Here is a 144,179-nt window from a genome sequence, read left to right on the forward strand (position 1 = left end):
AATGTTCAATATCAGTCACACACTAGTATTTTTAATATTCTTAATTGGATATTTCAGTACGCATTACTGAAATATACAATTAAGAATATTAAAAATACTAGTGTGTGACTGATATTGACCATTCAGAATTTTTGATTGAAGTATACATAACTGGACTATCTACATCGCAAATGCTTCATGACACTGGGCTGGCCATTTGACTTCAATGAGGTAATAACCCAAATTCTGACTTTCGTAGGGGTATTAGTCTAGTAAGAATTTAAACTGCATTCGCAACTTTGTCTTCCATCTGTTAGCATGACATCCCGCAGCTTCGGAGATGGTGGTGTCTTTTGTTTTTTGGAAAACATGTCACCTGCAAGGTATATACACCTAGCTACTGAAATGAAGCTGTTTAATATACATTCAGACTGCTCCTGACACGTAGCCAATACTGCCTCTTAGGACAACGAGCTGTTATGTGCCAGGAGAGGCCAGCGAGTGTAATGAGATTGAGGAACCATTTAAAATAATTATCTATAGTACCTGATAAGCTTAATTTTTGATAACATGTTACATTTGTTCGGTTTAATTGGAAACCATTTAACAATTGGCAACCATTTCATGTAATACAGTTGTCGTTGTTTATGGGTGTTATAACTTTTAACATCTAATGTATCGGTTATGCTTATTATTTATGGAAACAAACTATTCATTAATCAGTAATACAATTCCTTTTGTGTCATACTTTTTAAATATTTTCTTTGATGCCTCGTAGTGCATGGCATATAAGTGAAGTGATTAGTTGTCATTGACACACCACAGCACACAGTGCACAAAAACAAAATGTGTACTCTGCATTTAACCTATATGTGACACCATGACATTGCAGAGGAGAGCAGTGCTTGGGGGTGGTACCTTGCTCAGGGTACTTCACTGGCACCTTTCGATTACAAGTGCACTTCCCTAACCATTAGGCCACCACTGACCCTATTACAAACAGCAGCATAATTTAATGGAGTCAGATTAATTGGTCTTAGTGATCTGATCTGAAGGTGGGGATTGATACACCTTACAAAGTTGATGCTGTAATATTTATCACTCTGATGCATTGTTCTGACCCATATGCATATAAGCCTTTCAGTCTGACAAGCTGGTAGTATCATGACTGCCTTTTTCCAGGTCTGGTGCCCAACGTGATCAAATTGTTTTACACCTGTGCCCTCAGGTGGAGTCAACTCTATGTGATACCATTACAATATGTCATAATTTTACAATAGTTGTGACAATATAATTTCTTTTAGGAAAATTCAACGTGTTGAAAGCACAGATGGTAGAGGAGGATGAATGGGTTCCATCTCCATTGAACAAGTATTTATGTAGCTGATCTTACAGCTGAACCTGCTGTTTTTCTCTTTTTTTCTCTGTGCTTACTGTGCTGTACCCTACAAAAATGTGAAAACAATGAGCTTCATTTTAAGCAGTTGGAGTTGGAATGTAGAAGTCATGCCATTTTTGTCTGTTTTTATTTCATTACAGAACTATTGTAAAATAATATTTACGTACTTGTATGATTTCTTTCACAGATCCCCCTCGACGTCCTGGAGGATATCCTTTTAGATGTAGTCCTGTTCGAGGGTGACAAAGCTTTTTTAAAGCTGTCACTTGTTTGTCACCTTTTTTGGGACTTAGTCGGAAGGGAAACATTCCGTGCCCGAGCGCATTTTCAGTGGCTTGACAGTAAGTATAAAACATATTATGATATTTGAATACCCTTTGGGTTAGGATGTTTGTATTCCCATTAACAAGGGATTTTACTCTAATGAATCATTCTTAAATTTGAAACCTACAGGTGTAGTCCCATGGAAACTGTACAGTGCGGCCTATCAAGCACAATTCCGACGATTGTATCGCCTGGAATGCTGCCAGCACTGTCTAGAGACTTATAAGAACAGCTTACCAGGTATGCATACTGTGTATGAATGTTAACGTTTGTTGCTTAAGTCAATGGTTGCAAAAAAAAGTCACCAGAACAATTTATTGTGTGTCAGGTCCTGAATATTTTCTTGAAAGTATGCAATGAAAAACATTGTTGCTCAGTTTTGATACTAAGGCCCAATCCCAATTCTATTTTCTACCCCTTTGCCTACCCCTCACCCCTTCCCCTTGCCCCTTGAAATGAAGTGGAAAGGGGTAGGGTTAAAAAATTTCCCCTAAGAAATGGGACACCACTACTACACTGTTATACGTCATCATCCATTGTCACTACCTCCTAACGTTACGTCAGAGGACATGCTCCGATGTTTATCACAAATTCCAAGATGTCGCCGTCAGCATCGTAGCATGTAAAGATTACTCACTCCCGAAGTTTTTTTGCGCCGTATTTGGAGTGAGTGAGTGAATGGGTGGGTATGTAAGGAAATTAGCAAATTGGATGACTTTGGAATAAAAAAATAACAGCTACTATGCCTTTGTTTCCTTGTCTACACACAGACTACACACATGACCGAACCACATTTTAAGTTTTATCAGCTTTTCATTAAAAAGCACAGTGGCACCCAATTGTGATGAGTTACTGTATGTGGAAATGAGTGGCACCTCTGTATCATTTGTGAATAATTTGTCATCTCATATCGACATTAAATCATAAGTTTATTTAATTTTAATGTTGGCACAGAAATAACTTACAGTGCCTTTGGAAATGCAATAAAATGCTCATTTGGAAAACGTTTAACTATCCTTTGTAATTGAGTAAAATTATGATAACTGAATACTTTTATAAGGCACTGTATACTTGATTGCAATGGGTTTTATTACTCTCCGGCTATATTAATACACCAATCAATATGTTAACCAATCATCACAGACAAGCATTACATTGATATCGGATTGAAACTATATTATGGCCATCCTACAGCTACATAAACAAGGGTAAATAGTCCTAAAACGTTTAAATACAGTCCTGATGTGCCCACCATGTGACCGTTGTGACCATGAATGAAGCACTGCCGCATATCGACGTTTCGGACCGAATACATGAGGGTGCTCCTATACGATTATAAAAAAAAATCATAATTCGTAATAATACTGTAATTGATAATAAACAGCTATGTTATTGGTTTATGCGTTTACTATATACTGTAGTTTTTATTTTACAACGTACTCTTCCCACTTACTAAAAAAAAAGTTTACTGTACAACAAACTGCTGGGGTAAAGCGTAAACCAAGCGCCGTAAAATGCTTCTTCAGAGCATCAGTGTCATTTGCGTAAACGAAGGACGAATGAACGGCATGATTGACGGGCTCGTGGGGTGACGTAGGGTAGGCCGGGTATACTTGGCTTACCCTACTAGGCCGGTATTACCAGGCTGCAGCCAGGTATACTTGGCAACACATGGCATAAGCTTTTATGATACCATTTGGCCAAAACCCCCTCGACCAATCAGAACAATCTGGTTTGTAAATTTCTTATGTTCTTATGTTCTAACAAAGGATATGCCCACCTCCCGCTTATGACATCATAGATGGGGTGGGGGGGGGGGACTTTAAGCTCCGCCCAAACTGCCAGATAACCTCTCTGGAGTCACACTGAGAGGGACAGTCTAATGCCAAGGTATTTTAGACAGATTTCACAATAAAAGTGAACTTCAAATTTTGATGAACTTGCAAATTTTTTGTGGAAAAGGTAATGTGAAGATGGGATGAGATCAGGCAACATTATGTTAAACATTTCTAATAAGTGAATCAGGGATTCACCGGTTAAAATATGTCGTAACAGACAGGACATCAATATATTTTCTCCTTTTGAAAGAGGTACACCAGGATACAGCGGCTTGTCAGCTATACTTTCACTCTCCTGGAGAGAGAGAGAGAGAGAGAGAGATGTAAACATGTAAGCAGCAGCAGAATAAAATAGAAATATAATTTCAGAACGTTTTATTTATGCAAATGTCATTTTCGAGAAATGTTTGGCTCACATTATCACCAAATTGGGGACAATATCACCATTTACTACAAAAATTTGAACTCAATAATTAACAAAATAATATATAAGAAATAAATTGAGAAACTAAATTTCCTGTTACAGACAATTTATCTTAAAATAGTTTGATGTTCAGAATGCTCCTCACTCTACTTCACAAAACTTTAAAACACGTAAGGACCATGTTAGGCCAAAAGCTGAACAATGTTTGTGGGCAACACTCTTGATTTCCCAAGGAGATCTAGACGTAGCATATACAGTATGTGTGTATGTGCACAATGAATAAATGGAATAAGCTGCTACAGTTACATTGAACCATGTGCACAAGCACACACACACAGGCCGATGGTCAGGGGCTTTAGAGTTTAACTGTAGGTCTGTGAAAGTATAGGACCGTGATGTATATCCAAGCCCCCATAACACACTAACTTAGTCGTTCACTAACTTATCCTAAAAAAAAACAAAACAGACAGAAATAGACTTGTAAATTTTAAAGAAAAGACATTAATGGTTTTCGTTAATGTTTGAAGGTATAAAAACTTTAGATGTATTTGTTAAATAGGCAAAGAAAAATGTGTTACTTTAAATTAGTATACAATATAACCTTAACTTTAGATGCAAGATGTACACCCCACACACACACACACACACACACACACACACACACACACACACAGCACAGCACAGCACAGCACGGCACAAGCATGCACCCAAGGGTTGGCCTTTAGAGTTTGATAATCAAACTGTATGAAAAAACACCAGGCATATATAGTTTACGTTTTTTCTTAAAATGTATAAGGATTGTTTTGTTATAGCGAAATTTTAAATTAGTATGAGTGTGATATAAGTCATTTAGGCAACAAGATTTGAGGAAGAACCTATATAGCGGCTAGAAATGATTGACCAAGCAGACAGAAGGGGGCTTTCTTATCTCACAAGCCATAGAAGGGTAGGGGGTGTAGGAACTGCGGAATCAGGCAAGTGTGTAAGAATTTAGGATATATTTTTGTTATTTTAAAGAAGGTGGTTATTTAATTACATTTAATAGGAACTAGTAAGCTGCATTTAGCATCATGCAGCAAATTCACATTAAAAACTTCAAAGAATAATGCCTTAGTTGTTTTAATAAAGACATTCTTCAGTAAATGTCAGACATCCTACAAGGTGACCCCACGGCCCCTAGCTTATATCATCTAAAAGCTTGATTTGAGATGCATGCTGGAGTAGCATGTTAAGTTGACAATGGTAACTGAGATGCAGCCTGCTTGATAGTTAATGAAACTTAGTCCACATTCAACAGTGCCAGCGGTCATCCACTATGCAGCGAGACTAGAGAGTGACTATAGCACCCCATTTAACTGCTGGTCCTTAATTTAAAAAAAAAAAAAAACTTTGACAGAATAAAGACTTAGTTATTTTAATAGACAAACTTTTTTCAGTAAATGTTTGTTCATGATCATGCGCACAAACACACACGCACCGGTGGTCAGGGGCTTTAGAGTTTAACTTTAGGTCTGTGAAAGCAGATATAATTATTTCTGTCAGGACCTCGATGTGTATCCAAGCCCCCAAAACACACTAACTCAGGCGTTCACGCAACTTATCGCGAAAAACCAGACAGAAATAGACTTGAAAATTTTATAGAAAAGACATTAGCGGTTTTTGTTAATGTTTAAAGGTATAAAAAACCTTTGCTGCCTTTCTTAAATGGCTAGAAAACATTGGCTCAACACTATTAATAGTTCATACAGTATGAGGATGGGGTCTTTGCAACAGTCACAATCCTATCAGTCAAGTATAGCCTGCCAAAGAAACATCTGTTTCATTTATTTCAAAGCAGACACTTTGTGCAAAAGCTGTTTCCTCATTTCCCTAACGGCAACCAGAATTGGAGGGTCCTAAAAGACCTTTCATAAGACTTGGGGCCCTGTCCTGAGGTTTATCAAAGACCAGGTTCTAACACTAGCGGAGACTGTTGCTGTTTAAGTACTAGATGGGAAGACCCCAGCAATGAAATTCGTAACATTTCAAGATGTATAGGTCGTAAAACTGCTTGTATTTTATACTTTTAAAGACTATTGACCAGCTTTGGTGCCTCCTTTAAAATGTACATGTGGTGAGCCAATTTTTGCCCATTTATGAATGGCAGCTAAAGTTTTTTATACCTTTAAATATTAACAAAATCAGTTAATATCTTTTCTTTAAAATTTACAAGTCTATTTCTGTCTGGTTGTTCGCGATAAGTTGCGTGAACGCCTAAGTTAGTGTGTTATGGGGCTTGGACACACATCGCGGTCCTGTACTTTCACAGACCTGAAGTTAAACTCTAAAGCCCTGATAACAAAATACAACTAAATACGTCTTTTAAGTTATTTACTCGTTTTGATTAGCTATCCGTTGGTGAAATTAGCTAAATGTTGCTAAACAGTCGGGAGTTGTGGTGTGAGTCTGACTTATTTAAATTAGAAATTGCCACCATTAAAATGATGGTCCTGCCTAAAATCAATTACTTGTTCTCAATGATCCCTAATAAACCCTCTATGGCTTGGTTTAAATCACTAGACTCAAGCATCTCGTCATTTTTATGGAAAAACAAACCATCACGAATAAGCTTGAAAACTCTGCAAAAACCAAAGGTAATGGTGGTCTAGAACTACCAAGTTTCTATCACTACTTCTTAGCCAACAGACTGCAGTATATATCAAATTGGATCAAATCAAGCCCAGTAGATAGTCCATGGCTGGACTTAGAACAAGCAATCTGCAGAGAAGTAAAATTGTCTGATTTGCCTTTTATAAGTCCTACTATTAAGAGGTATAAATGTTTTAAGAGCCTTAGTATTACCACCTCATTAATAGCCTGGTGGGAATTTTTTTAAATTACTAGGTCTCCACTTATTCCCTGCAAACTAACACCCATTTGGAACAATCCAGATATTTGCCAAAAAAAGATAACATTGAACTTTCCCTTATGGCATGATAAAGGGATTAGAAATCTTGAACAGGAACAGGAAACAGGAAATTTATTTCATTCGACGAACTAGTCTCAAAATACGGAATTAGCAACAGTAAATTTCTTGAGTACCAGCAACTGAAGTCCATTATTCAGGCAAGGTTCAATCTTAATCAGTTTAACTTAGAAATACCTCCATGGCTGCTAGAATTTTTTTATCTTTCTAGCCCCAAATTATTGTCAAAAATGTATAAGTTATTGTCAAAAATGGATGACTCAATTTCCCTTCCAATCTCAAAATGGGAGAAAGATCTCTCCATCGATTCAGATCAAAACTTTTGGAAAGAAATATGTTTAAACACCTTCAAAATGACTAAAAACCTGAACTTACAGCTTATACAATACAAAACTCTGCATAAAACTCATTATACAGGACAAAGGATGTTCCAAATGGGCCTTATCCACTCAAACCTATGCACCCACTGCTCAGGTGAATTTGTGGAGAACTACATGCACGCCATATGGTACTGCACCCCAGTTCAGAAGTTCTGGCAAAGGATATGTGAGGATCTATCAATTTGGTTTAATTGCTATATCCCAACCTCACCTACATTGTGCATTTTAGGTGAGGCCTGTATATTTGATATGGAAGAAAATAAAGTGCACATGTATTTTAGGTGAGGCATTGCAAAGAAAACTATCTTCTGGGTGGGGGGGTCCGGGGCCTGGCCGTTTCCTCGGTGGGTGCCTTCCTGCGCGGGGGTGGCCTGTGCTCCCTCTGGGGCGCTGCCGAGGGGGGTGGGTCGGTCCATGTCTGGGGGGCCAGCCTGCGCTGTTTGGGGGGGTGGCATGTCTCGAGCCCATGTCTCGAGTTTTTTGTCGTTGAATGAGTGGGTGACTGAGTGTGGGCTGCCCTTCGGGGTGGGGGGGGCTAGCTCTTGGCGTCGGCACTGCTCCGGGGCATTGTCGCCGGGGGCCCCGGGTCCGCTCCCTCCCATGCCGCGGTGGGGGGCTGGGGTGCCTAATGAGCCAGCTGGTTAGCTGGCTCTCCTCTGCCAGGGGGTAGTAAGCTACCCCCTGGTATCATGAATCCCAGCCCCTCTCCCCCCTCACTCACATAACATGCCACGCACACATGTAGGATGTCGGTGTGGGAATGTGCCGCGCACGCTGCAGTGAGGGGGGCATCCACATGGCCTTACTCGCTGTGCTGCGCGGCCCTCTGCCTCCCCTTGTTTTAATTGCACTTTAGTCATCACATATCAGTATATACACAGGGCCTTGGGGGGTGGGAGCACTACCTAGAGGTTGGTGGGTGGAGCCGCTGAGGTGGTCTCACTTACCTCTTCACTGCTGCCCGCCCCTCAATTTTGTTTGCAAGCAGCGCTCCTCCTCGCTTACACCACATACACTCACAATCACCAACACATGCATCCAACACTCCACCTCCACCTCTCACACAGGTGCGTGGGGGAGGAGAGTGAGCGGGTCTTCCTACACCCCTGCTCCCTGCCCGCAATGGTGGGGGGGCACTCGGGTAGTTGTCCGGCTGGTGGTGCCCTGCGGTTGCGGCTGGCGCTAGGAGGTGGCGTCCGTTCCCCCGCATGGCGGAGGGCGGTCCGGAGTGGATGGGCTTATGTCTTTTTGTCTCTGTGTATGTGTCTGTGTATGTTGTGTGAGTGGGTGTATGGTCTATGTATATGGCTAAGAGGTGTGTCTGCGAGGTTTCTGTGTAGGCAGTGTGGGCCTGGGTGCGGGGCTAGCTGTTCCTTCCTGGGCGCGGCTGCCTCCTTGACATGATTGCTGTCCCTCCTCCCCGGGTGGTGGGGCTCTCTGCCAGGGGCCGGTCGGCTCCCAGCTGCCTGGGGTCCTGGGGCCCTGGCCCTGGCATACGTGTTCAAACACCTCCCCCAAACAGATGAACACACATGCAAATACACCTCCACGCTCCCTTCCAAGCACACGCAACAATTTTGTATGTCTGTATATCTGTTTCATTTTCTTTATTTCTGGTTGTGCCTTTGTATTTATCCTTTTTTGGTTGTATTTCAAATGCGTTTTTTTTTTTCTTTTCTTGCCTTACAGTATGTGCTTTTTACGTTACTCCTGTCTTTCTTAGCCTCTCTGTCCCACTGTTGTCTCCCCCTTTGTTTGTTTTTTCTCTCTCTCTCTCTCTTTCCTTCTTTCTCTTTAATCTCTCTCCCTACCCCTTTTCTTCACTCATTTTCCTAATCTATCACTTCCCTTAAATAAAATACAATAAATATACGAATAAAAAGAAATTGACCAACATGAAGGGCCTATACAGAGTTTATAGAGCCCCTCATGGTAAAGCAAATATGTCTGACACAGCAGTGCATTCAGACCATTAGTCGTTTGTTTAAAATAAAACTAACAGAATACAGGTAAATACATCTTTTGAGCTTGGTGCTGACGCCATTTTCAAATGCGCGTCTGTGTCAGTGCGCATGTGCAAGCTTCGGATCGCCTGGGTCGTTATTTCGCCCGCATTGTTCAAACGGATCGCACGCGCGTGCCCGTGCTGCTTGGATAATGGCAGCCCTAGACCACGCTAGGTTTGTGCTACACTGACGGGACCCAGAGCCACTATCGATGGATCTTCCCGTTTGGTGAAATATTTTTTTTCTCTTTTACATTGAAATAAAATTGTTAAACTGATTACGGCTTTTTCTCGTTTTTAAAAACTTGGGCTAAAATAGTTGTGCTTGTTTCACATTTTCTCTTGTTTCGCTTGGGTATGCCTCTACTTAGATATTGTGTCTCTAGTTAAAAGTTTGGGACTTGTGTCACATTCACATAGGCTTTCACATATGCAAATAGCCACCCTGCTTCTGGGCTAATGCCGTACGCTCATTTTAACAAGGATTACCAGCGTTATTCGTTGGTTCTTTTTGTCTAAAATGTTTAGGGCGCTTTCCTTTATTATTCACATTGGTAGAAAAAAAGTGCTTCAATACTTTAAAAAAACGTCATGGTTTATTTGAAATAACTGGGCGCTCCGTTTGTTGCTGCCATATTTTGAAATGGGTTGTCTAACGAATCCTTATTCTTTGTTTGATACCCCGGTTTCGGGTAAACATCCGCGACGGTTTATGACTACACCATATGGCCAAAGTGGCCTGCGAACGGACGAACACCCTGATAACAAAATACATTTACATTTACATTTACAGCATTTGGCAGACGCCCTTAGCCAGAGCGACTTACATAAGTGCTTTAAGACTCCACAATGAATTTTTCCCGATACTAGCTCAGTAAAAACCAAGGCTATGAATACCATCGATCTAATACTCTGTTGGAAAAGTGCCTTTTTTTTTTTTTTTTTTTAAGTAATGCAAGTATAATGCCAGAAGTGCTAATTCAGGTATTTCTGGAAAAGGTGTGTTTTAAGTCGTCTTTTGAAGACATTCAGTGACTCAGCTGTTCGGACATCTAGGGGGAGTTCATTCCACCAACTTGGTGCCAGAACAGAGAAGAGTCGGGAGGTGTGTCTTCCTTGTGCCTTGAGGGGTGGTGGGACCAGTCGAGCAGTGCTGGAGGATCGGAGAGATCGTGGTGCAGTGCGGGGTGTGATGAGGTCTTTTAGGTAGGATGGAGCCAGATCATTTTTGGCTTTGTATGCGAGCATCAGTGTTTTGAATCTGATGCGGGCAGCCACAGGAAGCCAGTGTAGGGAGCGCAGCAAAGGAGTGGTGTGGGTGAACTTGGGAAGGTTGAAAACAAGTCGAGCAGCTGCATTCTGAATCAGTTGGAGGGGACGAATGACGCTCAGTGGTAAACCCGCTAGGAGCGAGTTGCAGTAGTCAAGGCAGGAGATGACGAGGGACTGAACGAGTATCTGGGTAGCCTGTGTGGAAAGAAATGGACGTATCCTTCTGATATTAAACAGGAGAAACCGACAAGAGCGGGAAACGTTGGCGATATGAGAGGAAAAGGATAGACGATTGTCCATGGTAACCCCAAGGTTGCAAGCAGAAACCGAAGGACGGATCAGGGAGTTGTCGAGGGAGATCGCAAGGTCCAGGAGGGGGGATGAGTCAGCAGGGATGTACAGCAGTTCCGTTTTACTAGGGTTGAGTTTCAGTTGGTGACCGGTCATCCAAGATGAGATATCAGCTAGACATGCAGATATCTTAGTGGAGACATGAGTGTCTGAAGGAGGGAACGAGAGGATGAGTTGAGTGTCATCTGCATAGCAGTGGTATGAGAAGCCATGAGAGGATATGACCTCACCAAGAGATTTGGTATAGAGGGAGAACAGGAGTGGGCCAAGAACTGAGCCCTGAGGGACGCCAGTGAAGAGACTACGTGGGGTAGATGTGAGTCCTTAAATACAACTAAATACATCTTTCTGTCAGGATGTGGGGGTATCGCGGTCTATGACATTCCGGCAAAATGGGGGCAATAGCTTGGGGAGCCAGTCTATCTCAAAGCCTGTGGCCTGTTTGATTCTACCCCATGTTTCCGTGCATGTCCGCTGTGATATGCTTAACAGACACGTTTGATGGCATTATTCTAACATAGTATGTTGCTAAATACCGCTCACTAGTTCCTACAGCTATTAAATGTATTTAAATGAAATCGGGGCATCTTGTTTAAAATAAAACTAACAAAATACAGGTAAATACATCTTTTGTGTTTGTTGCTGCCGCCATTTTGAAATGCGCGTCTGCGTCAGTGCGCATGCGCAAGCTTCGGATCGCCTAGGTCGTTATTTGGCCCGCATTGTTCAAATGGAACAATGCCCGTGCTGCTTGGATAATGGCAGCCCTAGACCACGCTAGGTTTGTGCTACACTGACGGGACCCAGAGCTGCTATCGATGGATCTTCGCGTTTGGTGAAATATTTTTTTCTCTTTTACATTGAAATAAAACTGTTAAACTGATTACAGCTTTTTCTCGTTTTTAAAAACTTGGGCTAAAATAGTTGTGCTTGTTTCACATTTTCTCTTGTTTCGCTTGGGTATGCCTCTACTTAAATATTGTGTCTCTAGTTAGGGTGAGGGTAAAATGCGGATTCCGCCGGACGTGAACAAAAGAGAAATTCGAGGAGCTCAGCAATGTGGTGCAGCTGCGCAGTCAGTACAATACGGTTGTCCGAAATCGTATTGTTCTTAATGTTAACATTAATTTAATTGTTAATTTGTTAAACATGTGAAAATGTTCTATATATTATCTGTTGAGCGTTCTCTGGTCGAGGATAATCTGCATTTTTCCCCTCTCTTGTCCCGTCAGACAGATGTGGATGTCCATGGCTACCAACGTCACTGTTCATGGATGCCTGTTCCTGACGAATAAAATAAATCATAATAAATCAATAAATAAATATGTCTTTCACCAAACATGTCAGTATTTTATTGTAATTCTGTATTTCTGTAGATCTTACATCCAAGCACTATTGAACTGTTTTGGTGTTATCTGATTAAATTTTCTCATATAAGTACAGCTATACTGTACAGCTTGAAAGCACTCCAGTGAAATATCTACAAGCCATTTTATCAGAATTAATACACGAAATAAATAAAAAGAAAAAGGATATTGCAAAGCATCTGTTATATTGAAATATGGAAGTGCTATGTAGAAATCCTGTCCCGGGACATGTGATATATTGCCGGAAAGCTCGCAATTTGTACTATACGGAAATGCATGGAAGTTCCCGGAGCAGGATTTCTAAATGTGCACTTCGCCCTGTACACTGTAACCATGTGGAAGCTGCCATCCATAATCTTAAACTAAAAGTCCATGGAAGTGGCACGTAGAAATCCTGTCCAGGGACATGTGATATACTGCCGGAAAGCTCGCAATTTGTACTATAAGAAAATGCAATTGAAGTTCCCGGAGCAGGATTATCTAAAACTGTTGTGGTGTTTTCCTCCCCAGCCAAATCAGAAGTCTGGAACCACTCGTGTAGATCCAAAATCAGTCTTTATTGCAAGAATGAAGTTACAACCAAGGCTGGACACGTAGAAGTGTGTCCAATATTGTTTAACACCAATTTTTATACCAGTTCGTATCATGTAACAATATCTCGTCACTTAAACATCATCATCTCTCCAACCATTCACAATCATTGGCCCTCATTCACCAACCATTCTTACGAACAAATTTGTTCTTAAACCCCATGTACATACTTTTTTAACGAAGATTCTGACCTATTTATAATCAGCATGATCACTGTTACTACCATGAAAATAATTTTTACACTTTAAAATATTTTTTATATTTTACTGTCATAAATTATTAAAACACTATTGTTTTATGAACTGTAGAATGAGCAAAACTACTATAACCAATTATTTTGAACAAACTATCATTACTCAAATGTGCGAACGAATGGTCTTGAGTGTGCGTAGATTCTGGTCTTAGCTAAGAACAAATTCAGATAAGGAAACATTGGTGAATGTCAGAATCTCTGTAAAAAAAAAGTGTGTACGTGGGGTTTAAGAACAAATTTGTTCGTAAGAACGGTTGGTGAATGAGGCCCATTGTTTTCTCCCTTAATCCACACCCCTGGGTGATAAGTTTCTCCATCATTTCTTGTACTGTTTGGTCCCTCAGCCGAACATAATGGTGGCGCGACCAACTATACTTGGTTTTTAAAAAATACTCAGCCGTGAACTCAGGAGTATCCCTTCCTTCAGTAGCAAACCTTGGCAGCTTCAGCCTGTTGCACATTATCTAACTAGAGGGTTGATAATACATTTGTCCATCGACATAGTGATAAGGTATAACACTAATAAAGGTGGATAATCATAGATTCTGGACTAAGATAAAGTAGCTAACAAAAACTCTTAGGCTATTATGAGGTGCAAATACATACTCAGTTGATTACATTGTGTTGATTACATTATAATGATTACATTGTAATGAACACATCATGGGTATTTGGCATGCTTATTAATAATATCATAATACTTATATTCTACGTTATATAGTGCTACATAATATTTCATACCCTCTCCAGAAATGCCCTGGCGATGATGAGTGGCTGGATGTCTTATTTTATTTTTCCTGAAATCAATGACCAGCTCCTTTGTTTTTGTGGTGTTGAGGAGCAGGTTGTCGACCTTGTCTCTGACAGCTGCTCCACCTCGTCCCTGTATGCCAGCTCACTCTCCTTGCCCGAGATGAGTCCGATCACCGTCGTATCATCTGTGAACTTGATGACCTTGTTGTTGGTCTGCGTGGGGACACAGACATGTGAGTAAAGAAGCGGGCCGAGCCCATCGCCACACCCCTAATATACATATCCATATACATATGCCCCATCCAAGCTGAGCCCCGCCGACATGCCACACACACATACAAACATCCACTCTCACCAGACACACTTGCCTGACACCAAGGTACCCCACCAGTCATGTGCCAAGCCACCTTAACCACCACCAGTGTGTAGCACCCTGACAACACTCACATTTTGGTTTCAGACCCTGAAGTACGCTGCTGCTTTATGACGAAGACTCATCTGCACAGGCTGCGCAATGCCACATCACATGTGCTATATTTCTAAATTTCTCCTTTTTCATGCCTACACAGACACGGTGCTGCCATCTCTCGCATCCATCGCAAACTATCTAAAATAAGATTGACAACATACAATAAAACAACAAATAGCTGTATTTTGCTATGCATGTATAAGTGCATTGATAGTCCTTACCCAGTCACCATCCCGATCTGTGTTTTGAAAGCGTCCACACCATTGGCAAGCCTCCTCAAGAGATACTGTAGGTGAATAAAAGCATGAATCCAAATCATTAGCAGACATATATTCATCATAGTCCCTAACTTTGCCAAGCATACTTCACACAGCCTTCCAGTTATCTTTGTCTCATACAAATGAGTGATTCCTTCTCCTCTTTTATTTTACTAGTTATAATTGTAGTGTTTCATAAAGACATTGTAATACACATGAAGTCTTTACTTCTCTGTGCATGTTAGCAGTTGTGTCTGCCACACAATCATTCAGCCTGTTGTGTGGGTTATGTTGTACAACTTGACTAGTCTGACTTCCAAAGTGTGGAAACCAGCTAAAGGGCCTTTCAAAGGGGCAGACAGACATTTACTATCATCATTTGAACTCCTGTGACCAGGGGCTGAGCTCTGTGCCTATGCCTCACAGCGCATAGCACTGAAAGGCTATGGTACCGACACAGGTGGAGTGCAGACAGCAGTGGGAGACGTTAAAGGTACGACTTGCAAGCCAACAATAACATCATGTCAGGGATAGTGTAGATATGGTTCTTGATTGAAGACAGAGAACATAAGGCCACTACTTGCAGTGTACCTGAACCACTGAGTATTTCCATCGCCATAGTCTCACGGCATTGAATGATGTCACCTGGAATGATGATGTAACTGGGAACCCGAGGAAAGTGGTTGATAAGCTGCTTGCCCATCTGTTGACAAAAGTTTACTTGGGGTTATTCAACAATAGAACCTTTCATCACATTAAATGAAAGTTGTACTGGTACAGAAACATCCTTGTGGTGTGAATACTCACTTCCATTACAAAGACCCCACAACTACAGCTGTCTTTTTGTAATGTGTGTGCAACTGTGGCTGGTTTCCATTTTTTCCCACACAGCTCCTGTTTTTTAAGTCGTTCGATCATTACGTAGGGCAAAAAAGTTGCTGGAAAAGTAGGACAATTTTCCTAGGAAGAGAACAGAATGTAGGACTGCAATTTGTATATTTAACCATCTAGTCTTACATATACAGAATTTAGCAGATCCTACTACCCAGAGCTACTTCCATTTCCGAACTTCACAAGCAGTCTCCCTGGAGCTACTTCTGGTTCAGGGTCTTGCTCAGGGACCCAATGGTCATGCTGGAGGTATCATTTGAACCCACAACCCCGTTTTTAATTACTGTCCATCAGGGCTGTAGTACTCGAGTCCGGTCTTGGACTCGAGTCCGGTCTCGAGACCGTTTTTTTATGGTCTCGGACTTGTCTCAGACTCGCTGGTATTCGGACTCGGACTTGTCTCGGTCTCGGCCACTGGTCTTGCCAAATATGGCTTTTGGTCTCGACCGAGTCCAGGTGTCTTTATTATGTTCCCAGTAAGCACACATTTAAAACTTTTTTTCATTTTAATTTGTTCATTTCACCCGCCCGAATTTAATTAAAATATTATTTTTCGTCACGTCATCTGCCCGAACGACCCATCACTACCAATAACCAATCACAAAAACAAAAAAACAAAACAAAAAAAGTAATAACCAATCACACACTAGATTATATTTGCGCGGCACGCTCTGCATCTGCGTGCCCTGCTAACGTTAATTTCCATTGATTCACACACACTCTAACAAACGAAAATGTCCGCCAATTCTGCCATTATCAAGTTTGCTTATAGAAATCACCAGGAATTTATCAGCGCTGCATTTAAAAAGCAACACAGGGCAGACTGCAAATTCTGCAAAGCAACAATTTCGGAAACCTGTGGGACAACGTCAAACTTCGTCAGACACCTGCAGAGGAATCATACATCGCGGTAAGTTAACTGCAGAGCTGGAGTTGCTAAGCCTTGACTATGTGTTAATGTTAACATTAGCTAACATAGCAGAAGATAAAGGTAATGTTCTTGGACATAAATTTATAATGATTTACGTCTGGTATTACTGGTTTCATGAGGTAAAAAAATGTTAATGTTAACTAGCGCAAACTAGTTTAGTTTAAGTATAGGCTATATTTGTGTTGCCATTTGAAAGCTGCATATAGCAATTACATGGTAATTTACAACTTATGTCAGGCATATTTTCTGTGTCAGCAGTATTTCTCTTCTGTAACATAACAGACATTTTTGAATATGTCCAGTCAGAAAAAAAGTATACTGTACTTGTTTGAGAGACAGACTTAAACACAAAAAGGGCTTTCCCTTCATGTCAGTGTCTGTACACAGCTTTGAATGCCATTTCAGTTTCATAGAACATTTAATAAACAAAGAAAGCCATTTATTAGGCTAATAGTTTGACAATCCAGACACAACTTTATTTAGTTTTTCTCAGTATATGGAGTGGGCATTAATGAATGATTGGGAATACAGATTTCACTTCTCTTTAAATAAAGCTTATTATCTGCCTGTTATTCAGTTCCAACACTTATAGATGCTTTTGTATTTCCATCTCCAGTCTGCAGGAGTATCGGCAAGGACTTCAACAGGGGGATTCACAGCCAATGATTGATGATGCATTTCAGCAGCGACCATTGCAAGTTCAAGTTTACAATGCTTCTTCATCAAGGCAGCAGGCTATCAACCAAGCGATCATCCATGACCTTATCATTGGCTGCTGTCTACCTATATCAATCGTGGAAAATGAACATTTCAGACATTTTTTACACACCATGGATGAAAGGTACACCCCAATCTCCAGAACAACGATAACCAGCAAACAGATACCTCAACTAGTGATGAGAGTGAAAGAGTGCATCAAGTCCAGTCTGGTAGATCAGAAATCAATCTCTGTAACTGCTGATATATGGTCAGACTGCACAATGAGATCTTACCTGGGAGTCACAGCTCGTTCTCAACTCTTCGACCAGTGGGTACACTCTGAACGCCTACCTGCTGGACTGCAGGAGATTCAAAGGGCGTCACAGCTCTGAAAACATTTCAGCTGCATTTGATGAAATACTAGATGACTACAATATCAGTGATAAGGTAGATTTTATCATCACTGATAATGCAGCTAACATGAAGAAGGCTTTTAAAGTCATTATGGCAGACCACTCAGATGACAGTGAGGATGAGGAGGACATGGTTGGGGAACAGTTAGATACGGACTTTCTTCTTGGTTCCCGTCAACGGCTATCCTGCTTTGCCCACAGTCTTCAACTGGTTATCGGGGATGGGATGAAAGAAGTAAAAGTGATGTCTCGGGCAATCTCAAAAATGGCCAAACTTGCCAGTCTGCTGCACAGTAGCACTGTATTTAAGGATCGATTTGAGGCTGTTTTTGGAAGTGGTAAAAGCATTCCAGTCTCAAATGTCACAAGGTGGAATTCGCAATTCAGACAAATACAAGCAGTCATCGAATTAGATCATACTGCACTAACTCAGATGTGCTCAGTTGACTTTGAGAATGTTGTCCTCAGCTCACGTGAATGGGCCCAGTGTAGAGAACTTACACAAATTCTTGGACCGTTTGCTGAGGCCACTGAATTGACCGAGGGTGACAAAATTGTTACCATCAGCATGGTTGTCCCTACTGTCCTCGAGCTACATTCTCATTTAACAGAAATGGATAGTGAAAAGAGACTCTGTAGGCCACTGACCAGGGCCCTCAAAGCCTCACTTAAAAGAAGATTTGCCGGCATCTTTGTTGGATTACGAATGGCAGAAGATCATGGCCTTGATTTGCCATTTGGCCATGATATATACATGCTGGGAGCGATGCTGGACCCCCAGTTCGGGATGAACTGGGTTGAGATGGATGTCAGAACCAGTGGCAGTGCTACCACCATACAAAATACTAAGAAGGAACTGCAGAAGTCACTAACAGGTATTTATTTCAAATGCCCCCCTTTAAAGTGCAGTGTATTTGCAAGGATATTGAAGTGGAAGAAGTGAGTCAAATTTATTTCTGTTTTCTTTTTTTCCAGACAGCTTGATCACTCAGGCTAAGAAAGTGGACCTGGACATCTGTGAGGAACCCACAGAACCAACCCAGGATTCTCCCCCAAACGCCAAGATTCCACGGCTCCTGGCAAAATATAAAACTCACAAAAAGAACAATTCCACCCATGGATATCATCCAAGTGTCAACAGTGAGGTAAATACATACCTGGAGGATATTCAGAGCTGTCCGGCAGAGCAGGATGCCCTTGTATTTTGGTTAAAAAACAAGCACAAATACCGTCATTTGCATGCCCTAGCTGTCAAAGTGCTTTCTGTACCTGCTTCTTCAGCACCAGTTGAAAGAGTGTTCAGTGCTGGAGGGCTCATTATGAGGCCCCATAGAGCCAGTTTAGGAGCGGAAATGCTCTCCTCCCTTATATTTCTCAAGTGTAACAAAACACTTTTGTAAAACTGAATAGTTTTACTTACCTCACCTGCAGACAGAATGCTACACTCTAAAAGTCGATAATTTACTCAGATTTGTTTTTCTTGTTATAGTTCATGTTAAAAAAGCTTTTGAAGAATACACCGTTGTACAAATGCTTGTACTGTTAAGTTTACTGTGAAAAAATTATTCTTATGAATTTCTTAAACACCTGATGAATTTATTTTAAAATTCTGCAGTTTGTCCTCAAATAAAAAGAACATATGTTAAATTACACTGTGTTCATTGTTGTTTAACCAAACTTGAATGTCTTTCCTAACCCAGGTCCAAATAACAATATAATACAATACAATATTTTTTTCAGGGAAGGCATAAACCAACCATATATATATACCAACCACAATATAGCTTCACTGCAGATGTACAGTAGTGTAGAAAAGAAGTGACCAGTATTACAGAGTGTACCCCCTCTGTAATACTGGTCACTTCTTTTCTACACTACTGTACATCTGCAGTGAAGCTATACTGTAATTTAGTTGCTTAAATGCTCAGTACTAGTACCTAGCATTGGTAATAGTAGTGGGTTGGTGTTTGTATATCAGTTCTAACACTGCTATTATGAGGTATCACCATATATCATCATTCTGTTTTCTTTAGATTAATAGATTATATGATATAAAGGGGAATGTCTATACTTAAAAATCATGGGTGTTGTGACACTGTTTTTGCTTTTAGATCAACAAATAATAACCCAAAATGATTGTCTTGATGATATCATGCATAAGACTTTTTTTTCCTGTCCTGGACTCGGTCTTGACTCGGACTCAAACTTTTTTGGACTCGGTCTTGTCTTGGACTCGAACCTCTTTGGACTCGGTCTTGACTTGGACTCGACTAGTCCTGGTCTTGGACTTGTCTTGGACTCGACAAAGGTGGTCTTGACTACAGCCCTACTGTCCATTACCTAAAGCAATCAGCAGCTACTTTTGATTCCACCATCTCATTGTCCTTCTGTGGATCCAGAAGCACCACAGTGTGTATGTTGCCATTTAGGTACTACAGTGGAGATGAAATGAAGCATTTTGTGGATGAGTAATTCCACCATATGACCCTCTATAAATACATGTAATTAAGAAATGCACATTTTGTGTACACAACTGTCTTCTTACCACAAGAACCCAGTGATTGTGATGAAGATTCTATGCACCGATTATAGCCCCACATTTTTCCAGACATACCTGGGAATATAAACACAGTTCTCAGAGATTAAATGGCTGTCAAATGTCACCGAATTACAAATTGCAGTGATTTTGTTTTGTATATGTAGTACTGTGTACTGTGATTAGATGCAGGTATCTTAGATCCATCTGTTTTGCTTCATAGAAATAAGGGTAGGGTGGAAATTCACTATGTATCTATGCCTTGTATTCCACATGAAGTTTCACAAAATCTGACATGGAAGATATGGTGATATGTATGAAATATACTGTTCACATACACTGACTTTCACACTTACCCTTTTCAACAGATGCTTTTTTTGAATATCTTGTCTGCCCTCTAAAATTGCCCCAGTCAAGAAGTGATCCATGACAAGGACATTGTTTTCCAGGTCCAGCCCCCTCTTCATTAGGTGGAGATAGAAATCTATGGTCTATTGGTAAACAATGGACATAATATTTGCATTTGAACAGTTCGAGAAAGCACTGTGTTTCAGCATGATCCTTGAAGCATACCTCTCCAACAAGCCAGTTGTTCGGTTTGAGCGAAAGAAAATCTGTATGACGGATGATGAACATGGCACTCTTGTCAAGACTGGCTACCACAGAGTTGTTTGGTTTCTTGGACCACAGTTCTTTAACCTATTAATAGACCAGAGTTACTTGTGTAAGTGCTCAGAGATTCTATACAGACTTTGTCGAGAAATTACAATGGGCATAGCAACAATCATTGTTCAGAAACTGTCTGATCTCTTCAGTTACACTTTTAATACAGTGCTTAGCAATCACAACTTACGGAATCAGTCATATATTGAGGCAACAATTCTTCTCACCTTTTTCCATGTCACATATTTTAACTCTCCAGGAATAAATGAAATGGTATCTGGATGGTTTCTGTAGGTTTCCCCAAACTACATCCAAATGAGTATCTGTGGTATCAGTCTAATATGTTTAAGTTCGTTATGGTTTATACTCAAGTCACTTAAAGTGTATTACTTTCATTACAGTAAAAGGTAACGCTTTACATTAAGTGCACCTTCATAATGCATTCATAGAACATGCAGTGCACCTTCATAATGCATTCATAGAACATTCATAAGCAGCATGCAAGTACACCTTAACTAGAGTTGAGCCGGATACTCGGCTGAAACGAGTATCCGGTACGGATAAAGCACTTTTGACGAGTACGAGTATCATACGAGTAATACAAGTCAATATCTGTGCTCGGATTGAATAAAAATTCTCATTGGGTAGCTGACTGTGTCTGCGTTCTGTGATAGACTAGTCACAGCGCCCCTCCCCTACACACATACAGATTTATTGTGTTGCTGTGTCCCGCTCTGCTCACTCACACACAGAACACTGAGAAGAGAACAGCGCTCTCTCTCTCTCTGTCGCTCCCTCAGTCACTCAGGATCGCGGGTTTTTTTCCGTTAACGTTTAGGGTTTCTTCAGCTTCAGGTTTGTTTGTAGAATGCGACTCGCGTCTCTGCCTGTCGGAGTTTTTTTTTTTCTTTTTTAAACCGTCAGCTGGCTCTAGCCAGTTTTTTTTTACTTCACGCACTGAGTGTCTGACACTTTCTTGCTGTATTTTATAAAAAAAAATAAAGGTAGTTGTGGTATAATTAATATTACAAATTAAGCTACACACACAAACACACACACACTCCCCCCCCTCTCTCTTTCTCTCTCTCTCTGTCTCTCTCTTACTCACTCACTCACACACACTCACACATACCTGGTGTGGAAATAAAAAAAATAAAAAAGAACCAAAAAAAAGAAATCACACTGATCATAAAAAAATTAAAAGTTAAAAAAAGAAAGTTATGTTGAGATGAAAACTCTTGTTCATTACATTTTACTTCATAATTGCAACCGCATGTGTTGTATTCATTGTTGCAAATCTTGTTCTGTATATAGTTCGTTTGTTATCGTGATCAAAACCACTGATCTGAAGCTCAATGCTGATGCTGTCATGTAAATAGTTTTCTAATCAGCAATAAATATAACAATTTCTGATCAACCCATATCAATTGCATGCTTAAAATAACATACCGGTTAAAGCCCCACCCATTTAAAGACAACCCGACCCACTTCCAGGTCAAACCCCGCCCACTTCCGGGTTAGACCCCGCCCACTCCGAGTACAGATACAGATACAGATAATTCATATGGTTAACAGATACGGATACAGATACAGATAATGCTGTACTCGCTCATCCCTAACCTTAACATCCTAACATCCCTTAACAGCTTTAATATACATTGATAACAAACATTACATGATTATACAACTAAAATGTTTGTTATTATTATATAATGTTTGTTATTAATGTATATTGCAGCTGTTAAGGGATGTTAGGATATTAAGGTATACATACATGATGTTTATGAATGTTTTATAAATACTTAATGAATACATTATGAAGGTGTACTGAACGTTTTATGAATGCAATATAAAAGCATTATGAAGGTGCAGTTAATGTAAAGCGTTACCCAATTTCCTTAACAATAACTTATTAAGACAGCAATGTTTACTTTAACTGTTATTGAAAGAGTAAAAGCAACATTTGGTCTTACTTTACTCATGTGTCCTGGAACATCTGGTTCCAGTACGCCACCATACTGTGTGGCAGTGCTTGACTGTAACTCTAATATTAAACGTGAAGCATTAAGCAATGTAGATGTTGGAAAAACAAATGTGAAAACAACATTTTCTCTTACCTCACATGGAATCGCCTGACTAGCCTGGGAATCTGGTGCTGGCAGCACTGTACCTTCTGACGTTGGCCCCTTCAACCCAGATCTCCTCCTCCCAACTTTCCTCACCAATTTTTTTAACTGGAAGAAAGTTTTTTTGGGTTTCTTCTGTTCAAACCCAACTGCCATTTGGGCGGCAAGAATATGACAACATTGCTGTGCCATATTACAAGAACAGTGTTCAACTGGTGCCAACGAGGTCATGTATTTGTCTCCTCTCCAACCTGTCACTATGAATGATTTAGACTTTGGATCTAATGTTATTTTATTTTGGTTTATTATGAGCTCTGCCATTGACTGCCTTGTTGACATTGCTGACTCCAATGCCTTAATGTTTTGTTCTTGGGTGGAACTCTTCATATGTAGGGCCACAATTTGCTCCAGTGAAAGAACATTGTCTGGAAAGTGAAGTTGGTCAGGTGTGACTGCAATGCAGGGGTTGCATTGGCCTCTCATGATTTCATTTACATAATATGTTTGAAGGTGCAATGAAGACCAAACCATTTTTTCTAGTCGAACCTCCTTCCATTCAACCATTCGTTTTAGAGTGTTGTTGAAGCTCTCTGAGGCATTGATTGTTATTTCAGAGAGCATATGTCCTAGATTTCTGAGGGCAAATGTTGCACTCCTTTTTACATGTGCTTCAAGGTTGACTCTGAAGTATTCCTTAAATGCCAAACTCCAGGTCATGGAATACCATTTTAGGTTATAATTCCATTCCTTTTCAGTCTGGGACTGAAGAATGTGTCTGATATTTTCAGCATACACTTCTTCGTCATCTTTTTGCCCACTCAGCTTCTGTACCTGGTACCTGACATTCCGGAGGAGGTGATTCCAGCAGTTTACCCTGGAAAGCTTAGGAAGAGTTTGAGTGATGGCATTATCAATGGCAGTCTCACGGTCAGTGCATATGACAAACTGGTGAGAATTCAGTTCTGGTAGAATGGTGGCCAAATCAGAGAAAAATGCTGAGTGTGTTTTCTCTGTCCTGTTTTGCCACTCCTGTAAAACTGGCGTGGCGGTACAGCAATGGTGAAACATAAAAGTTGCCCAAGTTAAATGTGGTGTCATACTGAATTACATGCGGGACATGTGGGTGCTCAGTGTTGGCCATCATGTGCCTGAATTCAGCAATCATTTCAGGAAGGACAGCCACGACGGACACATGTGGATAGACATGCATGTCCTGTACAAAATCTTTCAGGTACTCACATAATATGTATGTAGCACTTACGTCATGGGGGTTGAGCATGCTATCCAGTCGAGCACATTCAGATATCGAATTTATCGACGGCTTTTGCCGTGCCTTAGCAATTTGCCGTGCTGCCCTGAATATTTACAAGTTCTTGCCGGCAGATACTTGCAGTGCCCTCTTCCTCAGTTGCCTTTGTGCCCTATTGTGTATGTTTAGATCATAATAAAGTCAATAAACTTATGAAATCAAGAACAAGTTCTTCCGTTTTTTACTTCTCTGTTGCCATGTCCATGATGTCTGGGTTGATAAGCACATCCCATAATTTTACGTTAGCCACGCCTCCATAGTTAAATTATTCAGAGCGGCTATTCTACCCGATGCTTACCTCCCTCCGAAACTAATAGCAACATGTTCATAGAATAGGGAGGGTGAGAAGGTTTAGAAGTTCTTTTGAAAGTGAGGCTTAATTGGGGGTATTTTTGGCACGTGAACAATCATCGATTTACATCGACGAATACATGTAAAAGTTAAAAACCTGAAGAAAGTCTCCTCTTCACATCTGAAGGAAACTTGTTAAGGACCTGTTATAAGGCCACAAAGTTCCAATTAAAATGCCTACGAAAGATCGGGTGAAAAAAAGAAAGCAGGCTGAGATGACGGCCGCTGCTTCTAAGACCCAGAAAATAACCACATTTTTTAGGTAATTTCGCTGGTTATGCATGTCTTTCCCAATCATACCGCATCTATTGTTATGGAAATTATCTGTCATTACTTGACGTTGTAATAATTTATAATAGACTGTAATAATTCATAGAAGATTGAAATAATTGATACCAGATGTGCATTGAATTGAAGTGAAAATGGAGAAGGAGTTAGAGCATAAACTGTACTGTCCTGCAGCTGCTGTCACGGGACAGTTCGTAGTGGCTTGCGGAAGTGTTGCGGGACAGTTCGTAGTGGCTCGCGGCACTGGGCGGGACAGTTTGTAGTGACTCGCGGCACTGGGCGGGACAGTTAGCGAGTGTCTCGGGACAGTGTTTGAGTGTCTCGGGACAGTTGGCGAGTGTTTGTTAGTTGGCTTGAATATGGTCACTCATGCATTATTTTGAAGTTCTGTTAGTCATGTTAGTGTTCAATGTCTCAGTAAAAAAAATGTTAATTAAATTAAAGTTTTTATCACTGACAATAGCTGGTTCTGTTTTTTTTCATAAAACATTTCGTCATTACTGAGTAGGTGAATGAAGGCAACTGCATCTTTTTTTCAATAGCTAGTCTAACACTATTTCACAGGGTGCTAATGCATTTATTGCCCTTGATAATGTCAGAATGCTAAATATTTCATGCGTCCGGCTATATACCTTTTTACCTCAGTGCCCTGGCCAGTAATTCTTGATTGCCTTGGTGCCCTCCGAACCTACAGGAAAATGCCTTAGTGCCCTCCTATATTTGAGGGGATAAAAGGCAAACATTGCTGTGCCCTCCGAACAAAGTAATTCTACCCCTGCACATTTGACAGCGTTTTGTACCTGACTCATGTCCCTGGGAAAGTGAGTGTCTAGATGGGGCTTGCTTTGTAATGGTCTATTGATCATTTCATGGTATACCTGCGATGGAGGCAGATTCTTCTCATCTTTGATCATTTTCATGATACTAGGGGCAGTTCGCACAAAAGGTCGCTGAGACTCTTCTGAATTTCCATGTGGTTTAGGTATGTACGCCTCCACATCTCCTGTATACTGAATCAAGTATGACCTTTTCCTGAAGACTTTCCCTTCACTCCTTACCAAGAAATAGCGAATTTTCACTTGGCCGAGTGGGTGAGAGAGGGTCTTTGTTCCCCTATTTTTCCACCTGATATGATCTGCTCTCCAGTCTTGCTTCTGACACTCACGTTGATACATGTACATATACACTTCTTCTGACTTGGGATTTGTGGGTGGGAGTGTGCTCACTTTTTCACTTTCTACTGCTGTGTCAACAGATATTGGGTTGTGTTTTATGCAGTACACTTGAAGGGGCACCTCTGTGTGGTGCATAGATGTTACTGATAATGTTTCTTCACTGTCAGATTTAGTGTCAGGCAGACAGCAGGCTTCAGCAGGATGGGCTTCTTTGGAATTGGAAGATGGAGACAGCGGAGACCAGCTTGGAAATAAATCTAGATCATCATCTGGATCTTCTGTTTCAGTGGGTCTTCTTCTCCAGCAGTCATAATAATGTCTGCGTCTTCTGAGGGTGTTGACCTCACCACATTCAGTCACAATTTTCCCCCACAATCCATCAGGTGCTGTATAACCCTGTCCCTTCAAAATGGAATGTTCAGTGCCCAAAGCCACAAGAGCTTCTTTGATAGCATCACAAATATTAATTTGTCTGCGTGCCTTTTTTAGCAGATGTAATGGACGAGCTAAGTCCCGGTTCCGTTGGACTAGCACCATCCCTCCAGTCCTCGGCTTCAGCATCTGGATGAGGGTATTGACCTTTCTTGTCCGCTTTGTCTTTTCTTGCCAGTGTCTGATTTCTCCTTAGCCCTGTTTCGTCATCACTGTCCTTTTCCTCAGGGTTGCTGGATTCTTCACTTGTGTCCCACTTTGTCCGCTTCTTCTTTCTTTCTTTCTTTCTTTCAGGGAGCCATCTCTTATCTGTATCCACTGCTTTCCTGTTTGCGGGCCTGCTTCTCCCCCCCCCTGCGCCCTCCTCCTCCCTCGGCTTGTATGCAGGAGGATCTGTGATGGGAGGGAGCGGGGGCTGGAGCATCGAAGGCTGTTGCTGTTCATGCTGGGCCGGCGGGGCTGTGGGGAGAGCTGGGTACACAGGAGCTGTGGGGAGAGCTGGGTACACAGGAGCTGTGGGGAGAGCTGGGTACAGAAGCAACTCTTCCTTTTTCTCATGCTTTTTACTCTCTGTTTCAGTTACTTCTTTCTCTTTCCTTAACATAGCTAAACTTGTGGTTTCCTGGTGTGCCTTTGCCTTTTCCTCGCTCACTTTTCCCAGTAATCCTTACATTTTCAGCCTTTCTTTCCAATCTTTTTCTCCCACAATATCCTGGGCCACTCTTTCCCACATATCCAAATATTCAGTCGGTTTCTCTGTGCTTTTACAACAACCACAGCAGCCTCCCTTTTCCTTCACCTTCATACGCACTGTTCTCAGCTTGGCAGGATTAAAGCTACCATCCCGTGGCCACTCTCCATTTGTCTTTACATTCCATTCAGCACACAATTTGCCATAATCCTTTCCTGTTCTTCCTTCAACCACCTCTCTACATGTTTTCCCCTGCATTTTTTTCCTCCCGTACTTCTTCATCTCTCTCTCAAATCCTCGTTCTCCCTCCGGATCATAAGCTGGATCCGGTCCCCATTCACTTTTACATAGTAAATATCAACAGTCACATCTCATACCCAGCATCTTAAAGAGTCTGGTATCTGTTCAGTGTTAGCAAATTATAGTATATTGAATATATTGAAGCAAAATACCTCTTACTTATCCCTTTTGTATAGATTATGTACAGCTCATAATCTTTCATATATATATATATATATATATATTTATTTTTTTCTTTCTTATTTTTCCTATATTTTGTTGCTCTCTTATCAGCACAGTGCTGCTCGGAGTGACCAGGGTTACATTCCACTACATGTTGTATGTGTACAACTGTGTACGTGATGAATAACCCTTTCGATTCTTCAATCTTCTACAGTATCTTGTGTTTTCAAGTACAAATTCCGACCTTCCTGGCAATATATCAAATGTGCTGGTGTCACGCCCCCCTCGTTAACCTCATGTGGATTCCTAGTGTTTTACGGCTGTTCCTGATTGTTGTCATTAGTTATAGTGTATAATTGGGTATTTTAAGATATCTTGACCCAGACACATTGATGCATTTTCATGAAGCACAAATTCTTCCCTTTCTAGCAATAAATCACATGTTCTGGGGCCTCATTTCTACATGCCACTTCCATGGACTTTTAATTTTAGATTATGTAGGGCAGCTTCCCTATTGTTACAGTGTATAGGGCACAATGGATAATTACAAATCCTGCCCCAAACACTTTTAAATGTTTTCGTAAAATTTAGCCTTTTCCACTACTACATGCCAAGCCTGGGGGACTTATTTCTACATGCTACTTCTATGTTTAAATGTAACAGATGCTTTGCAATTTTCTTTTTCTTTCTTGTATTAATTATGATATAATGACTTGTACAGTGCCAACCAATGTGATGTTTCTATAATAGTGTCGATATTTCACATGAGTGTTTGCAAGGTGTACAGTAGCCTTACTAATTATATGAGAAAATGAAACCAGACAACACAAAGATACAGTTCGATAGTGTTTCGATATGAAATCTACAAAAATACGTAAGAATACACTTTTTTGGTGAAAGAAACATTTTTATTTATTGATTTATTACGATTTATTTTATCTATCTGTTATTTTGTACCGCAGCTCCCAAATTGGAAAACAAAGAGATGACACTAAAATAAGCATCTTCAATGTCAAGTGACTCTGGTATGGTTTCTTATTCAGAATTCAAGTGTCTTCTCCCCTATAGGCTAAAAATTAATTCCTTATTATTGCTAATGTTTTTTCTTGTGCATGTATTCTTCATTATGCTTCCTGTAAAGTGTCTTTTGTCAAAAACCAAATATTGTCTATATTAATATCGAGCAAATAATTTCTGTATGTTATATCTTAAAATAATAGGAAGCTTGCAGAGAACATCAGTCCAGGGGAGTGGTCTGAAATTTATGGCTTTGAGTTGGAGGTATGTGATCATGTGTGTGCTTATATCATGATTTACTTATATAGTTATATTGATGAAATGTGATTAAAGAGTGTTTTATCCCATTCCAAGCCAAGACTTCGGGGTTGACTGTGGCATGTTCATGTTGATGGTAAGATTCGTCATTCAGATATTTTTGGACTGTCAAGATGCTTTTGAAGATAAGTAATGAACATTGACATTTATTTTTTATTAACAGTCTGCTTTATATGTGGTGCTGGATGCTCCCTTTGATTACACCATAGTAAGTAGCTGTTTTTTTTAGAGAGCAATAAAGTATGTGTGCAAAGAAGTCACTAAATGTCACTAAATACACAAAATTTATTTTTAATAGTTAGACATGCCGACATTGCGGAAGTGGTGGTGCCTGCTGCTAATGGAAAACTTCGATCTCCGAAGGTCTGTGTGTGTGTGTGTGTGTGTGTGTGTGTGTGTGTGTGTGTGTGTGTATCTGTTTGATTTCATGTTTCAAACAAATTTAAGACACATTAACAATATCAGTATTTCTCCATTATAAGTTATGGGAAGGTTTTGCACACTGGACAAAGGAATCAGAGACTGTGCTGAAAGGTGAACATGCACCTGTATTCAGACTAAGAAAGCGCAAGTCTGTGGAACTCAGTCTGGTCAGTGTACACATTAAACCTTACTTTTAACAGTAAATTGTTTTATTTCTGAAAAGTGTTATAATAATATACATAGAATAACGTTTCTTCCTATGCTTCTGACAGAAGCCAGCAATCATCTCTGATCTACACGTTGCTATGGAGTGGATTGAGGGGAATGAGGCTCTATTCAGTGGGCAAATAACCTTTCCCAAATATGTAACCATGACGGAAGAGCACCGCCAGGAGGCCCTAAGGGATGTGCTGGATGGAGACAAGATAGAATCCAAGGAGCCATTCCTCTTTGGTTTTCAGATCCGAGAGGACATGGAATTATTTTTACAGGCCTGTGTTGACCAGCGGGGCCTCCGGGTTAATGCTGTCTGTTATGAGAAAGATTAAATTACTGGCACATGAGTGCGTTGATTGATATTTTTTTTTTCATTCTGTTTGTTGTTGCTGTCTAAATAAATTTAGCAGTTGATTGAATATAATTGTTACATGTTGATCATCATTTATACAACTAGTGTGTGTGTGTGTGTGTGTGTGTATATATATACACACACACACACACACACACACACACACACATACAGGGCTGCATATAACTGGTACACAAGTACGCATTCACCTTTAAAAGCGATACGTGTGGCAATCGATTGCTGTGACAGTGTAAATGTGTACGTATTTTATGTGCATTTGCGCTGATATGACAAGAAAATACCATGCATTTCAACCTATATACCGCAAATGAAGTACGAATTAGCATATACAAGTTAAAATGCACAATAATTTCTTGTCATATCAGCGCAAATGCGCATAAAATACGTACGCATTTGCGCTGTTCCAGAAATCGTATATAGTATATGTTTATAACAGTTAAGGCAAGACCAATATATATATTAGTAATGTGTATGGAAAGTAACATAATAGCAATTGCGTATGTATGGTATGTTTATAACTGCTCATCTTATGACCAATATATATATTCCACAAACTAAATCAGACCAGATATATCTATATATATATTTCTCTAGCGTATAAATGAACAAAAACATACCTTTTGAGAGTTTTACAACTGAAATTCCGCTGTAACACAGTTTGGTCACGTATTTCCTGTGGAGCTCCACTTTACGTCCGTAAAGATGAGATCACTTTACGCCCCTTAAAATCACGTGTTTCCTGTGGAGATTACGTATTTCCGGTGGAGCTCCACTCTACAGGCGTCCGCAGCTGGACCCAAGAGCGCCTGGCTGCAGACACTGTAGGTGTGGAGCTCCACACTAAGCGGAAACACGTCACCTCCTCCACAGTAGGCGGAAACACGTGATCTGCATAGATTCAGTGGAAACCGCGCAAGTGGATCGTAAAGGTTGGTACAGAGTCATTCATATACAAATGTGCTGTTAGTAATTTAGTAATTCTAGTAATCAACTAGTCTGCTTAAACTGATCATGTTGGCACTTTGTATGCGTAACAACATGGAATATTTCAAACGAAGGTCATTTTTAAACTTGTTTTTTTTTATCGTGCTCCATGGCAGAGAAACACACCGATGTTTGTTTCCTGGCCCTGGTTTAAGTAAGAGAGCTGGATTAAGGGCTTCTGTGAGCGACATGACCAAAAATATCTCTAAACCACATTTTGCATTAGAATGAGTTATTGTTGGAATATAGTGGTCAGTTTCAAATGTATTTGTTTTTTGTTTCCTATTGAACAAATTCACTTCACTACTTTTCATGGTCTGTAACATCAATGTACATTGTTCCATTTACTGCATATTGCGCTTTATTCATGTCTCTCATTCCACCTGCATCGACGTTGTAAAGTGCTTCAGAAAGAGATTTATATATTTATAAATACTTCTATTCTTTATTCTTTTCTCTAATGCTTTTTTATTGCCCAGTTTTTAGTTGGCCTTTGTTAAATTGTATGTGTTGTATGTCAATACATACGTATGTCACAATTAAAAGTCTTGTAAAGTATCTTTTTGTATAGATCTTTCTCCCCAAATCTTCATTTGGTTCTTTCATGTTATTCTGCTAAATTCGTTATCACGAAGCACAGTGGTTTTAAACAGTAATTGTTACCAGTGTAACATTGAGAAATCACTATTACATCCTAAGTGTAATGTGTTATTTCTGCTAAAACTTGAACTGGTTTCTTTTTTTTTTACATCCAAAATGTATTTGATCTCATAATTTCAACTTAATCTGTTGTCTAGTACATTTTCTCTGCTCCCTCAATGTGGTCAGTAGAATAAGGGTCTCAGCACTTTGAAGAACATACAGTAGCATAAAGTAGCATCAAAATAGTTCAAATGTGTATATGGTGTTTATCTTCTTTTCTCTCTGTTTTAGATGCACATATCAATCTGTGATTCTGCCTCAAAGCCAGCATTGCAGGAATGCACAACATGTTGCAGGAGACTCTTTCACTGCCCTCTGTGCCCTACTGTCAGGGCAAAGATTGAGGAACATATAAATGGACACATTAAAAATGCTTTGCCTTTCAAAGGTATGTTGGTATTAAATATAGTTTATATTTATAGTTATAAATATAGTTATATGCACTTGTTTTCAGCACTTCTGTAGTGTCTTTGTTGACTTAAAAGTTGCTATCACATTGTACAGTTCAGTGCATTTATCAGCAAGAAAAAGCTTGTTTTTATTAAATATATTTTTCTTTCCTCTTCACCACATTGCTTGATGGCACATGTGATCCATACCCTTTTGCTTTTACTATAGAGGATTGGATGGTCATTATTTTATTTATGCTTTTGTTAACATGTACACTCTGTTAGATAAATTGATTGCATTCTATATAACTACGTTTAAATTACATGTTTTTTTTTCTCTCTTACAGACAAAATTATATGCCGGTGCAGGCTGCCATGTAGGAGGACAGGACACTTTCACTGCCCTGTCTGTAACAGGACAATCATACGGCGTAGGGATATGGCAAGGCATTTATTATCATGTCAGCATTCTTCAATACCAAGTCAGCCACCACTGTCAGGACAGCTCCCCGCTGCACTCTCCGAGGAGCCCCGTCTCCCTCCCGCTGCACTCTCCGAGGAGCCCCGTCTCCCTCCCGCTGCACTCTCCGAGGAGCCCCGTCACCCTCCCTCTGTCCAGTGTCTAAAGAGTCTTCTGAACCTTTGGTAGAACATTCATATGCTCTACCCTCTGTGCTTAATGAAACTGTGGCTTATGGGAAGTCAATAAGAATGAAATGCCCTCACTGTGGTCTTAGTCTTCTTAAAAAAAACTTAAAGGCTCACATGATGAGGAGGCATTCAAACAGATCACTGGATGTTTACCTGGCCTGTCATCTGCAGTGTGTTTGTGTAGATGAGACTACTGGCTTATTTGCTGTGAAGAGAAGAGAACTGGCCATGGGTTTTCAGTGCCAGTTCACGTTCAGAGGAAAACATGGGGGAGATCTCACAGTGTCAGATGTGAGCTGGAGGAATGTCAGCAATATCAGTTGCTGGCTCAGCGGAGCGGACTAGGCTACAGTTTATGTGAGCACATTCGCTCACTAGATTACTGTAGAGAAACTGTGAAAGAGGTATTTCTTCAAGAAGCTGTTTTGATGGAAATGGTGGTCCTAAAATTCTTCGGAGAGGACAAGGCTGCGGCATGCTTAAGGAGACAGAAAGCTGCCCAGATGACACATGTTCCACTTTGTGTGAGGGTAGATTTTGGTGGATCCTCCTCACAGATATGTTTCTCTGTACTTGAGCCTGAAATACAGTTTCTGCTGTCTTGGCAGAATATTTCTGACTTAGAATGCTCAGAGGAATACCTGGCATTGTGCTTGTGCAAAGCCACGAATATCATGCCCTCATAAAAGCATTGCTAAATGGCATCTCTTTCAGACAGAGAGAGACCTCTTCCAGTCAAATGTGCCACTATCATCAGGCCCCCCATCACTGATGACTCAGGAGGGTTCTTCCTGTGAAGACAATGCTGCTGCGGAAAGTATCCGCTATATATTTAAAGAGAAAAAAATTCTTCAATCTCTTCCAGAAGATGTCATGTCACAGAAAATGGAACATCAGAGACAGCTCATTCCTTTTGAAACTCTGTGCCAGGTGTGCCCAGACTACCCTAAACTTGACGAGGCTGTTCTAATTACTAATAAAGCAAGGATTGTCAGCATGATGGGAATGATTGAGAGTAAGTTGTAATGAATCAGATTAAATCTCAGTGTGGAATTATGACTTATAATTGCTCCTATACTAATGTTTTGAAATTAATGTGGTTTGCCTTTAACAGATGTTTCAACATACCATAGATTGTGTCCTCAGTGCCACATGGTGTACAGATCAACGATGCTGTCTTTAGATGAGAGTTTCACACATTAATAGGGTTTTCAAAATCTAGTGTTTAACATAAAGCACCATTAAAAATCAGTTTATAAATTATGCCAACCTGAAAATAAAACTGAAATTGCTATGTATGACACACTTTAACCAACTGGGAGCATGTGACTGTACTTTTACATTTTGTTGTGTCCAGGCCGTGTTCCTAAGGCTGTGTTCCTAAGGCTTGTACTTAAAGTTGGTGCTATTAGCAAATAGCATTTCACACCCATCATGATGATGTCTGTTAACTTGTGAATGTAATTGTCTTGGAAAAAGGAATCTTGCAGTGAAGATCATTCCAGGGCAGTGGTCAGAAAAAAATAGCTTTGACTTGAAGGTATGTAATGGTGTGAGTGTATGGTGAATTACATGAATTACGCTAGTCGTCTTTTAAGGGATTTTATTAATGAACCTTTATTTTCTCTGTAAAAGGGTTTTTCGAGCCAAGACTTTGGAATTGACTGTGGGATCTTCATGAAAATGGTTATTTTTCTGTTATTCAGTTTTCCTTGAGATTCATACAAAAGTTAAATTAAGCTCCAAAACAATGTAATTTTTATTTTTTGTCCCAAACAGTCTGCTCTCTACGTGGCACTGGATGCACCATTTGATTATACTATAGTAAGTATCCTATTTCATTTGAGAGCATTGGAGTCTTGAATCTTTTGAAAGTTATTAAACATGTTTCATATTGATATTTTACAGTCAGACATGCCCTACTTGCGGAAATGGTGGTGCTTGCTGTTGATGGAGAACTTTGATCTTAGGAGGTATTTATATTTTGGCTTCTGTGCTATATTGTCTCAAGGTTTAGACACATTAACAATATCAAAATTTTCTGTTAAGCTATGGCAAGCGTTTTGCACACTGGAGAGAGGACACCAAAGTTGTGCTTCAAGGACAACATGTGCTCATTTTCAGACTGAAAAAGCGCAAGTTACCGGAAGTCAGTCAGGTCAGTATTCACTTTAAACATTAGTGTAATTAAATGGTTAGTGACTTGACTCACTGTTAAAATAACTGTTCTGCTTCAGAGAATATCTAAGTTTTTATCCCCATTTGCTTGACACAGGAGCCAGCAGTTGTTCAAGATCTGCATACTGCTGTGCAGTGGGTTGTCCAAAATAAGGCGCTTTTCCATGAACACGTAACCATGCCAAAATATCTGTCCTTAAATAAAGAGGACCAGCAGAGGGTCTTAAGAGAGATGCTGGAGGAAGAAGACACTGAAGCAAGGGACTTCTTCATCTTTGTTTTTCAGTGTGCGGAGGACATGGAGCTCTTTCTACAGGCATGTGTTGACGAGCAGGGGCTAAAGGTCAATGCTATGTTTGAAAAATAATGGACGGAGGAAGGCACTGGCTGTTTGTTTTTTTTAATGTGTTGTTTTTTTCAATGTAAATAAAAAATTACAATTAAACTTATTTCAAAATTTTGTTCACTTGTTTCCATGTTCATACTTATAGTTGAACTTTATTGATCCCCATGGGGAAATTATACTACTAGAATTTAAAATAAAAGATTACAGTGCAAATGTAACAGCATTGTTTATACTTGTAACATTAAAAAGCTTAGTTGCTATTAACAGTAATGTATTAGCTTGTAATCAATAATATTTTTATACATTTTACGAATTAAAAACACTTAATTAGAACCATGTTTATTTCTCAGCATCATCAACAGTAACAAAAACGCAATTTAGTTTTCGCTGTCAAAGTCAATTGTTATTAATTTGTCTATTTTAAGTACATCCTATATTTTTTAAACCTTTTATTCCAATATATTGCAATACGGGATACAACACAAAAACATTTCTCGTGCGACGTAACTGTGTTCAAATTTGAAGTCACGTGTTTCCGCTTACTGTGGAGCTCCACGTGTTTCCGCCTACTGTGGAGCTCCACAGTGTCTGCCATAGATATATATATAGAATGACTAGATGTATTATGACGAGGTCTAGAGCGTCCGCACAGGTCGGCCATCTTACCACAGGCTGGCTTTCTGGCGGGATCATTCGAACGTCAGGTAAACAGAGGTAAGGTAAGTGACCTGCACAAACGTTAATACTCTTATCTCGCTGAAATCTTGATGGATTTACAAACTGTGTGTTTTCTTACAAACATTATTAACGTGGTTATAGTTCTGGATGCTTGAACATGTTGAAATCGCAGCTTTTCTCCTCGAAAAAAAAACTGACTTAATCGTGCAGTTTAGTTGTGTATGACGCCTAGCTAGGCTACTAGCGATCCAGTAATTTGGGGCGAGGCAGAATTACGCTTTCTTTTCAATATAATACACACATTATAAACATGATTTAACTGAATTTACACATGATTTACTGTCTGGTTGGTTTGTTAAAACGTCTTACATTATGATTTCTACAGGAAATTGCTGACAAGATGCCAGACTTTTGTGCCGCCTATGTCTGCTGTAACCGCCGTTGTCTCGAAACGAGAACCCGAGGGATCACCTTTCACCTGTAGGATGTTACAATATTATGAATTATTTTTAGGATAATCGTTAGTTACTTAGTGGAAGTATGTACATATTACATAATAGTATTGCTAGATTGTTGTTGACACAAGGTTTAGAATATTTTGTTTAACGTACACCCATTTTAAAATCACATTCCCTCTCTCTGTCTCTCTCTCTCACTTTCTCACAAACACACATACAGACACAGGGAGAGAATGTTAACTTTTATCTATTATTTTGTCCGAATGCACCAGAATGCTCCGTTTGTATGTGAAAATGACACATTCACCAGCCGCCACTGATCATGAGTTATAGTAATGCTAACCCACTCTTATCAGGCCCAGCTGGATGAGGACGAGAACCAGCACCACTGGGACACCTTTGTTACTTCGCTAAATTTTTAATGAAAATGTAAAAAAAAAAAAAAAATCCATCAAATGTCTCTAACACCTCTGTCTAAACATTGATTTTAATAAATCTTCAAAAATCTTTGAAAAGTGCCTTTATAATGTCTAAACAAACTGTTTACTACCATTTTATGTGTAAAAATATTTTTATTAACAATTTGGAAATATGGACTTTAGTTCTTTGTGCTGTGTTATAGTCATCACTGTACAGGGTGGGGATTTTAACATGCAGCGTTTCTTGATGTATATTTGTTAAGGGAAATCTTGTAGGCTTAGTCTACCTATTCTAGAACATTATTCTATTTTTTAGAACATAAGATAATTATTCAAAAGTATTCAGTGTCATAACTACATATTTGACGTTTATAAAATCAAACCGTTTGAAAATCGGTTAAAAATTGAGCACGTTATGGCTATTTAAAAATTACATGTTTTACTATCAACACCATATTTTGGGTGAGCGAGCAGCCTGTGGTAAGATGGCCGCCATATGCGGACGTTCGACTCCGTTGGCCAGCAACGCAGACGAGACATCTAGTCATTCTATAGATATCTATGGTGTCTGCAGCCAGACCCTTCTCGCTGGACCCTTCTCCCGTGATTAGGTAACGTCGTATGGGTTTCTTTCTATGCCACGTGATCTGTCCACGCGGCGTGCGTCATTTGCCACACGTCTGTTTATAAACACGGAATCCGTTGTTTGTAAACGGTCCGCATTTTACCCTCACCCCTTAACATTTGTCGTTTTAAAACACTTCTCTCTAGCTCACCTGAAAGTCGTAAGAGTCGCATTTGCACCCTCCGCCATTAACCAAGCATTTAAATTAAAGTTGGTTAATCCCGAGCGGGGCTACTTACGAATGCTAACCAATAGGGCTTACTCAGATCTGGCTAATTAATACTTTGATGTTATGTGTAATATTCACAAACACGCCTTACAAAATCAACCAAACAAAAATATTTTGGTTAATTACCTTCCCCTTAGAGTGTTGTTCTTTTCCAACCTTACCTTTTTTGAGCTTATGGGTCACAAGGAAAACATGCACAACAGTGTCCAACTCGAGGTTGTTCGCAACGACTATGCTGTAGCCTGTTGCTTTTGCAACCTGAGCTCACCGCACCCCCTAGCGTCGTGGAGCACTTCCGGTTTGGGATCGTCTACTTGCAGCGCATTTTCATTTTGTTTCTGCTTTTTCTTTTGTATGCGTTTTTTTAATTTGCAGCGCATTTTAATTTTGTTTCTGCTTTTTCTTTTGTTTGCGTTTTTTAATTTGCAGCGCATTTTCATTTTATTTCTGCTTTTTCTTTTGTTTGCGTTTTTTAATTTGCAGCGCATTTACATTTTGTTTCTGCTTTTTCTTTTGTATGCGTTTTTTTAATTTGAAGCGCATTTTCATTTTGTTTCTGCTTTTTCTTTTGTTTGTGTTTTGTCTCTAGGGGCCACCATAGTGAAGAGTAATATGGGCCTTTCATTGACATGAACAGGCCCATAATAATAATAAAGTTTTTTTTTCGAATTTGAGAAGGGATTGCATGCAATGCGTAAGGTGCACCGAGACAAACGATATACCAATTGGTCTCTTCGACGTGGCACCAAAATGAGCTCCCTCCATTTCACAGGCTGAGCGCAAATTTGGAAAAAGTAGTTTACTAGGTGAAGAGTAATATGGGCCTTTCATTGACATGAATAGGCCCATAATAATAAAGTTTTTTTTCGACTTTGAGAAGCAATTGCACGCAATCCGTAAGGGGTACGGAGACAAACGATATGTCAATCCGTCCAACTAAGCAAGCCCTACGATTTGGCACCAAATTGAGCTCCGTGCCTTTCACGGGCTCAGCGCAAGTTGGAAAAATGTAGTTTACTAGGTGAAGAGTAATATGGGCCTTTCATTGACATGAATAGGCCCATAATAATAAAGTTTTTTTTTGGACAACAGATACAAATGATATATCAATCCGTCCAGCAAAGCAAGCTGTACGATTTGTGACATTATGAGAAATTTATGAATATGTGACTCACTACCTCTGGGCAAATCTCTCGGAAATTGATATCTGACACCAACACTTCTTGCACAGGCTCCTCTATTTTTACCTGTATAGGCAGATTAGTAAGAGATAATTGAATATGACACATTTCTGTCTTGAAAGCAAATTAAAATACCAGTATTCTCATTTAAACTTGAATAATAAGTATAAATATAATAAGAATTTTGCTGTATTTTATATCCTTTTAAAAATAAAGGAAAAGTGCTCATTTGAACACAATGACTATGTTTGAAGCTCCACCTTTGAGTGAACTACTTTGCTAAAATTATCTTTATAAAGACATAATGTATAATGTCATATAATGTAATGCAATCATATTTATTGTATAAAACATTATAATTGTATACTGTATGCAATGACTATATACAACTTGTTACACTAAAACTTCCATGCAGAGGGATTAAAAGAAAGGGATTTTTGGAATTGTTATGCCAATTTAATTATTTATTTCAAAACAATGATTGTGCTTGAGATGATATGGGTGTTTGCCTGTAATAAGGAGTATGTGTACAGATATGTTCAATTGGATGAGTCTATAATGCTATCCCAATACAATAAATACATGCATCACTTACTTTTTCAGAACATGGTCACTAGAACTGGCCCCTGCAACTTGTTCCTCTCTGAGTCCAGATTCTCCATTCTGCATTTAAATAGTGTTTTTTCTATTAGTGCTTTAATGCAGAATGTCATTTTGATTATCAATTTACAAACATATCATTTTTTAAAATATGTAAGCTCTGGATTCAGAGTTGAAATCATTTTTGTCACTTAAAACTCAAGCAGAACTGTAGTTATAAACTATTGATGAAACAATAATATATATTTTTTTTACCTTTAATAACTGTAGGTGTGCATTCTTCAACCTTTTTTGGTTAGCCACAGTGTTTGGAACCTCCAGCTTCTCGCACAGTTTTGACCAGAAGCCATCTTTCGTAAACGTACCCTGTTCAGTGCCTGCTGGACTGGACTGCTGAAGTAATTGTTTTTTTGACGGTTTCAGAAGTAATTCTTATTTTCCTCTCCTGTAATTAAAGAAACGTCATTTTTAACAGTTACATAATTTTTTCCTCTGGAAAATAGAATAAAATTTAACACAAATTGCACAACACAACATGGGCCTTATTAGCAACAGCAACGGAACAGTACCATCTTACCTTGCCAAATGTTTTAAACTTGAGCAAAGTTGTCAACGCTATTACTTTTTTTTTATTACTTTATTTAAGCGTAACACCTTGGACAGTCAATATGCATTCCTGTGAGGGAGGGGCAGACTGTATACAAAGTGTTATTTTAACAATAATCAATAATACACCTCGTAAACATTTAAGTTTCTTCTGAGTTAATATGAATTTTAAAGCATTTTTTGTTTGTTATCAAAATATATAACATATTTTAATGATTTACTCTGATCTGTTCACACACATGTTCAGACCTACTGTATATAATGTTTAAATGGTTTAGTCCAGAAAGTCGCTATTCAAGCTACAGTAGAAAGCGCTATTTACCTTGTACATCTCATAGAGCAACTTGAAAACTTTTTTTAGTTTCATTTAAAATAAAATGAAAAATAGAAATAGGAATTAAAAAACTAGCACGAATATGAATAGCCATTGCAATAATTACAAATTTATCTAAATGAACTAAAAAAAAATTTTGTATGACATATTTTATGTTTAATTGTAAAATTACAGTAGGGCCTTGCCTTTCAGGGGGTACCAGATATGTTTGTACCTTTTGGGATAATCCTGAGAAATGAGTTGTCGAACCTGGCTCATATATGCCAACGCATATACTGTAAACCCATGGATTTCAAAGTGGATTTTCTTTAAAATGGTACAGTAAAAGTTGCCCAAATTTGGTGGAGATATAGTGTAGGCCCTTGCCTTTCAGATGGTACCAGATATGGGATAATCCTGAGAAACGACCTGCCAAACTTGGCACTTATATATAAATGCATATACTGTAAAACCATAGATTTCAAAATGCATTTTCTTTAAAATTCTACAGTAAAAGTTGCCCAAATTTGGTGGAGATATAGTGTAGGCCCTTGCCTTTCAGGGGGTACCAGATATGTTTGTACCTTATGGGATAATCCTGAGAAACCTGGTTCATAACATAAAATTATATGGATTTCAAAGTGCATTCTTTTAAGTGGTATATTAACTATGACCATATTTGTTTAGGAAATAGCCTTGAACATTGCCTTTCAGATGCCATATGACTTGTTCATACATTATGAGAAAGTAAGACATTTATTGCATTAATTGCATTTAAGTATATCCTGTACTTTATACATACCCTTTTCCTATGGGCGATTGCTTGGAGTCTGTTATTTTCCTAAACCGTAATGTACGGCTGATACCGTAAGGTACGGCTGATACCGTAATGTCTTGTCTATGCGTGCACCTCACATTTTAAGCGCGGATGATTTGACCGTGTTTCGGCGAAGCGCGGATAGCTTGACCGCAGTCTGGAACTCTGCAGGACAACAAGATCTACATCGAATCATTTTCTAAAATAAACTTCATGGTCACTCACGCATTTAACTCGCATACTGTATTCAATTTTTTAGCTGTCTTATGACACAACAGTGATTTTCCATCTTGCTACGTCGCCATAGTTACACCGACGCCAGGAACTCATTACTCCTCGTCCATTGGCTGATATTTAACAACAAAGTGTGGGGCATGACGGGAAATATCACCATTCGGGTCGCCATTTCAAACTGTAAGCAACGGGGAAGAAAGAAGGTAAGTTACAGATCAGTTTAAATAAGTTACGTGTTCAGTGAATCTTAATCAATTCCATATAAGACAATTTGGGGAAATACGTTCTGAGCGTAGTTAATATGGAATGTTATTCAGAATTAATCTCAGCAAAGACGTCGGCAATATTGATGTATATACAGTATGACTTTCTCCTCCTTTTTCTATTTCCAGAACCACAATGTCATCCCATCCCAAGTCCGGAGATTCTAGTTCAACTCTTGGCAAAAGTTATGAGCGGGACAAAAATCGAACCAAATCAAAGAGCATGGACTACGATTCCACAGGAGAATCTACATACTCCTTACTCTCTCCCATCTACCATGACAGCTTTGAGAGTGACCCAGAAGACCTGGTGAAGCTTGTACCTTCGAGTGGCTACAAGGAGAGCAACAATGACAGCTCACGGTACAATTTAATTTCCTCTTTAGGCTGGAATTGGGAGGGAGGATAGTATACTGACGATATTTTCTGCAGTTTGGAGACGGTACTTAGTCACTTTTAAGTAACATTACACTTGCATTGCGAACGCTTTTTGGTACGTAAAAAAAGTGCATTCCAGTTGAACTAATTAATAATTTAATTTCTGTTTCACAATTTAAACTTGCATTGTTCAAACTCGAGTTACCAACGGAAAAATACTTTAAGTTAATTTATCGGTTTTGTCAAGTCTCCATAATTCCCGGTGTTTGTAAGACCATAGTATAATGAATAGTTCCTATAATACACAATGCATATTTTCTGTAATATTTTATGCATCATCAATATAATTTTTCCAGTGTATCATGTGAAAGTGGCAATGGTGGAGCCAGAAAATTTTCACTGGGGTGGCTACCCCAGTGAAAATTTTCTGGCTCCACCACTGAAACTCTGGTGGGACCAGAGGTCATATTGGGGGGGGGCACATAAATCTAGATATAAGGGAATATTTAAGGTACCTAAACGCTATAACTCTACATTGTTTATAATTCAGGCAGTGGACCCCAGGTGTCTTACTGCTATAGAGAAAAGTTCCGTAATTCTTGGCATGAAAAAAATGCCATAAAAATGCGAATACGCAGGTGTCAGTTTAGCGTGGCCGCGGCTGGCCTTTGTCACCCCCCAGATGTGCGTATGGAAAGCGGTCATTTTGTCCTCCCTTTGTTTTTTTCTTTTCAGTGGGAAACAACTAACAACCAAGACAAAGGATACGGCAGAGCATCCCCCATCCTCTGGACAAGCTCTTAGTGCTTGGGAGAAGTGGCTCATTTGTAAAGCCAGGCAGGACCGACTGAGGGTAGAAAGGAAAACTATAGAAGTATGTGGTGATAAGTTAAGGGCCAAACTGGGTTCTGCTTTTGTGTATGACATTGTATCCACTTATCGATGATCACATGATATGATTTGCCAGTTTCACATTCCTGCAAACTCGGGCTTCTTCTGGTCCCACTGTTTCACCCTGTAGTGTGGATTTTCGTTCAGTTGAGGAAATTATTTTGCTTGATTCAGTTATTAAATAAATTGCATGGAATATGTTAGTTGATGATTTTCCATAGTTTTAATCAATTGCTATATTTTTAGATAAAGCAAAATTGAAATTCTAAAAAAACAGCAAGTATGCATAAGTGATAAACACTGCAGTAACAACAACAAACAACAAATTTATTTTTGTATAGCGCATTATCACAACATTATATCGTCTCAAAGCGCTTTACAGCATCCCCACCCAAAGCCCCCAGTGAGTAAGCCATAGGCGACAGTGGCAAGGAAATACTCCCTAGAAGGAAGAAACCTTGGGAGGGACCAGACTCAAAGTGGGAGCCCATCCTCCAGGGGCTGGCAGGGAGAGTCAAATACAGGGCAGTAACATGAGGTGCAGCTTGCATAATTTTTGTAGTGAATGATAAATCATAATTCATGATTTATTTTATTTCAAACAAACAAATAAAAACATTTCCACATTCTCCATCATAATATCACACCTTTCGATTTTCTTGCTTAAAAAGGAGTAGGCAGAAGTATAAACTTAATTGAAATCAGTGATTAAACGTTGTGGACTTGTAGGGCGATTGAAATACTGAGATAGGCATCATGAAGTTATTCTGGTAAAGACTACCGTAATCAAAATGGTTCTACTACCCGTCTGAACCCCTGTCGTTGTGCGGCCATCTTTTCCTCAGGACACTGTCCTGAAAGAGGCACAGGCACAGCAGCAGAGGGAACAAGAGAGGAAGAGGATGGCAGCAGAGGAGAAGATCCATGACTGGCTGCAAATGAAACAGGAACAGGTGATTTCCGCTTGAGAAAAACAAAACCCCTGAGCTCCTGCTGTATTTAAACATGAGGTTGAAAGCAGCTACATTTTCGTGTGTCCTGAGAAAATGTCACACTGGGCCAGTGTCACTTCTCGTTACTGGCTTTGAACCAGTGGCTTTATTTAATATGCATAGAATCGTACAGTAATTGTTGTGTGTCATTTTTATTGTTACCTGTTGCCATTGAAAACTACTGGACAGTATCTGATTGTACAGTGCCAAGTTTAACTTAATTTTTTCCTTAGGAAAGGATGGAAAAACATCTGGAAAAAATCAAAGAGTTAGAAGAACATTACGCCCAAGATCAGAGAAAGAGAGAATCTGAAGAAAAGGCAGAAAAAAAGTACAAGGAGTGGCTTCTGAAGAAAAAGCAAGAAGAAATTGAGAAAAGGCAGAAAGAAAAGGTCATTTTATTCTCAGTAATTACAGGCAAACAATGTATCTGAAAATGAATATTTAACTCTTCTTTCAGGTTTGAAAAAAGTACTTTTAGGCAGTGTTTCCCAATGTGGTCCTCGGGGATCTCCATGCGGTCCACAGGGAGCTGGGAGGCAGCAAAACCGCGGGGGTGTCTGAGGGGGTTGGGAAATACTGCTTTAAGGGGCACATGTGTAAATAGTTGCATTATTTAATTCAGGATGGAAGTTCTGGTATCCCAGGAATGCATCCTGAGCATTAACTCCATGACCAGTTCTACCCTCCCCCTCCGTGGGGCGCTCTCTGGAAGCATCATTAGCCAGCAGCTCTTTCTACCTCAGTGTTTTAAAAAGCACTTCTGAGGATCCTTTCTGCCTGTCATCAGGCAGTACAGTATCTCCTTCAGATGTGCCAGCCCCCACCCCCAGGTATAACACACGTCAGGATGCCATGTCATTTTTAAAACCGATAGCATCAGACATTTGTTGTGCAAATTGCACATATGCCACCTAATAACATATTTATTTCAGTAACACTTCACTTGAAGCTGTCATCTATAATGCATTATAGATACCTTCATAATGTATTATAATGGTCAGTATAAGAATTAATAAAGCATTGCAGCATCTTCTATTGACAGTCATAAGGCATTATAGCATAGATTATAATACTTCAGAAGTTCCAGTAAAGCTCTCATCTATATTGCACTATTGATACCTTCATAATGCAGTACAGAACATCGTTGATTATTATATCAACAATAATAATGCATTATAAGAACATAAGAACTATACAAACGAGAGGAGGCCATTCGGCCCATCGAGCTCGCTTGGGGAGAACTTAACTAATAGCTCAGAGTTGTTAAAATCTTATCTAGCTCTGATTTAAAGGAACCCAAGGATTCAGCTTGCACTACGTTATCAGGAAGACTATTCCATACTCTGACTACACGCTGTGTAAAGCAGTTTGAAATGTTCTCCAATTTCCACCTTTATGCAGGCATCTGTAGTGCATTATAGGTGAGAGCTTCATAGAACATTCACAATTTATAATAAACATGGCTATAATGTGTTTGTAATGCATTACATGTTCATAAATTCTTATAGATATGCCATTCATAGAAAGTGTTACTTTTATTTCTTCTGCATCATGTGTACTGTCTTTGCACTTTGTTTGCTCATTTTTATGCAGAAGAAACTCTCTAGGATCACTAAAGTGTATCATATCTTTATATGTAATCATTTCTATATTATGTTCATTGTGGGCACTATTGGATAGTGTATGCCATGCAGACAAATCCAAACTGCATGCCCCGTAGGAGGAAGCAGCCAGGAAAGAGGCAGAAGTGAGAGAGCGAAAACACAAATCTGAGGAGAAGTTCAAGGAATGGTTGATAAGTATAAAGGACAGACCGCGACCGGCCTTGGCAAAGCACACAGATGGAAAGTTCACAGGTACAATTATAGAACAGTTAAAGTGGAATCGACAGGCCCAAATGCCTAATACTTACCATACAGTAAAACACGTTTTTTATTCTTTCACAAATACAAGTTTTTGCATTTTTACTTACTGCTTAACTTTTCTTCTCTTTAATACCTGTTTGAGCCTACAGATTTTCTCCTGTTCTGATTAAGTAAAATTTTTAAATCCTCTAGAGACATTACATAAAAATGACATTACCATGATTACAAATGTAATTCTTGGTTTGTTGTCATCTGACAGATTTCATATTTTATGTTCTCTCCTTGACATGCTTGATGAATAAAAAATGAACATGCTTAGTAGGCACTTACACAAATACTATATCTTATTGACATGCCTGTGATGCAGACTCATGCATGTGAAATGGAAACACCTGAGCATTATGTTACGTGGAAATGCTTACAGATTTTTTTCTGCTTTGTAGGTTACCATGACAACCCCACCCCTAGCTACTGTAACCCCATCCCATGGAAGCCAATCCACAATCCACCCACTGAGAATGTTAAAAAAAAAATGGCCTCCAAAAAGAGCAAAAAGCCCTTCGGACATATCTTGTACCAACAGACTCCATCTCTCACCTATAGACCCAAAGACAACCTCACGGTCATCTCCACAAGCCGACACAGCAGAACTTGCAGGTCCCAATCAGCTCTCTGATGTCAATGGTGAGTTAGCCAGCTGAATTGACTAGTTTCTGTCATCACAGTCCTGACTGTCTGCTCTGTGTGTGTGTGTGTGTGTGTGTGTGTGTGTATGTGTGTGTGTATTAGGTTTATATTATATTGTGGGGACCATTTGACATTATAGGTCCCTACAAAGATCTGTAAATGCAATCAAAAAATTAAAAATGCCAAAAATCTCGTATTTTGTTTGGTTACTTATGGTTTAGGTTAGGGCTGGGTGGGGGTTAAGGTTGTCATGTGTGATTACAATTTTCCCCATAGAAATGAATGGAGAGTCCCCACTAAGATATAATTACAAACCCGTGTGTGTGTGTGTGTGTGTGTGAGAGAGAAAGAGAGAGAGAGAGAGGTTTCCTCTGACTTCTCCAAGTTTATCCGCCTCTCCAAAGACTTGTGATTTGATGAACTGGAGTTTCTAAATTGCCCATAGTGTGTGACACTGAGTGTAAGCATGTGTGTGCCCTGTGATGGACTGCCATCCAATCCAGTGTACTCCTGCCTTGTGTCCTATGCTGCCTGGGATAGTGCGCCCCCCCCCCCCACAAGACGCAGTTGAGCAATTAGAATATGCATATGTGGAAGGTGCAGTGGTGTTGTGTATCTGAAAATTATAGGGCACATGTCTGATAACCTTCAATCCTGCCCATTAGTAGTAGATATTTGAATATGAAATTATTTGGCCTGGTTTTTATATTTGGAAACATATTGTACTGCACCTTCCAATGAACTGCCAACCAGTCTAGGTGTTTGTATTCTCTTCAGTGTTCTCACATTTAACACCTGTGAAATAGTTTCTCATTGATTCTTTATTACTTTACTGGAAGCTTTCCCATACCATATTTTGGTGCATTTGGATGCTGATGTGTCTTCTGTTGTGCTCATATTTTTTTCCGTTGAAAGATCTGACAGTGTAACCAAAGGGCGCCCTTTTGGTCTGTTTTGTTTCAGAAAATGTTTTTCTTGCTGCACTCAAACATTTGCTTTGAGAAACCCATCAGGTAATTGGAGGAGGATCTAGATCTCCGACAGTATTGGGGTACTTTACACATCTGGACATTCATTTTCATTTTGTATCAAAGTTGACATGAACAAAATTGCAGAAAACCACACACAGTGGCTTTAAAAGGTAATTCACTTGTTGCATTCCAGTTAGTTTACAGTGTTTTGTGTTTAAGGATAAAAAATAGCAAATTCATTTTTGAATCTGTTACTCACATTCATATGTGAACCTTTCAATTGTAGGATATTTTAAGAACTGGGAAAAAAAACTTTACAAGTTGGATGTAAATTTTGTACTGATTTCTTGATTAAATAACCAAATAAAGATTTTTTTTCTTCAAGCTGCATTAATTCCATGAAAAACTTTTTTCATATATAGCTTTTATGTTAATTGATTTTTTTTGAATATGTAGTATTTAATGCATAGCAAATGTTCAGAAATGCATCATTCGCTTCTGTTCTTTACACAATAAAGTTGTGTTCAGTTACTGCTATTGTAGTTTACATGTAAAACACAAGCATAAATGGCATAAAGTTAGCAGAAGATGTGCTAGAACAGATTAGAAAGGACTGTTATTTGTTTACAAAAAAAATGTCCATGAACTGGACTGAATTACTGGTAATATATTCCATAAAAAGTATTGTCACAATGGGATAATCCTTCCTAATGTACATAAATGGACATCACCATGGTTTCAAGTAATTGAAATGTATTTCCATCAGTACCTTACAACGTACATTTATATTTTCTATGTCGTGCTTTAGACATAGTTTAATTACAGCATATGTGTCCACTCTCTGGTTCTTTTAACATTAATTTATTTGAATATTTTGTATAAAACAGTCATAAGATCCATCATTGTTAATCATTTGAAATACCCCTCTGAGACTAGTCTTCATATTTGTCATATTTCTTCATCTAACAACGGGCTTTTCCTATTTGTTATTTTTTTAAAATGTGTTTTTACTTTTTAATGAACAGAATGTGATATTGTTTCCTTTACAATTACACTTATTCATTTCCTTTATTCCATTCTGTAAAAGTTTCCAGAGTTTTTGGTAGAAAAGTCATTCAGATTTAATTTTATAAACTCTGCAGCAAAAATACCTGATAACTCCAATGATGGTTAATAACAGGAGTAAAGGAACAGCCAGAAGGGTGGAAATAATGTCCACAGAGTGGTAGGCGTACCAGGGCAACTTGTAGGACTCTGAACGCAGGTGAGCAGCACCTTTGTGTCGCATGACATACTCGATCCAGAAGATGGCGCTGTCCAATGGTTTATTTGGCTGGTCATGGTGCAGCCTTGAGAGTCTCTGCATATTTAGTTTGTAGGATGGATTGTGGAGAATTTCCTGTATAGCACTGGAGAATATGCCTCTTTCTAAGGTGGCAATGTCTAAGATCTTTGCAGCTCCTTTTTCCGTGAGGCGTAAGAGGTTGTCATATTGATCAAAGAATAAGGGAATCCCCAACACGGGCACACCGTGGTAAATGGCTTCCTGAACTCCATTAGTTCCTCCATGGGCAACAAAAGCTTTGACTTTAGAATGTCCCAGGAGGTCACTCTGAGGCATCCAATTGACTAGCAGGGTATTGTTACCTAACATTGAAGGTCGGTTTCCCAAATGCCTCCAAATGACCTTCTGAGGTAATGTTGCAAAGACAAATGCAATTTCATCACATATATCACTCGGGAGACTGTTAACAAAGGTTCCCAAAGACATTAGAATGACACCATGTTCTCCAGAGCTCTGTACAAACTCTTCCAAATCTTCAGGAAGGGCTTTGGGAGGCTTACACTGGAACCCACCCATGTAGACAACATTTGGCATGGTGGGGCGTGGAAATTCAAAGACAAAGTCAGCTCTCATGAGCCATATATCCGCTGACTGAATAAGGGTCTCAATATCACAACTTGATTCGAAGTACCTGTCACAGAGAGCTTGGTAATGAGGTCCAATCATAAAGCGTTGTTGGAAGAGGATGATGCCATAGTAAAGGATGTTTATAACCCTTTCAGTGAAACTCATTCTGTCTGAGAACCCAGAGCCTGGCGATGGGATGTAAGACAGTGGTGTAGGTGCCAAAGCGGAATGCCCCTCCCCACTGGGGATCCAGCGTACGTTCAGCACCAGTGGCAGTTTAAGGTAATGAGCCAGCACAACCCCTCCTGCCAAGGCAGGGTCAGTGAGCACTAGATCATACTGGGCTTCCTTAAGTTTTTTCACCAGTTCTGTATTTTCCAGTATATCAGAAACCATCTCGCATGAAAAATGGTGAACTTCAGACAGCATGGATAACAAATCCCTCTGCAATTTGAGAAATTTTATCAGGTACTTGTCACCTCGTTGCACTTCCAACATTTTCTTTAAAAACTCATGGAAGAAGTCCTCTGTTATATTTCCCTTTACTGGGATTGTGATTGTCGTGTAAAGGGGAGACTTTTCAGCAATGTATATGGTATTGGACCCTCGAATCACAGTCATGATGTGTCCTTTCAAATGCAGTTCCTCCATCAGCACTTTCATATTTACCCAGTGGGATCCGTCCACAGGGATTACCAGAATATTTCCACTATTGCAAGAGGGCAAAGCTATTAATAAAATCACAGCAACCTCTACAACTACTACAGGTTTCCAGGAAAAATGGTTCTTCATAGTTCCTAAAAAGATTAATCATAATCACACATATATTCAGCTCTTTGTATAAAGCAATATATATACCTAAATATGTATAACTGGTCCTTGAATGTTGTTTAGAAAATTGTTAAAATATTCAGTGATCAACACAGGAAATGAAATATGGTCAAAATAGTCTTTGCCTATGCAACAATCTGCAACGCATATTTATATTATAGAATATCCCTGTAACTTTTAAAAAAATCCAAGAAGATTCACTTGGATTGATGTTTCTAAATATGAATATAAATGCATACTGAATCAAAGTCATGCAAACAATACAAATGTAATATTCTGAAAAGAAGAAGGGTACTTTGAAAATCCCTTACCAAAGATTTGGTATTCCATTGAGGAAAGCAGATTGCCACAGATATTCCCTCTTTAGGTTCATCATTCAGGCAAGTTTACAAGCAAGTTCGAATTCCATTCGCTATCTTATCTCTGTCGAACACCATATTCTGAATGGGTTTATGATTTACGAACTGATGTTAACAAGAAATGTGCACTTTATGCACATTTTGCTTTATGCTTATGCAACAAGAACATAAGAAATTTACAAATGAGAGGAGGCCATTCGGCCAATCAAGCTCGTTTGGGGAGAACTTAACTAATAGCTCAGAGTTGTTAAAATCTTTTCTAGCTCTGATTTACAGGAACCCAGGGTTTTAGCTTGCGCTACACTAGTAGGAAGACTATTTCTTAATCTACGTGCTGTGTAAAGATGTGCTTCCTCAAATTTATTTTAAAATGTTCTCCCACTAATTTCCTCTTATGACCACGAGTTCTAGTGTTTAAACTAATATTGAAATAGCCATTTGGCTGAACAGCATCCAGACCTGTTAGAATCTTATATACTTGGGTCATGTCCCCCCTTAGTCTCCTTTGCTCAAGGCTAAACAGATTCAGCTCAGCTAACCTTTCCTCATAAGACATTCCTCTAAGACCAGGAATCATTCTCATAGCCCTACGTTGCACCTTTTCCAAGGCAGCAAATGTCCTTCTTAAGGTATGGTAACCAAACCTGCACACGATATTCTAGGTGGGGTCTTACTAAGGAACTATATAATCGTAGCATCACTTCCCTTGACTTAAACTCCACACACCTAGAGATATAACCCAACATTCTATTGGCCTTTTTTATTGCTTCCCCACACTGGCGAGAGTGGGACATGGAAGCATCAACATACACACCGAGATCTTTCTCGTAATCAGCTACCTTTATTTCGTTGGAACCCATAAAATATCTGTACTTTATATTTCTGCTCCCTGCATGGATAACCTTACATTTATCTATGTCAAATTTCATCTGCCAGGTATCAGCCCAGTCGCTAATTAAATTCAGATCCCGTTGTAGCCTCTCCGCTGCTAGATCAGTATCTGCTACACCATCCACCTTGGTGTCGTCTGCAAATTTAACCAGTTTACTGTATGTATTGGTGTCAATATCATTAATGTAAATTAGGAACAATAGTGGTCCTATAATTAAACCCTGCGGTACCCCACTTTGAACACAGGCCCACTGTGACATTGTGCCTCTAATAATTACTCGCTGCTTCCTGTCAGTTAACCAGTTTTCGATCCAAACTGCTATAGTTCCTAAAATCCCTGCAGCTTTGAGCTTAAGCAATTTGTAGGGGATAACATCAAAGGCCTTCTGGAAATCTAAGTAGATCACATCGTAGGCCTTTTTGTGATCAACTTCTCTTGTAGCTTCCTCAAAGAACTCAAGTAAATTCGTTAAACAGGATCTACCTCTCCTAAATCCATGTTGGCTATCCCTCAGAATGTTATTTGCATCCAGGTAATCTACCAGTTTCACTTGGATTACAGCTTCCATTATTTTTCCAGTAATGCTAGTTAAACTGATTGGCCTAAAGTTTGCTGGATTACTTCTATCCCCTTTTTTGAATATGGGCGTTATGTTGGCATGCTTCCAATCAGAAGGTACCACACCCGCAGATAACGATTTCTGGAATATTAAAGTTAAAGGTTGGCTAATAATATCTCTCATCTTTTTTAAAACTATAGGTAAGATATCATCAGGGAACTGCAATTTTTTTTATTTTGAGTTTAGACAGGCTTTGTACAACATCAGCCTCAGTTATGCATATATTGGTCAAAGACGACTCTGTATTCGTACTAAATGGTGGTAAGTCACTCATGTTCTCTACTGTGAACACCCGTGTAAAATAATCATTAAACTCATTTACTATATGAATTTCATTTTCAATTATAAGGCCCTTACTATCCTGCAAATTAGTGATTTCAACTTTTGGAGTTAAAATATTGGAAGAAACTTTTATTGTCATCCTTAGCCTCCAATGCAATTTTTCTTTCTACATTCCTCTTGGAGAGTTTGATGTTATTTTTTAACTCAACTTGTAGACTTAGATACTCCTGCTTAATTTTGAAATCATTAGTTAATTTCCATTTGTGGAAGAGAGCCCTTTTCCTCCTGACTTTATTTTTAATTTCCTTAGTAAACCACCTTGGTTGTAGTTTCCTAGATTTAGTTTTGCTGGAAACAGGTATGAAGTTCTCTTGCACTTGCAACAATGTGCTTTTAAAAAATTCACATGCCTCTTCAACTGTTTTGCTATTTAACTCAATCCAGTTTACAGTTTCTAGTTTCCGTCTCATACCATTAAAGTTAGCCTTCCTAACATTGTAGACTTTTGTTTTGGACTTCGCTCTTCGGACACTAAAATTAACCTCGAATTTAACCATGCTATGATCACTACCGTCCAATGGTTCTAAAACCTCTAATTTTCCCTAATAATCTCCCCTGGTAGGGGTATTAACAAACTGAGTAAAAAAAACAATCCTGTAGTAATTCCACCATCTCAAGTTCATTTACAGAAGAGCCAGAGACTGTCCCACTATATCCCAGGTAAATTAAAATCACCTATAACCACCACATCATTTTTATTACTCATAATCTTGATATCGTCATATAACATTCTGCTTTCCTCAACAGCTACATTAGGTGCCCTATAACAAACCCCGACAATTAGGCCATTTGAATCTTTAGCATCAAGTTTTATCCATACAGCTTCTGAATTTTTATTTTTATCAGTGAGCTCCCTTGCCTGCAAGTTTTCCTTTACATATACTGCAACACCACCTGAACAATTAGACTAACTTCCTGCTGAACCACGTTTAACTAAAATAAAGCGAAGTTCCTCTCAAAGCAGGCTACTGTCAGAGCAGGTAAAAAAGTGGACAATGTCCTCCCGGCCCCGACTGGTGACCGAGCAAAACTCAGAAGCAACTGTCCTTTCCGAGTTAATGTTACCGATGTTAGATAATATTACCCCGCGGGTGTTTGATGCGAAGGTATGTGGACAGAAACGCCGCTCGCTATCGATAACATTCGCGCTGTCAGTTAACAAGGACAGACAAGTACTCAGGCAGACCGAGAAAAAAAATAAAAGTAAAAAACTGAAACAACAACCACCCACACAAACACTCAAATGGCACACAAACACCCAAATACTCTGAAATATACTTCCAAATAATTTCAGTAAACCGCTTCAACAGGAGCACAACACAACACAAGTGCACACAGCGTCTACACCACTCCCGCACAGTGCAGCAATCCCAGCAGCCTCTACAGCAATTCCAGCAGCCTCAGCAGAGTCCAGCATCTCATTCTCCAACCAAGGATATTCGTATTTGTTGTTATTATAGCCTCTACTCTTCCGGGAAAGCTTTCGATTAAATGTTAAAGCATTGCTGGTAGGGTAGGTAAAGAAATTGATACTTGCTATCGGATTAGATACTCATTTGCAACAGTATGAATACCAACAGTGCCTCCTTCGCCTTCTTCAGCTGACAAATCTTCACACAGCACTGCTGCAGACAGGCGGGAAGGCACACAGCCCCTCCTCTCTGTAGGAACTAATCACATGAGTGCCAAGCTAGTTGACTTGGTGTTAAGTAGCACAACGAAATGGGCAAAGCACCTTTATTCCTCTTTATGAGGAATTTTGAGAGATCAGTAAAGCTTCCGTTTCAACAACAATATTACCCAATTAGCCGATAGCCACATTCACCATCTGTTATCATTAAGTTAGTGGCTACGGCTAATAATAAAATGATTAACAACCTAAAATAATTGTTGTCATTGTTGCTGGTTGGTATTTGTTTTTATGGTGATTTGGAGGTTTTTGCTTTGTTTTTAGTTTTTTTTTTTTTTGCACTACCTAACAGGGCTTAAATAGTTATTATTAAAATATTTGTCATATATATACTTTACTGTTGTATTACTGTATGTCACACCCTGCATCCCTTTCCCCTCTATCTCTCCGTTGTGTGGCTCTAATGAGTCACACCAGTTACTTGTTGAATCTTTCCTCTCCTTTCAGCCCTTGTGTGGATCACCCCAGGTGCCTCTCGTCTGCTCCCTCATGAGTCATGTACACTCACCTAAAGGATTATTAGGAACACCATACTAATACGGTGTTTGACCCCTTTCGCCTTCAGAACTGCCTTAATTCTACGTGGCATTGATTCAACAAGGTGCTGAAAGCATTCTTTAGAAATGTTGGCCCATATTGATAGGATGGCATCTTGCAGTTGATGGAGATTTGTGGGATGCACATCCAGGGCACGAAGCTCCCGTTCCACCACATCCCAAAGATGCTCTATTGGGTTGAGATCTGGTGACTGTTGGGGCCATTTTAGTACAGTGAACTCATTGTCATGTTCAAGAAACCAATTTGAAATGATTCGAGCTTTGTGACATGGTGCATTATCCTGCTGGAAGTAGCCATCAGAGGATGGGTACATGGTGGTCATAAAGGGATGGACATGGTCAGAAACAATGCTCAGGTAGGCCGTGGCATTTAAACGATGCCCAATTGGCACTAAGGGGCCTAAAGTGTGCCAAGAAAACATCCCCCACACCATTACACCACCACCAGCAGCCTGCACAGTGGTAACAAGGCATGATGGATCCATGTTCTCATTCTGTTTACGCCAAATTCTGACTCTACCATTTGAATGTCTCAACAGAAATCGAGACTCATCAGACCAGGCAACATTTTTCCAGTCTTCAACTGTCCAATTTTGGTGAGCTCGTGCAAATTGTAGCCTCTTTTTCCTATTTGTAGTGGAGATGAGTGGTACCCGGTGGGGTCTTCTGCTGTTGTAGCCCATCCGCCTCAAGGTTGTGCGTGTTGTGGCTTCACAAATGCTTTGCTACACACCTCGGTTGTAACGAGTGGTTATTTCAGCCAAAGTTGCTCTTCTATCAGCTTGAATCAGTCGGACCATTCTCCTCTGACCTCTAGCATCAACAAGGCATTTTCGCCCACAGGACTGCCGCATACTGGATGTTTTTCCCTTTGCACACCATTCTTTGTAAACCCTAGAAATGGTTGTGCGTGAAAATCCCAGTAACTGAGCAGATTGTGAAATACTCAGACCGGCCCGTCTGGCACCAACAACCATGCCACACTCAAAATTGCTTAAATCACCTTTCTTTCCCATTCTGACATTCAGTTTGGAGTTCAGGAGATTGTCTTGACCAGGATCACACCCCTAAATGCATTGAAGCAACTGCCATGTGATTGGTTGATTAGATAATTGCATTAATGAGAAATTGAACAGGTGTTCCTAATAATCCTTTAGGTGAGTGTATATAGTGCCTCCCTGTCTTGAGCTCCCCAGTCCAGTCATTGATGTTGCTGCCTGCATGTGCTCCCCAGTGTGTGCTGTGCCCTTGCCTGATCCTCCCTACCCTGTTTTGACCTGTCGTGGTCTGTTTCCTTTTGCCCTGTCTGTAGTTTTGTTTAATAAAGCCCTTTTTGGTTTTCCCCACATCTGCCTTCGCCTCTTTGATGTGACACTGTATTTTTTGCACTCACCTTAAAAATAGTGTTGTCATTGAAGTTATTGTATGTATGGTTCTAATCTTAATTTTTTTGTCATGTTTTCCCAGTGGTATCGAAAATGATATCAAGTATCCAGTATTTTCCTGGATATCAGTATCAAGGTTGAAACTGTAGTATCGTGACAACCCTAATTGCTGGTGGGATTTGCTGCTATTCACGTAGGGTATTGGTGTTGGCTGATTAGGTCGCTCTGTGAACTTGTGTAGCTGCCACTTCACACTTGAACTTGTTCCAAGATGATTTGACCTTCACAGTCGCTTAACTTGCCATTGACCAGGACAACTCTAGTAGGACAGAAATGTGGTGATCTGACTTGTTGGAAAGGTAGTGTTCTATAATGGCGCCAGATGGAAAGTCACTAAACTCACTGTTCTGTACAACCACCCACTCTGCTGGTATTGATCGTTGCAGGAGATTACGTGACTGTGTGCTTAAGTGTACACCTGTGTCAGCAATAGGTGTGGCAATTCCTCTTTTTTGGCCTATGTAGTATTTAGTACATGCTAAATGGTTAGGGTGACCACCTAATCCATGTCAGGGGGGACACTATGAGCTACTTCAGCTTTTACAAACTACTTTAAAGCTGAAAGGGTTCTGTGCTCTGCTAAAATGTTTGGTTAGTTCCTAGATTGAAAGACTCATCCAGCTGTTTCGCATTAACATTACTGACACATATGCATGATTATAGGAGACTGACCAATCAGCATACGGCAAGAACCCAGTGCTTAAGTGAAATCCTGGTCCTTTTAATTGAAATGTATGAAATGGTAGTTTACAAATCCTGTTGTAGCTCATAGTGTCCCTCCTGACATGGATTAGGTGGTCACCCTATAAATGGTGCAGAAATGCTCTTCTACTCTTCACATAATAATGTTGTGTGCAATGTACATAATAATGTAACATTAATTTATTTGAAAATTTAGTATAAAACTGTCACAAGCTCCATCATTGTTAATCATTTGAAATCCCTTCACATTGGTCATATTTCATTTTTACTTTTTAATGAACTGGCTATCATGTTGTTCAATTCAATTCAATTCAATTCAATTTTATTTATATAGCGCTTTTAACAACAGTCATTGTCACAAAGCACTTTACATTTAACCAGCCAGAACCCCACCAAGCAAGCCTGAGGCGACCATTACAATTACACTTATTCATTTTCCTTATTCTATTCTGCAAAAGTCTCTAGAGTTGGTGGTAGAAAAGTCATTTGGACTTAATTTTACAAACTCTGTGGCAAAAATACCTGATAGCTCTAATGATGGTTAATAACAGGAGTAAAGGAACAGCCAGAAGGGTGGCAATAACATCCACAGAATGGTAGGCATACCAGGGCAACTTGTAGGACTCTGAACGCAGGTGAGCAGCACCTTTGTGTCGCATGACATACTCGATCCAGAAGATGGCGCTGTCTAATGGCTTATTTGGCTGGTCATGGTGCAGCCTTGAGAGTCTCTGCATATTTAGTCTGTAGGATGGATTGTGGAGAATTTCCAGTATAGCACTGGAGAATATGCCTCTTTCTAAGGTGGCAATGTCTAAGATCTTTGCAGCTCCTTTTTCCTTGAGGCGTAAGAGGTTGTCATATTGATCAAACAATAAGGGAATCCCCAACACGGGCACACCGTGGTAAATGGCTTCCTGAACTCCATTAGTTCCTCCATGGGCAACAAAAGCTTTGACTTTAGAATGTCCCAGGAGGTCACTTTGAGGCATCCAATTGACTAGCAGGGTATTGTTACCTAACATTGAAGGTCGGTTTCCCAAATGCCTCCAAATGACCTTCTGAGGCAATGTTGCAAAGACAAATGCAATTTCATCACATATATCACTCGGGAGACTGTCAACCACGGTTCCCAAAGACATTAGAATAACACCATGTTCTCCAGAGCTCTGGACAAACTCTTCCAAATCTTCAGGAAGGGCTTTGGGAGGCTTACACTGGAACCCACCCATGTAGACAACATTTGGCATGGTGGGGCGTGGAAATTCAAAGACAAAGTCAGCTCTCATGAGCCATATATCCGCTGACTGAATAAGGGTCTCAATATCACAACTTGATTCGAAGTACCTGTCACAGAGAGCTTGGTAATGTGGTCCAATCATAAAGCGTTGTTGGAAGACAGTGATGCCACAGTAAAGGATGTTTATAACCCTTTCAGTGAAACTCATTCTGTCTGAGAACCCAGAGCCTGGAGATGGGATGTAAGACAGGGGTGTAGGTGCCAAAGCCGAATGCCCCTCCCCACTGGGGATCCAGCGTACGTTCAGCACCAGTGGCAGTTTAAGGTAATGAGCCAGCACAACCCCTCCTGCCAAGGCAGGGTCAGTGAGCACTAGATCATACTGGGCTTCCTTAAGTTTTTTCACCAGTTCTGTATTTTCCAGTATATCAGAAACCATCTGGCATGAATAACAATGAATTTCAGACATCATGAATAAAAGTTCCTTCTGGAATTTGAGGAATTTTATCAGATACTTGTCACCTCGTTGCACTTCAAAGACATTCTTTAAGAATTTAGGGAAGAAGTCTTCTGTTAAATGTGTACGGATAGGGATTGTGATTGATGTGTAAAGAGGAGACTTTTCAGCAATGTACATGGTATTGGACCCTCGAATCACAGTCATGATGTGTCCTTTCAAATGTAATTCTTCCATTAGCACTTTCATATTTACCCAGTGGGATCCGTCCACAGGGACTACTAGAATATTTCCACTATTGCAAGAGGGCAGAGCCATCAATAAAATCACAGCAACTTCTACAACTACTAGAGGTTTCCAGGAAAAATGGTTCTTCATAGTTCCTAAAAAGACAACAAATTCATTATATCCACACACATACGTTCTGCTTTCTGCATATATATAATTATTATTATTATAATTGATCCTTTAACATGGGAAATAATATACACTCAAAATAATCTCTGCATATACAACAATCTGCAAAACGTATTTGTGTTATACAATAACCGTATACCGTTTTAACAAATCTTTTCAGATTCACCCAGATTTAAGTCTCTGAATATGAATGAATAATGAATCAAACTGAAGCAAACAATACAAATGTAATATTCAGAAAATTAGAAGGGTCCTTTGAAAATCCCTTACCAAAGATTTGGTATTCCATTGAAGAAAGCACCACAGATCTTCAAATGTTCATAGTTTGGGCAGGTTTACGAGCAAGGTCAAATTCCATTTGCTATCTTATCTCTGTCAAACACCATTTTCTTAACGGGTTTATGATTTACAAACTGATGTTAACAAGAAATATGCACTTTATGACCAAAAGTATATGGACAGCAGCTGATGCAACATCTCATTCAGAACCAAGGACATTATAAGTTGATGTTGTTGCACCCTTTGTTGCTATAACAGCCTCTGTTGTTCTGGGATGGCTTTCCATTAGATATTGGAACATTGCTGGTAGGACTTGCTGCTGTTCAGGTAGGGTATTGATGTTGGCTGATCATATCCCTTTCTTTGAGCTTGTCTGGTACCACTTCTCACCTGAACTTGGTCCCAGACATTTTGTCCTTCACTGTCACTTCACTTGCTGCTGACCAGAACAGCTCAGGCAGTGCAGAAATGTGGGGATCTGACTTGTTGGAAAGGTAGCGTCCCCCTAGCATCCGCAACACTGTTCCTCCTTTTTGTAAAAATGCTGACACAAGCAGATTCTGGACTGACACTTTCACAGAAACTGCTTTTATGGTCTTGGGCTACCTAAAGCGACCTGGGCTTTATCAGCATTGTGTAGAATGGAAGGGAGGGTTGCCAACTTTGGTCAGCTGGCTGGAGTGAGATTTTCAATTTGAGACGAGTCTGCACACACATTTACATGTTTTATTAACTTGCATAGAGTCTGTATGTCGCTGCTTAGTGTAGCACCATCCTTGAAGCACATCTTAATGTAGCAGTCATGTATCTGGACCCCCCTCCCCCCCTCATTTTCTCTAGCTAAAACAAGAAGTCACATGGTTTCTAAGGCTGCTAATGAAATTAACAGGACAATGGCTAAAGGATAGGGGTTGCAGGCTAGGTTAAGCTGCCCTCCCATGTAAAAAGGGGATGAAGAAAGCAGCATTTTGAAATGAGAACAAGGGCAGTCAATGGTTGTGGCTGTAGTTCTCGGCCTCTGATGTCAGTCCGAGCAGAGCTCCTGTGCTTCTGAAGCTGCTGGTCATGTTGCACCTTCTCCCTTCGCTTCTGAATTCTTGCCTGTTTACTGAATGTGATTTAGACTGCTGTCTTTGTGTACTAGATTTTTTTGTCCTTGGTTTTTGTTTTGGCCCCAACTTTTGCATTATGTTCTGGTGTATCAATCATTAAACCTGCTTGCTCTGCTCTTGGATGTCAGATTTAGATTTTCATCATTGCCATTTTGTATTCACTTACATAAAAAAACTAAATGTTGTTCCCCCCAGACTAAAAAGTACCATAATAGACATTAGACAAATATCATAATAACAAGAATGGTATACAAATATGTAAAATATCAAAACAGGTCAATAAATATATTCAAAAAGGAAGGTTGCCAGAGTGTCCAGTGTTAAAATGACCTGTATTAGAAGGGAGGTTAAAGAAATGTGGAGGGATGTGTGTTTGCTGGGTGACACGGGGTGTTCAGGAGTCTAACAGCCTGGGCAAATACACTGTTTAGCAGCCTGGTGGTTCTGGTTTGGATGCTCCTGTACCTCTTTCCAGATGGCAGGAGAGAAATAATAATAATAATTGATACTTTCATGCATCCCCATGGGGAAATTTTCTTTATGGTTCTCTCAACTTGCTCTTTGTAGAGTAAGTTATCTGTGAATGGCAGCCACCTGTTGAGGTGCCCAGGGAGGTTAAGGGCTTTACTCAAGGACCCTCAGATGTACTGAGACTGGGTTTGAACCAGTGACCTTCTGATTATAGGTATACAAGCTTAGCCCACTGAGCCACACACTGCCCCCAAAGCAACCTTTGTGAGAGGTGAGGGGGATCTCTGATGCCGCTGGAGGCCCTATGAGCACAGAGTGACTGTCCCATTTATTTGGTGCTGCTCGGTCACGTTACAGTTACTGAACTAGGATGGGACGTGGTAGGTCAGTACACTTTCGATGGTGCCTCTGTAAATGGCCCTCTTTAGTCTCTGGAGTTGCTGTTGGGCCTTCTTCATAATGGTGTCAATGGTCGAGGTCAGGTATTCAGTGCTGCTGACCCTCTCCACTGCAGCACCATCAATGAGCAGTGGAGGCTGGTGTTGCAAGTTGGCCCTCCTGTAGTCGGTTAGCATCTCCTCGATCTTTTTCACATTCAAGATTTTGGTTTCTGCAGCGTGTCGTCAGCTGCTCCACTTCCATCCTGTATGCTGATTCGTCTCGGTTACTGATGGGAGCCGCCACCGTGGTGTTGTCGGCAAACTTGATGATGTGTTTGGAGTTAAATCTGGCAGGCTAGCAGAGTGGACAGAGGGGGGCTTTGGGCATAGCCGTGCGATGAACCCGTGCTCATGAAGGAGGGTTTTGATATGTAGTTGGCTGGCCCAACTGTCTGCTGTCTCAGTGTCAGGATGCCAAGGATTCAGGTTCAGCTTCTCCCCCAGCTGCTGGGTTATGATTGTGTTCAAATCCTCTTGTTGAAGAGGATTCTGGAATAGCTGTTTGTGTTTTCCAAGTGGGTCAGAACAGTGACATGCACAACAGTGGGGCGTGGCCAATTGTATGCACGCCATACAGCACAGGCATGTGAGGGTTCAGTCGTATTTGAGAAACCACACAATGACTCACAACATCATTTCTGCCAGAAGGTTTGGGTCTCCACACACCTGGACTGGCAGCTTGTCCTTCTGCTACAATGCTGCCTCTGCTCTTATCCTGTTTGCAGTCATTACTTGGTAAAGCAAACTGTTGTTTACTGAAGCTCTGTTCTCTCATTCTTATCTCGCTCTTTCTTTTCCATATGTAAATCAGCAATACGGATCGGTGGATCTTTGGTGGTTGTGCTGAAAACAATTTTTTCTTTTTGTCTTTCAAGGGCTGATAGGCGCCACAATGGTGACACAGCAACTGTTTATTTCAGCTGAAAAGGGAGGCAATACGGAGTTAAAATGCCACCAGTCTGGCTCAAATGACTTCATGTACTGGTACCAGAAACTGTCCAGTGGAGAGCTTTTCCTGCTTTTATTTTCCAGATCTGAAGTTGTGGATCCAGAAAGAAACACACTAGATGAAAGATTTTCAGCTGTCAGAAAAGGGAAACAGGCTTTTTCTCTGGGAGTAAATGATCTGCGTATTAATGATTCTGCTGTGTATTACTGTGCAAGCAGCACACTGTGCCTGATAACTGAGGGCCTGCTTTACAAAAACCTTCAGAAGAAAATCGTGTTTTTTCCACGATCTACCATTAGATGGCAGAATGTATCTCTGGATGAATGTAGGCCTTTCATAGAGTACATTCTGAGTTTAAAATCTTTTAAGATGCCTTTTAAACTGAGTCTTTAAAAAAAATCCATTTCCATAATTGAATATCTTCTGCTGAAAATATCCAAAGTGAAATATTCATTGAATATTGAAGTTATATTATGCAATCAACATTTTTTTTTGCCATTACATTGGATATACATTTCTCTAAAAGGAAAAATCAGTTAACCTTGTGTAAAATTCACAATCCCAAAATGCAGAGTTTTGAATTAATTTTTTTAGCTGGTTTGACTTTTCTTCCAGATAAGTCTTCTGAATGTTTCTAGAAGGTGTCAGAGCTGTCTTTATAAGAATCCATTTGACCACAGTGTGGTGTCACACCAAAAAATCTAAGTATTAGACAAACTAAAAGGCCTGCTGCAAAAAGAGTATTTAGTCATGCACTAGAACACAAGTTGTATGGAATTAGCTGTTAGTGTAGTGCAAGGTTAAACCTTGGGCTAGATAAGAGCTAGATGAGATTTTAACAACTCTGAGCCATTAGTTAAGTTCTCCCCAAACGAGCTTGATGGGCCGAATGGCCTCCTCTCCTTTGTAAATTTCTTATGTTCTTATGTAGTGTTTTATCACTATGGACAATTCTCTCAAAAATGCCTTAAAACATTGTCATAACTCAAAGTACAATGGTCCTTGCCAACTCTGTCTTTTCAGTTTAACTTACCTACTACCCTGCCCCCCTGCCAATCACACGAGCCTTTAGTGAATAAAAGATGTGACAGGAAGAGCACCCTACACCATACTTTTCATTCTCCTGGTCACAGTGCTACTCCCCAGGTTAAAACGGGGCAGGCATCCTGTCCAAAGCGCCCAGAGCTACCAGGCTCAACACTCCCAGGCATTTTATAAATGATTGTGCCTGAACAGGGACTCGATGCATTTATTGGCTTTCACAGTGCAAAACAGGGAACACTATACTGGGCCCTCCACCCAATGGCAGGTAGGTAACAAACAGGAAATTGGGGTGCTGACTGGATGGACTCTTCAGGACGATGTGCACAATATTGCAGACTGAAGTGCAGAGAGCTGGAAAACCAGAAAATGGAAGCGGGGCACAGGAAAGAGAAACTGGGGTTTAAACGCAAAAACAGCATAACCGCGACAAAGCTAAAAACAAGGGGGCAGCTGCTGACACACCAGCTGTGGAACTTCAGCTAATCAAGACCATGAATCTGAGAACAAGATGCTGGCTAAGCAGGACCTAAAAACTAAACAAAAACACCATCCAGAACCACAGACCAGTAAGCAAACGTCGAAAACTAAAACAAGCTAAATGCAGCCGACTCTGAACCAAACTAAACTCTTAACTAAATTAAACTCCACTCTCAAAGAGCAATGACAATAACTGAGCAGAAAGCAATTCTTACTGCTCCGTTTAAACAAGATTCAGTGCTATCCATCTCCGGCCCAGAACAATACTGAACAGAACAGGCTAGTTAGCTGACTACTCATGTGAATGTCACTTATAATTAATTTTTTGTTCCTAGTACAAAATGTGAATGTTAAAGACTGTAGGGACTAATTTTTATTTAGTTTCACAAATTAAATTTTAAAGGTATATTAAACCTCTTAATTTTATTTCCTATGCAGGTATGTCTTCAAATGATCTTCCAGTTTGACTCTGATACTATTAAACACTGCTTCTTAATGTCTCCCATTAAGTGTTACAACAACCACACACATAAAAGCAGAAGGACAATTATTGACTCAATAGAAAATCTATCTGATGAACACCTATACCCAAAATACTTTGAATTTATCAAATTATGGCCATGCTTTTTAGCAAGGGTAGTAACAGGCTCAAAGATATCCCTAAATTAATCTGCAATGTTGAATGACTCTCCAGGAGTAAGATATAAACCTACAGTATAGTATATAAGTTTTATTGTATTGAGGGATTCTTTAGGAATAAACATTTGGTGCAACGTGAAAACTGGTGCAGTACTCAGTAACTGGGTGAGTCTGTGGTCTGTTAAGTTAGACATGTGCATGGGGTTCACCAGGAAGTATTCTGTTACTACCTAATGCTTGAAAGGGTGGATCTGCAGGTGCAGAGATCACAGTTACTCAAACCGTTCTTTTGATGTAGCACCATGTGTGGATCTCAGCAACTGATTTGCACTCTTATTGTTTACCTGGCTTTGCACTTGAGTTATGGTGAGAGTTCATTTAATTTATAGAGATTTGTGTTTCAGACTTGGCAAATACACTGTTTTCATTAAATAATTTAACCGTCCCACCCTCTTCTTTTTAAAAACAGATTTGGTCAGTGCAACTGTGATACATCAGACTAGAGATGCTGTTGTGGAAGCTGGTGGAGATGTTTACTTAGAATGTGAGCAGGATGGCAATGATCAGCAAATGTACTGGTACAAAAAACTACAAAAACAAGGTCTGGAGCTGCTTTTCTTCTCCCAAATGGAGAACATGGATATGGACAACATTCTGGGGGACAGCAGATTCACACCCAACAGGAAGGATCGAAAGCATTTTCCCCTTAATGTGACCAGGCTGCAAGCTAGCGACTCTGCTGTGTATTTCTGTGCTTCCAGTTTACACAGCGTACAACAGCAATGCAGTACCAATACGAAAACCTATATATGTTTTTTCCCTGCTGTACACTAGGAGGCGACGTAAGACCAGAAATGCACCTGTTCCTAATGCAATAGTTTTACACAATGTTCAGCTTCTGATCTGCAAAACCTGCAATATGGAATCTTAGTTCTTTTTAAATTTTTGTAGTATGTCATATGTCACCATGATTAGTGGTATATTCTGTTGCCTTAAGAGCTTACATGTTCTCCGAAATGCACATAGATTTCCTCCAGATACTGAAGCACCCTTTTCCATTCCAAAAATATGCCATAAGATGAAATTATGTCTTTACATTGCCCACAATGTATAAATGTTATGTGTTAATATATATATATATATAAAATAATAGCGGTCCTTCAATAAATACCATTAGTAATTATAACATCATAGTGTCAATTTCTCCTCTGGATCAGAAACAATAGGCACTGGAAAATACTGATGCCTTTACTGAAAAAAATGATTCTAGCAATAGGGAGATCTTTTTAATATATTTAAATATCTTTTTAAAACAGGATAGAACATAAGATAAGATAAGATTTTAACAACTCTGAGCTATTAGTTAAGTTCTCCCCAAGCGAGCTCGATGGGCCGAATGGCCTCCTCTCGTTTGTATAGTTCTTATGTTCTTATGTTCTTATTAAATCCATCCATCCATCTTCTGAAACCGCGGATATTTAATTTACATTGAAACTATTCAATTAAAATCGGCATACATGCATATTGTTTTTTATTGGAGTTAAATATTTTTCTAGTTTTTTTACAGTACTGACTGATGGAAAATAATGAGTAATTTGCTGGTGCAGAGCTGAAACAAAACCCCAGAAAGGAAAGGGTGTCTTCCTGTGTGACCTGGTTTCAGAATAAAGGTGACTTCAGATGTCAGTTTCATGAGCCTTAAGTGATAGTTGGACCTCTTCTCTGTTAATATGTATCCATGTGTAATAGCAGCTCTTGTAAAGTTGGCAGTGATGCAAAGTAAGTTTAAAACTTTCATGGCTGTACTATTTTTGTGATATTGCACAATGCTTCACAAATGATGTTTTCATATTAAACTTTTTTTTTACTATTATTTAAAAAATACTTCCTCTTTTTTTCCTGGGCAGTTACTGCATCACAGACAGTCCACCAGCTTCCCTCCAATATTATTGAAGTCCTTGGATCTCTAGCAAAGATAAAGATGACCTGCATGGTGAGGGGACAGAGCAACCCCTATATGTACTGGTACAGACAGATCCCCGGCAGTCAACCAGACCTACTATTTCTGTCTGCGGCCAAAGGAAGTGTCTCAGACTCCTCAGTGACGGACTTCACTGCTGAGAGACCCGATGGGCAAAACTTCTACCTGGAGACAAAAAACCTTTCCATAAAACACAGCGCTGTTTACTTTTGTGCATGGAGTATAGCACAGCGACTAAAAGAGAGACAAGCCCCAGTCAAAAACCTCATACAGTTCTACTGAAGGTTCAGACTGGCTGCAGACGTACGTTAGGGGGAAGGGACAGAAAGAATGTCTATATGTGGTCTCCTAGCAGCATTTTGCACAGGTGAAAAGGAAGAGACGCGTGAGTGATAAGCGAAACGGCTGCAGTGCTTCCTTTTGCATAAGACAAGCTGCAGACGCGGCATATCCCCCGTGCTGCCGTCACCTACAGTACAGCACCAATGCTGCACCCTAGTTTCGTGGCCTATTTCCTGTCACCCACAATGTGCTCTCATGTAGGTGAAACACACACACACACACAAGCCAACTAAACCACATCCTGCTGTTTACTTGGTTGCCTTTTATTACAGTTTCTTTTCAGTATGAGAAACAAACTTGTTCTATTAAACAAATTATGATGAATGAATAAATAAATAAATAAAAAGAACAAAACACTTGTTAAATAGTTTCCCAGGTTGGGAAACACAGGTTGAGATATATTCCTGTATATATATTTTCATTTGGTTCTCAAGAAGATATATTGTGTGAACATCTTATTAAAATATATACTATATATAAGCACAGCAAGGCCACCTTCCCTAGTGAACAGTCACGGAAGCACGGGGCACACAGACAAGGTGCACCTCAGATGGGATGCCAGAGCATATACAACACAGAACACAAAACAATTTTGGATAATATTTAATATTAAGTTAATAAAGATGATTAGGGTTGGCTCAGATAGCAGTGTTGCCTTACACCTACACAATCATTGGACCAAGGGAATCGGTGTACTGCAAAAGTGCTCAGTTACTTTCCCCCGACGCCCAAATTTCATTAGCCATACAAAGCCACCTGGGGTGGGGGGAACAGTTGCCATTTTATTACCCATTATGCTGTATTGGGCTTGAGACTTGCTGTAGAAAGTAATTACTAGCTGCTGGGTCAGGACAGTTAAAAAGGTAGACATGGGATGAGATGCCATAAAATGGTGTCAAAACTGAGAATCACTGTGTGTTTTTAAGAAAAGAACTGGTTTTACTTTATTTAGTTGCACAGTGATGGACTGAACACCTACTTCTGCAAATTACATTATTTATCATTTAAAATATTTTTTAGGTAAACTGTGCAGTTGAGATGTTGAGAAAAAGTTCTAATTGGAACAACAGGCGTCAGAAGACACCTGCTTACTCCAACAGGAAACGTGTTCTATTTTCCATGCTCTGCAAGCAGAAAGTCTTTGCAAACACCCACGTCGGAAAATAGCTTCTTTGTCATTTATGAAAAATGCCATCTTTAATGTTCACTTCGTCTCAGTTAAAGAAATTATGCTTCAGAGTGAAACTCCTCATTTATCAAAGCAGCATACATTCCAGAAGTTCAACATTTCACTACAACATTTTTCTTGACCACAATTTAAATCCATCCCTGTAAAGGACTACAGAATTGTAATGAAGAACAAAAAACTGCCACACCAGCTCATATCATAAACTTTTATTCCACAAACCTGGTTTCTTCACAAATATGATTGCCAAGCATTACTTGTTCTTTTAACCACTTATTCAGGAAAGGAATCTATTAAAAGTTAATTAACTGAATGAAAAAATACAGAGATCAAGCTACTGTCTTTGCATATAAAATATAAAATAAAAGGGATTTGTTTTTCCATCTAGCTTAGTAATTTACACAAATAAGTTTGAATAATATTGTAATAGCAAAACCTGTATGTTGAATAAGATTTATTGCGCAATAATGTCAAGTTCAGGTAATAGCTCATTAAAGAAAAGTAAAACAGATAAAGAAACAGGAGTTACTTGAGCAGTTTTCACTTGTCTTTTCATCTAGTCTCATTTGATTTTTGAAGAGCCCTGCAGGAGTAACAAAAATGTTAAACAAAGCCTAAGATGCTACTATCCTTTAAAAATGTTTCCTGTTCATCAACCAATCACTCACCTTGAGTCTGAACATGAAAACTGTTACAAACAGTGAGAACAGTGTGCTCTTTGCCAGGAACAGAAGGTATGAAAATTTTGCCATATTGCCATCCGTTTTAACCTTGCCTGAAAGACCAAACAAAAATACAGGATGATGTCGTTCTTCTATTTGCAAGATATGAGTCAAAATCACAAAATATTATGAATATAACAGCTGATAAATGCAATGACATAGCAAGACATGACAATGACATTTTTCCAAGTGACCAATGTACTGGACAGAATCTGCTATATAAATCAGCTACAATAGCATAATACAATAACCATTGTACAGTACTAAGTAATCTTACCTGCAGTCTTTATACAACCTGAAAATAGATGGAAATATTGATTAAGAAAAATATTTCAAATGGCACAGTGTCAATACTCCCATTTGCATATCTGATACATATCTGTTGCATATGGTATTTTGGCTAATCTAACTTCTTAACTTGTGCATGTCCACATAGTGATCCATGATCGACATTCTGCAGACTCACCTGTGTCCCCTTGGACAGACGCCCTAAACTCTTCGGAATGGTTTCCATTAAAAAAGTTGACGGAACAAGTGAAGCTGTACTTGCTGCTGTACCATAGCTTCAGAGATACTCGCAGTCGACTAGTGATGCTATAGGTCTGCCCTGACCGCGTTGCAAAGTCATCTGTTATTGCTCGGCTGTTCTCCAGCTGGTCGTTTATGTACCACTTGACGGTAACATGGTCAGGGAAAAAACTGGTCACCACACAGACCAAAGTGACCCGATTATGCTCAATCTCCTGTTTGGATGGTGGTAGGATTTTCACTTTGGGGTACGATATTTTGGTTCCTTCTTCTGCAGAAGTCAGAAACAACAGAACAATTATTATTAACACAAGGTAATTAACAAGCATGGTTTAAGCCAGCCTAACATTTGGACGTCAAAACGGTTCACCCAGGATCTTGTAGGACTCGTATCCAGCAGCCAATCTAAATTCACGATTCAGTTTTTCAGCCATTAACGCCAATTTCTTACCAAGAACGGTCAATCGGGTTCCATTTCCAAAGTACTGTTCAGCATTAGTACACGTTATCTCTCAGCTGAAACAAAACAAGGTCTACAGCGCAGTTCCGAGAATGTGCTCTGTTTAATACGAATTAAGGCACACCCTATAGATTTAACCCTGTTAATTGTTACTCTGATGACTGAAGGAGTACAAATACCTTCACTGTAAAGAGCTCCATGTCCTCCCTTACCTAAAATCGTGAGCTTGGTTCCATCTCCAAAGAAAGCAGGATCATTATTCACGCTGTTATTGTGCTACATGAAAACTGGCTGCTCACACGCTACGGCAAGAGTTGCCACTCGCTACACAAGCCTATTCATATTCTAGCACAAATTTTAAAATAGTAGCATTTTTAGTTACCTAAAAAGGTGAGCTTTGTACCTCCACCAAAGTATGCAGGATAGTTGTTCACATTGGTTTCAAGCTGGCAGAAAAGGAAATCATACTTTCTAGTTCTAAGCACTCATTCCATTTCAGATAAATAATTGCATTGCATTCTTACCTTTTACGGTTAATTTAGTTCCTTTACCAAAGTAAGCCGGCTGAGTGTTGGCACCGCCTCAGCACATCATGCTAATACCTGCCCAGCTAATAATTTTTCGTTCTAGGAACGTTACCATTAAGGTATGGAAATGTGCCAAGTTTTCCCGATGTTCCCAGAACGTTAGCCCGCTATTACTACTACTACAAATAATACGAATATAGAAACAAAAGGTCATGGTAAAGCTGGAAATAACGTTCCATTAACGTTACAGTAGGAACGTTCTCTGCCAACAGTTAAGACCGTTAAATAACGTACGTTATTTAATGTTCTTGGAACCTTCCCCGTCAGCTGGGTAACAGGTGTTATGCCGAAAAAGGCATCCCTGCCGTAGAATGCATGCCGGTGTTCCGACGAGTTGAGCTTTTAGGGGTTTTTTGGGGGTTAGGGTTTTAGGGGTATTTTGGTGGTTACGGTTATGGTTTTAGGGTATTTTTGGGGATTAGGGTAAAGGTAAGTGTTAGGGCAATCGATTAGAACTACGGTAGCCAAACTCGACAAAGTAGCTCAACTCGTTTCAGATCAGCGACCAATCGGTCATTTAGAGACAGGCATGCATTCTACGGCAGGGATGCCATTTTGGCCATAACAACGGCGCAGTTTAGTGCAGTGTGACAGGGTGGCGAAGGGCAGACCGATGACTACCGTTGGCAGGGTGAGGATGAACGCAGACCCGTTATGCCAGGTGCGCGCACGAACGGACAAACGCGACGAACAATGCAAGCAACTCTGCAGAACTGCATGCTTATATACGCAATTAAACGGCGTTAAATAGATAAACACCATCAACTTAACAAGTACGGTTATTTTGGTACCGTCACCAAAGAAAAGTTGGTCAGTGTTCACAGCACTTCAACATCGCTCTCACAGACAACAAAATAACGCGGAAATGCGTGCACTAGACCAGGACCGACATTCATATAATGTATCAAAACGACACTACCAAACATCTTTCTAAGATTTCTTACCCAGAAGGCGTGCAGCTCCTGATCCATCGATATTCTGATCTATTTATTGATGCGTATGATTCAAGACATTTAACTGGAATTTTAGCTTGGGTCAGAATAAAATACACATGGGCTACTTACCTAAGTGAACAAGCGTTCATGCGACCGTCATGTAAACAGAGTACCACAAAAATAGAGATCGTATTTTTCCCATATATCTTACCTAAAACACAGCTTGGTACCCTTTCCGAAATAGGCTTCATAAGAAGCACGTTGATCGTTCCTATTTAAATTACCTGTTGGCTAGTTTTTGCATTATAACACAAATATTATTAAATGTTGGCAAATCTTTATGTTCATAATTGCTGTAAATGTTTAAACTTACCCAGAACAGTAAGTTTGGTTCCACTTCCAAAGAACACCTCGGTTCCAGAGGCACCATGGTACATTAAGGGACGTGAAGGCTGCCATGCTCTCAGTCCTAAACCGGAACGTCACCACTGCATTATCAGAGGAATTGGCGCTGTTCTGTTCGGTAAAGAATTAAAAAGAAAGCATTTGTTTCTCGGCCCAGTTCTTAGGTTTACCCTAGTCAGTAGATTTCTTCCCTTATGTTTACATTTCCAGTATTACAAACACAGCGAGGTTTTTGTACATCCGCTCTATGTAAATGTATCACTGTGCCCCCCCTGTCCCCACGACGTTAAACAGTCATTCAAAAACGACGCAGCGAAATCCACCTGCACAAGCTTACAATCTGGAAGCTATGAGGCAATGACTTTATATTTATACCCTATCCGTTTGATGGCGGAAATAATACGTAGAAAACGACATATACACACGTGAGGAGGACTATCTTTGGCGTTGGTGTATTGTCATTGGTGTAACTCGTATGTTGGAAAATTGGGAAGGAGAAGTCTTTACCCTGAAAAATGAATAATATTATAATATATACAGAAATGTGGGGTAGGTAGTCTATTTTAGGCAGCAAAGGGCACATATATCACAGTGACCGGATCATTTATATTTTACTGTTGGGACAATTTCCAGTTTCGTGTTAATATTCAAAGAATCAGAATAAATCTGTAATCAGATAAATACCTTCCAGTCTGTTTCCATCCATTAATTTTCTATACCAGCATGTCGTATGCAAATTTATATAAATATGTTCTGAAACGCTTACATAATAGCCTACTAATTGCGGTAGGGGGCGCCATCTCTTAAGCTTAGTCTTCTGTTCAGACACTTAGATTTTTACTCATTCAGCGGACTGTTTAACCGGCATTCATTTAATTGGGTTTAATTAATACCCTGGTGGTACTCTAGTAGACTGTAATTGGTTTAATGTTGGTGATATGCTTGGCAAGTACCTGATCATAAGTTAGTTGCAGTTGGTTATCTGTAGAAACTGGATTAATAAAATGATACATTATGCAATTAATCAGTAGTAAATACACACATGTACCTGACTGGGAAAGAGGTTCATATTTGAGTGCAAAAAGAAAAAATAAAAATATAGAAATAATCTCTTTCTTCTATATTTATGAACCATAGCTGTCTGCTTTAATTAAACGATTTCATTCCCGTGTAGCACATAAAGTATAGCCTAAATTATTCCTTAGGAGAGTTTTATCAGTTTGATTAACTGGATCACATGCTATATGTTTCTGCACGGCCCTTTTCCCACTCCACTTGTAGTTTCCCTACAGAGAAACCTGCAGGCTTTGGTACTGTGGTGAAGAGGCACAGTAATACACTGCAGTATCTGCAACCTCAACACTGTCAATCTTCAGTGCTGTATGTTCAAGGCTTTTCCTGGAGACCAAAAACCTTTCTGGAGTCCCATCGCCCTTCTCCGTTACATCCGCAGATGTAGCTGTATAGAAGAGAAATCTTAGCTCTCTGTCTGCCTTCTGCTGGTACCAATACATGTAAGTATTAGAGCTGCTTTGGGTGCAGGTTATGATTGCCGATTGTCCTGCGTGTAACACCAATGTAGTTGGGGTCTGGGAAACATTAACACCCAACTGACTCTCAGCACCTGCGGAAATATTAATAGAAATACAACATTGCATAAAAGTTTGAGTTTTAACATTTATAACAGCAGTACATTTAGATAATTCATAATTAAGATTATGCAAAATGTATACAAATGCAAAATGTATACAATATTGTAATATACTAAACAAATATTAAAATTTGTTTCTCCAAATGGCTTTTTAGTTAACAATTATCCATAGTGTCACGCCCACAGAGGCGGGGTCCGACAGGCACAGAGTGTCATCTGTCAATCCACCTGCCTTATAAGCGAAGCGATCGCAAAACACCTTCGCGAAGTATTGAGCCAATGTTCCATTGCCGTACCAAGCGTTCTTTTTGTCTATCGTCTGCCCGCTCTCCCTTACCTTGCCTGTCATCCGTGCGTGTCGTCCTTGCCTTCTTACCTTTTCTCCTCAGCCCAGTTCCCGCCAGTGACCTACCTATCCCGCTGATCCCGGCATATCCCGTGATCCCTTCCTCGTGTGTCCAGTCCTCGTGCCCTCCCGTCGGACGGATCCCCCCGGTAACGACCCCCGCTTACGGACCTGGACCTCAGTTTCTGCATATCCCTTCGGCACTTCCTCTCTGGCTCCCCTCTTCGGAGATCGCCCGCTTCCCTGCGGCGATCACCGTCCGTGCCTTGGCTTTGGAGGCATCGCTCCCTCGATACCCGAAGGCAATTTCTTTCGGTGCCTGTCCTAGGCTCCTTATAATAAAGATCCTTTGTCCCTGCATCTCTGGATCTCTGTCTCCCTTTGTGCCCAAGCGTGACACATAGTACATACAGGAAATAAGTATCAGGAACTTTAAGAATGCAACAAGCTTTATTGTGTAGTATGGGCTGCTGTTGCTCTATGACTTGAAAACAGGGCTTTTCTTCATCAGCCCTAATCTGTCATCATTTCCTGCCCAATTATTATTATTATTATTTTTAAAAAACAATTTCAAACGTGCTTTTTTTTTTCTCCCACTCAAATCATGCTTATGTATTTACTGGACCAAAATTTAAATTGTATGTAAAGCTGTTGTAGTTTATAGCAGGGGCGATTCTAGGTTCAGAGCTTTGGGGGTGCTGAGCACCCAGAGAGCTGCCCAGCAAGGCAAGATACACTTCACTCGTCACAATGAGACTTTTTCCCTGCCTCTCAGTGTACTTTCAATCAAAAGGCAAATAACCAAACCACGTGTACATTTAATAAAATATATGACTATTAAAACACTGATCCAACATTATTCTTGATTGACAGATTATAATCTTCTACTTTTACCTGAATGCCCGTCCTTTTTTTGAAAAAACTTCCTTATATCCATTATGAACCTGGCTGTCTTTCTGTGCAAAATACACACACACACACACACACACACACACACACACACCAGAAGTTATAAAGTTAATGGGCATCCAGTCAGTTAGCTACCTTAGGTTTAATATTCGGAACATGAAAAAATAACCAGCTTCTCTCGTTCCATTTCAAAGAGGACTGGTAAAACGGTTGGCAATTTAAGTTTTTAGATTTAGGCTATATAAATTTCAATGGGAGCAACAGGACGGTCAAAATGTTGCTGATTTTCCTACAGAGTAGGGCGGATTGTAGGGTAGCAAACATCGTCAGAAAACGTGTTTTCAACACTGCAGTTTACCTGTGAGGGTAACAGGGCTGTCAAGTTTTGAAGACAGGCAAGAGTGACATTCCACAGGATGCCTTTTCATTGGTTGTTGTGTTGTATTCTACCCAGATACAATAGTACTATTTTCTGATTGGCTATTGTGTAGACCCTTTCTTTTTTTTTGATTGGCTGGTAAGTGACAGGCTCTTGGGGCAAATCTTGTCCGACTTCAACGTCATAAAAGAGGCGTGTTTCATCCGAGTTCCGACTTGGAGAGAAATAATCGAATGTATCATAATGTCACTCAGCTCAGAATTTCCGAGTTCCGAGAGAAAAACGAACGCACCATTAGACTCCAGCGGAGACACGCTTGTTTTATAGTGAGGCGCTACTGTGCCGCGGTCTGGGGAAAAATTGGGCTCTGCGGCATATTAGCCTACAAATTATTTTTCCGCGTGAGAAATACAATGAATGTGTGGCGGGAGTGCGTGACAAAAGAATGAAAAGAGTGACTGTCACTCTCAATGCGTGACACTTGAGAGCCCTGGGGTAATGTTTTTCAGCTAATAAGAGACATGGTCTGACTCCTACTACCTAACTATATAAAGAAAGAGTTACTGAAGGTTAAATGCAGCTAACATGTCCTGTTTTAAGCCAAGTACTCACACCACCGCTCCAATGCGTCTCAGCCACCATTGCTGGAGCCAGTCAGAGTAGCGGAGAGTGAAGCTGGAACGAACCATTTTTCGGGGCTGGGGGGGGGGGTATCTATACTAGTTATTAAAATATTACATCTGAATGATTTTTCATATTTTAATACTGTCTCACATAAACAGCATGAACTGTCAAAAAAAAGTTAGAAATCTTTGGGGGTGCTTTTATTCATTGTGGGGGTGCTGAAGCACCCCCAAAAATGGGCTAAAATCGCCCCTGGTTTATAGCCTTACTGAACCTTTTTTCTTTGATAGCGTTATGCAGAAAGAATAAAATCATTAAAAATAGTTGGAGTATTTTTCAAACATCTTAACCCTAATTAATTGGTAGCCCACTAAAGTAAACTTCTATTTAATATTGTCAGTTATTAATTGAATGAATGCTAACAGTATGTAATGGCATAGACAGAAGAGTATCAGCACTGGGACAACAATTAACCTTTTGCTCAATGTGTGGTCCACTCTCACTTCAAAAAAATCTCCCTTTCTTCCCTGTGTCAAAGGTTGTTGATTGGACAAAAAAAATGACTTGAAACAAAAAAGATAGTGAGGGATCCAATAAAGGCAACGAAAAACAAGAAGAAACCAGCACCAAGTACAGGAATCATGCTGGTACAAACACAATGAAGGGCATACAAACACACACAGTGACACGTGGTGGAAGAACAGGAACGTAAATGCACAGATAATAAGGGCTTCAATGAGGGACAGGTGTGGGCTAAAACTAATTAACAAAATTCTGGGAACTAGAAGTAACAAGGAACAGGTGAAGATAATTAACGAGCACTCAGGACTACACACATTAGGAAAGACTGGGACCATAGGTCAAACTGGTGATGGCCAAATGAAGCTTCATGAGCCATTTGCTGTATTTTCTGATCCAACTAGTTCGTGCTATTGGTTCAGAAAAGGGTTCAAAGCATGCCCCAAAGCAAACCAAGAACACCATGTACTGGGGTCAAAAAATACAGCAATTGGTTCATGAAGCTTTGTTTGACCATCACTATGTGAAATGGAACATACCTACAAAACTAGACACAGGCAGGGTATATTTGGTAACTCCAATTAATCTCAACATGTTTTTGGACTGGGAGGGAGAGAAACTGGAGTTCTTAAAGGAATTCTCATGACAACACAGAGGAAACATGCAAACTCCACAGACATGGAACCCAGCTGGAGACTTGAACGGTAGTCCATGGGTCGTGAGGTAACAGTGCTAACCACTGCACCACCTCAGCTTAATTGCAATTAATGGTAATTAAATCCTTTGAATTAAATCCAGCTTGCTCTCACCTGTATGGAGAGCAAGATGTGGCAAAGCAAAAAGAGAGGTTCCCCTAGAGATTAATAACATATCTTAAAAACATGTAGCAGTCAGACACTACTTTCTATCAGTTTTTGGAGGTGAATAAGAACACTGCATATCACTGTGCTTACTAGCTGCACAGAAATACACAGCTGCATCTTCTGCTCTCAGTGTTCTGATCGTGAAAGAGCCTGAGAGTGTTTCAGATTTTTCTATAGCATATTTTTCTTTTTTGAAGTGTGATTCAAATGTTGGTTCTCCTTTTGTGAGAATGTAAGCTATTAACTCCAGTCCTCGTCCCAGGCGCTGCCGGTACCAGTACATATACTCTAGGTTGTTGTTACTGTGAGCACAGTTAATTTGAAGAGAGCCTTCTTTAAATGCAATATCTTCTTGAGGTAGCTGGGTCACAGCTGTGCTTCTTCCCGATCCTATAGGACATAACATAATGGTTATTTTTAAATTAGCTAATTTTGTTACATTTTTTATGTATTATATCGGATGCAGTAGCTACGCACTTATGCAGGCCATATACAGGAACAGATGAAAGAGATGTTTCAGATCCATCCTCTGTTATGCTGTTGCTTTCAGCTCTGATGTTGAACATTTGAAGTGCATTCGGCATGTTGTCTTTTCATCACTGAACTGTCACAGGAAACCCACAGTTCATTACCATAGTTCATTACCGCAGTGATATGTGTAACAATTGACAGTGTCGCCCCCTGCTGATCAGCTATGTAAAAAAAAAAGTATATAATTTGAGATGTGAATTCGTTATTGCCCAAAGCCCCGAAAAATCTGAATGCCATTTTATTGATTCCAACAAATCTAATTTTCATTCCTCCGGTTGTGGTACAATGTAGGGTATACACTCACCTAAAGGATTATTAGGAACACCATACTAATACGGTGTTTGACCCCCTTTCGCCTTCAGAACTGCCTTAATTCTACGTGGCATTGATTCAACAAGGTGCTGAAAGTATTCTTTAGAAATGTTGGCCCATATTGATAGGATAGCATCGTGCAGTTGATGGAGATTTGTGGGATGCACATGCAGGGCACGAAGCTCCCGTTCCACCACATCCCAAAGATGCTCTATTGAGTTGAGATCTGGTGACTGTGGGGGGCCATTGTAGTACAGTGAACTCATTGTCATGTTCAAGAAACCAGTTTGAAATGATTTGAGCTTTGTGACATGGTGCATTATCCTGCTGGAAGTAGCCATCAGAGGATGGGTACATGGTGGTCATAAAGGGATGGACATTCTCGCCGGCTGCCTCGCTGGATGAAAAGACTCCTGGCCCCCCAGCATTAAACCCAGTCCCCGAGGAGATCCTGGACCACCAGGACCCAGCTCTTCTCTCCGGTGAGGAGGAGGAGCTTGAGTGGGACCCCTCGGGGACCTCCCGATGGACTTCTTGTCCCTTGCCCCACCGTGACTGACGCCCCTCAGGACCCCGCCTTTCGGTGTCCCGTAAGGGAAGGCGACATAGGCGTCGGGCCTGGGTCCCGCCCGCCCTGCCCCCTGGCTCGCCCGTTTGGCCCCTGGCTGTGGCTCGGTGGCTGCCTGCGGAGCCTGCGCCCTCGGCTCGGCAGTCGCCTCTGGGTCCTCCCCCGGTTCCTCGGTGCCGGTCCTCGGCCTCTCCTCCGGCTCCGTGTCGGCCGCCTCCGGGCCCCCCTACTTCGGCAGGGCGTCGGACGGCGCCTTCTCCGGCTTCCCCTCCGCCTGCTCCGGCTTCCCCCTCCTGCCTGCCTCAGCCGGTGTTCCCTCCTGTTTCCTCCGTGTCCCCTCCGTCTCTCCTTCGTCCCGTTCCCTTGGCCCCTGTGTGGTTCCCTCCTGCTCCTTTCTCCCTTCCACCTGTGGCCCCTCCGGCCGCTGCCTGTCGCCCGCCTGGGCTCCCTTGGGCTCCCTTTTTTCCCCCGTCTGTTCTGTCAGTACACTGATCCAGAAAGAGTATATCAGGTTTTTCTATATTGTATCTTACAGAATCTTTTTTGAAGTCTGATTCAAAGTCTAGGTTTCGTTTTATGGCAATGTAAGCTATTAACTCCAAGCCTTGTCCTAGGTGCCGAGGTAACAGTACATGGACAGTTTTGTGAGAACAATTTGTACAGGTATGTAGTCTTGCTTGACTGAAATATATTCTGAAGGTAGCTGGGTCACAATTTTGCTCCTTCCCATTCCTATAGAACATAAGCATAACTTAATGGGTACTTTAAACTGTACTCATTTTGTTGTTTTCAAATACATGTTGGATGTGAAAAACTAAGATGCTCCTACACGAGTAATTTTTTTAAAAAAGGAGAAATCAAATTTCTGTATTGTACTTCTTTTTAATGAACAGAAGGGTGTTGCTTTTTTGTTGTTGCAGAAATATTCATATTCAGAATAAAAATTGTCCCATTCACTTCCAGGCAGGGACCATCAGACAGCGCAGTGTATCAGTTTTTGAATGTAAGTGAGGAAGCAACATGTCATTGTGCTCAGTAGCTGCACAGAAATACACAGCTGCATCTTCTGCTGTCATTGTGCTGATTGTGAAATAGCCTGATAATATTTCAGGTTTTTCTATAGCATATTTTGCTTTATCTTTTTCAAAGTGTGGTTCAAGTGTTGGTTTTCCTTTTGTGACAATATAAGCTATTAGCTCCAAATTTTGTCCTGGGCGCTGGCGGTACCAATACATATATTGTAGCTTGTTGTCATTGTGTGAACAGTTGATCTGCAGAGATTTTTGCTTGAATGCAATGTATTCTTGAGGTAGCTGGGTCACAGTTGTGCTTCTTCCCATTCCTATAGAAGATAAATATAACATAATGATTATTTTTAAATTTTACTATATATTTACTCTGTGTCTGTATGCGTGTGTGTGTATTGGGTACTTACTTTTGGAGGTCATATATAGGAACAGAAGAAAGAGATGTCTAAGACCCATCCTCTGTTGTGTTGTTGCTTTCAGCTCAGATGTTTAACATTTGATGCACCTTAAGCATGTTGTATTTTCATCACTGAACTGTCACAGGAAACTGCAGTTCATTACCATGGTTCAGTATCACAGTAATATGCATTACAATTGACATTGTCGCCCCCTGCAGATCAACACAGAAAAAAAAAGAAGAAATTAATTGAGGGGTGAATTGCTCAAAGCTCCATGGGATCTTAAGGACATTTGATTGATTCCAACAATTTTTAGTTTCATCCTTTTACTTGTATTATAATATTTTCACCTCAGCAATTATCTTATAATGGGTGATATTCTGACTATACCACATGAACAGGCCGATTGTACCCTTTGACTTCGCCTAAACCAAACCAAACTTAACCTAACCATGGCCCTGTGCAGGACTGAAAGTCTGGGAAATTAGCCATCTTTCTGTGTTGCTCTCTTCATTCTTCATCGTTTCATCTTAATCCTGATGGTTTTTCAGAAGTTAGTTTGGGAGCAGGGCAGGGGCGATTTTAGCCCATTTTTGAATGAATAAAAGCACCCCCAAAGATTTCTAACTTTTTTTTGACAGTTCATGCTGTTTATGTGAGACAGTATTAAAATATGAAAAATCATTCAGATGTAATATTTTAATAACTAGTATAGATACCCCCCCCCCCCCAGCCCCGAAAAATGGTTCGTTCCAGCTTCACTCTCCGCTACTCTGACTGGCTCCAGCAATGGTGGCTGAGACGCATTGGAGCGGTGGTGTGAGTACTTGGCTTAAAACAGGACATGTTGGCTGCATTTAACCTTCAGTAACTCTTTCTTTATATAGTTAGGTAGTAGGAGTCAGACCATGTCTCCTATTAGCTAAAAAACATTACCCCAGGGTTCTCAAGTGTCACGCATTGAGAGTGACAGTCACTCTTTTCATTCTTTTGTCACGCACTCCCGCCACACATTGTATTTCTCACGCGGAAAAATAATTTGTAGGCTAATATGCCGCAGAGCCCAATTTTTCCCCAGACCGCGGCACAGTAGCGCCTCACTATAAAACAAACGTGTCTCCGCTGGAGTCTAATGGTGCATTCGTTTTTCTCTCGGAACTCGGAAATTCGGAGCTGAGTAACATTATGATACATTCGATTATTTCTCTCCAAGTCGGAACTCGGATGAAACACGCCTCTTTTATGACGTTGAAATCGGACAAGATTTGCCCCAAGAGCCTGTCACTTACCAGCCAATCAAAAAAAAAGAAAGGGTCTACACAATAGCCAATCAGAAAATAGTACTATTGTATCTGGGTAGAATACAACACAACAACCAATGAAGAGGCATCCTGTGGAATGTCACTCTTGCCTGTCTTCAAAACTTGACAGCCCTGTTACCCTCACAGGTAAACTGCAGTGTTGAAAACACGTTTTCTGACGATGTTTGCTACCCTACAATCCGCCCTACTCTGTAGGAAAATCAGCAACATTTTGACCGTCCTGTTGCTCCCATTGAAATTTATATAGCCTAAATCTAAAAACTTAAATTGCCAACCGTTTTACCAGTCCTCTTTGAAATGGAACGAGAGAAGCTGGTTATTTTTTCATGTTCCGAATATTAAACCTAAGGTAGCTAACTGACTGGATGCCCATTAACTTTATAACTTCTGGTGTGTGTGTGTGTGTGTGTGTGTATTTTGCACAGAAAGACGGCCAGGTTCATAATGGATATAAGGAAGTTTTTTCAAAAAAAGGACGGGCATTCAGGTAAAAGTAGAAGATCATGATCTGTCAATCAAGAATAATAGTCATATATTTTATTAAATGTACACGTGGTTTGGTTATTTGCCTTTTGATTGAAAGTACACTGAGAGGCAGGGAAAAAGTCTCATTGTGACGAGTAAAGTGTATCTTGCCTTGCTGGGCAGCTCTCTGGGTGCTCAGCACCCCCAAAGCTCTGAACCTAGAATCGCCCCTGGAGCAGGGACTGTTATCATCGTTCCCCTGTTTACCAAACACATTGAGTCAATTCACATTTTGGAAACCCATGCAATAACAGAACTACATGTCTTTTGTAGACAGTAAGTCCTGGCATTCAATAACAGTTCTTTTTTTTAGAAATAAAGTGACATTGAGGCAATTGAAGGTACTATGCAGAAATATTCCAAATTCAGGACATCTGTCAGAACTATCAGGAATTTGGTAATCGTCTCATTCACTTCCACATCATGACAGTTTTTGAAAGTGAATAAGGAAGCAACATATCATTGTGTTTAGTAGCTGCACAGAAATACAGAGCTGCATCTTCTGCTGTCAGTGTGCTGAACCTGAAAGAGCCTGAGACCATATCGGGTTTTTCTATATCATATCTTGCCTTATCTTTTTCAAAGTGCGGTTCAAAGGTTGGTTTTCCTTTTGTGACAATGGAAGCTATTAACTCCAAGCCTTGTCCCTGGGGTTGGCGGTACCAGTATATGTATTGTATGTTGTCTTTGGAAAAACAGTTGATGTGCATAGAGCTTTGATTGACTGCAATATATTCTGGAGGTAGCTGGGTCACAGTTATGCTCCTTCCCATTCCTATTGAACAAAAAGATAACACAAGGTTTAGTTTTAAACTGTACTATCATTTCCTTCTTGATTCATGTACAGCAGAACAAAAAGAACATACGTATATGTCTAATTAAAGAAAACCGATCAGTCCAAGCAGGGATACTTTAAAAGAAACATGTTTTTATGAGTTACTTACTTATGCATCCCATATACAGGAACAGAAGGAGCAGTTGTGTAGACCTCATTCTCTGTAATGCGACTTCTCTCAGCTCAGATCTTACTAGTTGTAGGTCGGTACAACCTGTTGTTTCTGAGTTATGACAGGAAGTCACAGCTATTTTCTACAAAACTATGAAGCAAATGATACTGTCTCCACCTACTGATAGGTAATTGTAACAAAGTAAATCTCCATAAAGGATCCATCATGCATCACAGTCTGTTTTTGAAAGTGAGTGAAGAAGCAGCACATCATTGTGTTGACTAGCTGCACAGAAATACACAGCTGTATCTTCTGCTGTCAGTGTGCTCTAATCCTGAAAGAGCCCGTGAGACAGTCAGGTTTTTCTATACCATATCTTGCCTTTTCTTTTTCGAAGTCTGGTTTGAATTCTGATGGGTTTCATCTGAAAATGTAAGCTACTAACTCCAAGCCTTGTCCCAGTCGCTGACGGTACCAGAGTATTCGGTCTCGGTTGGTGTTATCGTGAGAACAGTTGATGAGTAGAGAGCCTTACTTGATTGCAATGTGTTCTGAAGATATCTGGATCACAGTTGTGCTCCTTCCTGTTCCTATTGAACATAAAGGTTTATTAGTTGGTATAAACTTTACTTATTTATTCACTTTTTTGAAGAGTCCTCAGTCCTCTAACCAGAGATGTATAAAGTACTAGAGACCCAGACTTGAGTAAAAGTACAAGTGCTCTATCAAAAAAGTGACTTGAGTAGAAGTCGAAGTGTTCTTTAAGCACCATACTTAAGTGGAAGTACTAAAGTATTCAACATTTTTTGTACTTAAGTATTGCAAGTAGTTTATTTTAAAATTTACTACTCAAATACTGAAAGTAAAAGTACAAGTATTGTGTTAAGCAGTCAAAAGACATCATATATATATATATCAAAAACACCATTCAGCGTGACAGCCTTTATGATAGCCAGCTAGTTAAGTGAACATCGCAGCATGTTATGAACCGCGCGTACCTAACGTTAGTTAACTTATCTAGCGCTTAGGGATAGCTCAAACTGCTGTGTTTTGTGTATTATATTATTTTTAACTTACCTTGATATGTTTCTTCAAATTCAACGGTGAATTTCTGAAGGCCATTATTTCGCAGTCTTTCAGGAGGCAGAGTAAGCACTTCATTCTATATGAATTGTCTTTCACTCCGACAAATGCAAACATGAACTCTAAATAGGGCCACGGCTGGTCTTCTTTCTCATCGCCACGATCAGTTGAAAGTGAAGGAGTTGAAGGTGGAATTTCTGGGTTTTCCATGTCGAAAACAAACTAAAGTGCTCTCAGTGCAGGCAGGCAGCGCTGTCTTCTTTGATCGTCTGATTCGCTCAATGATGAGCCAGCTTATTCAAACCTGTGACAGAGCCATCTACTGCTCTGGCAGTGATAATGTGGGTTTGGAATGATTCGTAACATTTTTATAATTGTAACGAGTAACGATGCAGCAGATAAAAAATCTATCGGAGTAAAAGTATTAAACTCATCGAAAATATGTACTGAAGTAAAAGTGGAAGTAGGAGAAAAAAACAATGCTCCAGTAGAGTACAGATACGGCCTTTTAGTACTTAAGTACAGTAGTGAAGTAGTTCTACTTCGTTACTATACATCTCTGCCTCTAACTGACTGCTGGATACTATAAAACTTATTGATATTTGGTAAATCTGTATTGGAATGGTACACTCGATATGTAGCGCCCTTTCACAGAAAGGCTGAGAAATTCCGGATCACAATATTGAAATCTAAAGGGGTTGTTCCCACAAAAGTTATGTTGTTCATAATTCCCAAAACAATGTAGCAAGGTATGTAACTGAAGAATCAATGGTCCTGAGGGCAGACTCTCAACTGTGAGGGTAATGTATAATTTTTTATTAAAAACCTTGCTTATTTTTCATGCATTATTCCTAGATCGTTGAGCAACATTTTATTAATGCAATTGTTTTAGGCAGATTGATAGATTCCTGGATTCCAGGTCTTCAGTTTTGTTGGCCAGACTCTGTCATGTCTCGTGTGTTCATGTAAGACCAAATCTTTGTCTGGTCTTGTGGGCTATGATTCCTTAATTTTCCATCCACACTGAGTACTCTTGATCTCCCCCTGGGAATGGTGCCTGCTTTGGGCACATGTTTCTTCCCTCTTTGTACTTTAGTCTTTTTGTTAATAAATGGCTATGAACTGTTGACAAGTCTTGCCTAGTGATCCAACTTTCTCCAAACGTCAAAGTCAAGTCAAAGTAAACTTTATTGTCATTCGGACCATACAATTCAAGAGTGCATAGTATTGTAACGTATTGTAGTATTGTTGCATATTGTAACACGTGCATATAAACGGTCTAAATAATCATTGGGCTGAGAAGAGAGATTTCACTACAGAGATTTCAGTAGTTTGAAAACCTCTTTTGGGAAGTAGGAAACATCCAAATACTTCACAAGAAGAAGTTAAGCAAAGAAGTAAAATGCTAGAAAGATTTAAACCATTATTGATAAACCAGTATGTAAGTCAACAAATGAATGAAAACCATTACTAATCTTTAAGTTTATAAGAGAAAATACCTACAGGGCAGGCAGACATCGGGGTTAAGCAGAGAATCGAGCATGCTTGCAGTGTCGTGCTGTGAGCAGCCCTATTTCCTCGCTTTTGAGTCATTTGACTGACAGGCATCTACTTCTCAATATAGCAAAGCAAAGTGCTACAAGAAACCAGAAGATACAGCCACAGAGGACACTGAAAAAAACAGCAACGCTTATGCAATAATGCCAAAAACGAAACGGACACCAGTCTGGTTTAAAGAAATTAATTTCACTCTACTTATTACTTCTTTTTATTTCCAGTTGCCTAATTTACTTCATGGTATCAATCTGCCCCCCTACATATACATGATAAAAAACACCAACAGGAAACAGAGTAAGGAAAACAAGAGCAAAGGCGAAAAGTGCAAATATCAATCAACTTCACATTACCCCCATGACTAATTCTGACACATTGTGATCAAAATGCAATTTTTACCATGAACATAAAGTTCAAAAATGGGGCTGGCTTAGTTCTTATATACTGTAAGCCAGCCCCATATATACTCACCTAAAGGATTATTAGGAACACCATACTAATACGGTGTTTGACCCCCCTTTCGCCTTCAGAACTGCCTTAATTCTACGTGGCATTGATTCAACAAGGTGCTGAAAGCATTCTTTAGAAATGTTGGCCCATATTGATAGGATAGCATCTTGCAGTTGATGGAGATTTGTGGGATGCACATCCAGGGCACGAAGCTCCCGTTCCACCACATCCCAAAGATGCTCTATTTGGTTGAGATCTGGTGACTGTGGGGGCCATTGTAGTACAGTGAACTCATTGTCATGTTCAAGAAACCAATTTGAAATGATTCGAGCTTTGTGAAACGGTGCATTATCCTGCTGGAAGTAGCCATCAGAGGATGGGTACATGGTGGTCATAAAGGGATGGGCATGGTCAGAAAAAATACTCAGGTAGGCCGTGGCATTTAAACGATGCCCAATTGGCACTAAGGGACCTAAAGTGTGCCAAGAAAACATCCCCCACACCATTACACCACCACCACCAGCCTGCACAGTGGTAACAAGGCATGATGGATCCATGTTCTCATTCTGTTTACGCCAAATTCTGACTCTACCATTTGAATGTCTCAACAGAAATTGAGACTCATCAGACCAAGCAACATTTTTCCAGTCTTCAACTGTCCAATTTTGGTGAGCTTATGCAAATTGTAACCTCTTTTTCCTATTTGTAGTGGAGATGAGTGGTACCCGGTGGGGTCTTCTGCTGTTGTAGCCCATCCGCCTCAAGGTTGTGCGTGTTGTGGCTTCACAAATGCTTTGCTGCATACCTCGGTTGTAACGAGTGGTTATTTCAGTCAAAGTTGCTCTTCTATCAGCTTGAATCAGTCGGCCCATTCTCCTCTGACCTCTAGCATCAACAAGGCATTTTCGCCCACAGGACTGCTGCATACTGGATGTTTTTCCCTTTGCACACCATTCTTTGTAAACCCTAGAAATGGTTGTGCGTGAAAATCCCAGTAACTGAGCAGATTGTGAAATACTCAGACCGGCCCGTCTGGCACCAACAACCATGCCACGCTCAAAATTGCTTAAATCACCTTTCTTTCCCATTCTGACATTCAGTTTGGAGTTCAGAAGATTGTCTTGACCAGGACCACACCCCTAAATGCATTGAAGCAACTTCCATGTGATTGGTTGATTAGATAATTGCATTAATGAGAAATTGAACAGGTGAGTCCAGCTCAGTACTCAGTGTGCTTCAAGCTCTGATTTGGATTTCTTCTCTGCTAGTAAGGTAGGACTCTGTCTTTGTTTACTTTCTGTCTTGGACTCAGTTGAAACTGTTGTAGTGTCTGCTAGTTTCTGTTAACACTAGAAGTCCCAGACTTTTCTAACCCTCCTTTAGCCAAGAGGTTGCAAACTGGCTACTCCCTTGGCCATCATTAGCATCAATTCATATGCAAATGGACATTACCTGAGGAATTTCGCAGGGGAGTGGGTGGGGGTTGACTGGAATGTGTGGGTGAGGGAGAGGTGCTAAAAGCAGAGAACTTCCTTTTGTGCTGAACTGGATAAAACCTCACTGCACATAGCCTACTACTTCAGTGCCATCAAGAATTTTGTGGTGTACGAACCTCCTCTCCAAAGAAAGAACATGCAGAGAAGACTCACCACTCAGCAGGCCTTGGAAATTCTCCTGAGTGCAGCAAACCCTTGTGACTCGGATGGAGAAGACATAGAACTTCAGCCGGATTCGGACTCAGAGTCGTCTGATCAGTCTTCAGGTTAATTTTTATTTCATATTATTTCCTATTTCATTTCAAACAAGTAAGTGGAAAATGCCAAAAAAGCAGAGCAGAGTGACAGAAATATCTACTCTGCCTTTTTTATATTTTCCACTTTTTTGTTTGTGCACCTTAGCAGACATTCACTGCCACCTGAAGTGCAAGACATTTTTCTGCTTTAGTTGTATCTTTTTATTTAGGAAGATATTTCAGAATTATTATTAGTATCTATGCATGCATTTCTGATATCATTTGACTTTCCCATCGCTCACAATTTGAATTTGTTCATACTGCAGATGAGGAAACTGCTTCTCAACCTAAAAAGAGAGCTCGTTTGGGGACTGACCTGACAGAGACAGCAAAAGATGGCACAGTGTGGCGTGAAGAACAGGTGGGGACGCGTCTCCCTTTCACCCCAATAGAAGCGTACGCCGCAGATGGAGAGCCAACGGCTAAGGCCAGAAGTAGTATTTCGAGTCGCCTTCAGAGCTTCCTATGTTTCATCACTCTTGACATGCTTCGTAGCATTCAAGAATGGACTATCCAACATGCACAGCAAACGGAGCATGCTCATTGGTTCATGGCCCTCCCTGAACTAATGGCATTTATCGCAATTGTCATCTTGCGGGGGCTTACCAAGGTTCCATCGCTACGTGACTGCTGGTCAGCAAACCTGGGAAACCCACAGATCATTGGAACTATGCCGCGAAACCGCTTCCAAGACATCATGCAACACCTGCGCTTTGATGACAGGTCCACCCGCAGTGATCGAGCAAAAACTGACAAGTTTGCTGCAATTTCCAGTGTGTGGGGATCATTTGTCACCAACTGCATCACGTCCTACAACCCTGGTCTACATATCACCGTTGATGAACAGCTTTTCCCGTCAAAGACTCGCTGCTGTTTCCTGCAGTATATTGCAACTAAACCTGATAAGTTTGGGATAAAGTTTTGGGTGGCTTGCGACCTAAAATCCAAGTACATTTGCAACGTCCTCCCATATCTTGGCAAGGACCCCAGTCGTCCCAGTGGGGAGAGACTGTCTGAAAACGTAGTGATGAGGCTGATGGAACCATTCCTAGACAAGGGCAGGAATGTTACCACGGATAATTTTTTCACATCGCTGTCACTTGCGCAAAAACTGCTTAGCCGGAAAACCACCATCCTCGGCACAGGCAACAAGATTCGCCGGGAAATTCCTCAATCCACCAGACAAACAGATCGCAGTGAATTCACCACTCAGGTATGTTGCAGGTCTTTTGTGGTTTTTAGAATCAACACTTCCAAGTGTGTCATTGTGTGTAAAAGTGCTATGAAAGTAACAAGTTCTTATTTTTTAGGTGTTTTCAACCACTGCTGCCACGCTGACGGCGTATTCGGCCAAACGGAAGAAGACCGTCTATGTTCTTAGCAGCATGCACAGCGTGGTTCAGACTGACAACACCACCAAAAGGAAGCCAAACACCGTCACCCTTTACAACACCACAAAGTGTGGCGTGGATGTGATGGACCAGATGGTGCGGGAGTACACTGTCCGCAGAGGAACACGGCGCTGGCCAGTTGCCGTGTTCTATAATATGCTTGACATGGCAGCATTGAATGCACATGTGCTATATCAAGCATGCACCGGGAAGCAGGAAAGACGGGTGGACTTCCTGGTGGAGCTTGCACGAGAGTTGGCTAGCTCTCATATCGCTGCGAAGAAGGCAAAAAAAGAACAATTGCTTCGGACACAACCCTCCACACCTAGCCCTGGAAAAAGAGCCATGTGCCAGGTCAAACACCAGTGCAAGAACAATCATGCCACTGTCCGATGTGTTCACTGCTACAGATACACATGTGGTAAATGCAGACGGGAGATGCCATGGCAGTGCCAAGATTGTGAGTGATTGCTAAAATGTACTCACTCACTTTTTATTATTATTTGTGAATATTTGTACAAATGGTTGGTTTGTTTTTTATTTAATTTTGTACTGTTTTTATCAATAAATCTCTTCAACAAAGGAAAAAAACCCATGTGTGTTAATTTCTCCCTAAGATATCAAAGTGAAACACAAGTGTCCTTGAAGTGGCTCAACATGGCCCCACCTTGTTCACATAACAAAAGCATCTGTTCACAGGTGATTAAGGATATTAGTTAAAAGCCTTCCAGCCCATCGGCTGTCCTGTGGGTTTTATAGGTAGAAAAGCCAAATGGCTGCTCTCTGGGACTTCAGTAGTTTCAGGTAGCCAATCAAGTGTAGTTTCGGTCTCGCTGAAGGTGTAAATTAGGGGTGGGGCTAACTGAGTTATATTGAAGGTGAGTCCGCCACAGACACACGTGTCTGTGGCGGTTAGAGACAAACGCAGTTAATCTGTTACTACTCATTCTATCCTTTTCTATTCTATTCTCAATTTTGCGAACTCACACCATCACTGCAGACATGTGCCTCAGACCTATCCCAGTCCACCTATCTCTTAGATCTAGAAGATCCCATCCAACATCCAGGCGCCGCACATCCAGTAATCTTATCTACCCTCCCCTGTCATCCCAGTCCCAACGTCGGGTGTTGGGCGGTCTCTGGAATTGCCAGTCTGCTGTAAAGAAGGCTGATTTCATTTCCGCCTTTGTTTCCACCATTCTTTTGACTTTCTGGCTCTAACTGAGACCTGGATATCCCCAGAGAACTCGGCTACACCAGCTGCTCTCTCCTCTGCTTATGCTTTCTCTCACTCTCCACGCCAGACTGGCAGGGGCGGTGGCACAGGTCTGTTACTACCTCGGAACTGGTGCTTCACACCCCTCTCTCTCCCCCAGCTCAACATTTCATCCTTTGAATTCCATGGAGTTGCAGTTTCCTCTCCATTCAATATTCTTATCATTGTTGTCTACCGCCCTCCTGGCCCCCTAGGCCACTTTCTAGAGGAGCTGGATACTCTCCTCAGTCTCTTCCCCACTGACAGCTCCTCTCTCATTCTCCTTGGTGACTTCAATCTCCCCCATGACAAGCTCCTTTCTTCTGGTCTCCTCCTTTTTCTCTATTCCTTTTCTCTGACATCCAACAACTGCTCTCCAACACACAAAGGAGGTAATGTTCTCGACCTGGTTTTCAGCCGCCCCTCTCCAGCCACCGACATCACCATTACTCCTCTTCACATTTCTGATCACCACTTAGTATCCTTTACCATCACCCTTCCTGTCTTACCCAATCCTGGCTTTCAACATTTCTCACCCACTAGACCAAACCTCCACTCTGTCTCCCCTTCATCTGTTGCTTCCTGCACCCTGTTCTATCTTCCTGACCTTAACTCCTTTTCCTCCCTTGCACTGGAACCTGCAACTGATACTCTTCTCTCCTCACTTTCCTCATCCATTGATCACCTCTGCCCACTGTCTCTTAACCCCAAGAAAAATCGCCCTGCTCCTTGGCTTTCAGCTGCATTGCGCAGCAACCGAAGGGAATTGCGGGTAGCAGAGAGGACATGGAAGAAATCTAAACTTGATGCAGATCTGTCTTCCTACCGTACTCTTCTATCCAAATTCTCTTCGGATGTGACTGCAGCTAAAACTGCCTTTTATAAGGAAAAACTTGAGCTATCCTCACATGATCCCCGTAAACTCCATAATATCTTTTCATCACTACTCAACCCTCCAACTCCTCCTGCTCCATCCTGCTTGACTGCTGAAGACTTTGCCACCTTCTTTTACGAAAGGATTGGCGAAATCTGCCAGACATTCTCTCCCTCCCCATCCACTACACTACACACCCAGGATTTCCCTTCCCCCTTACTGACCCAGTTTACCAGTCTTACAGTTGATGAGATCATGAAAGTCATCTCATCTTCCAACCCTACCACCTGCCCACTGGATCCAATCCCTTCCACATTGCTCCAGACAATCTCTCTGGACCTTCTCCCCTTCATCACCACTATCATTAATGGCTCCATAACTTCCGGTCATGTACCAACAGCATTCAAAATAGCCAGGGTCATTCCCATCTTGAAAAAACCCACTCTAAATCCCTCGGACACTTGCAACTACCGACCAGTATCTCTTCTTTCCTTCCTTTCAAAAATCCTCGAACGCACAGTCTACAACCAGCTCTCTCTTTACCTCTCTCAGAACAACCTCCAGGATCCTAATCAGTCTGGCTTCAAAGCAGCTCACTCCACAGAGACTGCCCTCTTAGCAGTAACTGAGAAGCTGCATGCTGCTAGGTCAGCTAAGCTGTCATCTCTCCTCATCCTTCTTGACCTATCAGCAACATTTGACACGGTTAACCACAAGACTCTCCTATCCATCCTTAGGAGTCTTGGCATTGGTGGTTTGGCTTGGCAATGGCTTGCATCCTACCTCGAAGGCCGATCATACAGAGTGACATGGAAAGGACTCACATCTACCCCACGTAGTCTCTTCACTGGCGTCCCTCAGGGCTCAGTTCTTGGCCCACTCCTATTCTCCCTCTATACCAAATCTCTTGGTGAGGTCATATCCTCTCATGGCTTCTCATACCACTGTTATGCAGATGACACTCAACTCATCCTCTCGTTCCCTCCTTCAGACACTCATGTCTCCACTAAGATATCTGCATGTCTAGCTGATATCTCATCTTGGATGACCGCTCACCAACTGAAACTCAACCCTAGTAAAATGGAACTGCTGTACATCCCTGCTGACTCATCCCCCCTCCTGGACCTTGCGATCTCCCTCGACAACTCCCTGATCCGTCCTTCGGTTTCTGCTCGCAACCTTGGGGTTACCATGGACAATCGTCTATCCTTTTCCTCTCATATCGCCAACGTTTCCCGCTCTTGTCGGTTTCTCCTGTTTAATATCAGAAGGATACGTCCATTTCTTTCCACACAGGCTACCCAGATACTCGTTCAGTCCCTCGTCATCTCCCGCCTTGACTACTGCAACTCGCTCCTAGCGGGTTTACCACTGAGCGTCATTCGTCCCCTCCAACTGATTCAGAATGCAGCTGCTCGACTTGTTTTCAACCTTCCCAAGTTCACCCACACCACTCCTTTGCTGCGCTCCCTACACTGGCTTCCTGTGGCTGCCCGCATCAGATTTAAAACACTGATGCTCGCATACAAAGCCAAAAATGATCTGGCTCCATCCTACCTAAAAGACCTCATCACACCCCGCACTGCACCACGATCTCTCCGATCCTCCAGCACTGCTCGACTGGTCCCACCACCCCTCAAGGCACAAGGAAGACACACCTCCCGACTCTTCTCTGTTCTGGCACCAAGTTGGTGGAATGAACTCCCCCTAGATGTCCGAACAGCTGAGTCACTGAATGTCTTCAAAAGACGACTTAAAACACACCTTTTCCAGAAATACCTGAATTAGCACTTCTGGCATTATACTTGCATTACTTAAAAAAAAAAAAAAAAAAGCACTTTTCCAACAGAGTATTAGATCGATGGTATTCATAGCCTTGGTTTTTACTGAGCTAGTATCGGGAAAAATTCATTGTGGAGTCTTAAAGCACTTATGTAAGTCGCTCTGGCTAAGGGCGTCTGCCAAATGCTGTAAATGTAAATGTAAATGTGTTCCTAATAATCCTTTAGGTGAGTGTATATATATACCGCAGGCACAGACAAATCTTGCCATAGACACATTTGATGATCTCTTCATCTTCAGTTAACTATCAGTATAGTTGAGGATTGTCCATCAAAGTATGGCTTGTTGTGTTGTACATATCACTTTGTACAAGTCCTTTGTGTTCTGTGATTTTTTTTTTGAAGTAGAGGAATTGTACAAGGCTGTATCAGGGCAATCATCTGCAGTGATGGCAATACTAGCAGATTGCCATCTACCTATAGTATCTTAAACAGCCAGTACATAATTTTAATTAAATAATGATAGCTAGACTTACAGTATTATTTTTAATTTCAATTCGTAGTCTTTTTTCTATTTGTTAAGTGCGTACCTGCGCTCAGTGATATCTTGTATGAAATGTATGGATATATAATTTTAAAATAGTATGATAATTACTATATTTTTAGGGGGGCATGGGGGCAATGAAGATATTTAGCAGAATGAGGATTTGTTACTGCTGTATGACAGATGATTTGGAGCAATACAAACCTGGCCTGTACAGACCTTAAGTCAGTGTTTCCCAGCCTGGACCTCAAGTACCCTCAGACTCAATTCAATTTTCAATTAAATTTTATTTGTATAGTGCTTTTTCACAATGCCATTGTTTTTTAATTGTTAATTGAATATAAAGCGAGATTAGTTTGTATTTTGTTAACATTGACATGCTTGCACTGACAACAATTCACTTTAGTCCATTTAAAACATTAAACCATTCACGGTTGATGTGTAAAGATTGGATTTGAGGTACTAAAGGTGTCTCGTTATGTTTTATGTTTATTTTGTAAATTAGGTTCTGCATTTTTTTTTCAAGATTCTGAAATCATGGGTTTTTGTAGAACATGTTTTTATTTGACATCGATGTTATGAAACACAGATGGCGGAACACAAGTAAGAGCTAAGCAGACCCCATCTTGTTTGTTTTGTTTCAGCTAAGATGTTTTAGAGAAATGCTGCTTGTTGGGTCTTTATCGCTGAAATGTCACAGAAAATCACCTTCATTCATTTAACCCAGTCCTCGGGGACCCCCAGACGGTTCACGTCTTTACTCCCTCCCAGCTCCGGGCAGGACTGTGAGGACCAGTTTGAGAAACACTATAGATCACAGGTGTCAAACTCCAGTTCTGGAGGGCTGGAGCTCTGATCTTTTTTGGTTTTCCCCTCATTTAACACACCCTTGTGCTAATTACCACATAGCTGAGGAGCTGAATCATTTGTGTTGGAACAGGGAAAGAAATAAGATACACAGGGCTCCGGCCCTCCAGGACTGGAGTTTGATACCCCTACTATAGATGATGTACTGTATGAAACTGGGGTGTTTGGGTTGCTTCTGTGTGGAGTGTTTCCCTCTAGTGGCAAATATTAACTTTTTGTGCAAAGTAGTGTGTGGGCTCTTTCACTGTGCTTAGAAACTGTGCTTGTATTGATTTGCAATCAATAGATATAATACAAATACAGTGGTACCTTGGTTTTCGAGCATAATTCATTCCAGAAACGTGCTTGTAATCCAAAGCACTCGTATAGCAAAGCAAATTTTCCCATTAGAAATAATGGCAACTCAGATCATTTGTTCTACAACCCAAACATATTCATATAAAAATGACTGTGTCACTTGATTGACTAACTGCTAGAGTTGGATGTCTCGAGACCGGTCTTTTACATGGTCTTTGGTCTTGGTCTTGGATCCCTCGGTCTTGTCTTGGTCTTGCTGTCTTGGTCTTGCTGTCTCAGATTGACTTAGTGGTCGGGAGATTGGTATAAATTAGTTAGTGACATATTTTTTTTTGCAAGCTTCTCTGCAGACAACTTTTCTGCTGAAGAGTGTAGCTACATGCTAAGTACAGGTACCTAGCTCTATCAGTGGAAATCGGCTACTTAAACATTAACAGTTTTCACTAACTTTAGATATTTTGCCGAATTCATTGAGAGTGTAACTTCAGACTTTATTAAGTAGTTTTTTCTCTTTCATTTCTTATCAATACAGCTGTGTCTGATAGCTGGCTGACATAAGGAGGCTTAATGCAATATGCAAAGTTAAGGCACAGACATTTTGTCTTTTGTAGATTCCATTAAACTTTATTTTTCTGTTCTTGTTATTTAAGGACTTGCAACCCTGAACACTCCAGCATTTTCATTTTTACTAGTTGTGTCTAATGATCTATTAATATGTCACACTCGATTGGGAAAGGTTATTTTGTTTGCAAAGACCTGCACTCATTGATAGATTTAAAATTACTGTGCTTGTAAGATACAGTAGTTTGTTGTGGTTGAATAGAAACAGATGTCTTACAGATTCCTTTTTTCCTATTTTGTAGGTACTTGGAGTACAAAGCAGGATCTGCAGCGTCAGTGACAATGGCCGATCCCACACAGCCTCAGATATCATTGTTTGCTCCAAGCATCCACTTATATTCCCCAACTTCAGCCAGGCCATCACCCAGTCCATTCTCCAGGACCTTATAGTTGGATGCTCTCTCTCCCTGTCTATCATTGAGAATCCACATTTTAGACACTTCCTGAATGTCCTTGATAGCAAATACACTCCTGTGTCTTGGACCACCTTGACAGAGAAGTTGATACCAAACCATATCACTAAAGTTAAGGGCGACATAATCAAAGCCCTGGAAGTCCAGCCAAATGCAGCAATAACAACAGATCTCTGGTCTGACCAGAGGCTTCGGTCTTTCCTGGGAGTTACCGCTCATGTTGCCTGCAAGAACAAGGACTCTTACAGTTTAGAATCCTTTTTGCTAGACTGTAAGCGTTTCACAAGGAAGCACTGTGGCGAACGAATCACCCCAGCATTTGACAACATTGTTGATGAGTATGGCATTGGCCATAAAATAAGCTACATTCTGACGGATAACGCGTCCAATATGAAGCGGGCCTTTAAATTCAGGATGCCAGAAGCAGAGCAGCCTGAAGGTGACAGCAGTGATGACCTCGATGATGAAACGATGTGGGAGGATGCAGAAGATTCTGGTCCATGGTCAACGGATGAACGTCTCTCTTGCTTCGCCCACTCACTGCAACTCGTCATCAATGACGGGATAAGAGGTAAAGGCAATAGCTAGAGCCATTGCCAAGGCCAGCAAGTTTACAACCCTGCTGCACAGCAGTAGTAACCACAAAGACTTGTTTGAGGCTCACTTTGGCTCCAATAAGTCTATCACAACAGCAAATAACACCCGCTGGAATACCACCTACAGAATCAGAATCAGATTTTATTCGCTAAGTGTGCTGGGGCACACAAGGAATTTGTTTCCGGCAGCTTGATACTCTCTCATACACAGACAATAACCGACACTATACAAACAATAAATTACACTGTACAAGAAATACAAATGTGAAAAATTATAAATATACACACGTGGGTAACACTGTGCAATTTTAAGGTGCGAGGTAGAGTGCAAACAGGGGGGAAATTGACATAAGGCAGATGACAGCTTAGCTGTTTATGAGGGTGGTGGCCTGAGAGAAGAAGCTGCTCCTATGTCTGGTGGTTTTTGTGTACAGAGTTCTGTAGCGCCTGCCAGAGGGGAGGAGCTGGAAGAGATTGTGTCCAGGGTGTGACGGATCTGAAATGATTTTAACTGCTCGTTTCCTAGTCCTTGAGCAGTACAAGTCCTGGATGGAGGGCAGGGGGGCACCGATGATTTTTCCTGCTGTCTGTACAGTCTGCTGCAGTCTGTTCCTGTCCTGTTTAGTGGCTGCTCCATACCAGACTGTGATGGTGGAGCAGAGGACAGACTCAATGACTGCAGTGTAGAATTGGATCAGCAGCTCCTGTGGAAGACTGTACTTCCTCAGTTGTCTCAGGAAGTACATCCTCTGCTGGACCTTTTTGAAGATGGAGGAGATGTTGGTCTCCCACTTCAGGTCCTGGGAAATGGTGGTACCCAGGAACTTGAAGAGCTCCACAGTAGACACCGGGCTGTCTGATATGGTGAGGGGGAGCAGTGTTGACGGATGTCTCCTGAAGTCCACTGTCATCTCTACAGTCTTGTGCGTGTTCAGCTCCAGGTTGTGCTGACTGTACCAGAGTACCAGCCGCTCAACTTCCTGCCGGTATGCAGACTCATCACCATCCTGAATGAGTCCAATGATGGTGGTGTCGTCTGCAAACTTCAGGAGTTTTACAGAGAGGAGCGATACAGAGAATTGAGTTCCTGGAGGTGCAGTCATTGGTGTAGAGGGAGAAGAGCAGTGGGGAGAGGACACATCCTTGAGGGGCACCAATACTGAGGGACCGTGTTTCAGAAGTGATCTCCCCCAGCCTTACTTGCTGCTTCCTGTCTGTCAGGAAGCTGGTGATCCACTGACAGGTAGCTGGTGACACGTTGAGCTGGGAGAGTTTGGAGGAGAGGAGATTAGGCACAATGGTATTGAAAGCCGAACTAAAGTCCACAAACAGGATCCTGGCATAAGTTCCTGGACGGTCGAGATGTTGCAGGATACAATGCAGCCCCATGTTCACTGCATCATCCACCAACCTGTTTGCCCGATAGGCAAGCTGCAGGGGGTCCAGCTGGTGTCCTGTAATGTCCTTCAGATGGGCTAAAACCAGGCGTTCAAAGGATTTCATGACCACAGACGTCAAGGCGACAGGTCTGTAGTCATTCAGTCCTGTGATGGTGGGTTTCTTGGGGACCGGGATAATAGTGGAGCATTTGAAGCAGGAGGGAACTTCACACGGCTCCAGGGATCTTTTGAAGATGTGGGTGAAGATGGGAGCCAGCTAATCAGCACAGGTTTTGAGGCAGGAGGGGGATACACCATCTGGTCCCGGGGCCTTCTTGATTTTCTGTTTCTGGAACAGCCGGCTCACATCCGCTTTGTGTATTCTGAGTTCCAGGGGGGAGAGTAGGGGGGTGAGAGGTGTGGTGGAGGTCGTTGACTCTGGGCTGGGAAGGGTGAGGGAGGTGGAGGGGAGAGAGGTGTGATGGGGGTTATTGTCTCTGGAGTGGGGTGGATGAGGGGTGTGAATCTGTCTATCTCAAACCTGCAGTAGAAATCGTTCAGCTCGTCTGCCAGGTCTTTGTTTGCTTCAGCGGGGGGTGGGGGTCGTCTGTAACTGGTGATGTCTCGCAGGCCTCTCCACACTGATGCAGGGTCATTGGCTGAGAACCACTCCTTCAGCTTCTCAGAGTAGCTTCTTTTTGCCACTTTGATCTCCTTGGTCAGTGTGTTCCTGGCCTGCCTGTACAGGGCCCTGTCACCACTTCTGTAGGCATCCTCCTTGGCCTGGCGAAGATGTTGCAATTTGGGAGTGATCCATGGTTTATTGTTGTTGTATGTGCAGAAGGTCTTGGTTGGCACACACACATCTTCGCAAAAACTGATGTATGATGTCACAGTGTCTGTCAGCTCATCCAGATTATCAGATGCAGCTTCAAAGACAGTCCAATCAGTGCAGTCAAAACAGTCCTGCAGTTTCTGCTTAGCTGCATTGGTCCAGTTCTTCACAGTTTTGACTACAGGCTTGGCACATTTAAGTTGTTAACTGGAATAAGATGGATCAGAGTGACCAGAATGTCCAAAAGCTGCCCGGGGGACAGAGCGATAGGCATCTTTTAAAATGGTGTAACAGTGGTCCAGTGTGATGTTGTCCCTGGTGGGGCAGTCAATATGCTGTCTGTATTTAAGAACTTCATGGTTTAGTTTCGCTCTGTTAAAATCACCAAGGACAATAAAAAAGGAATCGGGATATTTTCTTTCCAGGGTGGTGATCTGGTCGGCCAGTGTGCACAGCGCGTCGTTCGTTTTGGCCAGTGGAGGAATGTAAACTCCGACCAGAATGAAGGAAGAAAACTCCCGCGGTGAATAAAACGGTTTGCAGTCAATGAAAAACATTTCCAGGTTTGGGCTGCAGAATTTCTGTAACACTGTGACATCAGTACACCAACCTTCGTTAATGTAGAAGCAGATTCCGCCACCTTTTGATTTCCCCGAGAGCCCGGCAGGTTTAAGGCAGCATCGGGGGTGCGTTCACTGAGCCAAGTTTCAGTGAAGCAAAGGGCAGCAGAACGTGCAAAGTCCTTGTTGGTCCGGTTAAGAAGCAGCAGCTCATCCACTTTGTTTGGAAGGGAGTGGTGGTTCGCCTGGTGAATGGGAGCGCAGTGCAGAATCCCTGCTGACGTAGTTTCACCAGCGCGCCCGCGCGTGTCCCTCGTCTGCGTCTCCGCCAAGCCCCGCGGAGAGCCGCTGCTCCTCCGACAGTTAAAGGCTCTCATCACACTTGACCACCGAGCCATCACTGAAATGTGCAGCGATACAGAGAATTTAGTGTTTTCAGCCCGAGAATGGGCTCAGCTGAAAGACCTTTGCTTGAGCCTTTTTCTGAGGCACCAGACCTTACAGAAGGTGATCATCAGGTGACTATTAGTATGGTGGTCCCAACCGTTCTGGACTTGAAGAGTCATCTTCAAGTATACACAGTGTTGCCTTGAAAGTCCTCTCTGTCCCTGCCTCTTCTGCCCCAATTGAGAGAGTTTTTAGTAGAGGAGGCATTCTAATGAGACCCCACCGCACACGGTTAGGCTATAAGGTATTGCAATCTTTAGTTTTCCTGAAGTGCAATCAACCACTATTTTAAAATGTGAAGTGTTTTCTCTCTCTCCCTCCTCTCTGAAAATATGCCTATTAACAGTGATGCTCTCGTTCTCTCTCTCTCTCATTCTCTCCCTATTTTTAAGTATTTCTTCTAACTGTATTAGTTTATCAATCTGTTATTTGTCCATAATGTCTGTGTTCTATTGTTCTTGCCCTACTGAACAACAGGCTTGATATCATTGGCAGTGTGTTGTAATCACATGCCACTGCAGACATCAAGATGTCAGAATCGATTAAGCACTTGTCCTTATTCTTTTTAATGCACAATTTGATGTGCAGTTTGAATTGGTATATAGTATTTGTAGCATTTGATTAATTTGACGTGTGCGCATGTTGATTGATTTGATTGATTGTTTGATTACAGTATTTCACTAAAAATTGTGTCGTTTGACTACATAAATGTGACCATTGACTTTTAAATAACGTCTGCATATCACGTTGTGTTGACTTAACAGGCCTAATCCATTTCAGGGAAGTTGATATCATACAAAGTCATTTGGCTAGTACTACTACAATGGGACATGATGCAATTTCAAGTTTATAATTGTGTATCTTCAATTTGATGTTACAATTTCATTTACAAACTACACTGTAAAAAAAAATCCGTAAAAAAACGGATAATGTACTGGCAGAATATTACCAGTACATTATCCGTTGATTTTATGAAGATTTCCGTAAATCCTAAAGCGGAAAATTCTGTAGATTTACAGTATGTCTTCTGTACCATTCAGACACCTCCATAAATCCTAAAGCGGAAAATTCTATAGATTAACAGTGTATCTTCTGTACCATTCACAGACACTTCCATTAATCCTACAGCAGAAAATTCTGTAGATTAACAGTGTGTCTTCTGTATCATTCACAGACACTTCCATTAATCCTAAAATGGAAAATTCTGTAGATTAACAGTGTGTCTTCTGAACCATTCACAGACACTTCACAGTGCCACTACTGTGCAACATGAGCATCTGAAACACAAACCCAGTAGTAGTGTTAGATCTCCATCCATCTCTGCCCCATTCCTGTGTACCTTAAGACATGGCTACTTTAATATTAGTTTAAATACTAGAACTCGTGGCCATAGGTAGAAATTAGCGGGAGATCACTTTAAACTGAATTTGAGAAAACACTTCTTTACACAGCATGTAGTTAGAGTATGGAATAGTCTTCCTGCTAGTGTAATGCAAGCTAAAACTCTGGGTTCCTTTAAATCAGAGCTAGATAAGATTTTAACAACTCTGAGCTATTAGAAAGAACATGGTTTGATTACAGTTCTGCTCAATTTGTTGATCAATTTGTTCATATGGGGAGTGTTTTAATTTCTTTACTGTTCCTACAGAGAACAGCTGATTTCAGTGGAATTACCACTGTCACCATTCCCGTGCATCTCTCTGCCATTCTGAATATCAGTCAGGGTTACTGTTTAGCATCTTATCAAGACTAAACGACTGATAGATGTGATTCACCAACGAAACACCTGCCGAAAAGACCTAGTGGACGTCAGTCATCAGGTTTATTAGTTTAGAAAATCATTCTGAACTGCAACACTTGTAGGTGGGGGTCTGAGATGTGGTCGCTATGGTTCAACTCAGCATGGCATCACTATAGTCACTGAGCTGAGATCAGTGGGAGGTCCTTTAAGACCTTTAGCGTGTCAGCTATTGGCTAGTACTCACAACCGTGTTTTTCATGCTGTTCAGTGATATGCAGCTTCCTGACTAAACTGAAGAAAGAATCAGCAGCTAATCACCTCCTTGTGATTGGACTCATTTTGACCAGCTAATCAATTTAAATGCACACAAATACTGTATGTTGTTACACATACAGATTTTGGGTGCAAATGTGCCTAAATTGGTCACACTCTGGAGCCCTGTTTTATCAATGCATTTCAACACAATACATTTAATCTCGAGGAAAGCAGAATTCCACAATGTCATATATGTAATAAACAGCTACAAAAACATGCTCAATCAACAACATTTCAAAACGTGTTTTGCTTACCTTCGTATGAATTCCAGGGTAAGTGACATTTTTTTGGGATATTTTATGTTACAGACGTAAAACAAAGAAAAGGCATAGCTCAAGGCAACAACGGGGTAGCTGATGTGGTCGTTAACAACTTCATTATCCACAACAATGTTGAAGCGCCCATCACTTTAACATAAAGACAAATCAAAAGACAGATATTGTCCACTTCAGAAAATCACTCAAGATTCAAGATTCAAGATTCTTTATTTGTCACATACATAGTTATAACAGGTACAACATGCAGTGAAATGAACCCTGACCGATCCAAAGACTGTGCAAAAAGAGAAAGAGAAAGAGAAAGATTAAAAAAAAGTGCAGATAAGGTAATATAAATATAAATATAAAGTGCAGACAATAAGATTAAAAAAAAATTAACAAAATATCCAACATATACAAAATGCAAAATAGTGGCAAGTGGTGGCGCATGAGGTGATGTTGTGCAAAGTGCAGTGTGCATTGAAGTTGCCTTAGAGAGTGGATTGTCCATGCAGTTAGGAACCTGCTGTATGATATTTGAGAGGTAGTGGTGTCATGTCCTGGTTGAGAAGTCTTACGGCATGAGGATAGAAGCTCCTCCTGAGTCTCTGTTTTTGCCGTAATGCTCCTAAAGCGCCTGCCTGATTTCAGCAGCTCAAACAGACAGTTACTGGGGTGAGTCGTGTCTTTGATGATCCTGATTGCTCTGCTCCGGCATCTCCTGGTGTATATGTCCTGCAGAGACGGCAGAGCAGATCTGGTGCAGCGCTCTGCTGCCCGAATCACCCTCTGCAGTCCCTTTAAGTCCTGGACACGGCTATTTCCATACCAGGATGTGATGTTCTGGGTCAGGACATTTTCCACGGCACCGGAGTAGAACGACTTCAGGATCCCAGTAGAGACGCGAAATTTCTTCAGCTGTCTCAGGTGAACTTCAACTCCAAACATAGTTTAAATTATGTATACTCAATTCACTTTGCCAAAATGCACTGTTTGCATCAACTAAACAGTGGGGAATATGCATTTGGAGAAGACGGAGGAGACTCCCAGCTGTAGCAGGTGTAGATATTTCGATAATGGATATATTTTTAATCTAATTTTTTAAATTTAATTTAAAATATATTCTTTCATCCATCCATCCATCCATCATCTGCCGCTTGTCCGGGGTTCGGGTCGCGGGGGCAGCAGCTTCAGGAGAGGCACCCAGACCTCCCTCTCCCCAGCTACCTCTACCAGCTCCTCGGGGGGGACACCGAGGCGTTCCCAGGCCAGCCGAGAGATATAATCCCTCCAGCGAGTCCTGGGCCTGCCCCGGGGCCTCCTCCCTGTAGGACATGCACGGAAAACCTCTCCGGGTAGTGTTGGAGTCTGAGCTCCGCCGGGTCCGTTGATGAGAAGAGATTCACTGCACAGTCGAGGAGTAGTTGCAAGTCGCCAGTTTATTATCTATTCAGATTATAATCCGGGAGCAACCCTCTGACATACATTCAGCATGTACAGGAAGAAGCTCAAGCCATAAGTATCGGGTCTGTCCCTTTATAGGCCTTCTGGGGTGTCGCCCCCCCGTCTCGGTAACTTTCCCTTCACGTGACTACAACACTTCTTAACATTTGCTCTAGTTTAGCCAGGGAGTACATGTTCCTAATGGATTAGTAAGTACGTGTTTCCTTCTTTTGTTAAGCATAAACAAAAATAAGTATCCATTCTTTGGTGGGTTCCTGTTTTCCTCGTGTCTCGTGCCAGGTCGTCCTGACCTGCTGGCGTACCGTCAGTTCCCAAATCTGATGTCTACATTATGTTAGACATATTATTAAAATTAGTAAGTAAATTATGATATGATGAACCCCTCAATTCCCCCTTTTGATCTCCGAAAGGAGATTGTCACACCCTGCTCCGTACGATCCCGATGTGTGCCACGCCCCCCTCATTACCTCGTGTTCAACCCTGATTGTGCTCGCCTGTGTCTTATTAAGTCTAGCTTGTCTTGTGTATTGTCTCGTTGGATGTCCGTGCCTGGGAATAAACCCCGTTTCCCTAACTCTGGCTGCTATTCGCCTGCTTCCTTGCTCGCCTCCCCGTCTGATGCTGACAGAATGACGGAACTCCCCAACAATACGACGCGGGAGACCGAGCACCACCGGCTCGGTCTCCTGCAAGACTTCGTATATTGGCAAGCCCAGCCCGAGGTCCAGGGGGATCTGGTAGCCCTGGAGCTGGCCACCCGGGGCGCGAACCTCCTCGTGGAGGAACGCCCGCCCGGACAAGACTACCCACTGACGAGGGCGCGGAAATGCCTTCGTCGCTTGCAGCGCCGGCTCACCGAGAGAAGGGAGAAGCGGCAGGAAGAAACGCCATCGCTCTTCCTGGGAGCCTGCTCGCTTTTCCCTGCCTGGGAAGACACCGCTGCCGCCTACCCGCTCAGCCCTGCCGGTAAGCCTCGGTTTGCGGAGAAGCCACCTCCGCTGGAGGCTTGGTTTTATCGGCCGGAGCGCCTGGGTCTAGGCGGGATACGCGCCGTAAGGGACGCTATTCCCCGGGTCCCTACAGCCCTTAAAGGGGCAGCGCCAACGCACTCGGCGCCCCTCCTGCCGCCCGTGCTGAATCTACCGGCCGCACTGCCTGCTCCGGACCTGGCTGTTCCGGATCTGCCCGCGGCTGCGCTGCCTGCCGCCGCCGCCGATCTGCCCGCGGCTGCGCTGCCTGCCGCCGCCACGGATCTGCTCTCAGCTGCTGATGTCGCCGATCTGCCCGCGGCGGCACCGCCTGCTGCTGATGCCGCCGCTCTGCCCGCGGCACCGCCTGCTGCTGATGCCGCCGCTCTGCCCGCGGCACCGCCTGCTGCTGATGCCGCCGCTCTGCCCGCGGCACCGCCTGCTGCTGATGCCGCTGCGATGCCAGCAGCTCCGCCTGTCCTGCCTGACCCGCTTGTCCTGCCTGCTGCAGCTGCCGCCGCTCTGCCCGCGGCACAGTCTGCTGCAGCTTCCGCCGCTTTGCCAGCGGACCCGCCTGTCCTGCCTGACCCGCTTGCCCTGCTTGTCCTGCCTGCTGCAGCTGCCGCCGCTCTGCCTGCGGCACCGCCTGCTGCAGCTTCCGCCGCAATGCCAGCGGCACCACCTGACCCGCCTGTTCTGCCTGCAGTCCCTGCAGCTGCCGCCACTCTGGCTGCGGCACTCGCCGCGGTGCCCCCTGCTGGCCGCGTGCTGGCGGCCCCTGCTGCGGCGCCCCCTGCTGGCCAAATGGCTGCGGCACCCGCCGAGGTGCCCCCTGCTGGCTGCGTGATGGCGGCGCCCCCTGCTGGCTGCGTGATGGCGGCGGCCCCTGCTGGCCAAATGGCTGCGGCACCCGCCGAGGTGCCCCCTGCAGGCTGCGTGATGGCGGCGCCCCCTGCTGGCTGCGTGATGGCGGCGCCCCCTGCTGGCTGCGTGATGGCGGCGCCCCCTGCTGGCCAAATGGCTGCGGCACCCGCCGAGGTGCCCCCTGCTGGCTGCGTGATGGCGGCGCCCCCTGCTGGCTGCGTGATGGCGGCGCCCCCTGCTGGCTGCGTGATGGCGGCGCCCCCTGCTGGCTGCGTGATGGCGGCGCCCCCTGCTGGCTGCGTGATGGCGGCGCCCGTCTTGCCTGTCCTGCCGGCACCTGAACTGCCCGTCTTGCCTGTCCTGCCGGCACCTGAACTGCCTGTATCGCCGGCTCCTGTACTGCCAGTCTCGCCTGTCCTGCTGGCTCCTGTACCGCCCGCCGTGGCGCTCCCTCCTGGTCGCGTGCTGGCGGCGCCCGCCAAGGCGTCCCCTGCTGACCGGACACCCGAGGCGCCTGCCCAAGCGACCCCTGCTGGTCGCACGCCTGCAGCTGCCTCCGCTCTGCCTGAGGTGCACGCCGCGGTTGCGCCCCCTGTTGGCCACGTGCTGGTGGTGCCTGCTGCGGCGCCCCCTGTTGGCCACGTGCTGGTGGTGCCTGCTGCGGCGCCCCCTGTTGGCCACGTGCTGGTGGTGCCTGCTGCGGCGCCCCCTGTTGGCCACGTGCTGGTGACGCCTGCAGCTGAGGTCCCGGTGCCGCCTCCGCCTGCACCCAAGCCCACCGAGGCGCCCCCTGCTGGACTCATGCCCGCGGCCCTGCCTGAGGCCGCCTCTCCCGTCACGCCCGCGGCCCTGCCTGAGGCCGCCCCTCCCGTCACGCCCGCGGCCCTGCCTGAGGCCGCCTCTCCCGTCTTGCCCGCGGCCCTGCCTGAAGCCGCCTCTCCCGTCTTGCCCGCGGCCCTGCCTGAAGCCGCCTCTCCCGTCCTGCCCGCGGCCCTGCCTGAGGCCCTGACTCCCTCGCCGTTACCCCGGCAAGGCCGACGCCCGCCAGGACCCCGCCTCTCCGGCTCTAGCAAGGGACGGGGACATAGGCGTAGGGCCCGGGTCCCGCCCGCCCTGCCCCCTGGCTCGCCCGTTCGGCCCCTGGCTGTGGCTCGGTGGCTGCCTGCGGGTCCTCCGGCTCGGGGTCGGCGGTCGCCGCCGGGTCCCCCCCTGGATCCTCGGTGCCGGTCCTCGGTCCCGCCTCCGGGTCCATGTCGGCCGCCTCCGGGCCCCCCTGCTCCGGCTGGGCGTCGGACGGCGCCTTCGCCGGCTCCGGCTGCGCCTCCACCTGCCGCGGCTTCCCCCTTCTGCCTGCCTGCACCGGTGTTCCCTCCTGCTCCCTCCGTGTCCCCTTCGTCACTCCCTCGTCCCGTTCCCTTGGCCCCTGGGTGGTCCCCTTCAGCTCCCTTCTCCCTCCCGCCTGCGGCCCTTCCGGCCGCTGCCCGTCGCCCGCCTGGGCTTCCTCGTGCTCCCCTTGTTCCTCCTCCCTTTCCGTTCGTCCCGCCTGTCTCTCCTTCTGGTCCCTTTGTTCCTTCTTTTGGCACTCCTGGCCCTTTCGTGTCGCCTGTGGGTGTTCCCCCTGTGTCTCCCTTCTTGCTCTGTCTGTCCGCCTTCCCTGTCCTCTGTCAGGTCCTGTCCTTCTTTTCGTCCCTGTTCTTGTTTTGCGTCTCCATCCTGTTCCCTGGTTTTGGTTGACGTTCTGTTTTGTCTTTCAGGTCCTGTTCCCCGGTTTCGTCCCGTCCGTCGCCTCCTCTCTGGCGCGCCCGGTGTGCGCGCCTTTGGGGGGGGGTTCTGTCACACCCTGCTCCGTACGATCCCGATGTGTGCCACGCCCCCCTCATTACCTCGTGTTCAACCCTGATTGTGCTCGCCTGTGTCTTATTAAGTCTAGCTTGTCTTGTGTATTGTCTCGTTGGATGTCCGTGCCTGGGAATAAACCCCGTTTCCCTAACTCTGGCTGCTATTCGCCTGCTTCCTTGCTCGCCTCCCCGTCTGATGCTGACAGAGATCACCCTGATTTTTTATTTTTTTTTTTTACTGATTATTTTACTCATTTATCATTTTTGTTCCTGCTAAGAGATCACCTTACAGGCGAGAAAAATCAGTCTCCACAAGAAGAGTACCCCCTTCGTCCTGCTCGGTGGGCAGGAGAGGCATCATCGGCACATGGGGGCTATCTCGCTTCTCTATCGCAGTGGTAATAAGGCGAACTGACAGTGCGCGTATACAAGGAATACAGCAACATCCACAAGTAACTATAATAGCAGTAAAAGTAGCAATGGATATTAACATCGAAGCCATCAAACCTTTCCATTTACCAAACACGGAGGTCAGCCAGTCATCCCAGATGTTATTAATCCCGGAGTGGTCATGCATCGTTGTGGAGAGGGTCCGAAGGCCCTCGAGTGCCCTGGTCACTGAACCGTCTGGTGCGGTGTTATTGGGGATGAAAGTGCAGCATACTTCCCCTTACAGAGCACACACTCCCCCCTTTTCAGCTAGTAACATATCTAGTGCCATCCTATTTTGCACCGCCATGAGGGAAGTCGGACCTAATTGTTCTGCCAGGCCCGCCACTGCGTCTCTAGTTAAATTTGAGAGGCGCAAAACGTTGTAATGAACATAATCCGATCCACATTTTTATTGGGGGTGATGGGGAACAAGGCTGCAATAATGGGAAGGTTCTCAAATACCTGGTCGGCCAATTTAAACTCATCTGGCACTCCTCTCGGTATTCCTATGGCGTCTATGTATGTTGGGGAATCTACCGTGGGATCAAAAGTAAGGGTCCCACGTCTGAGTAATAATCCCAGCAAAGCCACACCGCATAACTCCGGTATGACGCGTTCTGTTCCTGGCAATTTATCACGTTACATAAGTCGAACACGAAAGTGGTGGGGGTGCCTCTTATGTACTGAAGCTTCAGAGGGGCCTCTCCCCCTGATCCCACGCACTCGGACTGAATGGCTTCTCCAGTCTGGACAATGGAAAGCAATATAATCATCAACAATTTAAGCATTACACACAATACATTGGTTCCCCCACAAGTCCCCTTTTTATCTTGAATCTCTGCATCCTGGTCCTGATGATCTGTGACGGATGATGTGTTGACTTCTTTAATCAGTCAGCGGTAGACTACCCTGCTGATCTGCTCAGGTCAAGGGATTATTCTGCCCTTCTGTTGAGACCTGAGTCGCGTCTGGTTCAGCCGAACTGACGCTCTGGGTGTCTTCTCCGAGGTCCTTCTGGATCTCTGCGATTGTCCTGCCTGGCTCCTCTGCAGCTGCACACTGGCTCCAATGGAACCACGTGTCACCTTTGCCTTTTAGACGAACTGCGTGTGACGTCCTCTCAGTAACTCGGAAGGGGCCGGTCCATCTGGGTTCTGACAACTTCCGTTTGATGACTTTCAGGACGACCCACTCTGCCGTGTGTGGTTCGGGTGGCTGATTCCCAGGTCTCGTTTCCTGGATCTGTTTGGAGAAATCTGCAACGAGAACTTGCAAACCATCATAATATGACCTCGGATTTCGCTCCCCCTTTTCATCAGGGGTCCAGGATAGCCCTCTCTGGGGTCCTGGAAACTGCCTGCCTGTCTGGCGCTCAAAGGGGGTGAACCCGGTCCCCCTGTTTATGGAACACCTTACTGACATCAGTGCCAGCGGTAAAGCATCAACCCAATTCATTTTAGTCTGTGCACAGATTTTTGCCAATTTTTGTTTTATTGTTTGGTTCATTCGCTCCACCTTTCCCTGGGACTGCGGATGATAGACAGTTCCGAACGCATGTCTCAATCCCAACGCTTTCTCCACTGTCTGGAGGTCTTCGTTCTTAAAATGGGTCCCATTGTCTGACCGAATCCTGTTGGGAAACCCATGTCTCGGTATATACTGATTAATCAGAAACTTTATCACGGATGTGCCATCCTCCTTTTTTGTGGGCCATGCTTCCGGCCACCCTGAGAATGCATCCACACACATCAGCACATACCTAAACCCTTTCACTGGAATAATCATATCTGTGTAATCTATGATGATTTCTTCCCCTGACCTGGTGCATGTTGGAAATTGGCCTTTCTCCGGCTTCACTGTGGGTCTTGAATTATGAAAGGTACAGGTCACACACTCCTGAACGTGTCCCTGCACCATTTCTTTCATAAACGGGTGCCACCACACAGTCAAATTCTCTAACATCTGTCTCACCCCTACATGACCAACCCCGTGAGCCTCTGTTAAAATTATCTGGCAAATCCCAGGGGGAAGGGCTGGTTTTCCTTCCTTATTCTGCCACAGCCCCCCTTCCCTGGATCCCCCTTTCCTCATCCACATAGTTTTTTTTCTTCCTCTGGAGAGGCTTTGGCCTGTTCTTGCATAACTTCCTCTAGGGTTAGTCTATTGCTCAGCTTCACTTCCTCCTCTTTTTGAACTCGGTACTCACACACATGTGGTTCTCCCCCGCTCATCCGGTCGGCCATGTTAATTCCTTCATGGGAAAAATTCAAATTAGGTGCCTCTAGTATTTTGCTAATGGTGCGTTCGATTATTTCTCTCCAAGTCGGAACTCGGATGAAAACGTCACGATACGTCACGAAAAACATCACTTCCCGTCGGAAACACGCCCCTTTTATGACGTTGAAGTCGGATAAGATTTTGTTGCCCGAGTTGCCCTTGTGACGTAATTTCAACATGGCGACTTGGTTTGTTTGTAGTTTATTTACTGTTAGAAAAAAGAATATCGCTATGAATGTACTAAAATATTTTATAAAGCTTTTAATGTGGTTTGACTAGTTCGTGTTTCTTGTTTGTCTCTCGGAAAAATCTAAATTTCTCCATTTTCTTCATTTGTAAAACTCCAAATCTGCTAAAATATAAAGCAACAATACACAGCAACGTGTTCATGGAGGCAGCCATGTTTGTTCCGAGATGTGGGTAGCTCGAACGGGAGATTGTCGGACGTGATGTCACTCAACTCGGAATTTCCGAGTTCCGAGAGAAAAACGAACGCACCATAAGTCTCTGCTGCCTGAGTGATGTCATGGTAAAGGTGTGTGAGTTTACATAGGCCACCACGCTGTGCGAGGTCAAAATATGCAGCGCGTGTCCCATTACTATGTGTGCTGTTTTCTGAATAATTTTGGCCACTCCTGCTGCGTGCCTTGTGCATGCAGGGTGTCTTTTTTCTGCAGTGTCAAGTTTTACACTGACGTACATCAGCACTCTCCTTTCTCCCCCTTTTTTCTGAAACAGGATGGCGTTCACAACGTCACCCGTTTCAGAAACATCCAAATGGAACGGGAGCAAGTAATCTGGGAGGGCTAGGTCTGCCGCCTGGGCTAGTCTTTGCTTTAATATAACCCCGCCTGGGCTAGTATATGCTTTTATAAAAGCCTCCTCTGAGGCCTGGTCCCAATTAAGGGATGCACTGAGGCGACGTAGGCCGTGCTCTCGGACCAAAGCCCTCAGGGGCTATGTGAGCCCCGTGTAATCTGGAATGTAAGTGTGACTGTAGCCGGTGAGACCTAAGAAGGGCAACATGTCTTTTACCGTAGTGGGTTTTGGGTGATGCAGGATAGCTGAACGATGAGCTGGGGAGAGAGCTGTGCCTGCGCTGGACAACATTCATCCTAAAAAAAAAACACCACTGTCCGCGCAACCTGCAATTTATCTTTACTGACCTTGAACCCTTTTTCCAACAGTCGGAGCAATACTGACTGAGTAGCCTGTAGGGCCACCTCCGATGTTGGGGCAGCAATCAGGAGATCATCCACGTATTGGATGAGAGTAACACCGTCTGGGAGAGGACATCCCTGGATAGCCTGCTTTAGGGCCTGATTAAAAATACCTGGAGAAAGGGCAAACCCTTGAGGCAGGCGAGTGTACCTCAGCTGACAACCTTTATAAGTGAAGGAGAATATGTCCCTACACTGCTCTGCCAGGGGCAGACAGAAAAAAACATTTGCCAAATCAATGCATGTGAACCATTTCTGTTGTGGGGTCAAATTAGTAAGGGCAACATATGGGTTCGGGACTGGAACCGTGGGGGTCAGCAGGAGGTTATTTATGGCACACAAATCATGGGCCATCCGATACTTCCCTATTCCAGCTTTTTCCACCGGGAGGATAGGGGTGTTCCACAAAGACGTGGAAGGCTCCAACACCTCAGCCTGTAAAAGGCCGTCTATTGTTTCGGCTATCCCGTCCTCTGCTGCCTGCTTATGGGGATACTGTCTGAGCCAGAGGGGGCCTTCCCCTGGCTGAAGTTGAAATTGCACTGGTGCACAAGATATTAGGCCCACATCTGTGGGGCTGGTGGACCACAATGAGTCTGGTAAAGATGCCAAGAGGGCCGCTGCGTTTGGGTGGTCCATCTTTTCACGCCCAGGATCTCTAGCTATCTGCTCATGTTGCAAGAGGGCTGTGTCCTGTGCTGCGACCTGTATGCAATAAGTACTGCAGGAGGGTGAATAGGAGATCTGTGGGATCTGGGTCTGTACCCAGTCCTCAGTTTCTCTGGCCCGTTTAACCATCGGGCCCAAATTTTTAGCCTGGTGTTTGGGATGGAGGGCCAGAGAAACGTGTGGGACAGCTTCCTGTCCCATCATGTACCAGGGCAGCTGTCCTGAGGTCAACAGGGTGGCTGAGGCTACCCCTTCGGGACCCACATAGATATTTTCAGAGGCAACTTGCCACTTATGGCCTTCTAGTCGCTCAGCAAACAGTTCCTCATACCACTCAGTATTTTCCCTATCATAGAAAAGGGTCACATGAGGAGAGTCAGGGGGGGCACATGGGGCTCTAGGAGCGAGATTCAGGGCCGCCACGCTGAGTAGGCCGCCAGGATGCCAGTCAGGCTGGGCTCCAGTAGTCCCCAATAGATGTCTGCCAGGGCCTGGTTCTGGACGGGCTGGACCAACCACTGTCCCGTCCCCATGGTCCGGGCGTCACAATTCAGGCGAGTGCCTTCCGGCAGGGTAACCACCAGTCCATCTGCACTGCACAAAATTGAGGCCCCCAACTTCACCAGCATGTCCTTGCCCAGGAGATTCACTGGAACTGAAGGAGACACAACAAAAGGGTGGAGGAAGGTCTGTTTCCCCACCACAACCTTCACAGGTTTCGTTATTGGCAGTCTCTGTTCCTCCCCGGAGAAGCCCACCACGGTCACTGTTGAGGCAGACAAGTGATGTTTCTCTAGGACCACGTTAAGAGTGGAGTACGTGGCTCCCGTGTCCACCAAGAACGGCAGTACCTTATCCATGACCATGAGGGAGAGCATGGGGTCTGCCTCCCCTGCCTCCCGGGCCGCTCGTGGGCACCGTCACTGGGGAGAGGGAAACCAGTCCCACTGCCCCCCTTCCATCACCGGGTAGTGTCCTGCCGGGGGAACCGCCTGTGGGTGTGGTGCCATCACCTGTGGGTTGGGTGCCTGCACTTGGACTGTAGGAGGTCCTCCCCTGCCGCGTACACTGCTCGGAGCGGGTGCTGGACAATCCCTTGCCCAGTGGTCTTCTGCCCCACACCTGAAACAGACACCTGACGGCGGTCCCCTTTGCGGGCCGCCCCTTCCCCAGCCCCGGCCCCTGTATCCCCGACCCCAACCGCCTCAGGCCCCTTTCCCACTGTTGGCCCCACCCTCCCTGTTGGTAGGTGGGTGTCCCATTCCAGGGACCAGGTGGTTGAGGTGGTGGTCCCTCTGAGGAGACCTCTGCCACCATCTGCTTTCCCTGCCCTGTCTTTTTATTTTCATTAGCCTTTTTTCTTGCTTCACCCACCTGCAGCTTCAGCAGCTGCGACTGTAATTGCTTAAGGTCACTCTCTTCCTTTTGTACTTCCTCTTTTGCTCTCTGCAAGTGATGGACCACGTGTCTGTCCCATACATGGGAGTCTGCTCCTGGGAGATCTGGGCTGTCCAACATAGCTCCTTTCACTCCCTCTGGGACTCCCTCCATTACTCCCCGCCTGAACCATTCCCGCTGTGCCCCATCCTGCCCTGGATGGCACCCGGTGCAACGGGTCCAATCCTCTTTATACTTATCCAAATATTCTCTGGGGTGGAGCTTAGGATCCCATGTAAACTTTGGGATCGCTGCTCCGCTCGGGGTGGGGAATATCTCTCGCATGGCGTCACCCAGGTCCATTATCACCGCTGTCAGACGCACGCTATCTGCCACCGTAGTAACCCCTGCTCTGGCCTCTAGATCCTGTAAAGCATGCTTAGTCCTACATCGGGCTGCCACTGCCCGGAAGTCCCCCAGGGCCAACGTCAGACCCTGAGTGAGTTGATCCAACTTGTCTAGCCACTGTCCTCCCCCCTCTGCTGGGGGAGGCAGCTTATCTGCCAAAGCCTGCACATCCCCTATAGAGAAAGGTTTGTATCTTTCCCTACCGCCTCCTGCTCCTCGCAATAAGGGTGCGAGTAGCTTAGGCCTTTTGGAGCGCAGGCCGTATCCCTTTCCGGGCGGGCCCTGCACCCCCTTTTTGTACTCGAACTAAGTCCTGCTATCTGTGGCTCCCCTGAGTGCTCGCTGCCAAATTCCTCAAACAGTGGGTCCACCTCCGTCTCCTCACACGTCCCCAATATTTGTCCCACCACCTCTACTTTCTTTCCACTAAGGTTTAGCCCTCACCCTGGGGTGGTGGGTTTGAACAAGCCATTCTCCCCAAAATCCTCTGCTTGTTCCCTCAATATTCTGTTACGGAACGCTGGCTGGCCTAGTGCCCCTACACAGCCCTGTAATTCTGACCTGTCTTTTTTTTTTATTTTTTATTTTTTTTATCCCTACTATAGGACTCAGGCTCGATGTCTGAGCCCCCCTCCGACTCTTCCTCCATTTCTTCAGACTGCGCGCAGGCTGTGATTTCCTCTTTCCCCTGCGCGCGGATGTGGAGGGTTCCTCCTGTGACATTAATCACTGGGCCCATATGGGCTGTGGGGGGTGTCGGAAACACCCTCCGGCCTGCATATGCCGGAGGAGGATCCTCACCGCAAGTCTGGGTGTGTTTTTGCGGGAGAGGGTGACTTATCTCTGTGGAGGTGATCTGTCCCCTGCCATAATAGAGCCAACATGGACCACTCCCACCTTTCCTTCTCATACTTTTCCCTACTTGCCCCTTTCACTGCGTCCTTCACCACCTGAATCTGCCGTGCTAGGGGCTTCCACACTATATTATTAGGAGGTCCCCATCCTCCATCATCTAACTCTTGATCAAACTTGTGATCCATTGTGATTGGACCAGCTAGGTTAGTATTATTTTATTATTATTCTTAGTAGTTATTTATTACGGTATATTACTTTTTATATTAATTTATTTTCTTTCCTATCTATTATTTTATTTATTTTTATTATCATTATATTTTTTCCTTTTAGTATTTTTTTCCCAAGAGCGTTTTTGCCTCTGGGCATGGGTTCACCCAACCACACTTAGTGCACCTTTTTATTGTAGTGGAATATCCTACTATTAAACACCACCAATACATGAAACAACAATTTCACACACACTGAGCCTGCATTCACACGTAGCTTACTGCCGTGTCTCCCCCTGAATAGGGCACACCTCACAAGCTCAATCCCAGCCAAACCAGCTGGGAGCGAGTGATAAGCACCCAAGACAGGAAGAGCCCACAGCGTTGCTCACACACAAATCAGCACAACAGCGCAAATAGCTTTAATTCATCCTTTTCATTCTCTCACATATTTTTAGAGAGAGGACCTTTTCCCTCTTGCCTATCTTGAGTTCGGGGGGTCCCTAATTCCCCGGGTTTCACACCCAGCTTCCCTATCGCTCGTCAACAAGTAGGGGGGGTCGCCACACCTAGGACATGCGGGGGTCCCATACCCTCCGCTCCTGAAGGTCCTACTCTTCGGCAGGGTCCCGTACCCTCCGTTCCTTAAAATCCTATTTTACGGCAGGGTCCCGTACCATCTGTTTCTTAAATTCCTATTCTACGGCAGGGTCCCGTACCCTCCGTTCCTTAAAATCCTATTTTACGGCAGGGTCCCATACCCTCCGGTCCTTAAAATCCTATTTAATGCAGGGTCCCATACCCTCCGTTCCTTAAAATCCTATTTTATGGCAGGGTCCCGTACCCTCCGTTCCTTAAATTCCTATTCTACGCTCACACACTGGCTCTACACACTCCTTATACACCATGCATAACAACACATAGACACAGCACATAAACACCATACAAGCCTGGTACCCACAACCTCCTCTTTGTGCTAATTTACAGACGGGCCACTGGACACTTCAAACTGCTTAATTTGAAATACCCAATATGCAGATTTCGGCATAACAGGCTCTGCTTACCTCTAATTAGTCGGGCCCGCAGTTTTTCGGTGTCCAAGTAGGCTGCGTCAACTTAGCTGAATCGTAGGAATCTCCTGCTCATCCCGGACGAGCCCCCAAATTGTTGGAGTCTGAGCTCCGCCGGGTCCGTTGATGAGAAGAGATTCACTGCACAGTCGAGGAGTAGTTGCAAGTCGCCAGTTTATTATCTATTCAGATTATAATCCGGGAGCAACCCTCTGACATACATTCAGCATGTACAGGAAGAAGCTCAAGCCATAAGTATCGGGTCTGTCCCTTTATAGGCCTTCTGGGGTGTCGCCCCCCCGTCTCGGTAACTTTCCCTTCACGTGACTACAACACTTCTTAACATTTGCTCTAGTTTAGCCAGGGAGTACATGTTCCTAATGGATTAGTAAGTACGTGTTTCCTTCTTTTGTTAAGCATAAACAAAAATAAGTATCCATTCTTTGGTGGGTTCCTGTTTTCCTCGTGTCTCATGCCAGGTCGTCCTGACCTGCTGGCGTACCGTCAGTTCCCAAATCTGATGTCTACATTATGTTAGACATATTATTAAAATTAGTAAGTAAATTATGATATGATGAACCCCTCAGTAGCCGCCCAGGAGGCATCCGCACCAGATGTCCAAACCACCTCAACTGGCTCCTTTCGACGTGAAGAAGCAGCGGTTCTACTCTGAGGCCCTCCCAGATATCCGAACTTCTCACCCTATCCCTAAGGGAAAGCCCAGACACCCTGCGGAGAAACCTCATTTCGGCCGCCTGTATTCGTGATCTCATTCTTTCGGTCATTACCCATAGCTCATGACCATAGGTGAGGGTAGGGACAAAGATGGACCAATAGATCGAGAGCTTTGCTTTTTGGCTCAGTTCTTTCTTAGCCACGACGGACCGGTTAAGCGCCTGAAAAACTGTAGACGCCGCTCCGATTCGTCTATCCAGCTCCTGATCTCGCCTACCCTCACTCGTGAACAAGACCCCGAGATACTTAAACTCCTCCACTTAAGGCAGTACGTCTTCCCCGACCCGAAGAGGGCAAACCACCCGTTTCCGGCTGAGAACCATGGTCTCGGACTTGGAGGTGCTAATGCTCATCCCTGCCGCTTCGCACTCGGCTGCGAACCGCCCCAGTGCATGCTGGAGATCCCCAGCAGATGAAGCCAACAGGACGACATCGTCTGCAAAAAACAGCGAGGCAATCCTGAGGCCACCAAACTGGACACCCTCAACACCCTGGCTGCGCCTAGAAATCCTGTCCATAAATATTATAAACAGGACCGATGACAAAGGGCAGCCCTGGCGGAGCCCAACCCTCACCGGGAACACGTCCGACTTATTACCGGCAATGCGGACCAAGCTTCTGCTCCGTTCGTACAGGGACCGAATCGCCCACAATAGCGGACCCCGGACCCCATACTCCTGAAGCACCCCCCACAGAGCACCTCGGGGAACCCGGTCGTAAGCCTTTTCCAAATCCATAAAACACATGTAGACTGGATAGGCAAACTCCCAGGCCCCCTCCAGTACCCTTGCAAGGGTATAAAGCTGGTCCAGTGTTCCACGGCCAGGACGAAAACCGCATTGTTCCTCCTGAATCCGAGATTCGACTATCGATCTCACCCTCCTCTCCAGTACCCCGGAATAGACTTTCCCAGGAAGGCTGAGAAGTGTGATCCCCCTGTAGTTGGAACACACCCTCCGGTCCCCTTTCTTAAATAAGGGGACCACCACCCCAGTCTGCCAATTCAGCGGCACCATCCCTGACCTCCATGCACTGTTGAGAAGGCGTGTCAGCCACGACAGCCCCACAACATCCAGAGCCTTCAGGTAGTCCGGGAGGATCTCGTCCACCCCCGGGGCCCGGCCACCACGGAGCTCTTTAACCACCCTGGGCACCTCAGCCCCAGTGATGTGCAAGCCCCCCCCAGCACCCTCGGGCTCTGTGCCCTCAGATGTCTCAAAGGCAGTGTGCGTAGATGTACCTGAGGCAGGGTTGAGGAGGTCCTCAAAGTATTCCTTCCACCTCCGGATGATGTCCCCAGGTGAGGTCAACAGCCCCCCCCCCACTATAAATAGTGGGAACCAGGAGCTGCTTCCCCCTCCTGATACTCCGGATGGTTTGCCAGAACCTTTTTGAGGCCGACCGAAAGTCACTTTCCATGGCCTCACCGAACTCCTCCCATGCCTGGGTTTTTGCTTCTGCGACTGCCCGAGCTGCGTTCCGCCTGGCCCGCCTGTACCCGTCAGCTGCCTCCGGAAACCCCCGGGGCTAATAATTCCCGGTAAGCCTCCTTCTTCAGCTTCACGGCCCCCCTCACCTCTGGTGTCCACCATCGGGTACGGGGGTTACCGCCACTACAGGCACCAACCACCCTGCAGCCACAGCTCCGTATGGCCACTTCTACAATGGAGATCCGGAACAGTGTCCATTCAGACTCAATGTCCCCGACCTCCCCCGGCATGCAGTCGGAATTCTGCCGGAGGCACGAGTTAAAGCTCCAGCGAACAGGAGCCTCTGCCAGACGTTCCCAGCAGACCCTCACTATGCGCTTGGGCCTACCAGGTCTGACCGGCTTCCTCCCCCGCCACCTGACCCAACTCATCACCAGGTGGTGATCAGTTGACAGCTCTGCCCCTCTCTTTACCCGAGTGTCCAAGACGGAAGGCCGCAGATCAGATGATACGATTATAAAATCGATCATCGACCTGTAGCCCACCAATAGCCCCACCCCAGCCCGGCGTCGCTCACCCGCCGCAACTCCAGAGTAAAAGAGCGTCCAGCCCCTCTCTAGAAGATTGGTTCCAGAACCCAAGCTATGTGTTGAGGTGAGCCCGACTATATCTAGTCGATACCTCTCAACCTCACGCACAAGCTCAGGCTCCTTCCCCACCAGAGAGGTGACATTCCATGTCCCGAAAGCCAGTTTTGTCAGCCGGGGATCGGACCGCCAGGGCCTCCCTTGGCCGCCACCCGATCCACAATGCACCGAACCCCTGACATTCCCCTTGCGGGTGGTTGGCCCACCTGGGGACAGTCCCGCGTGCCTCTTTCGGGCTGTGCCCGGCCGGGCCCCACGGGCCAAGGCCCGGCCACCAGGCGCTCGCCAACGGGCCCCTCCCCCAGGCCTGGCTCCAGGGTGGGGCCCCGGTGACCCTAGTCCGGGCGAGGGAAACGGGACTTTCATTTGTACTTTTAAGCAAACATTTGAACAGGACGACATCGTCTGCAAAAAGCAGCGAGGCAATCCTGAGGCCACCAAACTGGACACCCTCAACACCCTGGCTGCGCCTAGAAATCCTGTCCATAAATATTATAAACAGGACCGATGACAAAGGGCAGCCCTGGCGGAGCCCAACCCTCACCGGGAACACGTCCGACTTATTACCGGCAATGCGGACCTGCCCCTCTCTTTACCCGAGTGTCCAAGACGGAAGGCCGCAGATCAGATGATACGATTATAAAATCGATCATCGACCTGTAGCCCACCAATAGCCCCACCCCAGCCCGGCGTCGCTCACCCGCCGCAACTCCAGAGTAAAAGAGCGTCCAGCCCAGGGGTGCCCAAACATTTTCCCTTAGTGGGCCAAAATGAAAATCTATCGGAGGACCGCGGGCCAAATGTAATATTTTACACAAAATACAAACACTAATAGTAAAGTAAAGTACTTTTATTTATCAAACAGTTATATAACCTTCCTTTCTGTGTAAATAACATTAAACAAAATATGACAAATAAGTCATATATAGGCATTTAGAGCACGTCTAAACTTTTGTAATCACATGTAGTGCAAAATGTCAAAGAGTGCATGTCCAACAGCAACACAACAACAGTAGCAACAATATAATTGCACCACTAGTGAGAAACATGAAGCTGTTCTTTGGCGTTTATCAGCCTATCAATATTAGGTTGCAGCTGACTCACTGAGAGGGTGAGGATGTCCTGTAGGTGTGGGTCAGTCAGAGTGCTTCTGAGCCTGGACTTGTTAAGATTCATTACACTAAAAGTCTGTTCACAGATGTAAGTGCTGCCAAACAAAGCTAACATGACCTGTGCATGTTTCCTAATGTCTGGGTACCTTTCAGATGAGACATGTGTGTAGAAGTCTTTCAGGTGTAGTGACATGAATTTATTCTTTAGCTCAGAATCACACTGAAACTCAATTAGCTGCATCTGAATGTGATCAGGCACTGAGTCCACACTTATGGTGAAGGGTTGAGAAAACAGCTCCATGTCACCTCTACTTTCCCTAAAGTCCTCAAAGCGCAACGCAAAGTCCTGGTCCAAGTTTCTGAGAAGTGCTGCATATTTTAATTTTAGTCTTAGATATTTCAAATGTAATCAAAGCACCATGAGTGAGGACTGTATAATATGCAGTCGAACCCACTTATCTCGACCTCGGCTAACTCGCCAACCCTATTAAGTCGACGTTTTTGAAGTGGAACCGCCAAATTCCCTTATTGCAATAGCATTTCTCATCGGTTATGTCGATTCTTTTATGTCGCCGAACCCTAATATCTCGAGCACGAAAGAGGGCCAAAATCGCCACTTAACATCGGTTATCTCGATCCCCGTGACTTTAAAATGTATCACAAGTGCTAAACAGCGCGTATTCAAATCGCATTCGCATGGTAATTCGCTGAACAACGCAGGTGAAACGCGATCTAGGTAAATCCCCATCAAAACCAAAGCCAAGCATATCTGCATGCGGCAATGACAACGAAGATGAAGAAGATGCGAACGAAGATTTGGAACCAATTCCCTCTGCCGGTGAGGTGATAGAAATGCTACAAAAAATTCGACAGTATGGTTCTTTTGTAGGGGATGGACTGTTTTAGACAGCATAAATAATATCGAAGCATTTGTTTTCAAGCAGACTGTTAAAGGCAAAAAGCAACAAAGCATTTTAGACTTTGTAAAGAAACCATATTAACTGCGTGTACGATACATTTCAGAGCTGTCAGAGCGAAATGACTTGTGAATGTAATTTTGACACTGCAGATTTGCTTTTTGTAACAACGGACTACACCCCGCAGGTTTTTTTGTGATTTTGTGAGCGATCTTTCTGTTTGCAATGTTGGATAATATAATTAAAGATTTGTATCGAGAATCGACGGTGGTTTTTATTGTATACTGGTAAATCTCCGCTTTTAGTTGGTGCACCACCTTTAGTTAGGTGGTCAAATGGCCTTTGTTGTTAGCCGACATGTATGTGCATTTTTATAGCATGCCGATCGCGTCATTAAACAAATCACGGCAACGCCAAAACCGTTCATGTACATTCTAATTTATTAACGCACATAAATACATTTCAAGCATATCTTAATACAGTATATTGCCGCCATATTGGTTTTCGGTTATCTCGATCATCGGTTATCTCGACGCTTTTTGGCAACCCCCTAGGCCGGCGACATAACCGGGTTCGACTGTATATTAGTTAGGCCAACGTACACTAAAAAGTAAACGCACTGATAGCTACACTGGGATTCTTGCTTTAAGAATTTTTTTAACAAATTTTAGTACAGTATAATTTAAAATTTTAGATATTCATTGGCGGGCCAATCTAAATAGTACGGCGGGCCAACCTTGGCCCGCGGGCCCCACTTTGGGCACCCCTGGTCCAGCCCCTCTCCAGGAGATTGGTTCCAGAACCCAAGCTATGTGTTGAGGTGAGCCCGACTATATCTAGTCGATACCTCTCAACCTCACGCACAAGCTCAGGCTCCTTCCCCACCAGAGAGGTGACATTCCATGTCCCGAAATGCGTGGCTAAAATGGTGGTGTAGGAAAGAGGGGTTCAGGTTTATGGGGCACTGGAAGACCTTCTGGAACAGGTGGGACCTGTTCAAGCCGGACGGGTTACACCTGAACCATAGGGGAACCAGTGTATTGGGGAGGCGTATGTGCAGAATAGTTGAGGAATGTTTAAACTAGGGACTGGGGGGGCAGGGAGGTCAGTTAAGAATTTATGTGGGGAGAGACGGAATGCCCAAATAAATATTAAAAGTAGACACTGTAAAAGGCCTACCATTAGTGGTCTGTATTTGAATGCTAGGAGTATTAGAAACAAAATTACTGACTTAGAGGCTTTAATTTCTTCAGACAATTATGACATTATAGGAATAACTGAAACATGGATGAGTGACAATGATGGTGATAAATATAATATGGATGGTTATATGTTGTTCCGTAGAGACCGGATAGGCAAGAAGGGAGGTGGTGTTGCAGTATACGTAAAAGAAAACTTGCAGGCAAGGGATCTCACTGATAAAAATAAAAATTCAGAAGCTGTATGGATAAAACTTGATGCTAAAGATTCAAATGGCCTAATTGTCGGGGTTTGTTATAGAGCACCTAATGTAGCTGTAGAGGAAAGCAGAATATTATATGATGATATCAGGATTATGAGTAATAAAAATGATGTGGTGGTTATGGGTGATTATAATTTACCTGGGATACAGTGGGACACAATCTCTGGCTCTTCTGTAAATGAACTTGAGATGGTGGAATTAGTACAGGATTGTTTTTTTACTCAGTTTGTTAATACTCCTACCAGGGGAGAAGCCCTTCTTGATCTGGTTTTCTGTAATAACCAGGATAGGATTGGAAAATTAGAGGTTTTAGACCCATTGTACGGTAGTGATCATAACATGGTTAAATTCGAGGTTAATTTTAGTGTCCGAAGAGCAAAGTCGAAATTAAAAGTATACAATGTTAGGAAGGCAAACTTTAATGGTATGAGACGGAAATTAGAAACTGTAAACTGGACAGAGTTAAATAGCAAAACAGTAGAAGAGGCATGGGAATTTTTCAAAAGCACATTGTTGCAAGTGCAAGAGGACTTCGTACCTGTTTCCAGCAAAACTAAATCTAGGAAACGACAACCAAGGTGGTTTACTAAGGAAATTAAGAATAAAGTCAGGAGGAAAAGGGCTCTGTTCCAAAAATGGAAAATAACTAATGATTTCAAAATTAAGCAGGAGTATCAAAGTCTACAGGCAGAGTTAAAAAATGACATTAGGCTATCCAAGAGGGATGTAGAAAGAAAAATTGCATTGGAGGCTAAGCATGACAGTAAAGGTTTCTTCCAATATTTTAACTCCAAGAGAGCACTAAAAGCTGAAATCACTAATTTGCAGGATAGTAAGGGACTTATAATTGATAATGAAATTGATATGGTAAATGAGTTTAATGATTATTTTTCAAGGGTGTTCACAATAGAGAACACAAGTAACTTACCACCAATTAATATGAATACAGCATCGTCTATGACCAATATACTGTATGTATAACTGAGGTTGATGTGATACTAAGCCTAGCTAAACTCAAAATAAATAAATCGCAGGGGCCTGATGGCATCTTACCTATAGTCTTAAAAGAGATGAGGGATATTATTAGCCAACCTTTAACTTTAATATTCCAGAAATCGTTATCTGCGGGTGTGGTACCATCAGATTGGAAGCACGCTAATATAACACCCATATTCAAAAAAGGGGATAGAAGTAATCCAGCAAACTATAGGCCAATCAGTTTAACTAGCATTACTGGAAAAATAATGGAAGCTATAATTCAAGTGAAAATGGTAGATTACCTGGATGCAAATAACATCATAAAGGATAGCCAACATGGATTTAGGAGAGGTAGATCCTGCTTAACGAATCTACTTGAGTTCTTTGAGGAATCTACAAGTGAAATTGATCACAAAAAGGCCTATGATGTGATTTACTTAGATTTCCAGAAGGCCTTTGATGTTGTCCCCCACAAACGTCTCTTGCTAAAGCTTAAAGCTGCAGGGATTTTAGGAACTGTGGCAACTTGGATCAAAAACTGGCTAACTGACAGGAAGCAGCGAGTAGTTATTAGAAGCACAATGTCACAGTGGGCCTCCGTTCATAGTGGGGTACCGCAGGGTTCAATTTTAGGACCTCTATTGTTCCTAATTTACATTAATGATATTGACACAAATACATACAGTAAACTGGTTAAATTTGCGGACGACACCAAGGTGGGCGGTGTAGCAGATACTAATCTAGCAGCAGAGAGGCTTCAACGGGATCTGGATTTAATTAGCGAATGGGCTGATACATGGCAGATGAAATTTAACACAGATAAATGCAAGGTAATCCATGCAGGGAGCAGAAATATAAAGTACAGATATTTTATGGGTTCCAACGAAATAAAGGTAGCTGATTACGAGAAAGATCTCGGTATGTATGTTGATGCTTCCATGTCCCCCTCTCACCAGTGTGGGGAAGCAATAAAAAAGGCGAACAGAATGTTGGGTTAAGTCAAGGGAGGTGATGTTACACTTATATAATTCCTTGGTAAGACCCCACCTAGAATACTGTGTGCAGGTTTGGTCACCATACCTCAAGAAGGACATTGCTGCCTTAGAAAAGGTGCAACGAAGAGCTACGAGAATGATTCCTGGTCTTAGAGGAATGTCTTATGAGGAGAGGTTAGCGGAACTGAATCTGTTTAGCCTTGAGCAAAGGAGACTAAGGGGGGATATGATTCAGGTCTATAAGATTCTAACGGGTCTGGATGCTGTTCAGCCAAATGACTATTTCAATATTAGTCTAAATACTAGAACTCGTGGCCATAAGTGGAAATTAGCGGGAGAACATTTTAAAACAAATTTGAGGAAGCAGTTCTTTACACAGCGTGTAGTTAGAGTATGGAATAGTCTTCCTGCTAGTGTAGTGGAAGCTAAAACCCTGGGTTCCTTTAAATCAGAGCTAGATAAGATTTTAACAACTCTGAGCTATTAGTTAAGTTCTCCCCAAACGAGCTTGATGGGCTGAATGGCCTCCTCTCGTTTGTAAATTTCTTATGTTCTTATGTTCTTATTTATAGAAGTCCAGGTGTCTGCAGTGCATTATGTAAAAAAAAAAAGAAGCAAATATATTGTAAGTTAGCTGTGGTGAGAAAGTAACAGACTACAAACCCATGATAAGAATGCAGGGAGTGCTTGGGTTGCACAGTCCAGCAGCAGTTGAGTCCTGTTGTTGGGGGGGGGGGGGGTCAAAGAAATGTTATGAATGTCATTAACTATGCATTTTCTGTTTATAGTGTTTCCCATATAAGTACAGTAGGTTCATAATTCCTAAGAATTAGAATATTCTGTAAAGATCAGTTGTAATGTAATACAACAATAACTGATTATGCACATATACTGATTCTAATCTGTAATGGAAACTCAGCTATATTTCAGAGACACAGAAATTCACGTTGTCATACCGGTTACATACTGGAATTGAGTTTCAGTACCCAACCATAGCTTCAACTGCCAGGTGCTTTGGCAACTCATTTCATGTTTTGAACAAATCAAGTGCATCCCTAAACTAACCCTATTTCACAAAGCAGGGAAAGTGAGAAGCAGGTAAAGAAAGGACCATGGGTAGCTGCCAAAGCATAGATCATAGAAGAAATGTTAATGTGCAGATAATCCAACTTCATTTTATATTACAATATATTGTAAAAGAAAAAATAAATATGTATCTTGGTCATTATCTGGGGTTTAATTACGTACAAGCAATTATAAAAAATAAATAGGTTTTGATGCATGTCTGTAAAACACGGCAGTAAGAAGTCTAATCCTACCTCATTTTGGTAGAAAAGGTAGTCAGGATTTTCCTTGAAGAATTTTGCAATGCCAGAGATCAGCTGTAGTGGATCTTCACCAACTTGATCCCCTTTTGATTCTAGGAAGTCTTTAATGTTCTTTCCTTTTCTTGACAATTCCTCTGCCAACTTTGTTTGCACCGGAAAGCAAAGGAGGGTACATGTGTGATCAAAGAAGTGAACAGCTTCAAAAAGGAAGGGCCACTCTTTCAATATTGTGTCTACCGTGCTTCCTTGGTTGATTGCTGCATGCTGGATGCTTGTATGTTTCAGCCATCATTTTTAGAATAGATGACTCTGGAAGATCATTGGTTTTGAAGGCTGATTTCAGTTCCTCTTGTTTAGATTGTCGTTCTGCTGTACCTTCAACAGCAGGCTGCCACATCACACATCCGTAGCGATCCGCATGTGTAGATTTTTTCCTCAATGCTTCTTCATCCTCAGCTGGCCTCTTTGCTGAGCTGGTGGTTAATGGTCTTCGAACATTTTCAACTCTGTTTTCCAGCTGTACAAAGAGACTATCATAACCTGATCCAATGACATTTGTCCCATTGAGATCTCTATCTTGGAAAGAGCAGGGATATTGCTGTACAACTGCTTTGCAATCTCCGGAAGCTTTGCTCTTCCTGGTCTTCCATGCTGTTTACCCAGTAAATCATCAATAACTATATGAACCAGCTCTCTTCTTTCTTTTGGCTTTGGTCGTTTCTTTTCACTCAAGGCAAGCATGAGGTTTGGGAGCATTTTGTTCCATGGTACAGCATATGTTGCACAGGATAATGAATTCTCAGTGGGCTCAGGTGTTGGAGGTAATGTTGGGGAGAGATGAACATTCAGTGGCAGAGGTGTCACAGTGGGAGTAGGTATGGCTTGAGACTCTGGATAACATACCTTACCAAAAATGAATGACATCCGCTGTTAAAGTAAGATGTAGGACTTAAGTCATAACAATCCAGTCCATCGTTTACATATGCCCAAACTAATCTGTGAATAATTTACATATACAAAGACTAATTAAAAAAATAAAAATAAATTAATAAAAAAAATAGTGTTATTGAAAGCAAAATATTGATATTGAATCTACATGTTACTTTTGATGTGTTGAATTTAGAGCAGGTTAATGACCATGGTTAAACAGGATATATAGACCATATAGTGCAGAAGGATTAGGGTTCAAAAACGAAAAACTTACCAGCAGTGAAAGCTTGAATTAGTCTTCTACATTGAATGGGTGGCAGAATTCCATCAACGTCCTCAGTCCTCACAAAGTTAAGGTCATCTGCACAACTTACTCGAATGATCTCGAGTCTATCCATGAGCGAGTCAATCACATCACTGCTGAGCAATGGCAGAGCTTTCTTAACTAATTCTTTCACATGCTCCATAGTGGCATATGCTTAAGTGGGATGAGTAAGCTCATCAAGATTTTTGCAAATGAGCTTATCTGAACAATTTTTAGAAATTTCATAGATTCCAAACTCAGGCACCCAGTTGGCAGTTTTTTCCCGCACCAAAAGCAGGGCAGTTGTTTCACTTTCGATGAAAATGCTTGCTATTTGCCCTAACCCTAGTTGCCCTTTGGTATATCTCAGCAACACGAGCATGCCGTTTGCATATGATGTCCTTCTAACGTGTACCTTATCTGTGGCGACCGAGTTACATGAGGTAAGTCCAAAGTCTGCAACTGCTGCCCTTATGCCATCATCATAGAGCTCCGGATAAAAGCGAGTGGAGTCTGAAACTTGTACCTGGGCCCCAAATATTCTGCCATGAGCCTGATATGCCTGAAACAACTTATGTCTATCAGCAAGTGACTTAGTCACATTTCTGAAGTTTTTGCTTGACCTAATACATCTTTTAAAATAAGTATGCTTACTCTCAAAGCGCATAGTCCATGGATGTATGAGTGGACCAAACTGCAAATTCAAGTCAACATAGTGAAGCAGATAGTGATGTTTTGGTCCAAGATTTACATGTGGGAATAACTCTTGCCTCATTTCCACATACTCTTCGATCAGTACCTTCATGTAAGCAATCTGAGACTCTGAAAGACTAGGTGCGCAGACAAATTCAACCAACTCCCTGAGAAGAAGTACCAGCTGCCACACAGCATTGTCAGCATCCACAATTCTGTCATGCACTAAAATAGGCAAGAATTTCAACAGCCACCTGTTTTGGGCTGCATGGCCTCCAAGCTTTGTTCCATTACAGGGAACAGCATTTAGCTTATTATTGCTTTCACCAGAAAATAATTTGAGTCTGTCATTTAGTAACTTGTAACTGAACCACTTTTGTCTTTTAATTAAAAACTGCAGATACATTGCTAAATCATAATAAGGTCATGTGCTAGACATGGTGGCAGTCCAGGCTGACACACATGGAAATTCGACAGTTTGAAATGGCAATGCCCTGGTGCATTGCCATTTCAGGGTGATTCTCCAAAAACTGCACAGACTCATTATAACCAGCAGGATCTCTCTGAGTGGCAATCGTGAAAGGGCTGAACTGAAATACATTCCTGGTGACTAGACAGAATCTGCAGAAATAGTCAGCACAGCTGAAATTTTCTGTAAAGCCACCAATCATGTGGGAGCCCAGTTATGCATGCCATTATGCATGCCACAGTACCTTTATATATCTTATCCTCAAATGATATGCCCTTTACCTCCAGGTCACATAAGTCTGACACAAGTTCACTGGGATTAGCCACCTCAAAAGCATCTTGAAAAAGCATCACCTTTAAGGAATCTGGATTGGAGGCAAACATGGCATTAGATCTAATGACACACCCATCCATGAAATCATGGAGCGTACCATCTTCAATTAGAGGAGCTACACTCTGCTGAGCTGCACTTGTCTCTTTTAGCATTGCTCTGAGGTTTTCCATAATTGGAATGTAATGATAGTGCCTCTTCTGCCCTCTATCATTGTAGCCAAGAGTGACTTCAACAGGCTGAACATACTTAAAGTGTGTCTTGTAATACTGCAGCCTTCTATGGTGTGAAGATAAAGGACCATTTGCATGTAATGCCTCGTTCATAGGGCTCTGCTCGTATGTACTCTTTCCAAGACATGCCTGTCACGTTGGTGGAGCGGGCGAGCAGGAAAGCAGGCGAGAGCAGCCGGATGGACAGGTAAACGGGGTTTATTTGGAGATGACAGGGCAGACGGGCACGAACTTCCACGAACAATACACATGACAGATCTGGGAAGACTCACTCAGACGCGGACTAAATACACCGGACAAGGCAAGAGAAACAGGGAACAGGTGATGACAATCAGGGATTAACACGAGGTAACGAGGTGGGCGTGGCACACACAAGGATCGGACGGAGCTGGGCGTGACAGAACCCCCCCCCCCCAAAGGTGTGCACACTGGGCACGCCTGAGGGGAGGCGACGGACGAGACGAGGGAACAGGACCTGAAAGACAAAAACCAAAACATCAACGGGGAACCGCAAAGAGAACGGAAACATGCATAAAGGCAAAAGCCATGACAGGACCCGACAAAGGACGGGGAACGCGGACAGGCACACCAGAAAGGGCGAGACAGAGGGCACAGAGGGACCAACAAAAGGCGGAACAAAAGGGCCAGGAGTGAACGGAGGCACAATAGGAGGAGAAGGAACAGGAGGGACAAAGGGACGAGGAGCAGACCAGGGAGACCAGACAGGAAGGGACGGAGGACAAAGGGGAGCCCAAGGGAGCCCAGACGGGCGATGGGCAGCGGCCGGAGGGGCCGCAGGCGAGAGGGAGGCAGGAGCCGCAGGGGACCACACAGGGGCCAAGGGAACGGGTTGAGGGAGTGACGGAGGGGACACAGAGGGAGCAGGCAGGCAGGAGGGGGAAGACGCGGCAGGCAAAGGCGTAGCCGGAGCCGGGGAAGGCGCCGTCCGACGCCAAGCCGAAGCAGGGGGGCCCGGAGGCGGCCGACATGGAGCAGGAGGCGGGACCGAGGACCGGTACCGAGGCACCGGGGGGAGGACCGGGAGGCGACCACCGAGCCGGCGCCACAGGACCCGCAGGCAACCACCAAGCCACGGCCAGGGGACGCACGGGCGAGCCAGGGGGCAGGGCGGGCGGGAACCGGGCCCGACATTTGTGTCCCCTCCCCTTACGGGACATGGAAAGGCAGGGTTCTGGGGGGCAAGGGCAAAGGAGTCAGAAGGGAGGTCCCCGAGAGATCCCACTCAAGCTCCTTCTCCAAGGAGAAAGGAGCGGTGACTGGACTGTCTGGGCCCTCCTCGGGGACTGGGACTAGGGTTGGGAGGACTGGAGCAGGGACCGGGACAGGCCGATGCTGGTCCGGGACCTCGAGCTGAGCAGGAGGTGGAGGCCTAGGAGCCGCGGGCATGGCCGCAGGCGGTGCAGCCGGAGCCGCGGGCAGAACGGGCTGGACGGGCGAGCCGGGCTGGACAGGCGGGACATGTGGAAAAATCTTTTTCCACAATCTTTATACCCACATCTAAAATGAACATTGTTAACATGTCTGTTTGCAGTGCTTCAGGTATTCAGTCAACGAGATGCATTTAAAGTCACAAACATTACAAGTGAACATAACTGACCGTCTTATCTAATCTTTCCCCAAGAAAAGTTAAATAAAAAGGGGAAAAAAGACTCAGAAGTTTCAGGACAAAGAGAAGAATGTGAGGGGCTTAGAGGAAATAAATGATTTGCAAATAGAAAAAAAAAAATGCCATGCCTTAAGTATAAAGGTCTCAGGTGACGCAGAACAGATACTGAATGTAATATATTTATATATATAATATATATCGCTACATCTCAAGAATATCACTATAACAATATGCCATAAACGACCCACTTTGCAAAATAGTGAGGACAGTTACACAGATGCACGCAGCGTTCCTCCGTGAATAATATTAAGCCAAAACCTGGCTAACGCGGTCATTAAGTGAATATGAATAATATACTCCAACGTTAAATACTACCTTTCTGGTAACGATAATGGCAGACACGAGTTAATGCAACCTGCACAACTCTTTACAACTAAAAAAGTATTGCTCATGGCAGAATCAATTTAAAAAAAACTTAATCTTAAATAAAAATCTTAATTTTACCAGAGAAACGTGAAAGGTTTCCTCAGTCCCCAAACCTGAGTGAAACTTGTGTGACCACGTGTAAGACCACCATGTAAAAAAACGGCTCCTGCGTCCTTCAACTTTCGCGCCTTGTGGTGGTCCTGCTCCCAGGATGCACTGCACAACTGAAAATACTGGTAAAACATGGAGTACGCCGCCTCCACCGGGTCCGTGGATGAGAAAAGATTCACAGCTGACACGTGGAGAAGTTGCAAATCACCAGTTTATTCTCTTACTGATTATAATCAGGGAGCCACCATCTGACATACATTCAGCATGTACAGAAGGAAGCTCTGCCATATGTATCAGCTGTATCCCTGGATCCCTTAGATCCAAGATGGTGGCATCGGTGTTTTCGCGTTTGTTTGTGTAGTTTTTTGTGTTTATGGAAGTGTTTTTACATTTGTTGGGATACTTGAAATTGATACATTTAAATTCCGGGACCCAGAGCTGTGTCAGCAACAGTAATCAGCAAATTATTATAACAACAAACGAGCAGGTTTGACTACATCAATATCATGAGATCAGCCGGTCTGTTATACCTGCTTGTTTATGTGCTGAGCTCTCCTGACGTGGATGGTCTGGGATCTGGTGAAAAATCGGACGCATTTTTCCGGACTGTTTTTCCAAGGACTGTTCTCCCAAGTTCTGGCACTATGCTGCTTCCCAATGCTGATGGCATTATGTCGGTCCACTTGGCTTCATTGGATTCTCCTGGCTGTTCTACCGAGGCTTTGCATGGGCAACTGCTCCGTTGGACAGAGATACGGTCCGTTTTCGCCTCTGGGTGTGAGCGGTAGGGTTGGGTATCGTTTGGGGTTTTTTCGATACCGGTGCCAAATCGATACTTTTAAAACGGTACCGGTGCCAAAACGGTGCCTGAACCGATACTTTACAAAAGCCACAAAATGATGGTGGATGACTCAAGAATACATTTTTATTGAACAAAAAATTTAATGCTTAAAATTGAACAATATATTAAAAGTTTAAAGTATATATGAATATATATGTAAATACAAAAAACAACAACAAAACATAAGCCACCTATGTAATGTTAATTTAACGTTACATTAGCCTACTACTAACCTGCGGAAAGGTTGCTGTCGTCATCATAATCGGTGGACTCCTTTTTGCTACGGTTGGTATGACTGGGGCTGGGGTTATCCACACCGATCGTGCCAGCTGTTGTCCGCAAGCTGTCAAGCACGGTGCATCCCTCTGCTTTTAAGTTTATTCCGTGTACCCTCAAATGTTTCATTAGATTTGACGTGTTTCCCCCTTTACACGCAACTGCTGTAAAACATTTGCTGCACGCCGCGGTGTTGGAATCCTTTCTTGTGAAATATAGCCACACTTTCGACCGTTTAGTTTTAGGCATTTTAACAAAAGTTGTTTAATTTAGCAAGCTAAGATAGCGGTAGACCACCTGCTGCCGTCAGAGCAAGTGTAACGTTAGTTGCTGCATTCACGCGCATCTCGGATGGTCTCATTTCCTGATGATGTCACGTGTGTGTTGATGAATCTTATGCTTATTACAACTGTGTCATCATAGCCCCAGAGAACAAATATTTCAATCGACAGTTCAGGCATCTAAGTGGCACCGAAATTCGCGTTTTGTTTCGGTCCGGTACATACCGGTTACATAGGTACCGGTGCCGTATTGGCACCGGTTTTCGGTACCCAACCCTAGTGAGCGGGGGGGGGCTGCACTACCCGTTCAACAAAGTCAGCAGGCCTATGGATTATTTTACTCCTGTTCCTATCAGGTAATATCCATCCCAACCCAGGACCGGAGCTGGTTGAGCTTACGAACCCTGACGACTTAAAAAACAGCAGTGGCTTGCGTTTTGTTCATGTCAATGTAAGCAGCCTGGTTAACAAAATTGACGCTATTCGTTTGTGGACGAAACTGACAGAAAGTGACGTAATTGTTCTGTCTGAGACGTGGCTTAAACCAAGGTTTCTCAACCCAGTCCTCGGGGACCACCAGACGGTCCACGTTTTTGCTCTCTCCCAATTGGCAGGGAATTGGGAGAGAGCAAAAACATGGACCGTCTGGTGGTCCCCGAGGACCGGGTTGAGAAACCCTGGCTTAAACCATCACTTATGAATAATATGATTCACATCGATGGATATAATCTTTTTAGGTTTGATCGTGTGAATAAAGGAGGGGGAGTAGCTATATATACCAAAGTGTCATTGGACTGTTGTTGCGTTGAAATACATAGATCTGAATCTACTAGAAGACCAAGATTTCTAACCACTGTGTTAGGTTGTGTAGGAAGGCCACTAATGCTGAGGTGGTGAAACTTATTTCTTGCAGCCTTGGGACCAATCAGCAGTACTTCTGTTTTTTCTGTGTTTAATATTAGAAATACAGAGTGAGGGGTAGGGATAACCCATGGTTTAATGACACTATTGCATCTGCCATTAGAGATCGAAATGAAGCTTGGATCAAAGCTAAACAATATAATAATGATAAATATTGGCTAAATTATAGGGTATTAAGAAACAAATGTACTAGACTAATAAAAAATAAAAAAGTGAGCACTACTTGAATTTGATAAATGAAAACTTAAACAACCCCAAAACGTTTTGGAAACTAGTTAAATCTTCCTTGGGTGATGTGTCACCTTTCACCTTTCCTGAAGTTATAAAAACGAACCAAGGTGAAGTAAGGGGTAAACAAAATTTAGTAGATGCATTCAATAAGCACTTTATTATTGCAGGAATGACTGCCCAGTCTGTTCTTTCATCCATCTCTGTGGATAGTAAAACCCCCCACAGATTCTAATATGTTTGAATAAATTCAACTTTTCTCATATACTTTCTCATATACTGTACTATATATTTTCTCATCTGAAGTACAAAAGGCACTATTAAACCTAAAATGTAAAAAGTCTGCTGGTCCAGATCAGATTGAGCCATATTTTCTTAAAATTGCTGCAAAATTGTTAGCTGGACCTGTCTCTTCCATTTTTAATCATAGTTTAAGCAGTGGCTACATTTCCAAATCATGGAAATCTGCACTTGTCTTCCCACTATTAAAAGGTGGTGACCCTTCAGCCCTGGACAATTATCGTCCTATATCCAGATTATCTGTTATGGCTAAACTGTTTGAGTCCCTTATAAATGAGCAACTAAAACATTTTTTAGCAAATAATAGTGTTTTAAGTCCCATGCAGTCTGGTTTCAGACAAGGGCATAGTACAATTACGGCTGTAACCTGTTACAACTGATATTATTACTGCATTAGATAATAAAAAGTCTTGTGCTGCATTGTTTATTGATTTATCTAAAGCGTTTCACACCGTTGACCATCATCTTCTTCTGCAAAGATTGAAAAGCATAGGTTTCAGCCATACTGTATTAAATTGGTTTTCTAATTATCTGAGTGGTAGAACTCAGTGTGTGGCTGTAGACAACTTTATCTTTCCCTTATTAGAAGTAATAATGGGTGTCCCAATTTTCTATTTATATAAATAATTTAGGTTTGGATTTAAGTCCATCAAAAGTTCATTTTTATGCTGACGATACAATACTGTACACCTCTGCATCATCTTTGCTAGAGGCAGTGAGTTACCTACAGTCTGCTTTCAATCAGGTACAAAAATCCCTTGTAGGATTAAAGTTGGTTCTAAATGCTAAAAAAACTAAATTCATGGTCTTTACTCGATCCCATTTACTTACTGCAATAGAAAGGGCATCCTCCTACAAATATCTAGGTATTTGGTTGGATGATAAATTATCATTATTTTGTTATGATTTTTGTGAGACTTTTTTTAATTGTTTTATTGTATGTGGTTGTATGTTCATTGTCTTAGTATTTTTGAGAGACTTGTGTTTTGTAGTTATATGTTTCATTGCCTTTAGTGAAATTGGTAGTATGTCTATTGTGTGCTTGTAACCAGCCGCCATTCTTGGCCAGGACTCCCTGGAAGAAGAGTTATTGTAACTCAATGGGACCTTCCTGGTTAAATAAAGGTTAAATAAAATAAATAAATAAAGCCCTTTGGTCATCTCCTCCCCTCTCTCGGTACCTTCCATCTACGTGACAACCACATGTCTGACACTTGCTCTAGTTAGTCAGTTCGTAGTTGTCCTTCTGGAAGGCTAAAAGATAAGTAGGGGCCGCTGACGTTCTCTGTTGCCCCCTCTATCTGTTCGATTAGGTAGCCTTGCCTTGCCGGCGCGCCAGTCAGTTCTCGTTTTGATTAGTTACAGCCTTATAGAATCATTCCCTCAATTTCCCCCTTTTGATCTCCGCAAGGAGATCATCCTGATTATGCTGATTAGTAATATTTTGCCTTATTTATGAAATTTTGCATTCCCCCTTTTGATCTCTGCAAGGAGATCACCCTATTGGCGGGGGAGGTGTAGTTAAAAACTGTCCAAATGACCTTTGCCCCTCTCTGGCCCGACAGGCAGGAGAGGCATCATCTGCGCATAGGTGTAATCCCGCTTCTCTATCACGGTAGTGATGAGACGAACTGACAGTGCACGCAGGCAGGAAATACAACAACACCCGCAAGTAACTAAAATTGCAGCAAAAGTAGCAATGGATAATAAAAGCGAGCCCATTAAGCCTTTCCACTGTCCGAACACTGAGGTCAGCCAAGCCTCCCAGATGCTATTGATCCCAGAGTGTGCATGCATCGTTTTGGAGAGGGTCCGGAGACCCTCGAGTGCCCTGGTCACTGAGCCGTCTGGTGCTGTGTTATTAGGAATGCAAGTACAGCATACTTCCCTGAACATAGTGCACACTCCCCCCTTTAGGACTCCAAAGAGTTCCACACACAATCCTGTCCATCCAGCCTAGGAAGGAGGGCAAAAACCCTGAGCTTCAGGGAAATTCCACTCCCAGCCCGCCACAGGCACGGCCCCCCTTCGGGGTCCATGGCTGGCATGGCTCACAAACTACTAATCATTAATTCTTTAAGCATTTTAAGCATCACACCTAACACACTTGTTTCCCCCAACATTCCCCTTTTTATCTTGATCTTCATCTCTCCTGCCTGTCGGGCCGGAGAGGGGCAAAGGTCATTTGGACAGTTTTTAACTACACCTCCCCCGCCAATAGGGTGATCTCCTTGCAGAGATCAAAAGGGGGAATGCAAAATTTCATAAATAAGGCAAAATATTACTAATCAGCATAATCAGGGTGATCTCCTTGCGGAGATCAAAAGGGGGAAATTGAGGGAATGATTGCTGTGGTTCTCCCTGGGTCCTCCGCAGCCGCACACTGGCTCCAGTGAAACCATGTGGTCGCCTTTGCCTTTCAGACGAACCGCGTGTGACGTCCTCTTAGTGACCTGGAAGGGGCCCGTCTACCTGGGCTCTGACCACTTCCGTTTGATGGCTTTCAGGAGGACCCACTCCGCCATGTGTGGTTTGGCTGGCTGGTTCTCTGGTCTCGCCTCCTGGATCTGTTTAGAGAAATCTGCAACGAGACCTTGCAAACAATCATAATATGCCGTAGGATTTTGCTCCCCCTTCTTGTCGGGGGTCCAGGTTAACCCTTTCTGGGGTCCTGGGAACTGCCTGTCTGTCTGAAGCTCAAAGGGGGTGAACCCGGTCCCCCTGTTTATGGAACACCTCACTGACATCATTGCCAGTGGTAAAGCGTCAACCCAATTCATTTTGGTCTGCGTGCAGATTTTTGCCAATTTTTGTTTTATTGTTTGGTTCATTCGCTCCACTTTTCCCTGGGACTGCGGATGATACACAGTTCCGAACACATGTCTCAATCCCAACGCTTTCTCCACCGTCTGGAGGTCCTCGTTCTTAAAGTAGGACCCATTGTCTGACTGAATCCTGTTGGGAAACCCGTGTTGTGGTATATACTGATTAATCAGAAACTTTATCACGGATACCCCATCCTCCTTCTTTGTGGGCCATGCTTCTGGCCACCCTGAGAATGCATCCACACACATCAACACATATCTGAACCCTCTCACTGGAATCACCATGTCTGTATAATCTATAATGATTTCTTCCCCTGACCTGGTGCACATTGGAAACTGCCCTTTCTCAGGCTTGACTGTGGGTTGCGAGTTACAGGTAGCGCAACTCCGTACATATCCCCACACCATCTCTTTCATAAATGGATGCCACCAGCTTGTCTCACCCCTGCATGACCCACCCCGTGGGCTTCTGCCAAGATTGTCTGGCGAAGGCCTGGGGGAAGGGCTGGCTTCCCTTCCTTACTCTGCCACAGCCCCTCCTTCTGCTAGTTTCAGGGCCTCGATAACCGCTATCACCTCGGCTCTCTGGGCTGACTGGGCTCCCCCCAGTCTTTCTGCCTTCAAGGTTACATAATCCTGGCCTTGTCTGGCCACCACTGCATACCCTGCCTGTAATCCTCCTGTGTCTGTTATAAAACAACACCCATCTGTGAACCAATCCTCTGTCTCCTCTATTTTCCCTGCACCTAAGTCTGGTCTGACTTTCTCCTCCTTCTGAACTCGGTACTCCCCCGCTCATGTGGTCTGCCATGTTGATCCCTTCGTGAGAAAAATTCAGGTTAGGTGCCTCTAGTATTTTACTAAGTCTCTGTTGCCTGAGTGACGTCATGGTAAACGTCTGTGAATTCACATAAGCCACCACACTATGCGAGGTCAGAATGTGCAGCAGATGCCCCATCACTATGTGTGCTGTTTTCGGAATAATTTTGGCCACTCCTGCCATGTGCCTTGTGCATGCGGGGTGTCTTTTTTCTGTAGTATCGAGTTTTATGCTGACGTACATCAGCACTCTCCTCTCTCCCCCTTTTTTCTGAAACAGGATGCCGTTGATGACCTCTCCTGTTTCAGAAACATCCAAGTGAAACGGGAGAGAGTAATCTGGGAGGGCTAGGTCCGTGGCCTGTGCTAGTCTCTGCTTTAAGGTGATAAAAGCCTCCTCCGATGCTTGGTCCCAGTTAAGGGGCATCCTGAGGTTACGTAGGCCGTGTTCTCGGACAAGCACCCTCAGGGGCTGTGTAAGCCCCGTGTAATCTGGAATGTAGGTGCGATTGTAACCTGTGAGCCCTTGGAAAGATAGCATGTCTTTTACCGTGATGGGCTTTGGGTAATGCAAGATAGCCAACCAATGAGCTGGGGAGAGGCCTGTTCCTGCCCCCGACAACACTCGTCCTAGGAAGGTCACTGCCGTCCTAGCAATCTGCAATTTGTCTTTACTGACCTTAAAGCCTTTTTCTGACAGAAGGCGCAGCACTGACTGGGTGGCCTGTAGGGCCGCCTCCGCTGTTGGGGCCGCGATCAAAAGATCGTCCACGTATTGGATGAGGGTGACGCCGTCCGGGAGAGGACAACCCTGCAAAGCCTGCTTCAGGACCTAGTTAACCCCTTGGGACCGGCGATCCCGCCGGCGGGATCTGACAGAAATTTCGCAAAACCGTTTAAATAACTCCGCGAGTTTTTGTCATATACACATTTTAAAAATACTCTCAGAAACCTTGGACGGTCTACTTTTCAAATATATATAGGTAGAAACTAAATATACTTTTACAGCTTCGTGATACGAATTGAAAGAACAAGAGTGACTGACTTAAGCGTCTGCGTCTCGAAGCGGCTCTGATCGCCCACCCACTTGCAAATCGCGCTATTCGCATGATAATAACATGATAATCCGACAGTTAGTATTGGGTAAAGAAATATGTGAATACGCCCATTGTGACCGAAATAAACAAGAGCACATGTCTGGGTAGTGTTTACACTGATCGGCTACAATATAGCACACGGATACGTCTCTGCCGCTGAAGCTTTGCGCCAGTGTTGCCACTTTCAGCAGCGAAGCTCATACCTGTGTTCATAGCTCAGTGGGCTAAGCCTGTGTGCCTGCAATCACGTGGTCGCCGATTCAAACGCAGCGTATTTAGAACGTGAATAGCGATCTTCCGCTGAGAGCGGTCCTAAACGCTCCCGACGCAAGTAAAACCAAGAAAGGTGACACGATTTGCTTTTTTGCCTATTTAACCTAATTTTAAAAACTTTAATACTTCTGACAATGGAAGTTTTGAAAAGAAGACAGATAACGGATTTAGTCAGTGTTTTTTTCATGATTCTACATAATGATTTCAGCGAGATATAAACTGAAATACACGAGAAAGATACGCGGTCGATGATGCCCTCGTCCCCAGAGCGTCAATAATAGTCACTGCATCATATTTATCGCTTTCTATATTTATATAGTCACAGTTTTTCATTTTTCATTCCATCTATCAATAAACTGTGAAAGGGATTTTATTGTTGCTACTTTTCTTGCGTTTCAAACTGCCTTTCCAAAGTGATGGGTGTGGGGTGCAGTGACATTCCAGACTGATGGGCCATTGACAGTATGCAAACTACTACAGGTGTGAGGACACCTATCTCATCAATATTCATTGTGAAGACCACTGACTTTGAGAAAAAGAGTGTCACTCCAAAGTTCTAACACTTTAGTAATCAAACCATATAAAATTTCTGAATGTCACTTTCACCTATGTGTAGCCAACCCCTGTGTCTATAAGCTTCAGAGCTCAAAAGTCTTACCTAGAAATGTCTATAATGTGATTTTTTACAATTTCTCAGCATGTCTGAAAATAGGTTTTTGAAAAGTATATGTTTAAAGTTGATTTTAACAAAAAATAGAATAATAACATTCTAAGAGGTCTCAGATTATTGGTGCTGAGTTTGTGCTGAATAAAAGCAAATGTATCACTTTGGGATAAATGTTTTTTAGATAGGTGAAATATTTTAAAATGTCAAGGCATGTCAGACTACCTCGAAAGTGGAAAAAAGGCCTCAGGGCCCAGGGGGTTAAAGATACCTGGAGAAAGGGCGAACCCTTGAGGCAGGCGGGTGTACCGCAGCTGATAGCCCCTGTAAGTGAAGGAGAATGTGTCCCTACACTCCTCTGCTAGGGGCACACAGAAAAAAGCATTTGCTAGATCAATGCATGTAAACCATTTTTGATGTGGGGTCAGATTAGTTAGGGCAACATATGGGTTCGGAACTGGAACAGTAGAGGTCAGCAGGAGGTTGTTTATGGCACGCAAGTCATGGGCCATCCGATAGTTGCCCGTGCCGGGTTTTGCCACTGGGAGGATGGGGGTGTTCCACTGAGACGTGGAGGGCTCTAACACTCCGGCCCGCAAGAGGCCCTCTATAGTCTCAGCTATCCCTTCCTCCGCCGCTGGCTTGTGCGGGTACTGTCTGAGCCAGAGGGGACCCTCCCCTGATCGAAGTTGGAACTGCACTGGTGTGCAGGATATTACACCTACATCTGTGGGGCTGGTGGACGCCAGAAGGGCCGCCGCCTTTGGGTGGTCCATCTTTTCACACCCGTGGTCTCTAGCTATCTGCTCATGTTGCAGGAGGGCTGTGTCCTGTGTTGTGACCTGTATGCGATAGGTACTGCAGGAGGGCGAGAAGGAGACCTGTGGGATCTGGGTCTGTACCCAGTCCTCAGTTTCTCTGGCCCGTTTCACCATCGGGCCCAAATCCTTGGCCTGGTGTTTGGGATGGAGGGCCAGAGAGACATGTGGGACAGCTTCCTGTCCCATCATGTACCAGGGCAGCTGTTCTGGGGTGAGCAGTGTGGCTGAGGCTACTCCTTCGGGACCCACATATAAGTTTTCAGAGGCAACTTGCCACTGTCGGCCTTCTAGTTGCTCAGCAAACATTTCCTCATACCAATCAGTACTATCCCTATCATAGGAAAGGGTCATATGAAGAGGGTCAGGTGGGGGCACATAGGGCTCTAGGAGCGAGATCCAGGGTCGCCACGCTGAGTAGGCCACCGGGATGCCAGTCAGGCTGGGTTCCAGTAGGCCCCAATAGATATCTGCCACAGCCTGACTGTGGACCGGTTGTACCAGCCACTGTCCCGAGCCTGCGGTGCGGGCGTCGCACCGCAGGCGAGTGCCCTCCGGCAGGGTGACCACCAGTCCGTCTGCACTACACAGGATCGAGGCCCCCAGCTTCACCAGCATGTCCCATCCCAGGAGGTTCACTGGAACGGAAGAAGACACCACGAACGGGTGGAGAAAGGTCTGTTTTCCCACCGCAACCTTTACCGGCTTAGTCACTGGCAGTCTCTGTTCTTCCCCTGAGAAGCCCACAACGGTCACTGTTGAGGTAGACAGATGATGTTGTTCTGGAACCAAGTTAAGAGTGGAATACGTGGCTCCCGTGTCTACCAGAAACGGCAGTTCTTTGTCCATAACTATAAGGGACAGCATAGGGTCTGCCTCCCCTGCGTCCCGGGCCCCTCGCTGGATCCGTCACTATGGGGAGGGGTACCAGTCCCACTCCCCTCCTTCCACCGCCGGATATTGTCCTGCCGTGGGAGCCGCTTGGGGGTTGGGGGCCATCACCTGGTTCCCAAGAGGGCCTCCCCTGCTGCGCACATTGGCTGGGATCGCTGCTGGGCAAATCCTGGCCCAGTGTCCTTCCACTCCGCACCTATAACAGACACCTGACGGCGGTCTTTGGGACGGCTGCTCCACTAGGGGTGGGGAACATCTCCCGCATGGCGTCACCCAAGCGCATCACCACCATCGTCAGACACATACTGTCTGCATATGTAATAGTCCCTGCTCTGTCTTCTACGCCCTGTAGGGACTGTTTAGTCAAGCAACGGGCTGCCACCGCCCGGAAATCTCCCAGTGCAAGCGTCATGCCCTGAGTGAGTTGGTCTAACTTATCCACCCACTGTCCTCCCCCCTCGGCCGGGAGAGGCATTTTGTCTGCCAAGGCCTGCACATCTCCTATAGAAAAAGGTTTATACCTTTCTCTTCCTGCACTATGCTGACTCTCGCCCTCTGCCCTGCAGCTTCATCCCTCTGACTAGCATGCTCTCTCTCCTTTTTCCACAATAGCTCTCCCAATGAGCACCTGTCTCCTATCTGTTGTCCGGCACCGTGGATCACTGCACACATACGCTCCCAGGTGTCAGCTACCTCCTTATCCTTATCTTCAGCAACTGTTTTTTCTACGGCTGCTTTTACCACCTGCGTCTGTTTAGCTAGCGGCTTCCATGCCGCATTTTTAGGGGGCGCCCATCCCCCGTCATGTAGCTCCCGATCAAACTCGCGTTCCATTTTTAATCTGTCCTGACTGTTTAGATCCCTTGTCTAGCAACCCTTCTGCCTCCGGATATGGGTTCAGCCACCCACACTTAGTACACCTCCTTATCTTAGTTGAATGTCCTACCAACAAACACCACCAATACATAAATCAACAACTTCTAAAACAATAAGACTATATTCAGAGCAGCTTACTGTTGAGTCCCTCCTGAACAGGGCACGCCCCACGAGCTGAATCCCAGCCAAACAGGCCCGCCCCCAGCCAAAACCCCCCCGATCCCCAGCAATGTCAACTTGGAAGGGGGTGTTCTGTACGCACAACTGAGACAACCCAGGTGGGAGTCAGCTTATCGGCCGCACTACTGGTGTTCTGACTCGACCAAGGCCGGCAAAATAGCCCTCAGGCGTCACCCACCCTCCCGAGAGTCCAAGCTAGGGGTGTTCTTAGAACTCACCCTAGGCGAGGTCCTGCTTGGCAGTTGTAATGACCGCCCAAGGTACCTGTCGGCCCTGCCCATACTGAGTCAGTGCAGCCGGGCTGGCACGCTTTTGGGCGTCCAATTGCTGAGAACTCCCCTTCGGTTCTGACAAACTGTAAGACCGCAAGCAGTGACAGCAGAGCCATGGGCAAGTTCAACCAACAGAGAGAGAATGGCGAGCACCCTGGACAGGAAGAACCCACAACGCTGCTCTCACACAAACCAGTACAACTGCACCCAAGCTGGTGCTTTGATTCACCCTTTCTTTTTTTTATTTAAAAATATATATATATATATATATTTTAGAGAGGGGGACCTTATTCCCTCCTCCCAATCTACAGTTCGAGGGTCCTGAATTCCCTGGGTCACCCACCCAGCTTTTCTACCGCTCATCAGCAAGTAGTGGGGTTGCCACACCAAGGACAATGCGGGGGTCCCGTACCCTCCGCTCCTTAAAATTCTATTTCCCTGCGGGGTTCCCATACCCTCTGCTCCTTAAAGTTCTATTTCCCTGCACACGATGCCTGCACACAATCCCTAGACACAATGCATACACAATACATAGACATACCCAATATATAAACACAGTGCGTGCAACCTCTCCTCCGTCTTAATTTACCGACGGGCCCCTGGACACCTCAAACTGCTCAATTTGAAATATCCAATGTGCAGATTTTGATATAACAGGCTCTGCTTACCTCTTCTGATTGGGCCCTGCAGTTCTCTGTGTCCAAGTAGGCTGCGTCAACACTTAGCCGAATCTTGCGAATCTCCTGGTGATCCCGGACGAGCCCCCAAATTGTTGGAGTACGCCGTCTCCACCGGGTCCGTGGATGAGAAGAGATTCACAGCTGACACGGGGAGAAGTTGCAAATCACCGGTTTATTCTCGACTGATTATAATCAGAGAGCAACTATCTGACATACAGTTGTGGCCAAAAGTTTACATACACTTGTAAAGAACATAATATCATGGCTTTCTTGAGTTTCCCGTTATTTCTACAACTCTGATTTTTCTCTGATAGAATGATTGGAACAGATACTTCTTTGTCACAAAAAACATTCATGAAGTTTGGTTCTTTTATGACTTTATTATGGGTTAACAGAAAAAAGTGATCACATCTACTGTAGTGTTAATTTCGTCAGACGAGACGAGACGAAATATGTTCGTCAACGACCTTTTTTTTCATGACTAAGACGAGATGATGACAAGACTGCACCACTGTCCAAAAACGCTGACTAAGACTAAATTAACAGGGATTATTGTTGACGAAAAAAGACGAGACGAAAATGTTTTGCATAAAATAAAAACTAAGATAAAATCTCTCTTCATTTTCGTCTACAATCATCTCTGTTTTTTCATCAGCTGTTACGGCTTTAAAATATTCAGAACGATTTCGCGGCTTCGCACTGTTGCTCAAGTTACAGGTCTCATACTCCTGCTGAACACACAACACACAAAGCGAACACGAGTGACGAGCGACGACGACATGCTAGGTCGAAGGAAGAGGCTCGATATTTGGTCGCATTTTAAGTACAATGATACTGACAAAAAGTCAGAATGTGTCATCATAACTGACGGGAAACACTGCGGACAAAGAATTTCGGGGAAAAACACCACCAACCTTAAACGACATCTTTGTAACTTAGGTTGTCAGTCGGAGTCTGTTGGGACCCAGCTTTTGAATTGTGTTGGTTAAAATAAAATGCTCTTCAGAACAGGTTAATCATTTGTGAATGTGTCTCCTAAATCAGAAATTGAAAACCAGACACGTTTAACATTTGCATTCAACAAAAATCATTCAACAAGTGTATTTTGTCAGGTAATTATGACATTTAACCAATGTTTGAGATATGTGAAACACTTTTTTTTACTGAAATGTGTATCAGTAATAATCTCAGTAATAATGTGTTATTTTAAAAAAGACTACAATTTTTTGACTAAAGCTAGACTAAAATATATTGAGTTCTTTTTTGACTAAAACTAGACTAAAATTAAAAGACTTTTAGTCGACTAAAACTTGACCAAGATACCTTGAGTTTTCTTTTGACTAAAACTAGACTAAAATGACGAGACTTTTAGTCGACTAAAACTTGACTAACAAAAAAAGATATGTGAATGACTAAATATGACTAAAACTAACAAGGACATTTGGCACAAGACTAAGACTAAGACTAAATTAAAAATAGGTGACGAAATTAACACTAATCTACTGGGTCATAAAAGAACCAAACTTCTCTCTTAAAAACTGCGCTTCAATTGATTTGGAATCAATAAACACAAAATAGTTAAAATACAATACAAATAGATATACAGTGGTACCTCGGTTCTCGAACTCACTAGAACTTATGATATGATATCTTGAAAGTCGAACAAACCAGTTTGACCTAGAACTCGATCTGAATATCAGAAGTCGAACCATGAACGCTGACCTAATATAAATTGTACGCGCCAGGAAATGAGTCATACTACAATGCAATTCTTACTTGAATGCCTTCTTCACAGGCTGGACGATTAACCAAATAAAGCAGCGCAGCATTACAGTAACTAACAATAAATAAACCACTAATTTACATGTACTATTAGAGCATTCATGTCATTTATTTAAACTTTATTTTACCAGGTAAAATAACTGAAAACCAGTTCTCAGTGCTTTATGTGATATTCGGGAGAAATAGCAGATTACGCATCGGAACTGCCTGGGATAACTCATGCGTGTAACTAAACTCTTCAGCCAATAAGGGCAAAGGTGTGTCGTCACGGAGGCGGTTCCATTTTGTGCAGCCCGGTGAGAGGTCGCAATGCATCTAACCATAATGCATTGCGTCAGGATCAGAATGCGTTGCTTTAAGCCAGCGCTGTAAGCAAGTTAAA

The 144,179-nt window shown here is 43.0% G+C and overlaps 4 protein-coding genes, 6 long non-coding RNA genes and 1 gene segment (V, D, J or C); 4 read left to right on the plus strand and 7 right to left on the minus strand.

The window, feature by feature from the left end:
- Window positions 1-12,842: 12,842 nt before the first annotated feature.
- Window positions 12,843-17,539, minus strand: LOC140593416 (uncharacterized). Of its 3 annotated transcripts, XR_011993722.1 has the most exons (5): window positions 17,442-17,530; window positions 15,435-15,587; window positions 15,219-15,330; window positions 14,592-14,656; window positions 12,843-14,114 (listed from the first exon to the last, which is right to left on the minus strand). It is a non-coding gene; the product is annotated as an uncharacterized lncRNA (long non-coding RNA). The 3 variants fall into 3 exon arrangements; XR_011993723.1 differs by lacking the exon at window positions 15,435-15,587 and having other exon boundaries at window positions 17,442-17,539; XR_011993721.1 differs by having other exon boundaries at window positions 15,435-17,530.
- Window positions 17,540-19,411: 1,872 nt separating this feature from the next.
- On the minus strand, window positions 19,412-22,261 carry LOC140593418 (uncharacterized). The gene is made up of 3 exons (XR_011993725.1): window positions 20,671-22,261; window positions 20,454-20,588; window positions 19,412-20,175 (listed from the first exon to the last, which is right to left on the minus strand). It is a non-coding gene; the product is annotated as an uncharacterized lncRNA (long non-coding RNA).
- Window positions 22,262-30,832: 8,571 nt separating this feature from the next.
- Window positions 30,833-32,889, plus strand: LOC140593417 (uncharacterized). The gene is made up of 3 exons (XR_011993724.1): window positions 30,833-30,870; window positions 31,859-32,015; window positions 32,364-32,889. It is a non-coding gene; the product is annotated as an uncharacterized lncRNA (long non-coding RNA).
- Window positions 32,890-35,306, plus strand: LOC111841105 (uncharacterized). Of its 3 annotated transcripts, none has more exons than XR_011993718.1 (5): window positions 32,890-34,207; window positions 34,303-34,491; window positions 34,576-34,640; window positions 34,717-34,825; window positions 34,943-35,306. It is a non-coding gene; the product is annotated as an uncharacterized lncRNA (long non-coding RNA). The 3 variants fall into 3 exon arrangements; XR_011993719.1 differs by having other exon boundaries at window positions 34,303-34,353; window positions 34,447-34,491; window positions 34,576-34,825; XR_011993717.1 differs by having other exon boundaries at window positions 34,576-34,825.
- A 483-nt stretch (window positions 35,307-35,789) lies between these two features.
- On the plus strand, window positions 35,790-37,150 carry LOC140593415 (uncharacterized). Its single transcript, XR_011993720.1, has 2 exons — window positions 35,790-35,910; window positions 36,255-37,150. It is a non-coding gene; the product is annotated as an uncharacterized lncRNA (long non-coding RNA).
- A 1,472-nt stretch (window positions 37,151-38,622) lies between these two features.
- On the minus strand, window positions 38,623-41,166 carry LOC111841108 (uncharacterized). Its single transcript, XR_002837598.1, has 4 exons — window positions 41,103-41,166; window positions 39,637-39,826; window positions 39,377-39,444; window positions 38,623-38,847 (listed from the first exon to the last, which is right to left on the minus strand). It is a non-coding gene; the product is annotated as an uncharacterized lncRNA (long non-coding RNA).
- Window positions 41,167-41,416: 250 nt separating this feature from the next.
- LOC111841107 (uncharacterized) lies at window positions 41,417-47,785 on the plus strand. The gene is made up of 8 exons (XM_023806611.2): window positions 41,417-41,554; window positions 41,744-41,977; window positions 42,728-42,866; window positions 43,729-43,836; window positions 44,109-44,267; window positions 45,599-45,734; window positions 46,187-46,427; window positions 47,394-47,785. The coding sequence occupies exons 2-7, from the start codon at window positions 41,751-41,753 to the stop codon at window positions 46,417-46,419; spliced, it is 1,002 nt and encodes a 333-aa protein (XP_023662379.1). The 5' UTR covers window positions 41,417-41,554; window positions 41,744-41,750; the 3' UTR covers window positions 46,420-46,427; window positions 47,394-47,785.
- An 8-nt stretch (window positions 47,786-47,793) lies between these two features.
- On the minus strand, window positions 47,794-50,679 carry LOC140593414 (UDP-glucuronosyltransferase 2B17-like). Its single transcript, XM_072717799.1, has 2 exons — window positions 50,456-50,679; window positions 47,794-50,110 (listed from the first exon to the last, which is right to left on the minus strand). Exons 1-2 carry the CDS (start codon window positions 50,472-50,474, stop codon window positions 48,513-48,515), a joined length of 1,617 nt encoding a protein of 538 aa, XP_072573900.1. The 5' UTR covers window positions 50,475-50,679; the 3' UTR covers window positions 47,794-48,512.
- Window positions 50,680-57,050: 6,371 nt separating this feature from the next.
- Window positions 57,051-59,185, minus strand: LOC111841106 (UDP-glucuronosyltransferase 2C1-like). Its single transcript, XM_023806610.2, has 2 exons — window positions 59,135-59,185; window positions 57,051-58,830 (listed from the first exon to the last, which is right to left on the minus strand). Exons 1-2 carry the CDS (start codon window positions 59,151-59,153, stop codon window positions 57,233-57,235), a joined length of 1,617 nt encoding a protein of 538 aa, XP_023662378.2. The 5' UTR covers window positions 59,154-59,185; the 3' UTR covers window positions 57,051-57,232.
- Window positions 59,186-67,978: 8,793 nt separating this feature from the next.
- LOC111843327 (T-cell receptor beta-1 chain C region-like) lies at window positions 67,979-71,052 on the minus strand. The segment is given in 7 exon segments: window positions 67,979-68,367; window positions 68,453-68,559; window positions 68,784-68,801; window positions 68,973-69,305; window positions 69,877-69,940; window positions 70,316-70,423; window positions 71,026-71,052. Coding segments are annotated over 7 exon segments (678 nt in total).
- Window positions 71,053-106,765: 35,713 nt separating this feature from the next.
- On the minus strand, window positions 106,766-112,318 carry LOC140593419 (uncharacterized). The gene is made up of 3 exons (XM_072717801.1): window positions 111,653-112,318; window positions 110,405-110,552; window positions 106,766-108,203 (listed from the first exon to the last, which is right to left on the minus strand). The coding sequence occupies exons 1-3, from the start codon at window positions 112,003-112,005 to the stop codon at window positions 107,883-107,885; spliced, it is 822 nt and encodes a 273-aa protein (XP_072573902.1). The 5' UTR covers window positions 112,006-112,318; the 3' UTR covers window positions 106,766-107,882.
- Between the last annotated feature and the right edge of the window lie 31,861 nt (window positions 112,319-144,179).

Source organism: Paramormyrops kingsleyae, chromosome 11 (assembly GCF_048594095.1).
Source record: "Paramormyrops kingsleyae isolate MSU_618 chromosome 11, PKINGS_0.4, whole genome shotgun sequence".
Classification (NCBI taxonomy): Eukaryota; Metazoa; Chordata; class Actinopteri; order Osteoglossiformes; family Mormyridae; genus Paramormyrops; species Paramormyrops kingsleyae.

Bases quoted from the DNA above. Each gene is read 5' to 3' on its own strand.
- LOC111841107 (XM_023806611.2), top strand. From the start codon at position 41,751: ATGTCATCCCATCCCAAGTCCGGAGATTCTAGTTCAACTCTTGGCAAA. The intron at 41,978-42,727 runs GTACAATTTAAT...TTTTCTTTTCAG, and splicing joins AGCAACAATGACAGCTCACG to TGGGAAACAACTAACAACCA. The intron at 45,735-46,186 runs GTACAATTATAG...TCTGCTTTGTAG, and splicing joins CACAGATGGAAAGTTCACAG to GTTACCATGACAACCCCACC.
- LOC140593419 (XM_072717801.1), bottom strand. From the start codon at position 112,005: ATGCTCTCCCTCATGGTCATGGATAAGGTACTGCCGTTCTTGGTGGAC. The intron at 110,553-111,652 runs GGGACAGTGGTT...TAATCAGGCCCT, and splicing joins GACGCCCGGACCATGGGGAC to AAAGCAGGCTATCCAGGGAT. The intron at 108,204-110,404 runs GTCAGTAAAGAT...TTCTCCAAACAG, and splicing joins TGTTGGAAAAAGGGTTCAAG to ATCCAGGAAACGAGACCTGG.